General features: G+C 51.0%; 16 protein-coding genes across 20 annotated transcripts in view; 9 read left to right on the top strand and 7 right to left on the bottom strand.

Moving 5' to 3' along the window:
* LOC125427934 (collagen alpha-1(XI) chain-like) overlaps positions 1 to 6,277 on the bottom strand; it is a 46,779-nt gene extending 40,502 nt beyond the window's left edge. The window contains exon 1 of the mRNA XM_048487503.1: positions 5,820 to 6,277. Within this exon, the coding sequence (XP_048343460.1) occupies positions 5,820 to 5,901 (82 nt within the window). The 5' untranslated portion in view covers positions 5,902 to 6,277. The remainder of the gene's footprint in view (positions 1 to 5,819) is intronic.
* Positions 6,278 to 18,501: 12,224 nt separating this feature from the next.
* On the top strand, positions 18,502 to 42,947 carry RDH8 (retinol dehydrogenase 8). Its single transcript, XM_048490982.1, has 7 exons — positions 18,502 to 18,540; positions 20,457 to 20,569; positions 30,885 to 31,046; positions 37,106 to 37,285; positions 38,363 to 38,456; positions 40,352 to 40,535; positions 41,727 to 42,947. The coding sequence occupies exons 2-7, from the start codon at positions 20,464 to 20,466 to the stop codon at positions 41,949 to 41,951; spliced, it is 951 nt and encodes a 316-aa protein (XP_048346939.1). The 5' UTR covers positions 18,502 to 18,540; positions 20,457 to 20,463; the 3' UTR covers positions 41,952 to 42,947.
* A 2,653-nt stretch (positions 42,948 to 45,600) lies between these two features.
* Positions 45,601 to 46,211, bottom strand: LOC125429676 (histone H4). The gene has a single exon (XM_048490997.1). It carries the CDS (start codon positions 45,971 to 45,973, stop codon positions 45,662 to 45,664), a length of 312 nt encoding a protein of 103 aa, XP_048346954.1. The 5' UTR covers positions 45,974 to 46,211; the 3' UTR covers positions 45,601 to 45,661.
* A 3-nt stretch (positions 46,212 to 46,214) lies between these two features.
* On the top strand, positions 46,215 to 47,648 carry LOC125429665 (pseudouridine-5'-phosphatase-like). Its single transcript, XM_048490983.1, has one exon. The coding sequence runs from the start codon at positions 46,415 to 46,417 to the stop codon at positions 47,117 to 47,119; it is 705 nt and encodes a 234-aa protein (XP_048346940.1). The 5' UTR covers positions 46,215 to 46,414; the 3' UTR covers positions 47,120 to 47,648.
* A 1,780-nt stretch (positions 47,649 to 49,428) lies between these two features.
* LOC125429673 (histone H2B 5-like) lies at positions 49,429 to 50,211 on the bottom strand. Its single transcript, XM_048490993.1, has one exon. It carries the CDS (start codon positions 50,125 to 50,127, stop codon positions 49,747 to 49,749), a length of 381 nt encoding a protein of 126 aa, XP_048346950.1. The 5' UTR covers positions 50,128 to 50,211; the 3' UTR covers positions 49,429 to 49,746.
* Positions 50,212 to 50,522: 311 nt separating this feature from the next.
* On the top strand, positions 50,523 to 51,083 carry LOC125429671 (histone H2A type 2-C). Its single transcript, XM_048490991.1, has one exon. The coding sequence runs from the start codon at positions 50,573 to 50,575 to the stop codon at positions 50,960 to 50,962; it is 390 nt and encodes a 129-aa protein (XP_048346948.1). The 5' UTR covers positions 50,523 to 50,572; the 3' UTR covers positions 50,963 to 51,083.
* Positions 51,084 to 55,132: 4,049 nt separating this feature from the next.
* LOC125429669 (histone H3) lies at positions 55,133 to 55,763 on the top strand. The gene has a single exon (XM_048490989.1). The coding sequence runs from the start codon at positions 55,164 to 55,166 to the stop codon at positions 55,572 to 55,574; it is 411 nt and encodes a 136-aa protein (XP_048346946.1). The 5' UTR covers positions 55,133 to 55,163; the 3' UTR covers positions 55,575 to 55,763.
* Positions 55,764 to 62,151: 6,388 nt separating this feature from the next.
* Positions 62,152 to 112,143, bottom strand: LOC125429667 (histone H2A type 2-C). Of its 5 annotated transcripts, none has more exons than XR_007244025.1 (4): positions 111,734 to 112,143; positions 66,576 to 66,808; positions 65,400 to 65,450; positions 62,152 to 63,801 (listed from the first exon to the last, which is right to left on the bottom strand). XR_007244025.1 is itself a non-coding variant. In XM_048490985.1 (2 exons), exons 1-2 carry the CDS (start codon positions 112,106 to 112,108, stop codon positions 63,770 to 63,772), a joined length of 414 nt encoding a protein of 137 aa, XP_048346942.1. In that variant the 5' UTR covers positions 112,109 to 112,143; the 3' UTR covers positions 62,152 to 63,769. The 5 variants fall into 5 exon arrangements, 2 of the variants coding, with proteins under 2 accessions (XP_048346942.1, XP_048346943.1); XR_007244024.1 differs by having other exon boundaries at positions 65,404 to 65,450; XR_007244023.1 differs by lacking the exon at positions 65,400 to 65,450.
* On the bottom strand, positions 87,308 to 87,692 carry LOC125429677 (histone H4). The gene has a single exon (XM_048490998.1). The coding sequence runs from the start codon at positions 87,678 to 87,680 to the stop codon at positions 87,369 to 87,371; it is 312 nt and encodes a 103-aa protein (XP_048346955.1). The 5' UTR covers positions 87,681 to 87,692; the 3' UTR covers positions 87,308 to 87,368.
* LOC125429666 (pseudouridine-5'-phosphatase-like) lies at positions 87,641 to 92,148 on the top strand. Its single transcript, XM_048490984.1, is given in 3 exon segments — positions 87,641 to 88,231; positions 88,234 to 88,503; positions 91,278 to 92,148. Coding segments are annotated over 3 exon segments (711 nt in total). The 5' UTR covers positions 87,641 to 88,131; the 3' UTR covers positions 91,619 to 92,148.
* Positions 93,804 to 94,592, bottom strand: LOC125429674 (histone H2B 5-like). The gene has a single exon (XM_048490994.1). The coding sequence runs from the start codon at positions 94,506 to 94,508 to the stop codon at positions 94,128 to 94,130; it is 381 nt and encodes a 126-aa protein (XP_048346951.1). The 5' UTR covers positions 94,509 to 94,592; the 3' UTR covers positions 93,804 to 94,127.
* Positions 94,887 to 95,434, top strand: LOC125429670 (histone H2A type 2-C). Its single transcript, XM_048490990.1, has one exon. It carries the CDS (start codon positions 94,954 to 94,956, stop codon positions 95,341 to 95,343), a length of 390 nt encoding a protein of 129 aa, XP_048346947.1. The 5' UTR covers positions 94,887 to 94,953; the 3' UTR covers positions 95,344 to 95,434.
* Positions 97,096 to 97,813, top strand: LOC125429668 (histone H3). The gene has a single exon (XM_048490987.1). It carries the CDS (start codon positions 97,403 to 97,405, stop codon positions 97,811 to 97,813), a length of 411 nt encoding a protein of 136 aa, XP_048346944.1. The 5' UTR covers positions 97,096 to 97,402.
* Positions 112,144 to 115,393: 3,250 nt separating the features above from the next.
* LOC125429678 (histone H4) lies at positions 115,394 to 116,021 on the top strand. Its single transcript, XM_048490999.1, has one exon. It carries the CDS (start codon positions 115,412 to 115,414, stop codon positions 115,721 to 115,723), a length of 312 nt encoding a protein of 103 aa, XP_048346956.1. The 5' UTR covers positions 115,394 to 115,411; the 3' UTR covers positions 115,724 to 116,021.
* Positions 116,022 to 116,226: 205 nt separating this feature from the next.
* Positions 116,227 to 117,209, bottom strand: LOC125429672 (histone H2A type 2-B). The gene has a single exon (XM_048490992.1). The coding sequence runs from the start codon at positions 117,097 to 117,099 to the stop codon at positions 116,710 to 116,712; it is 390 nt and encodes a 129-aa protein (XP_048346949.1). The 5' UTR covers positions 117,100 to 117,209; the 3' UTR covers positions 116,227 to 116,709.
* A 252-nt stretch (positions 117,210 to 117,461) lies between these two features.
* LOC125429675 (histone H2B 5) lies at positions 117,462 to 118,032 on the top strand. The gene has a single exon (XM_048490995.1). The coding sequence runs from the start codon at positions 117,520 to 117,522 to the stop codon at positions 117,898 to 117,900; it is 381 nt and encodes a 126-aa protein (XP_048346952.1). The 5' UTR covers positions 117,462 to 117,519; the 3' UTR covers positions 117,901 to 118,032.
* The last annotated feature ends 21,596 nt before the right edge of the window (positions 118,033 to 139,628 follow it).

Genomic DNA, 139,628 nt, shown 5'->3' with positions numbered 1-139,628 from the left:
CCCTGAAATAATCTCCAGACAACACAGATAATTTCACCTGGAGAAAAGGGCTGCTTTTGGAGGGTGGCCTCTATGACATGATGTACCTATCTGATGTCTCTCTCCTCACTCTCCCTTGTTCTTGCCAAACCTCACCTCCCGCCCATCTCCTGGAATTTCCCAAGCTGGAACTGGCAACTCCAGAGACTCCAAAGTTTGAGAGACGAAAGGGATCAAGTGTGTGTGTCATGCCATCAAGTCACAGCCAATTTATAATGACTCTGTGAGGTTTTCAAGGCGAGAGGTTTACAGAAGTGGTATGCCACTGCCAGCCTCTGCATAGAGGCCCTGGAATTCCTTGAGAGCCAGTGTGGTGTAGTGGTTAAGAGCAGGTGGATTCTAATCTGGAGAACCGGGTTTGATTCCCCATTCCTCCACCTGAGTGGCAGATGCTTATCTGGTGAACCAGATGTGTTTCTGCACTCCTACATTCCTGCTGGATGACCTTGGGCTAGTCACAGTTCTTGGAGCTCTCTCAGCCCCACCTACCTCACAAGGTGTCTGTTGTGGAAAGAAAAAGGGAAAGGAGCGTGTAAGCCACCTTGAGTCTCCTTACAGGACAGAAAGGTGGGGTATTAAATACAAAATCTTTTTCTTCTTCTTGGTGGTCCCTTAGCTTCTGAGATCTGATGAGATTAGCCTAACCTGGACCACCCTGGTTTAAGCCATATTCTTGGCTTCAGTGCAGGAGAGAAAAGGACATTTTGAAGTCCCACCTCTCTGCCAGAGGAGTTTTGTGATACATTCACTGGAAAAGCAAAGAAAGGTGGAGCAGAGGATGCAACCGGGTTGGCTGATGGAGAACTGTGCACAGGCGGCTCCCTCCAGTTGTTTTTAATCAAGCACATTTTTTTTTTGCTGGTTTCCCCTGGCAAAGAGCTTTGGCCAGGAGGATCCCACAGTGGCTGGGCGTGTGTGCAGAAGGGGTGGGGGAGGAAAGGGAGGGCTTTGGAACGGCCATGGGGAAAGGAAGTGTGTGGATGTGCAGGAAGGTCAGAGAGGGGGAAACCCACTGAATGTTGTGCTGCAGATTCCAAGTTTGAAAACGGCAAGTATCTGAAAAGCGGAACCAGTCAACAATCCAAAGGGATCATCCGCCCCCTTGCACCCCTCTGGAGAATATCAACATGAAGGGATGGCTGCCTGTGTTACAGCAGCATCTCCTAGGGGAGGAGCCATGGCTCAGTAGTAGAATGTCTGCTTGTATGCGGAAGGTCTCAGGTTCAATCCCTGGCACCTCCAGTTAAGAGGTCAAACTCGCGCCCCTCCAGATGTTATGGACTACAGTTCCCATCACCCCCTGCCAGCATGATGCATAACAAGCATAGTCCATAACATCTGGAGGGCCGCGAGTTTGACACCTGTGCATTAGATAGTAGGTGATGTGAATTACTCTGCCTGAGACCCTGGAGAGCTGCTGCCAAATAGGGAATGCTGACCTTGATGGGCTGTGGATCTGATTCAGTATAAGGCAGCTTCATGCTTTCATGCGGAGTTACTCTCTTCTATGCCTGCTGACCAGAGGCAGATCTAGGGAAAATGTAGCCTGATACAAAATCTGAGTTTTTGCCCACCCCCCACCCCCCATGGGCGGCCGCCATCCCCCGCCACAACCAAACAACTTTTTTTACATCATGTCTTGAAGTCAGTATATGGACCTGGGGTGAAGGAGGAGGGGTGTGAGGGTGATTTTCTACCCCCCACGAGACTGAATGCCCACAGCCCGGGGACATTTGACCCCATATGTCCGGCTGGGTGGTACGCCTCTCCTGTTGGCTTGTCTGGACTCAGAGGAGTTCAACTGTATTTGGGATGGTCCTGTAAGTCCTTTGCAGCAGAATAGCACAGCATTTTCATCTTTACAGAGGCTTTTGTGGTGAAGTCCATGAAAATTAATGTGAGAGTTTTAAAATGTGCTCGCCTCTAATTTGGAAGTCACAATCTTGAAGTCCTGCCAATGAACAGTTACCATGAAGTGATCATCCGCATGGACTGAATTAGATCTCTGTTTGCAGACATCTGCTGACCGAACAAGACATCATTAATATTTCCCTGTGCAAATGTCAGCACGCTGCCTGGGGATATTCACTGTCATGTAGATCAGTGTGCGAACGCAAGAGACTGCAGGCATGGGAGATGCATGATATCGTGTGCATGCTCTGTGACGTATGCATGTGCGTGTGAAAGAAATGGAGAAAGGGCGGATGGATTGGTTGATGTATGTGATGGTGCAAACATCGGAAAGGTGAGATGATCGGCTGCCATTCACATTAAATGTGGGCATCTTTCAGCATTTTATGCAAAGCTGAGACAGCCTGAAATCTTCAAGCCATTTATCACCCAGATCTGTCTGACTGTCTATTCAGCACATTTTGTTCATGCCCTTCCTCCCAAGAGCCCAAAATGGTGAACATGTTTTTCCCTTTCTCAATTTTGTCCTCTCAAAAGTCCTGTGTGGAAGATTAAGCTGAAAAAAATACAGCAAGCTGGAAAGCTTCGTGGAACTGTGCGGATTTGAACACAAGTCTCCCAAGTCCTAGCCTGACAGTCTACCACTACACCACACTTTCACACAGGACAGCAGCACACACCATGATCCCAGTGATAGGCAGTGCCACGGCCAAAGTTTATCACATGCACAAGAAAAGTCTTTGCATACCAATTGGCTTGCTGTGCAAAACATCTCTGTATTATTTGACTTCTGCATCAAAGGAGAGAGTTATTTCATTTTTAATATTAATCCAGAGCAGAGTGCAAGAAAAAAAAACATATGACCACAGTGGAAAAAAGCCAGAATGTTGTCACTTGGAGGGATGCGATAAATGGTTGCTTTCCTGATGGTTCACAATCATGCTCATCACAGAGGCTTTGCTGTTGGTTTGTTTAGATGTTGATACCTGTTTTTCTCCTCAGTGGGGACCCAGAGCAGCTTACAATATCATTGTCTCCTCCTTTTTACTCACAGTAACCCTGTGAGGTAGGCTAGTCCAGGAGAATATGACTTGCCCAAGGTCACCCAGCAAGGTTTAGACCTAAGTCTCCCAAATCCAAGTTTTATACTTTAAACCACAACACTATGCTATTTATGCTGGCTATCGGCCGTTGCCAGTAAGCCACGAGAGGTTGAGAATGAACCTGAGCTTCACACAGTTGTACTCCAGGGATCCAACAAACCCTTCTGGTCCTCCAAGAACATGTTGTGCAGAAGTGCCCTTAACCAAATCTTTAGATCTGTGTGTGGAAGAAAAGTGTTTTGCCTAGTAACAGCTCTGGCTGATAAAAAGGGATGCAAGTTGCTGAGTCACACATCTTTTTCTGCTGAAGAGTTCTGTGTTATTCGAAAACTGCATGCATTTCCAGCAACAGAAACCTGCCTGAAGGCATCCCCTTTCCATTCGCCTCCTCAGTGATGTAGGTGCTTCCAAATGGAAGAGAGGTTTGGGACGCTAAGGCAAACTGATGTGCACTGACTCCTGAGTAAATCCCTAGGCAGGTAGCTCCCATTTCAAAGGTTACTGTCATGCATATTTCTTGATGGACACCATTTGTAATCACAGGCGTTTGTATTTAAACTGAGCTGTTTGAAACATTTCCCACTGATGATTTTTTATTTATTTCATTTAAGTTAAGTTAATATCCTGCCCTCTCTGGCCAAAACACCATGCTCAGGGAAGCTAACAAACTTTAGTAATCCACCCAACAACCCTGCAGAGTAGATCCGTAAGAAAGCTACCAACATTCCAAGAAAAGCAGATGCTGACAGCACATCCCTTCTTGGAAGTGAATGCAAAAAAAAAAACTAAGTGTGATCCTCATATGCTACAATAGAAGTACATTTTTTAAAAATCTCCAATGCTGTTTAAGAGGATATTGACAATCACATATTTGAATGACTCCCTGGATTTTCTCTAATGTGGGGCTACGCTCATCTCTGTTAATCAACACAACCCTCGTGTGCGGCTGTGAGAAAGGCAAACTGTTTTTGTGTCACACATAAACATACTTCTTTGCCAGGCCTCTCATCACACCATCTGTGAGCAAGGAAAACTATTTATTTTTGTACTATCGTTTAGACAACGGGTGCTGTCTTAAAGGCAACTAGCACGAGAATATAAAAATACAGCTGAAATTAAAAGCAAATGGACGCTAAAACAAACAAGCAGATGGCAGAGCGGTTGAATTGGAGGGAGGCAATGGGAAGGCCTCTTGACGTCTTTGGCCTTGGAAACCCCATGGGGTTTGGATGGCAAAAAATCAAAGGGGTTTTTTTTTAAAAGAAAAAATAGGGAAACAATAACGCTGTGGCCAAGAGCACATGTAAATAAAACATGTCCCTTGGCACCAAAAACAGCTTGAGGAGTGGAGAGTCTACAGTGATAATGTACGTAAAACCCGTAGAGATGTTCAATGTATTGTTGAAGGCTTTCACGGATAGAATCACTGGAGCATTGTGGGGTTTCCGGGCTATATGGCCGTGTTCCAGTAGCATTTTCTCCTGACATTTCACCTGCATCTGTGGCTGGCATGAGAAGATGTCAGCCACAGATGCAGGTGAAAAGTCAGGAGAAAATGCTACTGGAACACGGCCATATAGCTTGTAAACCCCACAACACTCCTACGTAAAACCAATGTTAGCAAGTTCTGTAGGACTGCTCATTATTTGGTCATTTAATCTATGCAGTGGTTCTCCAAGTGTGCCCCAGGTCTTCTTGGGAAGGAGTGAAGCACCTTTAAGGAGGGTTGGATCCAGAGGCAGATGGAAGCTGCCTGCTTAAACCAAACCAGGCTGGGGCCAGGGTCCCCTGAAAGCCAAGCCTATCAACCCATGTTGGAGGGAGAGAGTAAATGATCTTCCTGGCATCCTCACTGCTGCTCTATTTGATCTTTGTGCTTCCTTCCAGTGATCTGTTTCTTATCCACCAGATTTTAGAAGAAGGTCAGGAATGCCTGGTTCTGCGCAAATGTCGCTTGGGATTCATGCCCCATTCCACAGATTGTGGGAACCCAACTGCAGGGCAGGATTTTTCTGCGACCTCATCTGGAGAATACTTGGTGGGACCATAAAGAAGCTTTATGGAGCAGCAGCAGCATTGTGGTTAAGAGCAGGTGCACTTGAATCTGGAGAACCGGGTTCGGTTCCCTGCTCTGCCACTTGAGCTGTGGAGGCTTATCTGGGGAACCAGATTAGACTGTGCCAACTGGGGAGATCTCTCAGCCCCACCCACCACACAGGGTATTTGTTGTGGGGGGGGGGAGGGAAAGGAGATTGTAAGCCCCTTTGAGTCTCCTTACAGGAGAGAAATGGGGGTTATAAATCCAAAGTCTTCTTTTTCTTCTTTAAACTGAATCGGGCCATGGGCTCATCAAAGTCAAGGGTGTCAACTCGGCCCGGCAGCCGCTCCCCGGGGTCTCAGGCGGACCTGAGCCTGAACTGGGGATGCCGAACCGGGGATCGACCCCGGGACCTTTTGCCTGCTGCTCCTCTGCACAGGGAGGGAGAGGAGGCTGCTCTTTCAGGGACCATCGGTCCGGATCTCAAATTGGGGGGAAGGGGAGTTGCTCAACCAGGTTGGAGAAAAACACTGCCTAGGAATAGAAAGCGCAGCCTGCCAAATGCGAGCGGCCAAAAAGAGGGGGGGGATTGCAAAAACTCTTGAGAAAGACAAACTGTCCGAAGCTCCGACTTGGCGCTCCAGGGGAAGGGATGCTGCCGCGGGGCATCCCCCTGGTGCCAGAGCCCCCCTTCCCCCAGAGATGCCCGCTCGCTCGCCCGCCCTTACCTGCCCTGGCCCGGGGAAGTCCGCGCAGCAGGAGGGCCAGCAAGCAGATCAGGTGGCCGCGGAGTCCCCGGGGCTTCGCCATCGTCCGCGCTCCAGGAGGGGGACTCCGGCCGCCGCTCGCGAACTCCTCGGGCCGGCTGCGAGCCAGCGCCCAGCCCCGGGAGCCGCCCCGCCCCGCGCCCTCCCCCGGCGCCAAGCGGAGAGGGAGGGGAGCGAAAGGGACGGGAGGGGAGAGGCCGGAGCGGGGCTTCCCTTGAACCGGGCCCGCGATCAGGGAGGGAGGGGAGGCTGCCGGGCAGCCCCCTGGCGGATGCGGGCCCAGCGAACCTCGCCCACGACGCGCCCCCCCCCCCGCGTGCCTGTTCGCGGGACACCCCCGGGCGCTGACGCCCGATTCCTCTCCGCTAGACTGGCTCCCCCACAAAGGGTCGTCGGGCCCCTTCGCATGCTTCCTCGCAAGTCAGTGGGACTCGCTCCCAGGTGAGCGTGTAAGGAAGGCAGCCCCCTTGTCAAAGCTAAGCAGGTCTTGGTCAGGACTATGCGGGGGGGGGGGGAGGGGGATATCCTGTGGGAATCCTAGGCAGGGAATCCTAGGAAGGGGGGGAAGCAAGCAGGGGCTACCTAGGCAAACTGGCGCCCGGGACAAAACCTGAGTTTGGCGTCCCCCTCCCTGCCCCGGCGTATGGGCTGCCACCCTCCCCCACCATGACCAAACAATGATTTTTTACCAGCTCACAAAACACCTCCCCCTCCCATCAAAACATACATGGTTCTCTCCCCACCAACTGTTTTCCTAATTTCCTAATCACAAAAACCCTATGAGGTAGGTTGTTAGCCTGAGAAACAACTCCAAGCCAGTGCAAGTGGGTATTAAGCACGTAAATCTCTCACAAATCACCCCCAGCAAAACATTTACCAAACTAATGTCAGCATCATCTCTCACAAAACACCTCCAGTTGAATCCACCCCCAAACAGCATCACTTTCAAAGGTGTTTAAACTAGGGAGCTCAGATTCTTCTTTTAAACCTACCTTAAAGGGAGAATCAGGGGTCCCCAGTTAAAACAAAATTGAAAGTGATGCTGTTTGGGGTTGGATTCTCCACCACCCTGAAACAGCATCACTTTTGAGAGTTGGAGATTCAGATGAAACAAATAGCAGATTCAGATGGAATCTGGGCAAAAATTGTCCGATTATGTCCTGCCCAAATATGAACAAATGCGAATGCAAGGTATTTGGGTTTGGGGGGGGGGTATTTTTGGTGTTTTTTTTCGGCCTGCAGAGAGCGCATTTTTAAAGCTAGCAGCGCCATGATTTCAGGGCATCATCCAGAGACTGCTCTGATTATACCACCTGAGTTTGGCGATGTTTGGTTCAGGGGCAGCAAAGTTATGGACGCCCAAATGGAATGCCCACATCCCCATTGTTTTCAATGGGAGCTAACCTGAGATGGGGGCTACCCATTTGAGGGACCATAACTTTGGTCCCCCTGAACGTAACTTCACCAAACTTGGGTAGCATCATAAGAATAGTTAACAGATGATACCCTGAAATTTTGGTGTCACTAGCTTTAAAAATGCGCCCCCTGGAGGCCGGAACATGAAAAAACACTTAAAATGTTTAAAAAACCACAAACGACCCTGAAATGTTGGCGCCCCCCCTCGTGACCAAATGAGGGGCACCCGGGGACATAGGGTACCCCCTGTCCCTAGGCAGGAATGCCACTGGAAGCAAGGAATGGTGGCACAGAAAATGTGGGAAGAAGATTGCTCTGAAGGCGGGGGGAGGGGGCTCTCTAGATCACGACCCAGGGGACTGCAAGACGTCGTCTTTGAAACTGACAAGCAGCACTCTTTTCATGGGGGTTTGGGCGGATTGACACGGGGGAAGGGGTATAGCTGGGCCAGCTGATTTATGGCTTTTAGGGTTTTCAAGACAAGAGACATTCAGAGGTGGTTTGCCACTGCCTGCCTTGGAATCTGTTGGTAATTTGCAAGAGTCTGTCACACTTCGGACATGAAAGGGTTAACTCAACAGAATCTCTGCCTGGTGTGCCTTGGAGATCGCCCATCCGGATCCTAACCAAGGCCAACCCTGCTTGGCTTCTGAGATCGGGTGAGGTCAGGTGATCCGCTCTCCCTCCGCGACGGGTTCCTAGCAAAGAAATCCTATGGATCTGGGTGGAAATTACTTTCAAATAAACAGGACTGCACGGAGATCAGATGCTCAACACACTCCCCTGTTCATGAATATAATCTGTCTTGACCCCCAGCCGCTCCCCTCATTCATATACACAAAAGGACGCCATCCAGCACTCGCAGCGAGAACTGCACACTTCCCTGGGTTTTCTTTCCAGCTGTGCACACCCAGAACTTAATTCCTGAACTAACTGGGGCCAGGGCTCAAGAATGCCTGGATGCCGCAACCCCAGAAGCCCCCAGCCAAAGTTTGTTTGGAAGGCAGCCCGCTTGTCAAAGCTAAACAGGTCTTGGTCTGGACTATGCCTGGGGGGAAGAGCCTGTGGGAATCCTAGGCAGGGGAAAAGCAAAGAAAATGTGGCAAGAAGATTAGTTCTGCATGGGTGCGTGTGGCATGCCTTTTCTGAGACAAGTTCTCTGGCATGCTCAAAGGTCCTTTCTTGTTTATGTCACTGAACGGGGACTCAAACGGCCATGAAACATTTTCCCCCTCTCCATTTTATCATCACAACAGTCTTGTGAGGTAGGTCAGGCTAAGAGAGTGTGACGCCCCCAAAGTCACCCAGCAAGCTTCCATGCTGGAGTGGGGATTTGAACCTGGGTTTTCTGGATCCTAGTTTGACGTTGTAACCTTTACCCCACCCTGGGTTTTTTTTTCTGCAGTGACAACATATCCCAAACCTGGACAGTGGGAAAATGTCCCAGGATTTGCCTTTAGTGGTGCTACATGCTGACACACAGACAACTCCTCTTTGACTCTTTCTCTCTCACACAGGTAGATATTCCCCTGTTTCTCACACCAATGGCTATGGCTGGTGACGCTTGGCTAGCTCAGTTTCAAGGTCCTAGGCAGGGTGGCCAACTTCCAGTCAACCATATCGAAAGGGTGGAGCAAGTCCCCCAGTGATGGAGGAGGGAAAACAAGAATCTGCACCAACCTGGCTAAAAGTGTGTCAGCACCATGCATTGCACACATACAAAATCACAGTTCTTCAATCAAGTCCCACCAAACACTATGAGATATATTTCTCATTCCTTCCTGGATCAAATTAAAGAATCAAATACAAGGTATTGCAGCTGCGTATAAACGAAGCAACAAAGCACAATAGGCCACCAAAGCTCAAACCGCAGCTATACAAACATTTTAAAGCACAGGTGTCAAACTCGCAGCCCTCCAGATATTATGGACTACAGTTCCCATCATCCCCTGCCAGCATGATGCTCAGGGGATGATGGGAACTGTAGTCCATAAAATCTGATGATGGGAACTGTAGTCCATAAAACACCTATGTTTTAAAGGGACCACACTCCTAGTGAGCCAGGGCAATAACAGCCCTGATTTTGGATTGTAATATGGCTGCTTATTCTTTGGGTTGTCGGAAGGTCAAGTCAGCGGCAGGAGAGTTGCAGTCTGACCTCTAGTTCAGCAGGGGGCTCGACAGCTCTCAGTCCAAGTGCCAGATTCTAGAACGGCAGAGCCAGCAGGACATACTTCGCAGTTACCCCTCTCCTTGTCTTGTAGATTTGAAGGGCTACTGAGGGTGGTAATCCTGAAATCCTGCTACCCTTAAAGTTTGCTGATTGGGAAGGTTGGAGGTGTGTGTGTGTGGGGGGGGGAGCCTTTAGCTCAGGCCTGCCGGGACATGGTTTGGAAAAACTGAGGAATGAAAGCTATGCGACACAGCCTGTTTCCCTCCTGACCCAACCGGGAAGGAGAGCTAAAGAAGGCCCTGCAGCACCCACAGTTGACTATTCATGAAGAACAGTGCCAAGTTTGAGGAGGAGACCTCCAAGAGCGGGTCTTCTATGTCCCGCCTCACCTCGGCTCTCAATCAACACTTTTGATTACTCCTCTCAATCAATGCCACAGGGCTCCTTTGCTTGCAATATAGCCACGGGTTAACATTTCTATATATATAAAAATCTATCAGTGAGTTTTTCTGCTGACAGGTAATCTCCCAAACTACTGGACCGATTGCTTTGAAATTTTCACACAACGTCGCATTCACGTACGGCCAGGTTTCCATACTTTTTCCACACCTCCTGTTGTGTACATGTCACTGTGCCAGTTATTGTGTACATGCCACACCTGTGACAATTGGAACCACAGTTCTGTTCAGCGCCATCTGCTGGCCGTCAAATCAACACCCTCTGATACAAGGGAACCAACCATGCCTTCCTTGAGAACCACTGCCTTATGGAGTGAAAGGAATGGGGCCCGCCATCTGGACATGACCCACCCCCTAGCGGAGGAAGGGGAAGGTGAGGGAGGGTCTGGGGGTTTGCTGGACCAAATGCTCTGAAATTTGAACACAACATAGCTCATGCCTCCCAGCATGTTTTAAGCTAGGTAATTCGCCTGCAAGGGAAGGGAGTGAAAGGGACAGGGTCTGCCGCCTGGACATGGCCCACCCACCCTAGCAGAGGAAAGGGAACGTTAGGGAGGGACGGGGCTGGGTGCCATGCAAGGGAGAGGGAGAGAGGGAGGGGAGCAAGGGTCCCCTTGCCCCTCCCCTCCCTTGCAATCATTGTGCAATGACACATGTTCGAACCGTTCGCTTCCCCTTTTCTTTCTTTTCCACTTCACCAGACTAGCCACAGCAACTAGCCACTAGTTTATCATAGAAACATAAAGTTGGAAGAGATCCCAAGGGCCATCAAGTCCAATCCTCTGCAATACAGGAACACATAAAGTACTCCTGACAGATGGCCATCCAGCCTCTGTTTAAAAACCTCCCAAGGAGATTCCACCACACTCTGAGGTAGTGTATTCCACCATTTGGACACCTCTTACTGTCAGGAAGTTTTACCTGATGTTTAGGCGGAATCTCTTTTCCTTCCCCTTGAGCCCACTACTCCTGGAGCAACAGAAAACAAGCTTGCTCCCTCACCAACATGATATCCCTTCAAATATCTTGTGTTTTTGTGTTACGTAGCTTGAAGTACCTCCAGCCCAGCAAGTTGACTTCCTCCTTTAAGTTTTTCTAACCACAAGACTGGTTCCAGTCCTGAGGCTTCCCTGGAGTAGCCTTTGCCAGTGGTCTAGGCCCAAGAAGATGAGGTACCATGCTGCATGTACAGCAGCACTGGCGCAATGCCCATTGGGCAAGGTGGGCAGCTGCCCAGGGCATCACCTTGTGGGGGGCATCAAAATGCTGGCTTCGTTTTGGGGTATTTTAGTGGCTTTCCATTTTTGGCCTGCAGGGGGCGCGGTTTTTAGGCTAGCGGCACCAATATTTCAGCGTATCATCAGGAGACTGTCCTTATGCTACCTCCCAGGTTTGGTGAGGTTTGGTTCAGGGGGTCCAAAGTTATGGACTCTCAAAGGGGGTGCCCCTATCCCCCATTGTTTCCAATGGGAGCTAATAGGAGATGGGGGCTACAGTTTTGAGGGTCCATAACTTTGGCCCCCCTGAACCAAACTGCACCGAGCCTGGGGGGTATCATCAGGGCAGTCTCCTGATGGGGCCCTCGAGCTTTGAGATTGTGCTCTCTAGAAATGTGCCTCTCACAGTTGCAATTCCTGGAGTTGAGATTAGTAATGTAGAAAACTCATCGAAAGTTAACAAGATTCTTGGGCAAATTTCTGGATGTTCTGGGGGGTGCATTTTTGGATGTTTTGGCAACCAAAATTTTCAGGGTATCATCTGGGAGATGATGGCACCTCCCTAAGTTTGGTTCATTTGGTTCAGGGGTTCCAAAGTTATGGACCCTCAAAACTGTAGCCCCATCTCCTTAGCAAAGAATGGGGGATGGGGCACTCCTTTGAGGGTCCATAACTTTGGGACCCCCCTAAACCAAACTGCACCAAACTTCTTTGGGAGTACCCATAAGGACAGTTTCCAGATGATACCCCTGGAAATTTTGGTGCTGTTACATCCAAAAATGCGCCCCCTGCGGGAACATCCCTGAAATTTGCCCAAGAATCTTTGTTCTGCATTGAGTTTTCTGCATTGCTGTCAATGGGGGTTGCAGGGTGGGGGGGACATTTCTGAAGGCACAGTCTCAAAACTTTCAGGGTCTCATCAGGAGACTGTCCTGATGATACCCCCCAGGCTCGGTGCAGTTTGGTTCAGGGGGGCCAAAGTTATGGACCCTCAAAACTGTAGCCCCCATCTCCTATTAGCTCCCATTTGAAACAATGGGGGATGGGGCACCCCCTTTGGGAGTCCATAACTTTGGACTCCTTGAACCAAACCTCACCAAACCTGGGGAGTAGCATAAGGACAGTCTCCTGATGATATGCTGAAATTATGGTGCTGATATGTCTAAAAAGGCACCCCCTGCAGGCACCAATGTCCTGGTGCAAAAAAAATTTGGTCGTGGTGGAGTGGCCACCCATGGGGGGGGGCATCCAACTCAGGTTTTGCCCAGGGCTACAGTTTGCCCAGGGCTGCCTCGTTACGCCCCTGTACAGCAGAGTGAATTTGCCAAAGATTTGTCCATGGCAAGATGGTCACAGCATGGACAGAGACCCCTCGCACTGATTTTTCTTTGGAATCATAGAGTTGGAAGAGACCCAAGGGCCATCAAGTCCAACCCCCTGCAATGCAGGAACACACAGTCAAAGCACTACTGACCCAGCTCCTGTGTCTTTAAAAGTAGCCCCTCCCACTTTGCCATGAAGCTTGGTGTGTGATCCTGGGATAGTGTGATAAAATAGACAAAAGGAGGGATGGCTTCACTCAATTAGGAATGGAATTGTGGAGTCTGCTGCCAGTGGATGTAATAATGAGCACTAGTAGAGATGAGGCAGTGTGGTGAATGGTTAGAGAGCCACTTGGCTCTGGGAGGCCCAGATTAAATCTCCCACCTTGCCATGGTTGGTCCTTGGGTAAACTTGGGCCAGTCTCATACTCTCAGGGACAAATTAGATGGCCAGCCACAAGAGCGCTACTGCCATGTGATTTTAAAACACAGCAAGAGACTTATCCTGGTTGGTTCTGCATCACTATGCTCCAGGGTTTCCAGCTCTGGATTGGAAAACAGCTGGAGTTTTTTGGGTGGAGGGGGATCTTGGGGATGGGGAGGGAGCTCAGCAAGGTTCATTCAGTCCATCCTCTGATGCAGCCATGTTCTCCAGGGGGACTAATCTCCGTCTCTAGAAATCAGTTGCAATGGTAGGAAATCTCCAGATCCTATTCGGAGGCTGACAGCCCTAATGATCTCTCACCCCCAAGAGGTGGTGAAAAAGCCTTTGGATATATGCAGTCATTTTGGCACTGGATAAGGCCAAGGGAAGAGGAGGAGGAGGTTTGGATTTATATTCCCTTTCTCTCCCGTAAGGAGACTTAAAAGGGGCTTAAAATCTCCTTTCCCTCCCTCACCCCCCACAACAAACACCCTGTGAGGTGGGTGGGGCTGAGAGAGCTCCAAAGAACTGTGATGAGCCCAAGGTCACCCAGCTGGCATGTGTTGGAGTGCACAAGCTAATCTAGTTCATCAGATAAGCCTCCACAGCTGAAGTGGCAGAGCAGGGAATCAAACCCGGTTCTCCAGATTCGAGTGCACCTGCTCTTAACCACCACACCACACTGATGTGTCAGCCTGCTGTGCTGCAGACCTATGCATGATCCAGCCCTCACAATATTTGTAAATCACTTCAAAGTGGCAGCGGCAACCCCACAGTGGCCTTGAGGTGGCCTTCACATCTAGTTTGGCCTTCAGCCTCACTTGTCTCACAGGCTTGTTGGGAGTATAAAACGGAAGAGAGGAGAATCACATAAGTAGCTTTGAGTCCACAATGGGGAGAAAGGACGGGTGTAAACGGAATAAATAAACCCACAAATAAATAAATGAAGAGAATCAAGATAATAGCCACGACTGAAGGGAACCTCCACGCCCCCAAGTGGTGAACCTCTGAATAGCATTGCTAGGAGGCAATATCAGGGAGAGGCGTAGACCCCTGTTTTCTTGCAAAAGGGGCTACCGATTTGGCTGCTCCGTGAAGCAACATGCAACGCTGGTTGGGCCACTGGTCTGATTCAGCAAGGCAGCTCTTATGTTCCCTCACTCTCACCATAACCTCCCACACAGGACTGTTATAAGGACAACACTGGACTGTTATAAGGACAAATGCACACATCAGCTCCTTGAAGAAAGATTGACAAATTCCTGGAGATTTGAGAGCAGGGCCTGGGGAAGACAGGGACTCCAGCAGGGTACAATAAAAATGCACAGGCAGAGGTTGTGAAATGCAGGCTGAGAAATTCCTAGAGATTAGGGGGTAGACCCTGAGAGGACAGGGAACTCAGTAGAGCACAATGGCACAGAGCCCACCCTCTAAAGCATCCATTTTCTTTGCGGGAATTGATTTCTTTAGTCTGGAGATCAGCTGTAATTCCAGGATAATTCCAGGCCCCACCTGGAGACTGGCATCCTGGTCTCTAATGGGCTCTGTCCCAATTGCCTGCCTTCCATCCCTGCCAGCAGCTCCACTGAGCTTTCACATGGAGAGCCAGCCATGAAACCCCTGCCAGCAGGAAGACTGGGACAGTTCCAGCCCGGGGGCTGAGGGATGTTACTCTAGATACAGCTGTAAATATTTCCTGGGAAAATGAAAAATCTGGGTCAGCAATTTCCGAGTAGAGCCAGTGTGTCATGTCATGAGGCCACAGGGTGACTCAGCCTAGTTCCAAGGAAGGAAGGTTGTGGGGGGAACAGCCACCCCCAAAGCCCAGAGAGATCCAAAGCTCCAACAGTTTTTGTCTCAACAAAAGTTGCTCCATATGCTGGACCAGGAGGGAGAAGAGATAATCCTGAGATAACTCTGATAACTCATAGACATTTTGTGTGGAATATTGGCCAGGCTTTCATCGGGCGAATTCAGGTTCAAATCTGCACTCTGCAGCGGAAACATACCGGGAAACCTTGGGATTATAAGTCGCTCGCTCACCATGACCTACCTCAAAGGGTTGTTGTGGGGATGGCGTGGAGAAAGGGAGAGTGTTGTAAGCCACTTTGGGACCCCGTTGGGAAGAAAAGTGTGACATGAATGAAGTAAAATAAATAAACCTCAACCATAGTGCAGGGGAAGGTGGCCAACTCTGCCTTGGACTGACTTGGAGGTATTACTTAAGGGAGGTCAGTTCCCTTAAGTAATTTTTCCTGGGCAAGCCCCACCATGGAGGGAAGGAGGGAGAGGTGGAGCTGCAAGTGGGTGGAGGCTCAATAACCAATTTCAATTTGGTTCTGCATCCTATGCAACAGGGCCATGCCCTTTAATTAATTAGTTCATTCGCACCCAGCCTTCCTCTCCAACAGGGAAACCAAAACAGCATACATCTTTCTCTTCTCCTTCATTTTATCCTCACCACTGGGCTGAGAGCATGGGACTGGCCCAAGATCACCAGCAAGCTTGCATGGCATGAATGGGGATTCAAACTCCCAGATTCTAGCCTGACACTCTTTAACCACTACACCACATTGGTTCTCAATGCAGCCTGTTGCTGAATAACTGCTATTTATTTCACAACGCTCAGCATGAAAAGTCAAAGAGAAGCTTGTTAGGTGTTAACTGACCTAAGATTCTTGCATTTTATGCTGGGGTGAGGGAAAATACCATGGGAGTTGCTTTGCAGGGGAGTCCCAAGAAACACAATAAGTTCAGAAGTGAGGTTTACTTCAAAATCAGAAAACTGCCATCCCATATTATCAGGTAACAAGCTAACCTGGAATGGGTCTTTGTTCCATGCAGAGAGTACAGTTGTAATACAAGAACTATCTAGAGGAGAACTGTTTTTGCTCCTGAATGCAAATTCTGGCAGTTTGGGTACTATGAAAATAGTACCCAATAGTTTCCTCACCAGAACAGGGGTGGATGTGCAGTGTGGCAAAGATTGGGGGGTGGGTGGGGAAGAGAGCTAAATATGCAGTTCCTAGTCTGTGGCTGATAAGTCATGACCAAGTAGGGTTACCAGTGTCCCCTAGAATTACAACTGATCTCCAGAGAGCAATTTTCCTGGTGGAAAAAAATGGCAGTTTCAGAGGATGGACTCTACAGCATCAATCTCCAAACTCCGCCTTCCCCTAGCACCATCCCCAGAACTCCAGGAATTTCACAAACCAAAGTTGGCAACCTTTAAACCAATAATTGAGTTCAGTTCTCACTGAGACAGCCAACTTGTCTGGCCACTACCATTTCAAATTGAAGGGGGAGCTCTCATGACTGAAGGTTCCCCAATACTACCCCCACCCCACCCCCACCCCAAAAAGTTCACATAGAAAACAGGTGCTCCAGAGAGAAGATTAGGCCAGAAAGCTGAACCCTTCTTACTGCCATCTAGTTTTCTAAAGAAATTTTATACATGGTCAAAGATTTTCACGGCTGGAATCAACTGACTGTTGTGGGTTTCCTGAGTGACTGTGGTCTGGTAGTTTTAGTTCCTAGCATTTTACCCGCGTCTATTTCTGACATCTTCAGAGGCATGTCACGGGGACAGGATGAAACAGCACACTGAAATTAAATGTGAGCACTAAGTCTGTGGTGCCCTGACCTGGATGGCCCAGGCTAGCCTGACCTCGTCAGAAGCTAAGCAGGGTCGACCCTGGAACGTACTTGGAAGGGAGATCACCCAAGAACACCAGGGTTGCTGCACAGAGGAAGGCAATGGCAAAACCACCTGTTAATCTTGTGCGTGAAAACCCTACTGGGTTACTATAAGACAGCTGCGACTTGATGGTGCTTTATACATATGCACACATGCAAGTCTGTGGTGATGAGGAAGATGGACAGAAATGTCAGCTGAAATTGCAAACATGTGTGTTCCCCCCCTCAAGTAACCAGCCCTCAAGGCAGTCCCCAATATGCATTCTTCACTAGTGGATTTCTGTTTGGTTCAGCTGGCAGAAGTGGGTGGAACCTTACAGCGACACAGACATAGGCCAAACTAATTCAGATGTTTGCCAAATGCTGGATGGAGACGTTCACATGGTGTGGAGAAACAGTAGGAATCATCTGGGAAGCAGAAGTGGTTAGGAAGGAAGGAAGGAAGGAAGGAAGGAAGGAAGGAAGGAAGGAAGGAAGGAAGGAAGGAAGGAAGGAAGGAAGGAAGGAAGGAAGGAAGGAAGGAAGGAAGGAAGGAAGGAAGGAAGCTCATTACTGTACTGGGACATAACACTTGACACTCTAATTAGTCTGGTTTTCTCTTTTCTTACAGTGTATTCCAAACAGAAGCAAGCTTTTCTGATTCCACTATAGTCAATGGTTCTAAAAGGGTCATTGTTGTGGTACATCGCCATCTAGTGATTTGAGAAAGACTCTGCATAAACAAGAATTTGGTCCTTTTTGCTGGTGCTTTATGATAATGTTTGAAAATTCCAGCAAAAGAGCCATATTCATCTAATCCCTCTATTCTGACTCTCCCGTGGAAGGAAGGAAGGAAGGAAGGAAGGAAGGAAGGAAGGAAGGAAGGAAGGAAGGAAGGAAGGAAGGAGGGGAGGAGGACCGAGGAGGAGTGGAGGAGGACCCGGAGGAAGGAGGAGGAGGAGGAAGGAAGGAAGGAAGGAGGGAATGGAAGGAAAGAGGTGGAGGAAGGAAGCCGAAATGAGGAAGGAATGGAATGGAAGGAGGAGGAGGTGGAGGAATGGAATGGAAGGAAGGAAGGAAGGAAGGAAATGGAAGGAAGGAGGAAGGAGGAAGTGGAAGGAGGAGTGGAGGGAGTGGAGGAAAGAGGAAGGAAGGAAGGAAGGAAGGAAGGAAGGAAGGAAGGAAGGAAGGAAGGCAGGAAGGAAGGAAGGAAGGAAGGAAGGAAGGAAGGAAGGAGTGGAAGGAAGGAAGTGAGTGGAAGGAAGGAAGGAAGGAAGGGAAGGAAGGAAGGAAGGAGCAAGGGATGGAGGGATGGATCGGAAGGAAGGAATGGAAGGAGGCAGGCAGGCAGAAACAGGCAGGCAGGCAGGTGGTGAAGGAAAGGAAGGAAGGAATGGAAGGGAAGGAAGGAAGGAAGGAAGGAAGGAGGGGAAGGAAGGAAGGAAGGAAGGAAGGGCAAGGAAGGACGGACGGATCGGACTTTGGACGGACGGACGGACGGGACGGACGAGGAGGGAGGGAAGGAAGGAGGGAAGGAAGGAGGGAAGGAAGGAAGGAGGGAGGGAAGGAGGGAAGGAAGGAAGGGGGGAGGGATGGAAGGAGGGAAGGAAGGAAGGGGGGAGGGAGGGAGGGAGGGAGGGAAGGAAAGGGGGAGGGAGGGAGGGAGGGAAGGAAGGAAGGAAGGAAGGAAGGAAGGAAGGAAGGAAGGAATTGGGAAGGAAGGAAGGAAGGAAGGAAGGAAGGAAGGAAGGAAGGAAGGAAGGGAGGGAGGGAAGGAGGGAAGGAAGGGAGGGAGGGAAGGAGGGAGGGAAGGAGGGAGGGAAGGGAGGGAAGGAGGGAAGGGAGGGAAGGGAAGGGAGGAGGGAAGGGAGGGAAGGAAGGAGGGAAGGGAGGGAGGGAAGGAAGGAAGGAAGGAGGGAAGGAAGGAAGGAAGGAAGGAAGGAAGGAAGGAAGGAGCCGAGGATCTCCTGGAATTACAGTTCCTCTCAAGATTACAGGTAAGGAAAGCTAAGCTAAAATTTTATTGTAAGCAGTCATAAGTCATAACAACACAAGAACAAAAGTTATATAAACAATGCTCACAGATATTAGAATAACGCATATATTTAAAAATATAGATAAAATTCAACAAAAACTGTTATATAACAATATAATGAGACTATCAAAAGACACTGATTTACAAAGTTATAACACTTTCTGGATATATACATTTTGATTGGTGGTGTAGTGGTTAAGAGCAGTGGATTCAGATCTGCAGAACCAGGTTTGATTCCCCACTCCTACACATGAAGCCTGCTATGTGACTCTGGGCCAGTCAGAGATCTCTCAAAACTCTCGCAGCCCCACCTGCCTCACAGGGTGTCTATTGTGGAAGGAGAAGGGAAGGAGCTTGTAAGCTGCTTTGAAATTCTTTATTGTGGAGAAAAGCGGGGTATAAATCCAAACTCTTCCTCTTTAGCTCATAGCTTTCTAGCTGCCGAGGAGAAAAGTGATACCCTTTCAGAGATAAATGGGTCATCATGTGGTAACGAAAAAGAGAGCTTCTCTAAATCAGACCGGGATAACATTTTGGGATAACATTCTAATTTGGAGGAACCGGGTTTGATTCCCTGCTCTGCCGCTTGAGCAGTTGAGGCTTATCTGAGGAATTCAGATTAGCCTGTGCACTCCCACACATGCCAGCTGGGTGACCTTAGGCTAGTCACTGTTCTTCTGAGCTCTCTCAGCCCCACCCGCCTTACAGGGTGTTTGTTGTGAGGGGGGAAGGGTAAGGAGTTTGTAAGCCCCTTTGAGTCTCCTATGGGAGAGAAAGGGGGGATATAAATCCAAACTCTTCTCCTTCTTGGCAAGACATTTAACTATGGGCTCTTTATATAGAGGCAGAATAAAGCATAAGTGGGACCTGGGGATCCTTTGGAATTACAGCTCATCTTCAGACTACAGATCAATTCCCCAGGAAAAATGGCTGCTCTTGAGAGTAGACTGTATGGCATTATAACCCACTGTGGTCTCTGCCCTCCACAGGCTCCATCCTGAAATCTCCAGGAATTGCCCAATCTGGATCTGGTAACCCTACCTCCTCCATCCCCCACTGGTGGCCAAGGGGGACTTGGCCACCTACCTCCAAGAGAAGTGAATATTCTGAAGAACCCCTCCCGGTGCAGAACCCTTTCTTATGATAGAGAAGGGTTGCAGACAAAGGTTGTGGTAGGATGTGGTAGGATACAAGGCAGTCAACACTTGGGATCCACACGGATATAGACTATGCTGATTTTACTTTCTTTCAAGGTCACCCAGCAAGCTTCTATGATGCAACTGGGGATTTAAACCTGGGTTTCCCAGATCCGAGTCCAACACCTGAACCACTGTATAACACTGACTCTTTCTGGAAAGCTTACACTCTAGAAATCTGGTTGGTCTCAAAGGTGCTACTGGACTCAGATCTTGCTGTTCTACCGAAGATGAACACTGCCACACACCTGAAAGAATATATATAGATATAGCTAAAGACATAGAAACAACATACATGTGTGTGCACACTTATGGGTTTCTGGGATTTTTTTTTCTTTTTTAGACAGTGTACAGTGTTGGAGGGAGAAAGAAGGGTTGGGGAGGAGACAGAGTAATCTAACCACCAGATCAGATCAAGTTCAGCGTATATCAAACTACATAACAGGCCAGGAGGCCAAGCATGGCAGAGAGCAGCACACATCTGCAGGCTGATAAACCTCTCTAAGAATCTCCATCCAGGCTTTAAAGGGGTGACGGTCCTCTGCCCTGAAGGAACCGGCCGCTGTCCCCACCCACCCCAGCCCTGTCACTAGCTCAGGTGTCCCTGCGGCTGATCCCTGAGTCACATGTTAGAACTCTTGTCATTCTCTGCTCTGATCCCTTCACACTTCATTCTCTGCAGCTCAGCCATGGCCTCTGCATCTCCACGCACGGTCCTGATCACCGGCTGCTCCTCAGGCATTGGCCTGCGCATAGCTGTGCAACTGGCGCAGGATCCAGGCAGGCGTTACCACGGTGAGGCTGCTGGGGCATACAAAAGGAAGTGGGCTCGCTTTAGGGGGAGGGGGGAAGGTGTGGCTCTCGAGTGGCTCTCGAGTGGCTCTCTTTGGCCTGGTGTGTGTCGGCTGCTTGCTGATAGTGACAACTATGTGGGTGGGGAGGTCAGGTGGGGTTCCTAAAATGGGCAGAAAGAATTGGGATGCCTGAGAGCTCTCCTGTTGCACCTCTCGATGCTCAACTTGTAAAAAAAATTAATTAGACAGTTAAAGAGACGCAGCCTGGAATTTCCTGCTTTTTTGACAGCCGGTCTACTCAGAATCCTACTGAAGTCTACTCAATAGGGGTTTACACTCAGGAAAGCGTTTTTAGGATACCATTTTTAGTTTGGCATTTATACCCTGCCTTTGGGAACCTGGAGTGGCTTACAACATCCTCCTCTCCTCCAATTTATCCTCACAATGACCCCAAACAGCCCAAAACTTCCATGGCAGAAACTCTGCCTAGGGATCCATTGTAGCTTGGCACCTAGAGCACCCTGCTCACAGCACTCATCTTTGCCATTGTTTCATGCCCAGAGACACGCCTGGACATACAATCCAGCCAACCAGCACCTGAATTGCTCAGAGCGGCACTTGGCACCACTGACCTGCCTGCTTTGCCCGTAACAGTCCTACTTCCCTCAACTCACAGGCTTCCCTTAACTCACAGGCTCCCCCCCCCCCCATCCTGGCCACGCACCTTACAATCTCCTCCTTACACCATGCCCACAGTCTCCCAGCACCAGCACACAGATGGATGGGAGCAATGATGGGATTCAAATAATTTAACAACCGGTTCCAGTGGTGGGATTCAAATAATTTTAACAACTGGTTGTTTACATGCAATGTTTTAACAACCAGTTCTGCCGAAGTGGTGCGAACCTGCTGAATCCCCCCACTGGATGGGAGCCATTCCTTTTACCCAACAACTTGGCTGGCTACAAACTTGGGCACTGTCCAAAGGGCACTTGTGTAAGTAGCTCTCGAGGGTGGGGGGGAGAGATCTGAGATGGAGTGAAGTTTATCCAGCCTGGCTCTTCCTCCCCCCCCCCCCCCGCCATCTCCCTTCCCAATCGCAATCCCATCTATCCAGTTCTGTCTGTCTGTCAGAGGAGAGGTAATCTAAATATGAGTGAGCTCAAAAAGCCCCCAGAGGTCATTAACTGGCTCAGGAAGGCAGAGTCCAAAGGGCATCAGAGATAGAGAGTGAACCATGAGCTGCTGAGACAATGAAAGGTTGAGACAACATCCGTAGAGTTGCCAACCTCCAGGTCAGGCCTGGTGTTCTCCCAGAACTGCAACTGTTCTCCAGCCAATAGAGATTTGTTCCCCTGGAGAAAATGGCAGCTTGGAGGGAGGAGTCCATGGCACGACATCCCTGCCAAGCTCTCTCCCAAACTCTACCTTCCCCAGGCACTACCTCAAATTTCCAGAGTTGGCAACCCTAACTATTAGCCTTACAGACTTTTCCACCAGCACCTCCTCTCCCTCTGCATCACCTTAAACACGAGCCATGCACAGCAATGCAAACCCTGCATGCATGGAGACAGGCACCAACTTTGTGCTGCAGTATTGACAGATGTTGGATGTGGGTTTCCAAAGCAGTTAAAATCTATGTACATTCTTTTAAAAGCCATAATGGCTAACAACTTACGTACAACAGCCTAATGGAACCAACGTGGTGTAGTAGTTAAGAGCAGGTGCACTCTAATCTGGAGAACCAGATGTGTTTGCGCACTCCAACACATAACTTCAGTCACTTCCTTTTTATGGGTATTTAAACCAGGTGTGACCAGAGGTGCATGCCAAAGGGTAGAGGTCAAAGGACTCTTGGTACTCAGCCCCTCCTGCACAGTGTGCATCCCTAGGCAAGCTGGACCAGCTAAGATTTTTAATATGGTGGTGGGATGAGGGGTCAATCTTCCCTTTTTGTATTTTGAAAACTGCTCTGAGTCCCCACTGGGGTTAAAAATGGGGAGTAGAAATACTGGAACAAATAAAAAAGACCAAATATATGAGGTACTTACATTAGAAGAGTTTGGATTTATACTCCACCTTTCTCTCCTGTAAGGACACTCAAAGTGGCTTAGAAACTCCTTTCCCTTCCACTCCCCATACCTTGTGAGGTAGGTGGAGCTGAGAGAGTTCCAAAGAATGTGACTAGCCCGAGGTCATCCAGCAGGAATGTAGGAGTGCAGAAACACATTTGGTTCACCAAATAAGCCTCTGCCACTCAGGGAGGAGTGGGGAATCAAACCCGGTTGTCCAGATCATAATCCACCTGCTCTTAACCATTACACCATGCTGGCTCTCGTCATCCCTTCATGCCCTCCCTCTCATGATCTGCTGAAGTTCACAGAATCAGCATTGTTGTCAGATTGCTGCTATCTCATTCCTGCTTAAAAACTCCACAGAAGAATAGCCCAACATTTCCCGAGGAAGCTAGTTCCCCTTAGGAAATGCTCTGTTGGGAAACTTTTCCTAATGTTTAGCTGAAAACTCTTTTGATTTAATTTCAATCCCTTGGTTCTGCTCCGACCTTCTGGGGCCCAGAAGTCTGAAAAGAAACTCAAAACTACCTTGCTGGGTTAGACAAAGGATTCATCTACACCAGAACTCTGTTTAGAGAACAGTGACCAGCCAATGGCCTCTGGGAAACTCATAAAAGGACTGGGGCAGGGGTAGGGAACCTGCGGCTCGAGAGCCGCATGCGGCTCTTCTGCCCTTGCACTGCGGCTCCGAGCTGAGCCGCTGGCCCCATCCTTGCCTGCCCTGCAAGCAGCAGGGCAGGCGCACCAATTGCCCATGGCCGGCTGGCTTCCCCTCTCACCCGCCCCATTGGAGCTGGACGGGCGTTTTCCCAGTGGCCGGCGAGGCCGAGCCGCTAGCTTCATCCTTGGGCCACGCCGCGGGCTTCCCCTCTTGCCCACCCCGTTGGAGCGGGGCGGGCGCTTTCCTGGCGGCCAGCAATGCCGAGCCGCCAGCTTCATCCTTGCCCACCCTGCAGGCAGCAGGGCAGGCGCACCAATTGCTCGCAGCCGGCTGGGTCGCGCCGCGCCGCGCCACGCCACGGGCTTCCCCTTTTGCCCGCCCTGTTGGAGCAGGGTGGGCGCTTTCCCGGAGGCTGGCAAGGCCAAGCCGCCAGCTTCATCCTTGCCCGCCCTGCAATCAGCAGGGCGGGCGCATCAACTGCCCACGGCCAGCTGGGCCATGCTTCAGGCTTCCCCTCTCACCCGCCCCGTTGGAGCGGAATGGGCGCTTTCCCGGCGGCTGGCGAGGCTGAGCCTCCGGCTTCATCCTTGCCCACCCTGCAGACAGCAATTGCCCGCAGGCGGTTGGGCCGTACCGCAGGCTTCCCCTCTCGCCCGCCCCATTTGAGTGCTTTCCCGGCGGCTGGCGAGGCCAAGCTGCTGGCCCCATCCTTGCCCACTCTACAGGCAGCAGGGTGGATGCATCCATGCGCTTCTCAGAATGAGCGGAGTAAAAGGTTAAAAAAAAACCCAATATATACAGTGTTATCTTTATTTTAAATGTCAAAAATTATTTGCGGCTCCAAGTGTTTTCTTTTCCCGTGGAAAACGGGTCCAAATGGCTCTTTGAGTGTTAAAGGTTCCCTACCCCTAGACTAGGGTATGAAGATCGTTATAATGAGCAACTAATATTCAAAGGTATACTTCCCCTGCACATGGAGGTTCCATTAAATTATCATAAGTAAGAGCTGTTGAAAACTCTGTTCTCTGTATCTATACTATCATTTTAAAAAAAGCAATCTAAACTCGTTAGCAATACCCATGGCCATCACACAGACAGTATGTATAGCAAAAGTTTGCATTTGCAGTCATACTGATCAGTACATCCTGCATGCATCATATACAGATAGATACAGATAACCTTTAATGGCATAAGTTACAAAATTACAATAAAATACACAAATTAAAAGATAAAGTGCAAAGCAAAATTAAGATTGTTTGTTTATGACTGTGCATAAAAACCTGGCCATTTTCTCTAAAGCATCCCTGGATTCATTGTTTAATAGTCTTCTGCTGGTCTGTCCAGCACTCTAAGCCCATCAATACAGTTGAGAGGAACTTTGTTCTGGCCCAGTTATGGAGGGGACAATAATACAGAGCATGATGTACAGTTTCTGCAGTTTTCAACGTGCAGATGCAAGCATCATATACACGAAACATTGCTGGGCTTGTCATTACACATCGGAAACTCGTGAAACATTTTCAGATTTCTCCCAAATGCCCTTACCAAAGGGTTCTAATATTCTATGCTAATCTCCTAAACATTTTGCTTCCAGAAAAATCAGTTCTGATTATATTCAGTGATACAGGAGAAACACATTAAGTACACATTTGCTTTGGCTACCTGGCTGCTGACCAAGGCTAGTATTTCTGGGACCCTGGCAGAGCTAGTTAACGGCATCCAAGAATAAGTGGGGGGAAAACAGAAGTTGGGAGCTGAATTGAATCTCACCTATAGATTGCCTGGTTGGTACAAACAGCATCTGTCAGACCGAATCCCACCTGAGGGTGTGCATCACATGGTTGGACCTCCTGATGGTTTCTTTAAAAAGCAGCAGCAAAGGAAAAAGGCAATTTGATAAGGTGAGGGGTTTTTTTAAAAAAAATCTTCCCCTCTGTGCAATTTTCTGGAAGGAAATTGCACACTATTTGCTGCAGAAGGGAGAAACAAGAGACGTCACCCTAATTGTATCTTGTCTGTCCTACAGAGGCTAATAAAAGATCCAGGCAGGAGGGATTTATTTCAGGGAATGGCAGAGAGATGCTTGTTTGCTGGTTTTTTAATTGCCTAATTCCATGCCCCCCCCCCCAACTCAAATTGTGCCCCCTGTCCACATCCACTTAAAAAAAATGCAACACAGATTTCCCAGGGAAACCACTTAGTTCGACCTTTTCCTACTGGCATTTAAAAACTGGCATTTCCTACTGGCATTTCAAAACCTCAACAACCAGGCTGTCTAGAAATTTTAATTGTAAAAAGGCAAAGAGGGATTCCTAGGAGTCTGTGCCCTGCTGTTTATACCCAACCAAGAATCGCGGCCTATGTGAGAACCAGTGTAAAGACTGAGGGTCAAACTTGCATGTAATATTGAGAATCTGTATCCAGCCGTGCAATTTAGCAGCAAACACAACATAAAGAGAGGCTGATCTACGGTGCTGGGGAAGAAAGTGATGACCTCTTTCCCCCATGGGAATTCCCAGACTGGAAATGCCACCTATATCACCTATGCCTATATTATGGAGGTGGAGTCACAGCTCACTCATGGCAATCCCGTAGGGTATTCAAGGCAAGAAAGGAACAGATGAGGTGTATCATTGCTTTCCTCTGCATAGCAACCCTTAGTGGTCTCCTATCCAGGTACTAACCAGGGCTTATGCTGCTTAGCTTCTAAGATCTGGCGAGCCCGGGTCATTTGTATCAGGGCAACGTTCATTAATCCAGTCTTTATGTTTTTCCTACTTGGGCTTAAAGCAGTCACTGTAAATTGGAGAAATGCTGTAGGAGCTGGAAGCAGAGGTGTACTACCTATAGCAGTGGTTCTCAACCTGGGGGTCGGGACCCCTTTGGGGGTCGAACGACCCTTTCACAGGGGTCGCCTAAGACTCTCTGCATCAGTGTTCTCCATCTGTAAAATGGATAAATGTTAGGGTTGGGGGTCACCACAACATGAGGAACTGTATTAAAGGGTCACGGCATTAGGAAGATTGAGAACCACTGGCCTATAGGGACATGGGGTCACCTACGTCCCCGGGCACACGCCTCCCCAAGCCCCGCCCCCTGTAGGCTGGCTCAGGAGCTGGCCTGCACAAAGGCCCAGGGGCAGGGGCTCTGGGAGTGTGGGGGCTCTCAGAAAAGGAGTTATCTCCGGGTGCCATTTTCCCCCAATATACCTCTGGCTGGAAGAATTCCACCTAGGGTTGCCAGGTCTGAGTTGGGAAATGCCTGGAGGTTTTGGCGATGGAGCTTGAGGAGGGCAGGTTTGGGGAAGGGATGGACTTCAGTGAAGTATAATGCCATAGAGTCTGCCTTCCAAAATGGCCATTTTCTCAAGGTGAAGCATCTCTATCACTTGGAGATCAGATGTAACCCCAGGAGATCTCCAGCTGCCACCTGTAGGTTGGCAACCCTAGTTCCACTCCTTTTCTCAGTGCTGTGGCTCCAATCCAAACCCACCCTCCGCTGCTGCTTTTTGCTGCTAAATGGCTGGGTGCTTAAAGATATGACTTGACTTGGGACCTACAGATGGGTTCCTGAGATCATACATGGTTTGAGAATTCTTCCCTTCAAAATCTTGTTTCCCTTCGAACTTTCAAGATGGCTAGCAAGGAGCTATCTCTCAGTTTTATCTTTCCTCATTTAGAAAACTGAGATAATAATGCTGACCCACCTTACAGGATTGCTGTAAGGGTTACTGAGATGAGCCTCCATGTTTAGAGGTAGTCAGCCTCTAAAACTCAGTGCCAGGAGGCAATGTCAGGAGAAGGCCTCAGCCTCTATGCCCTGTTGTTGGACCTTCAGAATAACTGGTTGGCCACTGAGTGAGACAGGATGTTGAACTAGATCAGAAGTTTTGGATCAGAAGTTTAAGTCCACTGTCCAGATGTGAGCTTCCAGAAAATAAAAAGTTTATTGAAAAGTAGCAAAAAGGAGCTGTGCTGCCCATTGCAGCCTGTTCCAGCAGGAGTTTCTCCCCCGCCCCTCTCTCTCTCCCCCTGAGCTCAGAGCTCTAAATGTTCTCCTTTTATAACAAAAGATAATCAATCAAATACGGTTGACACCTCCAGCCTGCCTTTCAAATTCTTTGAGGTTACATCACATGACTCAGAAAAAGTAGGCATAAGCAGAAACAAAGATGGGGATTTCACATTCAGTGAGGTTTATCTCAGCCATTCTGTCACTTTTGTTGACAGTCTGTCTCAGAGACAGGTCATTCTAGTTCACCAAAGTAATGACATAAGTCCCAGGGACTGCCTTATCAGGAAGCAGGCGTAGTGAAATCACATGAGCTTGCCATAGCCTCGAAGCTTAAAATACGATGTCACTCTGTAGAGCAGCCAAAAAGACATCTGCCCTGTTGTGGCCTTTCTGCATTCAAAGACAAGTCAGAGTCACATGGTTTCCCTAACAACTCCATTCAACTCCATTCAATGCTGTTAGCCAGAATACTGACTTATACAAAGCATGAAACACTTATTCTTATAGTCTATTCAAACTTATAATTTATAACTTACGGCTTAAGTTCCTAAACTTATTTAATACTTATCAAATAATACTTAAAACATATATGTACATATTACTTTCTAATAATATAAATCCCTTCTGCTCCATCAGTCTGATCCAGCAGGGCTCATGTTCTTATGAAACAGGCTGAATACACACAAGATGTTTGCTGAATGGTGGAGGCAAATGTCCGCCACAGCAAAATTTCTTGTATGGACGTATTTCCTCTAGACGCACTTTCACTTTTAACTCTCTCTGTGGCAAGCAAATACACTTATAGCACAATTTTAATTTTGCTTTGCCGCCAGAGTGGGACAGATTTGCCAGTGGACGCAGCTTTCTGCTGGACCTCTTCCCTCTGCTCCAGCCAACTGGCATAGCCTTACCCCCAATTCCCTCACACTGCTTTGTGTGCTTCCCCCTCGCCCTCCTCCCTGTTGCTGACTACTTCCTGCTTCTTGTCCTGCTGCATCCCTTCTATGGCCCATGGTCTCCCTGCTCCTGCATCTTTTTAGATCTTTAGAAATTAATTTTAAAAAATTAAATAACCATTTTGATAGATCAATCATTCAATCAATAGTAATACATAACAAATGCAAAAATAATAAGACTAGTCCAACAGTCCAAAGACCCAATTTGCCCCTGCAGTGGATCCACAAACTGGGATGTCTCCAGTCTCGTAGTTTTATACACAAGCAATTGGTGATTCCAGACCACACTGGGTCTTGATTCCTGGGTTTACAGCAGATTGGGAGAGGGATGATCGTGTACCTGAAGAGTTTGGCAAATGGCAGTCCATGTTCTCCTTTTGCAATTTTGCAGTTTGCAAGCCACCATTACTCGCCATCCACACTTCCTACCATGAAAGAAAGTGTTTGGGCAAAGTGTACAGAAGCCACATTCAATACTTTCACCATTTTTTGCCTTTTTAATCAATATTAAAATTCAAGATAATAATTAAAGATTATATTAAAAAGTAATGTACGCATGCGCAATAGAGAACCCACAAAACATCACCATCACCCCTGGATGCAAGCAAAAAGCCCGCTGATGGGTAATGCCTGCCCTGCTGCAAACAGGGCAGTGGGTAATAATGCTGACTGTGCCCCAAAATGACTCCCCGGCCAATTCTCTTTGAAGTTGCAGGAACCTCACTGTGTGTAATCGGCCCCAATGCCCAAAATGTACTGTGAATGAGCTGAGAGCAAGGACATTTGAATCACAGTCATCACTGCTACTACATTATAATTTCTGATGTGCAGGATAATTCTCTGTCCCCAAAAGGCATATGCAAAATCAATCCGTAGGACAGAACCACACATACACAATATACTCTTTTTTTTTGCTGTCAAGTCACAACTGACTTAGTGTGATCCTGTAGGGTTTTCAAGGCAAGAGACGATCAGAGGTGGTGTGCCATTGCCTGCCTCTCCATCAAGCTCCTGATATTCTTTGGAGGTCTGCCACCCAAATACTTGCCAGGGTCAAGGCTGAGAGTGTGTGACTGACCCAAGATCACTCAGCAAGCTTCCCTAGCACAATTCAAATCTGGGTTTCCCAGATTTTAGCCCGACATGTGAGCCACTCCACTACTGACTCTTTACAATGTACATAGTGTTCCTGAAAACAACACTGCGATGTGACATCACCTGTGGGTCAATAATGACCTGGTGCTTTCACTATCTTTACCTTAACTGAAAATTAGACCATTCACACTTCCCACTGGCAGCTGGGCCTCCTTTCACCACCAACCTCTCCTGCACAGACGGAGATTAGCAATTGAAGGAATTAGCACCATGACCTTGAAGCAGCTTAGAATTTCTGGATCCTTTGTGGCCTCCCTTCTGATCACTGGCAAAGAGCCAGTTTCCTTCGCCTCTTCAGCCAGCCAATTTGTGCTCTAGGTCACAAAAGTGTGAGGCGACAGCAAATAAGACCAGTAGGGCCGTAACCCAGAGCCCCACTCCACTCTTTAAACCTTTGCATTGTTGCTCATTGAAGACTAGTGTATTGGGGAAGCTTGCCTCTTTGTGAAAGTTCAACTTCTTTCTTTAAAAAAGTTTCTAATCCTTATGGGAGATCTGGGGAGGATGGAGAGACATTTGGACTCTATTCTGTCCAATTGCTCAGGAAGGAATAAACTTGCTATCAATTTCCAGTGTGCAGGCCTTTACCTGGGCCCTTGGCACCCATTTTAAAAAGGAATTTTGTCTTTAAGGTGCAGTGGCATAGCTATAAGTGGGCAGGGGGGAGCACTGCGCACCAGGCGTGCACCAGTGGGTCATGGGGGGCAGAAAATCACCCCAAACCTCTCCCCGCTTTTCGGTCCCCCCTCACCCCCCCCACCCATTAACCTTAGTTTAACCAGCTGCAAAGTGCAGCCAGTTGAAAAAGCAGCCTGATGGGACCTACACTTTCCAGGAGACCTGGGGAGCCCCACTTCCCCACGGAGACCTATGAAGTAGGTGCTCGCAAGGTCTCCCGGGAAGTGTAGTTCCCACCAGGCCTCTTTTTCAATGGCTAAACTAAGGTAAGTGGGGGAGTGAGGAGGGAGTGGGGGGTGGGCGGGCACCATTTTGCCCCGGGCACCATTTCCCTCCCCACACCTCTGTTAAGGTGTCTTGGGTTCTTTGGTGATTAGGCTGAACTGTACAAAGTGAGCGCCAGCTAACCCAAGTTTATTCCACAATACTTACACAAGTGTTCCCAGAGTATTAAAGTCTTTCAAAAAGGCTATTTTCTTATTAAACATATTAAATAAATAGCCCTTGCCAAAATAGCCCAGACTAGCCTGAGCTCATGACAGTTTGGAAGCTAAGCATGGCTAGAACTTGGACAGGAGACCCCCAAGGAAGACCGGGGTTATTATGCGGAGGAAGGCAATGACAAACCACCTCTGCTTTAACAGGTTAGTTTGTTTTGTCTTCATGCTTTGGGGGGTGTCATATCAACTAATGATATTAGTCTTCTCACTCAGGGCTTGAACCTCTCACTACCACAAAAGGTGTGATGATGGACTTGTCTGCTTTCCTCCCATCTAGTCATCGCCACCATGCGTGACCTGCGCAAGAAGGACAAGTTGGAGGAAGCCGCAGGGGATGCGCTCAATAAGACCCTGACCATCCAGCGCCTTGATGTCTGCAGTGATGATTCTGTGGCTGAATGCATGAGCAATCTTCCTGAGAAACGGCTGGATGTTCTGGGTAGGAGTTTAAGCACATCAAAACACATGAAACTGCTACATACTGAGTCAGACCTTTGATCTCCCTAGTTCAGTATTGCCTATTCTGACTGGCAGCAGCTCTCTGGGGTCTCAGATAGGAATGTTTCCTTCATCATCTACTACCTGATCCTTTTTTAAACTGGGAACTGATTGACGTCGGAATGTTCCATATGCAAAGCAGATGCTCTTCCACAAAGGCTGCCGATCTTTGGGTGAAGCCTGAAGTTCTCCTGGAATTGCAATTACAAAGATCAGTTCCTCCAGAGGAAAGGCAGCTTAATCAAACTATAGAAAGTAACAGTTTAAAAAGCAAATCAGGTTTCATCTTTTGTCTCACAGTTTTCAGGGATTATCAAAAAGCCCAACTTGCCTCACCTTGTTGGCTTCTGAGACCTTCCATCTGAAGAACTCTGATTTGCTTGTCACAAGGGTGCATATTTATAGAAAATTATCCGTCTTATCATTCTCTAAATCTTATGGGGTTATTAGCTAGATAACTGATTGGATCATAATTAAAATAGGAAGTGCGAATAAACCCAATCAGCAAGTGCATATGAGTTACATTTGTTATAGCAAGATAAGAAGGCCAATCTCAACTCTTCACCTCTATAAAAAAGCTATTAATTTAACTTTTCTGCAAGTGCTCCGTTTAACTGTCTAAGATGAAAGTAACTTTAAGCAAACAATGTTCTCTGACAGTGGGAAAAAGCTTGAATTCTTGCTTAGCTTGCAAACTTGACAGGGAAAAGTTAGCTATATCATATCGACTGCTGAGCTCCTGAGCTACTAACAGAACCTTCAAGAACCCCACTCAGTGACCTCAAAACAGTTTAAATTTATTTTTGTCATAAACATTTCCTACTTTGGGTTAAGATCAGTGTGTACAACTTTCCCCCAGTTCCTTAATGGCTGTATTTTTAAGCTAAAACACTATGGATACACTGAAAAGGATTCATTGGTGTGTCTCCCTTGATGTTGTAAGAGCTGATTTGCTCCCTGGCCAAACTGGGAAGGATCGCTGCTGCCATCTTTCTATCCTTATAACTGCCTGTTTCATGCCCAGCTGGGTCCCCTATCCCTGGATCTAGCAAAATGGCCTCTCTAGAGTACAGCAGGCATACATTCCCCTGAGAGGGACAGAAAGCAGCTGGCAGGTGAATTTGCCTCTGCATCTATCCAAGTGAAAAGAGAGGGAAGAATTTTCAAGCTGGGGCAGGAGATAAAAGTTTTTCCTAAAGGCCCAAGCTAAGTTTTAGTGAGTTATCTGTGAAGGAATTCCTTCCGCCTATCTGGGATGGATGATAGTCGTAGAAAGTAAGTAAAATTGGAGTCATTTTTAGAACACTTGCCATCTTTACTGCTCCAGTAATCATCTGGGAGAACCTGAAGGCCCATAAGGAAAATTTTAGCCTGTTTGGTATAATTGGGGTTGCCAACTACTTCAGAAAACAGTTCCCCTGGAGAAAATGGTTGCTTTTAAATTTGATCTCTATGAAATAGGAGTAATGGATTCAAGGTGCAGGAAAAGAGATTCCACCTAAACATCAGGAAAAACTTCCTGACATCAAGGGCTGTTCGACAGTGGAATGCACCACCTCAGAGTGTGGTGGAGTTTCCTTCTTTGGAGGTTTTTAAAAAGAGGCTGGATGGCCATCTGACAGGAGTGCTCTGATTATGTGTTCCTGCATTGCAGGGTGTTGGACTTGATGGCCCTTGAGGTCTCTTCCAACTCTATGATTCTAAATTATAGCCTGCCAAGGTCTCCCCACTCCTCAAATCTCACCCTACCCAGGCTCTACCCGCAAATTCCCAGGAATTTCTTAATCCAGAGTTGGTAACCCTAAAGGTCTGCCAACCTCCATCAGGGCTTCCCAAAATTACAACAGATCTCTAGATGACAATGACACAGTTTCCTGGATAAAATGGCTGCTTTGGAGGATGGACTCTATTGCATCACATTCCTGTTTATGTCTATCCCCAAATTCTATCCTTCCCAGGTGCCATTTCTAAATCTAAAGAAATTTCCCAGCTAAGAGTTGGAAACCCAAGCTGAAGCCTTCAGTGGCCTAAATCTCACCAAACCTCTCGGCTGTAATAACTACTACCGACTCAAGACAGATGTGGAATACTATTTTCTTCATTTATTTAGAACACGCACGTGACTCCCCTCCAGAGAGCTGCTTGAGGTGGCTTACAATCAAAACCATAAAATAAAATGATTTAAACCAAAACAAAGCTATTAAGAACGACCATTAAAAACAAGCTGAGCCACTCAAAAGAAGCTGGGGCATAAAAACAATATCACTCACGCGTCAAGCAGCCTAAAATGATGGAGATAAGAAAAAATTCCTCAGGCATAAAAACCAGCTCAAAGCAATAAAAACCGTTCAGCCAAAAACCTGGGAAAATAGAAATGCCTGGCACCTAAAGAAAGTAAGGTATAGGCCAGGTGAGTCTGAAAGGTTAGGGTTGCCAATCTCCAGGTGGTAGCTGGAGATATTCGTCTATTATAACTGATCTGCAGGAGACAGAGATCAGTTCCCCTGGAGAAGGTGACCATGTTGGAAGGGGGACTCTGTGGCAATATACCCCATTGAAGTCCCTCCTCTCCCCAAAGCCTGCCCTGCTCAATCTCCACCCTCAAAATCGCCAGGTATTTCCCAACCTGGAGTTGGCAATCTATCAAAGGTGATGTGCCACCACAGAAGCCCTATCTCTGGGAGTCACCTGCCTCACCTCTGCAGGTAGGAGTCAAAACTGTCCTTTTGCATTTTCATCACACATGTGTTGGATACGTCATTTGCATTAGATGTCACTCATAATTTAGGAGAGTCTCACATAAAACGATCAAAGGTACATATACAAGGTTAAAGATGGCTATGATTTTAATGATGGGCGAGAAAGGAACTGATGTATGCTAATTAGATGTTAGACAAGCATTTCAAGCAAAGTGGGAAGATAACACAGAGCACTTTAAATTGGAGGACTGATCTACATTTTGACCCACACTAGATCTTCATTCCCTTCACAGCATCTGGGTCAGTGGCATAGCTACCATGAGGTCAGATGGGGACAGGCACCCTGGGCGGATGCCGTTTGGGTCACGTGGGGGCGGAAAATTGCCCCATACCCCTCCTCCTTACCCCGCCCCACCAGGCCCGGCAGAGACTTGGCCAGGTCTGGTGGTGGCCACTGCCCGGCCCCGCCAGCCCCCCCACCAGCTAAGGTAAGTGGGGTGCAGGGGGGTGGGACATGGGGGCAGCAGACCCATGGCGGGGGGCAGAAGACTCAGTCTGGCACAGGCTCCATTTTCCCTAGCTACGCCCTGATCTGGGTTACAAACATAATTCCAAGGGCAGGCACAGGAAAAGAGAAAGCAAAGATCTGAGGGTTGAGTTGCTGGTTAGAGTAGCAGAACTTCTGGTCCCCAAAAGCCCCCTCCTCTCCACCCCATCCACAGCCTGCTTTTCTGAATGTTATGAAGTGTAGATACTTGCACCTCTACCTGCTGGACCTTCTCTTCCAAAAGAGCAACCAGCGTCACTTGCTGCAGGTGTAAATGCCCAAATAGCCACAGCTATTGCAGGTAACTGCAGCAACTCCCTGACTACCCATATTTAGTAGCCTTCAATAGTGTTTCCTTCCAAAAGTCTTGCCTATTTAACCAAGGACTTGTTCACTGAGCTCCAGAGAATGAGACCCAGTGTCCAGACTCTAACTCACCCTCTGTTGTCTCCCCCAAGGTTGCTGCTTACTGACAAAAAAACCCCTGCACGCACTGCTTGGTGTGCACCACTACCTCCATGAGAGGGCTGAAGACAGCTGAATGGCAGTTAAATAGAGGTAGTGACTCCCCAGAAGCCCCACCTCTGAGAAGCCTGAGGCAAGCACATAGCCAGGACAAAGAAAAACACTCAGATACACAAAAGCCTTCCCAAGCCCACAAAAAGCAAACACACAAGCCCTCCCAAAATGCACAGTTAAAAATGTGACCTGAAGAATACCCCCCACCAAAAAAGCACAGCTCACCTTTTGCTTTCCGCCTGTTCCTTTTCTCTGTGGAGATGGACCAGAATGTATAAAATTTGTATTTAATCAAGAAACATGGAAGTTGCCTGAACCAAAGATTTGAAGAATCAAAATGGTTCTCTGTATAGAGATCAGCAGGCCTGCATGTTAGCAGCTTCTCAGTGAAGATGCAGGCAAGTACAGATAGACATCTTTAAGGTCTTGTAACTACAGGTTACTATATGACAGAAGCCATATAAATTTATAACCTTGTTTTTCTGGGTTAGAACCAGCAATAAGGGATAGCTAAATCAGTGTGATTGATTAAATAAGGAAAAAGTGTTTTTCTATTCATGTTGAATGAACACAGAAATGATAATGAGTGATTCACATTTACTTGTATTTGATCATAATTCTATTGTCTTAGAATCGAAGGTATAATTGTTGTTAGAATCAATATTTGTAAAATCATTGTATTGGAATCGAAGAAAAGTTTTATGATCTAAAAGTATGTCAAGCCTGCATTGCCTGAAGGGGAAATATCTCTCTGGGAGCAAAGTTAGAAAACTAAGAAAAACAGGTTTTTCTTGGAGACAACAAGCTAGTTTTTATTGCTGCCCTTTGTATATGGGTAGAGGACACGCGCTAACAGCATGTAGCGTTTGAGTAACAGAAGGAATGTAATACGTAGAATAGAGGCTGTCTTACTGTGACAAGGAGACACATCTATCCAATGAGATTTTTAAAGTACATGCTTGTAGCACGTGAAAGAGGTATGGACTATGTATGTAACTCTTATGATGATGATTGTGTGACGTCTGTATTTTTGCGTCTATAAAAATTGGTCCCTTTGTATGAAGGGGTGTGCCTCTTACCCTTAAGGGGACACCCTGGTCAGATACTTATGCTGTCCAGTAAACTTATCTTCTGTTTCAAAATTGCTTCTTGGGTGTTTTCTAATTTAGTCTTAAACTAATTCAGCTGTGTAGGACCAGAGACGCGGTCCTGGCCCCACATCTGCTTCCTCCCAGAGTTCAGGGTGTGTGCCTCTGCTTCAATGAGAGGTTTGCAAACATCTAGTGGTGGCTGGAGATCTATTGCAACTGATCTTCAAATCACAGAAATCCAATTGGCCATGCTGGCAGGGGCTGATGGGATTTGTAGTCCATGAACATCTGGAGAGCCAAAGGTTGCAGACCCCTGGTTACTGTTACGGTTGTCAAATTCAAGGTGGTTGCTGAAGATCTCCCACCAGTGGGGTAGGGGTGGGGAAATGGCACCCAGCGCCCCCCCCCCCATGGCTTTCCGAATCTTACCCCCCCTGCGCCCCCACCCCACTTATCTGAGTTTAGCCGGCTGCTTTTTGAAGCCTGGTGGGGAAAGTAGCCTGGTGAGAACCACACTTCCCAGGAGACCTTGCGACCCCCAACTTGCTCACAAGCTCTCCTGGGAAGTGTAGTTCCCACCAGGCTACTTTTCCAGTCGGCTGCTTTTTGCAGCCAGCTGAACTCAGGTAAGTGGAGGGGCACCACAGGGCGGCTGAGGCCCAGCTTCTTCTTGGAAGGAGGAGGGGCATTGCTGGGCCTCGGCACAACATGCGCACGCTGCCCAGGCAGGCCTTGGCCTGAGTGGCATGCACACGTCGCGTCGAGGCCCAGTTATGCCCCTCCTCCTTTCTGGAAGTGTGGGGGTCATTTTTCTCCCCCCCCCCAGGTGACTCCCATGGGGGCACCTGGGGCATTTGTCCCTGGATGTCCCTGTGCCAGCTGCGCCTCTGTCTCCCACTATTACACTTGATCTCCAGGTGACAGAAATAAGTTCACCTGGAGAAAACAGCCACTTGGGGAGGTGGATTTTGTGGCCCCATATCCTGTGGAAACTCCTCCCTCCACAAACCCCACCCTCCTCAGGCTCCACCCACCAAATGTCCAGGTATTTCCCAACACAGAGTTGGCAACCTTACTAGCAGGGCTTGTACTGATGGAGGTTTAACGGGGAGAAGTCCTTAACTCTATCAATCTCATCTCGCAGTGAATAATGCTGGTGTGGGCCTTGTCGGCCCCGTGGAGTCCACCTCTATCGACGACATGAAGCGCGTATTCGAGGCCAACTTCTTTGGTGCCGTTCGCATGATCAAAGCTGTTCTCCCTGAAATGAAGCAGCGTCAGAGTGGGCACATCGTAGTGATCAGCAGCGTCATGGGTCTGCAAGGTAGGGAGGAATGCCTGGAGAGGGGGTGGGGGGAGGGAAAGGATTCAGAGACACCTGAACCTAAAGGGGTTCTTCTCCAAACCCTTCTTTTAAACTCTGCAGGGAACGAGACCTTGTCAAAGTCAATGTAAGCATCCCCTCGTCAGAGCAAATAGCAGGGCGCTCAGATCTTTGACTCCCTTGCGAATTCTTCCCTACAAATTACGCAATGCCATTTCCATTCTCTTTCCCCCAACTAGGGTTGCCAGCCTCTAGGGAGTGGCTGGAGATAGCCCGCTATTACAACTGATCTCCAAGTAACAGATCAGTCCATCTGGAGCAAAAAGCCACTTTGGGAGGTGGACTCTATGGCAGTATACCCCACTGAATACCCCAGTATACCCCACCCTCCTCAGGGTCTACCAACATTTGCCAGGTTTTTCCCAAGCCAGAGCCTTAAACTCTACCCCAAGCCAAACTTGTCTTGCGGGGTGTGTGTGTGTATGTGTGTGAGTGAGTGAGTGAAAACATGCCATTTGCAAGGCAGCATCAGTGTGATGGAAGCAGTTAAGTTGTCATGTACTCCTACTGCTCAATTCTCTGCATTCAGGCCTTTGAAAACCCATATTTACCAAGATGATGTTCAGTCCTACATGATTTGATGGCTAAGCTGTATTTTTGTCTTCTGTGGCAACAGGTGCCCTTTCCTTCCAATCCAGAAACAACATATTATTCCCTTTTTTTCCAGATTTATCTTCAGCCACTCAATCTCCCATTAACAGTAAACCTCCTGTTTACTCAAGAATCTCACTGTCTGTGGCAGGGGTCCCCAACATTTTTGAACCTGTGGGCACATTCGGAATTCTGACGCCAAATAATGTTTGTACCAATCTGTACAGCTACTCCAATTTCCGTTGGCCAAACAGAAGCCTTGTTAGGCCAAAGATTTAGATGCCCCTACCCACTTTCTAAAAACACCAGGAAAAGGTGTTGGAGGGTGCCATGGTGCCCACAGGCACTGTATTGGGGTCCCCTGGTCTATGGGTTGGATGGGTATAGCTGTATGCTGCTCCAAAGGCTCTCTTGCTTTGCAACCAGGTATTCCATTCAACGATGTCTACGCAGCCTCCAAGTTTGCCGTCGAAGGATTCTGTGAGAGTCTAGCAGTACAGCTCCTCAAATTCAATATCTTGTGAGTGAGTAAATCTCAAGGAGGCAGAATTCATCCACTTGGCCTGGGAACAACTGGGAGAGAGCTCCATTAACAATTGTCCTTTCCTGAAGCATCCCAGAAACGTACTAGTAGCCTTCCCTTTAAAACTGACTTGTTGCATGTTATAAATTACACAGGTTGTGTAAGCCAGTTGAAGGAGCAGCCTGGTGCGGCCAGGCCGACAGGCGGCCCGTGGCAGGCTCCTGCCGGCTAAGGTAAATGGGATGCACCGGGGGCGGGGGGGGGGGCTGGAGCAGGTTTTGCCCCAAGCACCATCCCCCCCCCCACGCCTCTGCTTTTAGGTAAGTAGAGTGTGTCACATTTACCCTTTAAAAGCAGAATTCCACTTCCTCTATCACTGAAGATATTTCATTGTTGTTTTTTCTCCTTGATCTTCTTTTGTATTAAAAACTCCAGGGCCATATACTATGTAATGTTATCATTCAACTCCCCTACCCACCTACCCAAGCAAGATCATGCAAGTAGCATTAAAAGATTATATTGCCTTGATCCACGTGAAGAAATTCACAGAAGAACATAGAGATATTTTGAACAGAAGTTTATCCATTGTTGAATTATCATAAGCCATAAAAGAATTGAAAAGGGGCAAAGCTCCAGGATGTGATGGTTTAACCTCAGAATATTACAGATATATGGCAGAAAAATTAATTGTACTTCTTCAAGACATGATGAATGAGTCATACCTATCGTGGAACACCCCCCACCCCCCGAGAAGAGGCATATATGACTTCAATATATAAAGAAGGAAATGATCCAGAACTGCCACAGACGTGTAGACCAATATAATTGCTAAAGGTGGATTACAGGACTGGAGCAAGGGGGAACAGCGCCTGCCATGCCCTGGAATGCCCTGGAACGCCCCTGTATCGGCGTAGGCCCAGGGCACGGCACAACCCTCCCTTGGAGCTACATCACTGGTGGATAAACTATTTGCAACTATAATGGTGATGAGCTTAAGAAAGTGCATTCAGGAGATGATAAATGTAGATCAAACAGGTTTTGTTCCCAAAAGATATATGAAAGATAAGATCATGCAAAGACTTGATAGAATAGCCACCTTCTGCTCCCCTTATACCTTGGGGAGGTCCCTCCAGTCCCCATGGCACCGGTCTTGTCTTCTTTCTAACCAGCCTTCCCCAGGGAGAACAGGGAGGGGAATCAGTTCTTCTATCTGGGTTCTGATGGGATGATCCAATCACTGCCAATGAAGAGATATGGTGGAGTTGCCTGTAGTCAAACAGATTACCTAGCGCAAAGATGACACAACCAGGAGGGAAAACGGCTCAGAGCAGAAAGGCAAAAGGGGTTTTTTTTTAGGGGAGGGAAGCCAGCACGGTGTAGTGGTTAAAGGCAGGTGCACTTTAATCTGGAGGAGCTGGGTTTGAGTCCCTGCTCTGCCACTTGAGCTGTGGAGCCTTATCTGGTGAACCAGATTAGCTTGTGCACTCCAACATATGCCAGCTGCGTGACCTGGGCTAGTCACAGTTCTTCAAAGCTCTCTCAGCCCCACCCACCTCACAGGATGTTTGTTGTGGGAGGGAGGGCGGGGGGAAGGGAAAGGAGATTGCAAACCCCTTTGAGTCTCTTTACAGGAGAGAAAGGGGAGATATAAATCCAAACTCTTCTTCTTCTTTTAAAGCTATCTACAAATAATTCAGGGACAACAATGTACCTAAGCAATTAGAAGTTTGTAAGTTGCTTCACTCTCACAACAGACTTGTGAGGTGGGCTAAACTGAAATAAAGTGATTGGCCTGTGGTCACACAGGATTTTGTGCTGAGCAAAGATCTGGTCTCCCAGGTCCTAGTCTGACATGCTAACTAACCTCTTCTCTGTACCTCCCCCCTTCACAGTATCTCTCTGGTAGAGCCAGGGCCAGCGAACACAGAATTTGAGATGAAGCTGATGGAGGAGGTGGCGCGCTCGGAATACCCAGGAGTTGACCCTGCCACAGTGAAATACTTCAAGGAGATCTATCTGCCTGCCTCACATGAGATATTCACCACCCTGGGCCAAACTCCTGAATCTGTGGCCAAGGTAGAGATATATTTGCGAGACAGAAGAAAGGGGGGCAACAGAGGGAAACGTCTTCTGCACTCAGCCTTGGACACAAATCTCATCTGAACAGATCAAATTATTTTGGGCAGACAAGATACAAAGCAGAGCCGTACGGCGGTTAAAGATGCTCTTCAGATTTTGTTCATGTCCTGATTGCCAGTTGCAATCAGGCCGGTGATTTATGGATAGGCTGTTCAGGTGTCTGCGACCTTTTTCTGTAGTGGTTCCCCACTTATGAAACTCCAGCAGAGGTCTGCCTGGCCCTGAAAGATTTAAGAACCAGATAAAAATGTTCCCTTTCATCCAGGCCTTTAACTAACAGGATTCCCCGCAACCCTTATAATGCTAGTTGTTGTTTACAGACTTGGGATGCCAGCCACCAGGTGGGACCTAGGGATGCTCAGAATTACAGTTTATCTCCAGACTACAGAGATCAGCTCCCTGTGAGGAAATGGATGCTTTGGAAGGTGGATGCTGTGGCATTGGACCCACTGAGGGCAAAGGGCCTTCCCCAGGCTCCACCCCCAAACCTCCAGGGGTTTCACAACCTGGATCTGACAACCCTATCCAGGGGCGGATCTGCCAGAGGGACATGGGGGTCAATTGACCCCGGGGCCACCCATTAGATCACCTGGGGGGCTCAAAATCGCCCCACACCTGACAGAGAGGCACCCGGAGGGCCCATGGCAGACTCCAGGCTGCCCCGGGACCACTGCTGCCCTCCTCCGCTGGCTGAAGTAAGCGGTGTGCAGGATGCGTGCAAGGGGGTGCTTGAGGAGGTTTGCCCCAGGCGCCATTGTCTCCCGGTACGCCTCTGACCCTAGCCCCCACCCGCTGCCACCCCCATCTCCTGCTGGTGGCCCTGGGTTCCTAGCAAACCTATTACAGACAGTGGGACTTTTAACTGGAATTTCTATTGTTTGGGGCTCGTAATAAACATGTTTAGTGTTTTAATTACACTTTAGGATGATGAACTCATCAGCGTTTTAAGAGGACAGGGCAGAGTATTTTTAAAAGTAACAGCCTTCTCTGTCTCCAGCACAGACAGCTGTTTGACTTGGAGATTTACTTCTCTAGAAGCCAAGGAATCCTGAAAGTTGAAGGATGTGGCAGGACTCAAGTGAGACGTCCCTCAAAATCCCAATCTCTTTCTGCCTTGCTTTCCTCCAGGCTGTCGTGAGGGTGATTGGCAAGACACGCCCACCGTTCCGGAAGCAGACCAACACCCTGTACAAGCCCCTGGTGGCCCTGAAGTATGCTGACTCCTCAGGGCATCTATCTGTGGGCACCTTTTACACCCTGCTCTTCCGTTTCCCTGGCCTTTTCCACTTCAGCATGAAGATGCTCAGATGCCTCACGTGCAACTGCTTCCGGAGCCGGGTCGCACCTTCGTGAGATACGGGAACTGAGGGGAGGTCCTAAAGTTAAGCCTTGCTCCTCCACGCCACCCTTGCTGTGCTGACTTTTGCGGAGAAGGCAAAGCATTTGCTGCAGATCCGGCTACCCCTGCTTGGGAGCAACATGGCTCTGGTGACCATCTTAGATGAGATATGTGGGGCCCCAAAGACAATGAGCCTTTTTAGTGATGCAGACAGGGGGGTCCAATTCTATCCTGGGATGACCAAACGGCAGCCCGTGAGCCACGTGGTTTGCAGCCGAGGAGGCTGGGGGTGGTGTGGATTTTCCTGTCCCCAGCTCTGCATGTCCTTGCCCCTGGCCACAATGCCGTATTTTGCTCCAGAGGCAGAGAAGCCAGAAGGGACGGCAAGAGCCTGAGCACAGGAATAGGAGGCAGAAGTGCTCAAGGCTCCCTAGCAAAGCATGGCAGCATGGCCAGAAACAAGCGGGTGCACAGGGAGACACTCAGGTAGGTCATTTTTAGCCGGTTTTCTGTGATTAGGGTGGCAGGAGGGGAGAACTGAGTGCAGGCACCGGCTGAGCCAATGTCTACCCGCAGCTGTCCGGGCTGTCCCGCCACCTCCTAAGTCCACTCAACATTCCCATCTGCCCACAAAAACTAATAGGTGAGAGCGGAAAGTTCTTGTTACTTACTGAATTCCATTCATAGGAAAGTAGAAAACCCTCTTACTTGTTCTTTACTCTTTACACAATGCAGAAATATCTGCCAAAGTTTTGGTGAGTGAGGTAAACAGCTGAAAAATAGAACTTTGGGAGATATGATTCTGGGAATGTGTGTTAATCTCCCTCACTCCTCCATGTTTTATTGGTGGCACATAAGTTTACATGGAACATCAATACAGTTGTCTAGATGTGGGTTGGGATGTTGATTTCCTTCCTTGCTATTATCTAACCTGAATAGTGAGGAAGTGGGGTAGGGGAAATTAAATTTAAAATCCATTTGTTAAGATCAATCATGTTAATAAAATTACATTCATGAATAAATATTATTTTGCATGTCTTTCTGAATATTCATACCAGTTTTGTAACAAAATGTGCACGTAACGAAAAAATGTGTGCACAATATCTGTTCATGTCTTGTGGTTCTCAATCATCTGAAGTTTATCCTATGTTTATTCATTAAGCAAGTTTGGCCACCTCTGTCGTATCCCCTACTGTGATCTTGGCATGTTACATAGGAATGGAACCCAGGATCTATAGGAGTCTGATGCCAAGTTAGAAAGATAATGAAAACCATATTATCTCACCCAGGCCAATCACTAGAAAGGCAGAAGATGAAGCCAATCTTTGATCAACCATAGCAGCAGCTTCATGCTTTGGAGCTGTGGTCCTCAACTGTTGTGGTATAGTGATCCACATGTCCTAATTGAAATACTGACTGCTTCCACAGGCTTCAGAACTTACGTTTGGGTCAGGACCCATGGACATTGAAAAATGCTGCATTAGAAAGGAAGAAGACTAACATTTGGAGCAGCTGCCCCTCACACTTACAGAAGAATCAGATGCCTGCTGTGGGTTTGCAGATTTCACTGCAGGGGACAAAAACATTAACTTCACACATTCTGGCATCTTCTTCTGCTTCACTGTACTGCATGAGCAGGCTATTAGAAGATCTTCCAGTGCAAGCACCTGCAATACTCCATGGGGCATCTGGAAGTTTCAAGGGATTCCAGGATGTATAGCAAGGATAAAAAATCTCAAGGGTCTTGAGTGGAATGGGGGAAAATAGGCAATGGATATATATGGAAGTGGCAGGCAGGCAATAATTCTACCAGCCCCACCATTATATTAAGAGAGATCTGAAGGGGTTTTTTTTTTTACATCAGTAGTGAGGATCTATCGACCTACCATTAATCCTGCAAAATAATGCCAGATCAAAGATGAGAAACAAAAAGGCGCCATAAAGGGGGTTGCAAGAAAGGCAGCAGCAGGCGGGCAAAATGGTGGATCAGCTCAGTTTGTTCTAGGGATGCTTTGCAGCAGGAGACTTTCCTTTGGAACAGAAAACAGTGGGGAGATTCCACTGTGAAGCACATGGCTGCTCTGTGAACAGGAAGTGCACAAGAGGCCTGCATTTTTTTCCTGGTATGTTACAAAAAAAGAGGGATTTAGATAGGCAGCCCTGTTGGTAAGAAACAGCAGGAAAAGGTTTGAGGTCACTGACACCTTTAAGACCAACAAAGTATAATTCTTGGTATAAGCTTTCAAGTGTGGGCACACTCTTTCAGATACCAGGTTCCCCTGGACTCATTTGCATACAAGTTAACAGTAATTTTTCCAATAATTACTATTACCAATTCCAATATTTTTTTTTTCGTGGAGGGGGTATAATATTTTTAAAGGGGGGTCACCTTATATTCAGCGTCAACTTCCTTTCCAGTAAATATGGCAAATTGTTTTTAAATAACCAGCCACGTTATTGACAGGGGGTCATTGGAATCTGGTAACTGCTATACTGGATTAGAACAATTGGCTCTGTATTTAGGATTCAGGTTTCCGGGGGGGGGGGGGGGGCAGATTTTGTGCAGAAGCAGGGTTTGAGAGCCCTCCTTTTCTACAGTGATATAGATCAGTGGTTCTCAACCTTCCTAATACCGTGACCCTTTAATACAGTTTCTCATGTTGTGGTGACCCCCAACCCTAACATTTATCCATTTTACAGATGGGGAACACTGATGCAGAGAGTCTTAGGCGACCCCTGTGAAAGGGTCATTCGACCCCCAAAGGGGTCCCGACCCCCAGGTTGAGAACTACTGATATAGATTATCTTAGCCAGAAGCGACCCAGCAAAGCAACTTTCTGTACTGGTTGATGTTGTTCCTAACAGATGCAGGCGAAACGTTTCGAAATCTACCAGACCACGGCCACACAGCCCGGAAAGCCCACAACAACCAGCTGAGTCCGGCCGTGAAAGCCTTCGTCAATACAATTTTCCATACCTTGATTCCTTTAATATATTACAAATCACGTCAGCAACCGCCAGCAAAGAATTTTGTAGCTCCATACTTTCCAAACCAATTCATCTACTGTAACAATTGTTCATACTGCAGAAGACTGAGGCATCAGGGTGGGTTAAGTCCATTCACGAAAAGTGCAAGCCAGGACTGTTACGCCTCATCATTTTATGTTTAACTGGAGAACACATCTCCACGAAATAATACCGCCCAACAGCTGGACTACCGTTCCCACAGTGCCTGGCGTCTCTAAGGAACGGAACGGACGCCCAGCACGTAGTTCTTAAATCCTTCGGTTCCCCTTTGTGACCTCATTGGCTGTAACCAATGACATTACACCGAGGCAAACAAAGGACTTGAGAACAAAGGCTGTTGAGAAATAGGAAGTAGCTCAGCACCGAAGAAAATTTCTTTGTCCTGCCATGCAATCCCTGGAGACGGTTTTTTTTTCCTTGAGCGGCGCAGGGGACAAAATCGGTTTCATACAACATACCAATATCTCACTCTACTCCTTTTTTGTAAGTTAAACAGGAGGCTTGTATTTGCAACCTATAAAGGAGCACATGGTTTAGACCGAATCGTTTCGCTAACCCAGCAGCTAACTTGCCGCCCTTAAAGAATAGCAACGTTAATTGAACGCAGAAAGAAATGCAGCTCTCCCATTGAAAAAGTGGGTGGCCCTTAAAAGGACCTTTTAGGTTTTATTGTCGCTGTTGCGCTCTGCAGCAAGACTTAGCCCCCAAAGCCGTACAGAGTGCGGCCCTGGCGTTTCAAGGCGTACACCACGTCCATGGCAGTGACGGTCTTCCTCTTGGCGTGCTCGGTGTAAGTCACGGCATCTCGGATCACGTTCTCCAGGAACACCTTCAGAACACCGCGAGTCTCCTCGTAGATCAGCCCGGAGATGCGCTTCACGCCTCCGCGGCGAGCCAAGCGGCGGATAGCCGGCTTGGTGATACCTTGAATGTTGTCGCGCAAGACTTTACGGTGGCGCTTGGCGCCCCCTTTCCCCAGACCCTTCCCGCCTTTACCACGTCCAGACATTCTCACCACAGACTATAAAATGACAAACAAAGCGTATTGGGGAAAAACTCTGCAAACTGGGTTTATATTGCTTGATTGCCGACCAGAGTGAAAACTGCAAGGTCATGTGTGGGCGTCGCTCTTTACTTTGCATTGTAGAAGCCTAGTCAGAGATTCTACCAATGAGCAACCGAGAAGTTTCGAAACGACCAGTGTTTCAAACGGAACATTTTGGCGCCTTCCCGCTTTGTCCTCGAGCCTGCGTAGAAAAGCGACCTTTGTATCTTCCGCGATTTGGGCACTAAATGGTGTTTCTTCCGGCCCAAGCTTAACGGACGCTATATAGCTTGCTGTTCCGGTGGCGTGTATACTTTATTTTATTTCCGGTGGGGTAAGGGAGTCTGCTGTGGTGGCCCAGGAATTGTCCTTCTGTTTGTGGCAGAAGAGTGCTATCGCCTTGCAATGGCCTGGTCTTCCTCTAGCCCTGCTTCCCTGCAAGCCGTCACTCACCTGCTCTTTGACATGGACGGCCTGCTGCTGGACACGGAACTCCTTTACACGATTGCGACCCAAGAAGTCTGTCAGCGCTTTGGCAAGACGTACACCTGGGACGTGAAATCCTTAGTCATGGGCAAAAAGGCCCTTGAAGCCTCAGAGATAATCCGAGACGTCCTCGATCTCCCACTCTCCAAAGAAGAACTATTGCAGGAATGCAGAATCCAGCAAGGTAAATTGTTCCCCGATGCCAACTTGATGCCGGGAGTTGCAGAACTCATCAGACACCTGCATCAGCACCAGATCCCCATGGCGGTGGCGAGTAGCTCCTCCCGAGAGAGCTTTGACTTGAAAGCCACTCGCCACAAGGATTTCTTTAGTTTGTTTCATCACATTGTCTTGGGAGATGACCCAGAAGTGAAGGAGGGCAAACCACAGCCTGACCTCTTTTTAGTCTGCGCCCGGAGATTTAACCCGCCGCCCCTGCCAGAAAAGTGTCTTGTCTTTGAGGATGCTCCCAATGGGGTCCAAGCAGCACTGGCAGCCGGCATGCAGGTGGTCATGATTCCAGATGAAAAACTGAACAAAGATCTCACCAAGGGAGCCACCGTGGTGCTGCGGTCAATGACAGATTTCAGGCCTGAGCAGTTTGGCTTACCACCCTTTCACTAAGACCTGCAATGTGTGGGGGTTGTGTGTTTTATTGACTTACTCTTCCTGATTCAGGGTGAGAAACCCTTTTAAAGAAAATCAAAGGCTTCAAGATTCCTATCAAAATCATGTGTTCTGTTTCATAAAGGTTATGGGATGACTCATTTATTCAAACCCAAGGGTGCTATTTGGAAACTAAGTATGCAACACACTTCTGGTACTTTTTAAAAGAAAATGTGGGGGCCCTCTTGCAAATGTAAATGGGCTTTGAACTGCATCTATTGTGTCGCCTTATTTTCTATTCTACTTTTCTTCAACATGTTGTAATTTTATTCTCACATTAACCAAGCTTGGTGTAATTTCCTTGTTCAGGAGGAGTGAGAAAAGATAGAAGCTACCCAACCATCCAGCTAAATCCACTGAACTTGGTGCAAAGGCCCAGTTAATGTTTGTTTTATGTGCCATGCTGCATTGAAAAACTTTTAAAAAGTAAACCATTAACATTTTTGAGATTGCAACTACATAATAAAGCGTGCAAAATACTGCAAAACTGCCTGGTCTTTTCCCTCCCTCTCTTGGTCCGTTTCCCACAGATTCAAGCTGTTTTATAACAAAAGTACTATTTGCAAATGTAGCAAAACCAATATCTTAACTAGGAAAACTGTTTCTCTTGGTTTTGACAAGACAGAGCTGTAAGTCCCTGTTCAATGCCAAAACCTGGTGAGTGGGATCTGGTAACTTATCAACCAAGTCTCTCACTGGGGTGTTTTGAGAATAAAATAAGATAGACTGTAGATAATTAGAAGAACCAGATATGATGCAATAATAATGTTCTAATAGTTCAAACATGGAGAATTCAATTTGAATTGTGCTCATTTCTAGAATCTTGACACTAACCCCACACCTGTTTTCAGTATCTCACTCAGTTTCCAAGCTATGTGGAACAGGGTTTTATATCCAGGATTAAATTCCCATCTGGGACTCAAGGCATAACTTCCAGATTAAGTTAAAAGTCTGGGTAAACATGTGAAGCACAATATCTCCTCTCAGAATTCTGCCATTGAACACACAAGAATATTGGGGACTTCCACTCCTTTCTATCAGTTCTCATTCAAAACCTTAATACTCCTCCCCCCACAAAAGTCTTCCCTACCCCCCCCCCCCCCCAAGTTCTTTCCTCTTCACTCTGAGGGATTCCACACAGCACAAATAGAACATCCTTAGGATGTTATAGACACCATTTAGGGGAAGAACTTCACACAGGTCTCTCCCCCCAAATAACATGAGCCCATTATATTCCTCTCAACCCAGGTTTTTCAAAAATTGCTAAACCAGCAATATTTTTGCAAAATCCCAGGTTGAAGGCGCTCCTGCCGGAACACAACAGGCAGGAGATCTTTCATTTCTCCCGGCTGCCAGCCAATTCCCCCCTCCCTTCCACTCTCCTGTCGACTGCTGCTGCCCGCCTGCCCTTGTCCCCCAAGCATGTTTTCTCCCCATAGCGGTGAGTATGACCGCCATTACATTCATAGATCTTCAGTGACACATTCCTTATTGTTTGGCCATTGCAAGACAGTGCCTTTTTATTTATTTTTAATTGTGTGTTGGATAGATGAAGCTCTGCAGGTGCAGCCAATTGGATTCTGGGGCATTTCTGGATGCCTTCTCAGCCATGGGAAGGCACGAAAGCACCCCGCATTGTTTTCCTGGACTCAAATTGCTTCCTGAACACGTGAAGGGCACACATACAAACAGAAGAAAGGAAAGTGGGTTCATTTATAATGACAGCAGCTCATTATAAATGTGCTGTGCAAAATCACCAATGTCACAAATGTTCTCAGGAACCCTAAGGCTCATTCCGCACATGCAGAATAATGCACTTTCAAACTGCTTTCAGTGCTCTTTGAAGCTGTGCGAAATGGCAAAATCCACTTGCAAACAATTGTGAAAGTGGTTTGAAAGTGCGTTATTCTGCATGTGCAGAATGAGCCTAAGAGATCATGTGCTTTTAACTGCAGCAAAATATGCCCAGGATACTAGCAATCCAATAGTAGAGAATAAAGTACGTTACATTGTTCCTTGTTTCAATTTATGCCACGTTTGTAACAAAAGATGAGCTTTTTCACAAAATGTGCTCCCAGGGTACATAAGCACAGGAATAAGCAACAAGTACATAGCCTTGTTTTTTTTAACCTCTACTATGCTGTGTTGCTAAACAGCAGAGAATGACACAAGTTTAGGACTTTTCAGTCTCACCCCCCCCCCCTTCATCCCTACTTTTCCCAGCTATCAGCTTAGATTTGGGAGAAGGGAACATATTTTTAACAGACTAAAATCAAGAATATTTTTATTACAATTAAAACCACACTATATCAATTAAATAACAAAACTGCTTTATGGTGAAGAGCCTATCTTAATTAAGAGTGTGGGGAGGAGACCCCAACCTGAAAACACATGAAATGTTAAAACACTGTATTCTGAAAAGCTTCTTAAAAGCGAAAAGTTGTTTTGATAAATTCCGCCAGATAAGCACTGTAACTTAATGGATGAGGCAGAATGCAGTCCTTGCAGCTTTTTTTAGGAAAGGGTGGGTGGCTCTTAAAAGAGCCTTTTGTGGTTCTCGATCTCCTTGCGAAGCGACAGTCCGCTTACTTGGAGCTGGTGTACTTGGTGACGGCCTTGGTGCCCTCCGAGACGGCGTGCTTGGCCAGCTCTCCGGGCAGCAGGAGGCGCACGGCCGTCTGGATCTCCCGGGAGGTGATGGTAGAGCGCTTGTTGTAATGCGCCAGACGGGAAGCCTCCCCGGCGATGCGCTCGAAGATGTCATTCACGAAGGAGTTCATGATGCCCATCGCCTTGGAGGAGATGCCGGTGTCAGGGTGAACCTGCTTGAGGACTTTGTACACGTAGATGGAGTAGCTCTCCTTCCTGCTCTTGCGGCGCTTCTTGTCGCCCTTCTTCTGGGTCTTGGTGACGGCTTTCTTGGAGCCTTTCTTCGCAGCAGGAGCAGACTTGGCTGGCTCAGGCATCGCGGCAGGACGTTTCTGGCAAGCAACACAGCGACGTAGCTCTCAATTCGCCTTCAGGCACAAAACGCAAGTGCGGCACAATTCAGCCTGGCCAGTATTTAAAGCGCCTTTATGCAAATCAAGGGCTCCAAGCTGCGCTGATCCCATTGGATCCCGCGCCTTCTGACATCACCGCCGCCGCGCGCGCTCATGCAAAACAGGGCGACTGTGAGCCTCTCGTTTCTATTGGACGGGTGCAACATCTTCTCCTTGGGTTGGCAGGGCTGAGAAACCCGTCCTCTCATTGGCCGACGAGCCACTAATTCCAAGCGCAGCCAATCAAAAGTGCAGTTCCCCGAAACCTCAGGACGGCATAAAAAGCCCCCGTTCTGCCCTGAGTGATCATTCGCGACGTGCTTTTCTTTGCTGTTAAGAGTACTTTGTTGTGCGCGTCAGTGGCGTCGTAATGTCTGGTCGTGGCAAACAAGGCGGCAAGGCGAGGGCCAAGGCGAAGTCTCGCTCCTCCCGGGCCGGCCTCCAGTTCCCCGTGGGGCGCGTCCACCGCCTGCTGCGCAAAGGTAACTACGCTGAGCGCGTCGGCGCTGGGGCGCCCGTCTACCTGGCCGCCGTGCTCGAGTACCTCACGGCCGAGATCCTCGAGCTGGCCGGCAACGCTGCCCGCGACAACAAGAAGACGCGCATCATCCCGCGACACTTGCAGCTCGCCATCCGCAACGACGAGGAGCTCAACAAACTCCTCGGCAAGGTCACCATCGCCCAGGGCGGCGTCCTGCCCAACATCCAGGCCGTCCTTCTGCCCAAGAAGACCGAGAGCCACAAGGCTAAAGGCAAATGAACAAGCCGCCGCTGCCAGCGCCGAGGACAAAAGGGGCTCGTCTATTTTAAACCTAAAGGCTCTTTTCAGAGCCACCTACAATATCACATAAAGAGCTGCGAGTCTATGTAAATAGCACTTTTCAGTTTGTCACTGCTGGTACTTTCCAGGCAAGCATTCTACCAGATATCTCTCCCCCCCCCCCGCCCCTGCCCTTTTCTACAGCTTCATGTCCTAAAAACAATTTGCTGTTGTAGATGAAGGTGTGAAGCTGAAGAAAATACTTCCCGCGAAAGCCCTTTTTGCAGGGGTGGTCCTCAGGAAAGTTAACCTCTTGAAATCTAAAATTCATATTCTGGGAGGCAGTTTGGTTCAGAGTAGGGACTGTGTACTGATGATTCTGTCAAAGAGTGTTGGGTGGATTGGGATTGCTAGCCAGGGTGACTGAAAACTTGCTATCTACATGTTTCTGTAATTTACATATCTACAGATGGTAAACCTGCCAACTAGTGCTAGGATGTAGCATAGGGGCAGGGAATCCTCAGTTGGCTGCTGTAAGGATTTATTGATCTATTCAAGTCACTTATATCTGCCTTTCTCCCCAATGGTAGCATGGCTTTATGTCATTCACCTCTCTTGCATTTGATCCTCACAACAACTCTGTGAGGTAGTATAGGTTGAAATAATTGCCTCTCACTCACAAATCATTTTCCATATATTGCATTTTACTAGATTACAGGTCTCCATTCCAGTGTCTTTTGTGGGGTTTTTTGTTCAAGTTACAGGTGATTCTTTTCTGTCCCTTCCTCTCCCAGTTTTCAAGGCAAGAGATGTTCAGAGGTGGGCTTTGTATTATAGGTTCTGCATCTTGCCTTCTGACCCTGGCCTTCCTTGATGGTCTCCCACCCAAGTTCTAACCCTGTTCAGCTTCCAAAGATCTGGTGAGGTCGAGCTACCGTGGGCTGTTCAGCCTCCACTGCTTATGCTACTGGCTACCTTCTGAAGCTTGCTGTATCCTAATCGTACGCTTGCTTCATTGAGTCCAACCACAAGGGCCAACCCCCAATCAAAGCACTCCCAATTATCATCCAGCCTCTATTCCACTGTTGAACAGTCGTTACTGTCATGGAGTTCTTCCCGATGTTTAGGTGGGATCTCTTTTCCTGTACTTTGAACCCATTTCTCCCTGTCCTAGGCTCAGGAGCAACCGAGAACAACCTTGCTTCATCTTCAACATGACATCCCTTCAAATATTTAAACATGGCTATCATGTCGTACTTCCTCTAAGAAACTCGGAATGGTCAGTTTTATCTGTCCATTTTATCCTCACAACCATCCCTGCCCTGCTGAAGGTGGCTCAGTGGCCCCAAACTAGGCCACTGAGGAGGACAGAGAGGTATTTTGAGCGATACTCTAAAACCCAACACACTTCCATGGCATATTCTGGTTAGAATTGGTTAGAAGCCAGCGTGGTGCAGTGGTTAAGAGCAGGTGGATTCTAATCTGGTGAACCAGATGTGTTTGCACACTCCTACGTTCCTGCTGGTCTGGGCTAGTCACAGTTAATTCAAACCTCTCTCAACCCCACCTACCTCACAAGGCATTTGTTGTCGGGAGAGGTGGGGAAAGGAGCTTGTAGGCCACCTTGAGTCTCACAGGAGAGAAAGGTGGGATATAAATCCAAACTCTTCTCTTCTTCTAAATGACAAGCTAAAGCAGTGCCTTATTCCAAAGCTTCTATGTGTGGGTTTTGGTCATTTAAAACTGTTTGAAAATCTTGCCCAGGAAGGCAAGAAAAAGACAGGTATCCTTCCTGCTCTTGCGGGGCTTCTTGTCCCCTTCTTCAAGGTCTTGGAATTAAGAGAAAGCTCTCCTATTGTATAGTAGTTTGATTCCAGTCCAGGAGCTCTTAAGAAACGGATAAGATTTTCGTGGGATGAGTTTTCCAGAGTCAAAGCTTCTTCGTCAGATATGAGATATTGTATAAGGAAACTGCTCAGACCCTTATCATTTTAAAATTTAAAAAAATTAGCCTGGTATACTGTATACAATAGACCTTTATTGGCATAAGATACAAAAGCGTGAGTATAGACCATCACTAAATTTAAAAGAGTTGTACATGGCGTCTATGAGTAGTTTTACATTCTAAAATCACACTTCATTTATAAAAATAACGTAGATTAAAAAATTTTGTCCACGTGATTGTGAACAGGTATAGTAAAACTACACTTAAAAGACAGGATTAAGATATTCGTTATTCATAGCCTATTTACTAAAAAGGTATAGCCTTCCCCAAGATCTATAAATTGTATATACTAATTAATACTATAAATTGATTAAATTTCCATAAAATGCAATAAATAACAGTGAGCTCCTTATAAACACCTTCTAAAATACCCCAGGAGTATCAGAGGTATGGAATATTTCACATTTAAATAGTTTTGTACTTGCCTATTTTACATACCTCTTAAGGACATGACTTGCAGCAAATAATTGGCTATTCTCCCAAGTATAGAAGGATTATTACTGTTTAACAATTTTGGGATTGATATTTGGGGGGGCACATTTCCCATTATCGGTAGTACTAAAGCTTCCCTCTGGGGATTATATTTTGGGCAATAACATAAAATGTGGTCCAATGTTTCCACCATGGTGGGACAGAAAGGGCATAGTCTATGTGATAGAGGCCGCTTCTCAATCCGGCCTTGCAAAAGGGCAGGGGAAAAAACATTGCATCTGGCTCGAGTCAGTACCCAGCGTTGTTTAGAATCCGGGATTTGTAATAAGTATTTGGCCATCGTGCCAGTTAGCCTGGTACATTAGAGATTGAGGAGGAGGATTTTTTTGTTGTTGTTTGTAATCCAATCATTTCACAGTATGGGATTTTCAAACCACTTTCCTGTCCATAACTTCGCCTCACAGTTTATTAAAGCAATGCAAGCTTGTCTGTAGCTCTGAAGCCTTCAGCATTTTTCACTCCAGGCAGCACAGCTGTTAAAGCAAAATGGTGGAGGCAAGAATTGTCTCTGACCCATCCTCTTCGACCCATCCTCTTCCTTGAGGTGTAGTGGTTAAGAGCAGGTGAATTCTAATCTGGAGAACTAGGTTTGATTCCCTACTCTTCCACCTGAGTGGCTGAGGCTTATCTGGTGAACCTGATGTGTTTTCACCCTCCTACATTCCTGCTGGGTGACCTTGAGTTAGTCACATTTCTTTGGAACTCTCTCAGCTCCACCTACCTTACAAGGTGCCTGTTGTGGGGAGAGGAAGGGAAAGGAGCTTGGAAACCACCTTGAGTCTCCTTACAGGAGAAAAAGGGGGCATATAAATCCGAAACTCTTCTTCTTCCTGGAAGGGTTCTGGGACAAATGCTGCCCAGGAATGGGATATACTGGCGGTATCCCTATTCCAGATATGCTGACTCAGATTTATTTCCATGTAAACATGCATGAAATCATTCAGTATGTGGTGGAATTCCACCCCCCAAAATCACGAGATAATCTAATCCCTCCGACCCCAAACTGACCCTTTGTGGGTCTAATTAGATTTACCTGTCCCCTTCCCCTATATAGCAAAACTTCATTGACTAAAATAAAAATACACTGGATTACCCAGGTTTAGAGTTCACAAACCATGCACGTATCTGCGAAATTAATAACATGTTGCCCAAAAGGTGTATTTAACGTGCTTTGACTTTGAACGATAAAATAAGACAAAGCGGGAAGGGAAGCTACACAAGCATAAATTGAGGGTGACTTGGAAAGACGTATAATTTTTAAGGAAAAGAGTCGGCAAAGAACGAGGGGAAAAAACACCATGAGGTAATATGTTGACGTATCGGAATAAAAAAAAATGAAAAATTGATCTCGAAGAACGAATCATCCCACAAGACACGCGGGTTCGCCTCGCGTTTCCCTTCTTGGAAGGACTTCCAAGGGAACGTGGATATTTTCGCCCTTGGGAACAAAGCAAGAGTTCAGAGCGCCCTGGGAAGAGGATGCATACTGGCATCCAATAGCGGTGAAGGGGCGGGAAAAGAGACCGGGAGCGCGGTGGCCAATCCTGGACAAGCCCGGGAAATTCAAAATCTCAAACTGATAGGCTGACCTCCCCAGCCAATCAAGAGCGGGGGCTTTTGCTATAAATTCTCTGCCCCCCAAGCACTTGCTCGCATACCGCTGTGTTCTTCGTAGGAATTGTGTTGTCTTGAGAAAGTTGCAGGATGGCTCGTACGAAGCAAACTGCCCGCAAATCCACCGGAGGGAAGGCTCCTCGCAAGCAGCTCGCCACCAAGGCTGCCCGCAAAAGTGCGCCTGCCACCGGGGGCGTCAAGAAGCCTCACCGTTACCGCCCCGGGACTGTCGCCCTGCGGGAGATCCGCCGCTACCAGAAGTCTACCGAGCTGCTCATTCGCAAGCTGCCTTTCCAGCGCCTGGTGAGAGAAATCGCCCAAGATTTCAAGACCGATCTGCGTTTCCAGAGCTCTGCTGTCATGGCTTTGCAAGAAGCCAGCGAAGCTTATCTCGTGGGGCTCTTTGAGGACACCAACCTGTGTGCCATCCACGCCAAGAGGGTCACCATCATGCCCAAAGATATCCAGCTGGCTCGCCGGATCCGAGGAGAGAGAGCTTGAGTTTCTCAACTCGGCTGCGAGCAACAAAGTAATCCAAAGGCTCTTTTAAGGGCCACCCACAGAACTCGAAAAAAGAGCTGTTAGCTGCTACCATGTTTCTAATGAGACTTAAAATAGCAAAGTATTGATACTCCTAAACTTGGTAGCGGATGGGAAATGTATGTAATAGTCTCAAAGAGTTTAGGCTGAGAAAGTGTCTTGTCTTTTTTTAAGCTCCTTTTTCTTAATCCTTTCCTTCCCTCCCCTTCAGAAAAATAATTGTATTTCAAGAGCAGGTTTGGGAAATTGGATTTCAGCACTAAGGCATTTAGGTTTGTAGCATCAGCAGCTGCAATTATGGGTTCCTTAGTTCTGGGCTCGATTCTTGGATGGTGCTGAGTTTGATAATGGCCCATTTACTGCAGCACACTGTACTCTGCACTTCTGTAAACTTTAAAGAAAGTGCTTTAAGCAAGGCAAGGTAGAGAGCTTTGGTTATCTTGCACTTCACTACTGGCAGTGAACTAAATTTTATAAAATCAACCTAGTGGGACACATGCTTTTTTTGAACCTGAGACTCAACAGGGTTTGAAAATTTGCTTACTATCTGCATATTAACATGAAATGGTAGTGGACTGCCCTGCTAATTTTGCCTAATCCGTTCAGGAAAAGTGGGAATTTCTTGTGTTTTCTCTGAATTGCTAGTGTGAGGCTTTTGGTCATTAGATGCACTGCCCCAGATTTGGGAAGGGTTATTCTTCATTGGAAAAAGACGTTAGGAAAAACTGAAGGCAACAACCCAGCACAAGATTGGATTGAGTCAATAGAGGAAGCTACAGCCCTCCACATGCAAGACTGGAACAGGGTTATTAACCTAATGTTTTGGAGGTCCTCAGCACCCCCTGGCCCCTTCCACACATGCAAAATAATGCACTTTCAAAGTACTTTGCAGCTGGATTTTACTGTGGAATAGCAAAATCCACTTGCAGACAATTGTGAAAGTGGATTGAAAGTGCATTATTCTGCATGTGTGGAAGGGACCTTTGAGTGTACAGAGCTTCCCTGAATCTTAAGAGACTGACGCTACTTGAGTCTGTAAGGGAGGCATCCAAAACCAGGCACATGTGGCCTGTATTTTGGGTGAAACTTGAGTGGGAATAACCCACATAGAAGCCATTTGCTTTTCTGCAAATCAGCAGGGAACTGCCGGTCTTTCCTGGCATTCAGGTGAAGTTACCCTGCAGGCTGAGGAATTGCCTGATTGGAGCTGCAGGATGGAGCTGCTTTCTGATTGGCGGAAGACCTCAGCAACAGTTTGAAATAGGCCTCTCCCACTAAGCGACTGCATTTCCTGCCTGTGAAGAAACAGCAAACTAATGTTTTAAAGAAACATCACACACACCCACTCCAGCAGGAGACATCTTGTTTCAACCTGAAATTCAGCAGGGACTGGGTAATTGCAGACTAGGGAACAATTGCTTCTTTCTTTGGATTACTAAAAGGGCAGAACTTGAAACCTTCCTGCATCTATTTAGAACTTTGCTGTTATTAGAAAGGAAGAGGATGAGACTGCATATGCAGCCAGAAAAGCTATGCTAGATCCATGCTCTGTGCCTCAATTTCCCTAATTTTTGTTTTAATTCCTGGCCCTAATAAATCCAGGTCCTATTTCTGCCTTTGGGGGAGATTTTAAGGATTTCTTTTTAAATAAAATGGCTAATTGGACAACATAGGAGTGAGAGTTTGGGGTTTTCATACATATCGAGAAAATCAGCCTCGTGTGAGGGTCACAATTCACAATTGTGAATTTTAACATTATTTTAAAATGGCTATACTTTGCCTTGTGTTTGAGAGGGAGGCTAGAAGGGATAAGTCAGTATCCATCACTGGTGGCCCTTTCTTACATGCTCAGGGTAATGCCAATTGCTATTCTTGGAATCAGGAAGGAATTTTCTTCTGCGTCAGACTGGCCAGGGACCCTGGAGGTTCTTTGCCTTCCTTTAGGCATAGAGCAGGGCACTCTGGGAAGTCTGTGGAGGAAAGTAGTTGTGAATTTTCTGCATTGTGCAGGAGTCTGGACTAAATCTCGAGGTCTGCTCCAGCAATTTGAGTGATTTTACACATTATATTTATAGCAAGTTGCAATCGTTATAAATATGATGTGTGGAATTATGTATATTTCTAAGTTGGTTTAGTGATACTCCATATGACTCCATCCACGTATCAGTGAATATTATGCTGTCGTTGTACACTAGCAATCATTTGCAACTAGACTGCCTATTCCTTGGAGAAAAATCTGGTTGCAAATTATTGCTGTGATCACAGTGTTATGAATTATGGATGCAGCCAAAATCTGGGCAATTTTCAATTCTGCAAATTGTGCAAGCCTAGATCATTATGTTCTAAATTCTAGAAAAACAACAACACTATGCATATGCTGTAATATGATTATTTGCATTACTACTACTACTACTGCAGCCCATTGAAACCACCAAACCCAAATCCTGGTTGCTCATACTCAGTACTTCAGCTTGGCCAGAAACAAATTAAAACATAACACATAAAATGATACAGTAGTTTATTGCATTCAATTGTTCATTCACTTACATGATTTTTGCCTTTCCTTTCCTTTATAGGGCCCCAAGGCAGTTAACAAAGCATGATAAGAGGCCTTGGAGGTTAAATAAAATTACACAACAGAGTAATATAAGCAGGTATAGTGTCTGCTTGAAGAGAGGTACGCATAACGGATAGCGCTTAGCAACCAACCACACAACTGCCAATTAGTAAGGAAATTGGGGAGGTTTTTTGCTGGGGGAATTACTGATAAGCATGGATGCAAGTCATGGACAGGTGTACTTGAATTAAAAGATACGACAATAACTGATCTTCTCAGACAATCCAGGAATCTGCCTGGCAATACGGAGTTCTCTGGAAACTTAATCACAGGTGAGTCCAAGGTCATCAGCTATCTTTGGTAATCAGGCTTATCACTCAGGTAATTCAATCACAGACCCAGGGAGGGCTATTCAGCCACAACTCAGCCTTTGCCCAACAGACTTCACCTGGCTAGGGCCCAGATAACATGTTTACACCAATCTATGCCATCTCAGTGTGCCTTCTCATCCTACCCTATGGTGCAAAGTGCCATCAGGTTGCTCCTGACTTATGACAACCCAGTAGAGTCGCAAAGCAAGAGACACTCAGGGGTGGTTTGCTATTGTGTACCTCTGCATAGCGACGCTGGGCTTCCTTGATGGCACAGAGAAAATGGTTACTTTGGATGGTGGAGTCTATGTCATCACATCCCTACCAAGCTCCCTCACAAGGAATCTCCCTCCTAAGAGTTGACCACCCTATCCTGGTATTGAGAGGCAGAGTGTTAAAAGTGGTGGATTCTAATCTGGAGAACTGGGTTTGATTCCCCACTCCTCCATATGAGTGCCAAACTCTAACCCAATGAACTGGATCCCCCCTCCCCCCCGCACACACTCTTCCACATGAAGCCTTCTGGGTGGCTTTGGGTTAGTCACAGTTTTCTCAGAACTCTCTCAACCCCACCTACCCCACAAGGTGTCTGTCATGGGGAGAGGCAGGGACGGAGTTTGTAAGCCACTTACAGGAGAGAAAGGCGAGGTATAAATCCAAACTCTTCTCCCTCTACTTAGAGGTTTTCACTGTGCAGGGGCACCTGATGAGCTATATTAGACTCTGTGTTTCAGCTGTGGCAGAAATATGCAGATATATATTTGTAAGGGGGGGATTTTTTTTCTTCCTGGTTAGCAAACAGCTAGGAAAACGTTTCAGGATGTAGGCTCAGTGGACTGCAGTAGAACAGATAGATTCAAATCTACAGTCTCAAAAACTCATATTGTAAAATTATTTTTGGTCTTTAAAGTGCTTTTGCACTTGAACTTTATAGGAGGAAGGGGTTCCTCTGGAAGCCATATTTTAGCTGACCCAAGTTCCTTTTTCATAAACAAAGAAAAGATTCCTCTTGTAATCTTCCCTTTGGATGCCTGGAATAAAATTTGGCATTATTCAACCCGGTATGACAAAGCTGTCCTTGCAGATGTTCTATCTGGTTCTTAAAAAGTATAGACTCCTTCTCCTTTGTTGCTAGATTTTCAGAATAAACCACACACCCAAGTGTCGTTTTTAAGAATGTTCATTTAATGTTGTTCTTGTGCACAGTCTGTGTTGGTGTTGTCCTCAAACACTGGGGGCCATTGCCTGGTTTGTTTCTTAGGCCAATAATCACACACAAGGGGTGGGAAATATTCAATCCGTTTACTTCTGTGCAGAAATGAAATAGGGACACTTGATCAGCTTCTCTAATCAAGTGCCGAGTTCAAAGCTAACAATTTCAATACTTTTTATGTATATGCGACAGACTCAAAGGGGCTGACAATCTCCTTTCCCTTTCTCCCCCCCCCCCCACAACAAACACCCTGTGAGGTGGGTGGGGCTGAGAGAGCTCTGAAGAACTGTGACTAGCCTAAGGTCACCCTGCTGGCATGTGTTGCACAAGCTAATCAAGTTCACCAGATAAGCCTCCACGGTTCAAGTGGCAGAACAGGGAATCAAACCTGGTTCTCCAGATTAGAGTGCCCCAGTCTGCTGTTTTTGTGGCCAGGCTTATTAACAACCCCATCCACTGCCTGAGGCGCTGAAATGTGTCACCTTTAGAGGGATTTTGGTGGTGCCAGGAGGTGTGAAAAACAACAAACCTCCTCAGCCAGCTGAAAGCTCTCATGGGGCTGAAGGCACGGGGAGGGGCAGATTATAGGGCAGTAACAGAGCACACAGCACGAAAGCCTGACTGGAAATACTCTGTCCTGCCATCTCCCCTGTCCTGGCATCAGATCAAATGACAATGCAGCTCCTAGTGCCAGCCTCCCTTCTATGTCTGGTGCCACCAAGGTCTGCGGTGCCCACCTGCCTCCCAGGTTCACTCATTTTTGGAAGCAGGCAGATTTAACATCAATTTATTAGCTGAAGCTAGTCTGGATATAAAGGCCTTGCAAGATTGTACTACAGTTGCAAAACACCATAAATAACGGCATAGCATCATCCATATGAACGACTTTAGCCATCCAAAATTCAGAAGCCAGGAAGTTAACCAGGAAACATTAAATCCTTGATCAATTTGCAATCCCTTGGCCCATTTGTTGAAATTCTTAATTTTAGAGTCAATTAAGTCAGTTATATCACTGAGGTTGAAGCAGCAAAGTCTCTGAAACTCCATGGCTCTGACGTAATAATAATAAAAAATCTATGGCATCGTGATTTTGCAAAGTGGCCTCTCAAACTCCCAGTAGTCTATGTGAACAGGATCCAGGGCATGGGAAATCTCATCGATTGTCTTAGCTAAAATATACGCATTCAGATTATGTGAGTTTGCCACAGCAAGTCCAGGGACTCCCCCTAAAAAGGTGTAAGCTCTCATACAGACAGAAAATTTCATGTGTGTCAGAAACACATGTCTAAGACCTTTAAAGAATTTGTCTAAGACCTTTAAAGAATTTGGGCAAAGCTTGGTGAAGAATCAGCAAAGTTTATTTAAGATACGTTTCTTGCAAGCAACGCACGTCTGTCAACAGAGAGAGGCACACCTAACAGTCACAAACATCATGCATATATTCCCTTCAGATGAGTGGGCGTTCTCCCTCCCCTTGACTCCCATTGGGAGGGCCAAGGGTTTACAGACTAAGGCATGGTCCAATTACAGACATTGTCTCTGTCCCCTATTTGCCCTTCCACTTCCAAGAATTGTTCTCAACTTTCCACTTATTACCTCTTCTATCTGTCTGTTGGAAAGGTCACCTTTGTTCTTTTCTAGCACCCACTCAAAACTCCCTTCACACCCCCTTCCCCAGCGCACAGCTTCTGCTCTACTAGTCTAAGACTTGTTTTCTATACTTTTGTGGTTAACATGTCTTGCGACTTCTTTGTTCATTTTTCCGATATACCTACTAGATAAGCTGGCTATGCGGTTTGGCGTTTCCTACTGCACAACCCACTCTTTGCCCGTTTGACCTCCTAACATTAGTCTATTTAGCTTTTCATAAAGCAAGAAAGAAAAATACAATTTGCCCCTAACATGCTAGATTATAGGGATACATATAAATCCATATTTCATGCTTAAATGATATACATATATAGATACTGAAAAAGCCACATACTAAGTTATAGGACTACATATAAACCCATATTTCATTCTTAATGATATATATTGAAAAAGCAATATTTCTTTATTTATCACATGTGTTTCATGTGAGAGTAATATAGTGATTGCCACAACACTTATAGGGGTCCATTGTATCTGAACAGGCTGTTCTTATGGATTTGGATGGCACATCCCACACTTAAACCAGGGGTGGATGATGGGGCCTAATTGAGACAGAAAATTTACCTCCCATCCAGTCCAAATACCCCGAAGGGGCAAATAAACTGGGCTTTCACTAATACCTATTATTGCCCCGTAGCCGCCACCAAGGCAGAAATGACGTGGTTTTAAAGCACAAACCTGTATAAACTTTTGGAATTTCCACACTATTAACCAATAATGGGAATACCAAGACCAATTACAAATAACTTTCCAGAACCTCTGGTTTTTATAATTCTCTAAAATGAAACTGATTGGAATACTGTCCCTCCAAAAGAAGTCTCTGTGAAAAAACATATTGGTATTGCTCATCTTTCTGGAAAGTTAAACCTGCAAGTACCAAAAAAAGTTAAAATGAACTGAACAAAACAAAGGTTGCAAACACACATGTCCTGCTGATCAATTTTGGAAATCACTTAGGAAAGTTTTGTTAGTTTCTGAAATTAGCTGCTTCTAGACCCCTGTTGTCACAGCTGGGGGCCTAGTGTTGCTCCCTTGAAGTCTGGAATTGTCTGGCAAAGGCAACATGACTTTCCTACTGGACCTTAAGATATTAGCAATCAATTAATAGCAGCAATATGGCTTATCAGAGATATCTGAAGTAGACCTGTTCAGTCAGGTTTTAAAGATTCATGCCTCCAGGTCTGTGGATTTGGAAACACCAGTTTCCAGTCTAGTGTTGGTGGACCGGTCTAATAGGATGTGTTGGTGTACCAATGTATTATTATGAAAAGAGGGGAAAGACAAAACTGCAAGGCAAATCATAGTCTTTTTGACGCTTTATCTCTAATTTCTAATAATGTCTCTCTTATTCCACTGGCCATGGGAAAAGGCTTACCATATAGCTCAAAAGTAAGGGACTTAACTCAGAGGTGGGATCCAACCACTTCTCACTTCTCTAGAAGTGGTTACTAATTTTTTCTGAGTGCCGAGAAGGGGTTACTAAAGCAACCTCCCTGCCCAACAGGGACTGGAGGTGTGTGTGCCACTGTTTGAATCCCACCACCATCGGAACCTGTTATTAAAATTTGTGGATCCCACCACTGACTTAGCTTCCTCTAGAGAGCAGCCAAACACACATGAGGGCCTTTGATAATGCCTGCAGTTTAGTTTTAATAGGCATTTTTGTATGGTCCACTTGGATGTTTTGAAAAGGGGAAGCTTCTCACTTTCTAGCTCATGATCTTCTTAATGGTTGCTTATTGATGCAACACGTGATTAGAAACCTCTTCCCCTGCCTTGAAACAAAGTGCAAACTCAGTTAGAATTTGTAGCAAAGTATCTCGTCATTGGAGGTTTTCAGGATCCTTTGAGGGCATGCTTTAGGGACCCCCACTCTTCCATTTGGCCATCCCCTTCTACTACTAGATGTTCCATGTATTTGACTTTAGTATGGGTCACATACCACTTGTATAGTCCTAGTGAGTGCTTTGAGCAGTGAAAAACTTGGTGTCCATTGGCAATCTTTTCTCATGAGCCCTTTCTCTTTCCATCAAGGTCTGTATGCATGCATAACACCAAATGCATCTGGGCAATCTGTGAAGGGGTTTACAATTCTCCCTTCAGTTTGCTGTAGGGCATGGGCTGCCCTAGTGACACAGGAAGTTATCACCATTTGTCCAGTCTTTCAAGTCCCTCCTACCACTCTGTTTTGAGCCATCCACCTGGTGTGCAGGCTCTGCATCAGGCCAGACTCATTCATAGATGGTCTCAGGTTCTTCTTTAGAAAAGAACAGGGCTTCTGCAATCAGGGATGCACCATTCTCGAGTGTCAATTTCCTCAAACCCTAGCAACGAAATGTTATACTTGAGTCAATCTTGTGGTAGTCTACCATAACTCTTCTTTGTAAGATACACGGCCTGTGGGGAGGGGACAAAACACAAACAGTGGTTATCTCAAGGTATGCTTCTTTGTCTTCTCTATGTCACAGATTAAGAAAATAATCCAACTTCTGAGATAAGGCACTTGAAGCTTCCTTGCCTGAAGACCAGTTTGCCTAAAGTAGCCTCATTTTACTCAGACAAGAGTGGCAGCTCATTTCAACTTGTTCCAATGTCAATACATACAACCTGAAAGATGTTTAATCATCACAGGTGCAAACAGAGGTCCCAATAGGGTGCACTTTCTGGTAAAGTACTATCTACCTATTGTCTGAGTCCTACCCTGCTTTTCCCTCCTGTAAGGAGCCTCCAAGTGGCTTCCTTCCCTTCCTCTCTCAATAACAGGCACTGAGAGAGTTCTGAGATGAGGCGGAGAGAAGCCCAAGATCACCCAGCAGAGTTCATGTGGAGGAGTGAGAAAACAAATCCAGTTTGCCTAAGAGTCTGCCACTCATTTGGGAAGTGGGGAATCAAACCCGGTTCTCCAGATTACCATGATAATAACATCATTACTAGGAATGTGCATCTAGATAATTATGGTCCATATATATCTATAAATTATCTTATCAGTTATATTCAAGTGTGTGTGGCATCTGAGACTTAGGGTATTGGTGAATGACTTCTCAAAATGCTGGAAACATGTTGCAGTTACACCACAAATATTAGGAACCATCTTTTAAGGCTCCTATGAATACTTTTTCCTTCAGTTTTGCTTGGTCTTTGTTAGTGCTTTTATAACAGGGCTCGGTATTGGTTTGCCAGGTTAACTTGGCTTAGATTCTGTGTTTTGAACTTAGATCTACGAGTCTTGAAATATTGTATTGTCATTGGGCTTTTTTTTGCATGAGTTGGTTTGTGTCACATATGTGGTGGATTCTGTATTTCAAATTTGTTGTGTCAGGCTTGCCACACTGTCTTTTGCTTCTTCTGGGACTCCTTGTTCTGCATTGATTGTTTGGGCTTGTTCATTCTGTTTGCATTGGGACACTTTGGAGCCAGGGGTTGCTTGACTTGTTTTTATGTGTCTGGTTATTATTTGCCCCAGAGCAACTTGGACTCCCCCCTCCTACCAATGAGAACCAATGGAGGATAGCTGGGGACACATTGTTCAGGGATCACTTGGTTCTGTTCAAAAGAAAATTTGGGATTATATATCAGGCAGGCGCTGACAGCCCTGTTTAATTTTCTTAAAAACAGCCCCTCCAGCCTCCTGGAAATGGCATAAGGAATGGCAGAGTCCAATAATTCTGGAATCCTGAAGAAGGGGGTGGATGGAGGACTGTTATTTGGCACCCAAATATGTGGAGTCACTGACATTATTCAGCTCTGTCATATCCAGGGCTGGAAAAACATAACAATAACAACTTGATTTTCCAAGGTGCATATCCCTACTTGTTACAAAAATATACTGCTCTGTTTAGTATGACTTTCCAACCTACACTTTCAGTAGCACACCATTCCCTAGGACAAAGAGTTCACACTTTCCTGGCCATCACAGTAATTTAAAAAGAGCCAGTATGGCTCTTTCATGTTAAGTCAGTGAGTGTCCTTAAGTTAGTCACACCCTTTCTACTTACCCACCTCATAGGGCTGTTTTGAGGATGAAGTGGAGAGAATGACCTATGCCGCTTTCGGGGAGGGGAAAAAGCATGGCATATATGAAATTCATAAGTAATAACTGAGTGTCTAACACATTTTAGCTTTCTGAAATCACTGAGTCAGGGCTATACATAAAACAAGGAAGTAAACACACTGTATTGCATAGATTTTCTGAACGTAACTAGGTTCTCTAACGAAAAGAAGGTCAGCAGAACAGTGCAGCCCAAGATAAGCCCATTGTCTTCAATACATACACACAACACACACACTGCTTAGGACTTCGCTATCAGCATAGTATAGGGTGGATGAGCAAGCGACAATCCCTTGAAATGCTCCTCTGTGCATTTAGCGAACACAAACAAGTGGGTAAGAGACCAAACAGATGGACTGTTCATTTCTCTGCCTTCCCACTGGGTTAGGAGACACCAGCTTCAAGACCAGTCTGTGGTCTAAAAGAGGCCTCGAAAACACTCAGCCAAGCAAAGTTATTGCTTTTGCTCCCTTCCATGGCAGGTTGTTCTGAAGGTACTCCACAGGTGGAAAACATCTACTGCCAGTGAGGACAGTGATCAAACCAGCCACTGGATTCTCCTATTTGCACATTTCAAAAACACCCTTAATCAGCCCGGGGTTTGTGCTTTGAAAGTAACTCTTTCCTGTATGGAGTCTGATGCCTCCCAAATTAACTATTCTAGCAGTTTATGTCACTGGGCTTTTGTTCCCTTTCCCAAACAGGATTTGAGAAACAGGCTTGCATTGCTAGATTCTAATAGCCTAACACTTTAAGGATCAATGGGATTCCCAGGGTAGCTTTTGACAGCCCCAGCTCTCTGCCAGCTTAGCAAAAATTTCCTTGGTCCAGTTGAACCACTTTCCCTCCACGACTTTAATGGTACTGCTACAGCATTATTGTGGAGAGGGGTGGCATCCTTCCAGATGCCCACGAGCCCCTAGTTTTATCTTGCAAACTATATTCCTATTAACAGAGAACACCGAGTATATCAACTGCCATATCCATCTTGATAACATCTGAAAAATGTGAACCATTTTAAAGCCTGAATGATAGCAGCACTCATCCACAACAAAAAACATTACATGCTTTGAAGTTTCTGTAACTTTTAAGCAGGCCCCTTCCGACTTTATGTTACACACACCAAAAGTGAAGTACGCAATTAACACAACTTGTTAGGTTTCCCGCGGGAGCTCAGAGACACGGCAGACAGTCAGAAGCGCAGAGCTGGTACTTGCCAACCTCACATGAGATGCTCAGTTCTTTTTTTAGAAGCGGTGGGTGGCTCTGAAAAGAGCCTTTGGGTTCAAACTAGAGACAAGCCCCTTTGTCCTTCTTTCCTCGGCGCTGGCGGCGGCTCGCTCACTTGCCTTTGGCCTTGTGGCTCTCGGTCTTCCCCCCCACCCCCCCCCCACTCCCCGCCCCCCCCCCCCCCCGCCCACCCCCCCCCCCCCCCCCCCCCCCCCCCGCCCCCCCCCCCCCACACCCGCCCCCCCCCCCGCCCCCCTCCCCCGCCCGTTCCCCACCCCCGCCCCCACCCCCACCCCCCCCCCCCCCCGCACCCCCCCCCCCCCACCCCCCCCCCTCCCCACCCCCCCCCCCCCCCCCCCCCCCCCCCCCCCACCCCCCCCCCCCCCCACCCCCCCCCCCCCCCACCCCCCCCCCCCCCCACCCCCCCCCCCCCCCACCCCCCCCCCCCCCCACCCCCCCCCCCCCCCACCCCCCCCCCCCCCCACCCCCCCCCCCCCCCACCCCCCCCCCCCCCCACCCCCCCCCCCCCCCACCCCCCCCCCCCCCCACCCCCCCCCCCCCCCACCCCCCCCCCCCCCCACCCCCCCCCCCCCCCACCCCCCCCCCCCCCCACCCCCCCCCCCCCCCACCCCCCCCCCCCCCCACCCCCCCCCCCCCCCACCCCCCCCCCCCCCCACCCCCCCCCCCCCCCACCCCCCCCCCCCCCCACCCCCCCCCCCCCCCACCCCCCCCCCCCCCCACCCCCCCCCCCCCCCACCCCCCCCCCCCCCCACCCCCCCCCCCCCCCACCCCCCCCCCCCCCCACCCCCCCCCCCCCCCACCCCCCCCCCCCCCCACCCCCCCCCCCCCCCACCCCCCCCCCCCCCCACCCCCCCCCCCCCCCACCCCCCCCCCCCCCCACCCCCCCCCCCCCCCACCCCCCCCCCCCCCCACCCCCCCCCCCCCCCACCCCCCCCCCCCCCCACCCCCCCCCCCCCCCACCCCCCCCCCCCCCCACCCCCCCCCCCCCCCACCCCCCCCCCCCCCCACCCCCCCCCCCCCCCACCCCCCCCCCCCCCCACCCCCCCCCCCCCCCACCCCCCCCCCCCCCCACCCCCCCCCCCCCCCACCCCCCCCCCCCCCCACCCCCCCCCCCCCCCACCCCCCCCCCCCCCCACCCCCCCCCCCCCCCACCCCCCCCCCCCCCCACCCCCCCCCCCCCCCACCCCCCCCCCCCCCCACCCCCCCCCCCCCCCACCCCCCCCCCCCCCCACCCCCCCCCCCCCCCACCCCCCCCCCCCCCCACCCCCCCCCCCCCCCACCCCCCCCCCCCCCCACCCCCCCCCCCCCCCACCCCCCCCCCCCCCCACCCCCCCCCCCCCCCACCCCCCCCCCCCCCCACCCCCCCCCCCCCCCACCCCCCCCCCCCCCCACCCCCCCCCCCCCCCACCCCCCCCCCCCCCCACCCCCCCCCCCCCCCACCCCCCCCCCCCCCCACCCCCCCCCCCCCCCACCCCCCCCCCCCCCCACCCCCCCCCCCCCCCACCCCCCCCCCCCCCCACCCCCCCCCCCCCCCACCCCCCCCCCCCCCCACCCCCCCCCCCCCCCACCCCCCCCCCCCCCCACCCCCCCCCCCCCCCACCCCCCCCCCCCCCCACCCCCCCCCCCCCCCACCCCCCCCCCCCCCCACCCCCCCCCCCCCCCACCCCCCCCCCCCCCCACCCCCCCCCCCCCCCACCCCCCCCCCCCCCCACCCCCCCCCCCCCCCACCCCCCCCCCCCCCCACCCCCCCCCCCCCCCACCCCCCCCCCCCCCCACCCCCCCCCCCCCCCACCCCCCCCCCCCCCCACCCCCCCCCCCCCCCACCCCCCCCCCCCCCCACCCCCCCCCCCCCCCACCCCCCCCCCCCCCCACCCCCCCCCCCCCCCACCCCCCCCCCCCCCCACCCCCCCCCCCCCCCACCCCCCCCCCCCCCCACCCCCCCCCCCCCCCACCCCCCCCCCCCCCCACCCCCCCCCCCCCCCACCCCCCCCCCCCCCCACCCCCCCCCCCCCCCACCCCCCCCCCCCCCCACCCCCCCCCCCCCCCACCCCCCCCCCCCCCCACCCCCCCCCCCCCCCACCCCCCCCCCCCCCCACCCCCCCCCCCCCCCACCCCCCCCCCCCCCCACCCCCCCCCCCCCCCACCCCCCCCCCCCCCCACCCCCCCCCCCCCCCACCCCCCCCCCCCCCCACCCCCCCCCCCCCCCACCCCCCCCCCCCCCCACCCCCCCCCCCCCCCACCCCCCCCCCCCCCCACCCCCCCCCCCCCCCACCCCCCCCCCCCCCCACCCCCCCCCCCCCCCACCCCCCCCCCCCCCCACCCCCCCCCCCCCCCACCCCCCCCCCCCCCCACCCCCCCCCCCCCCCACCCCCCCCCCCCCCCACCCCCCCCCCCCCCCACCCCCCCCCCCCCCCACCCCCCCCCCCCCCCACCCCCCCCCCCCCCCACCCCCCCCCCCCCCCACCCCCCCCCCCCCCCACCCCCCCCCCCCCCCACCCCCCCCCCCCCCCACCCCCCCCCCCCCCCACCCCCCCCCCCCCCCACCCCCCCCCCCCCCCACCCCCCCCCCCCCCCACCCCCCCCCCCCCCCACCCCCCCCCCCCCCCACCCCCCCCCCCCCCCACCCCCCCCCCCCCCCACCCCCCCCCCCCCCCACCCCCCCCCCCCCCCACCCCCCCCCCCCCCCACCCCCCCCCCCCCCCACCCCCCCCCCCCCCCACCCCCCCCCCCCCCCACCCCCCCCCCCCCCCACCCCCCCCCCCCCCCACCCCCCCCCCCCCCCACCCCCCCCCCCCCCCACCCCCCCCCCCCCCCACCCCCCCCCCCCCCCACCCCCCCCCCCCCCCACCCCCCCCCCCCCCCACCCCCCCCCCCCCCCACCCCCCCCCCCCCCCACCCCCCCCCCCCCCCACCCCCCCCCCCCCCCACCCCCCCCCCCCCCCACCCCCCCCCCCCCCCACCCCCCCCCCCCCCCACCCCCCCCCCCCCCCACCCCCCCCCCCCCCCACCCCCCCCCCCCCCCACCCCCCCCCCCCCCCACCCCCCCCCCCCCCCACCCCCCCCCCCCCCCACCCCCCCCCCCCCCCACCCCCCCCCCCCCCCACCCCCCCCCCCCCCCACCCCCCCCCCCCCCCACCCCCCCCCCCCCCCACCCCCCCCCCCCCCCACCCCCCCCCCCCCCCACCCCCCCCCCCCCCCACCCCCCCCCCCCCCCACCCCCCCCCCCCCCCACCCCCCCCCCCCCCCACCCCCCCCCCCCCCCACCCCCCCCCCCCCCCACCCCCCCCCCCCCCCACCCCCCCCCCCCCCCACCCCCCCCCCCCCCCACCCCCCCCCCCCCCCACCCCCCCCCCCCCCCACCCCCCCCCCCCCCCACCCCCCCCCCCCCCCACCCCCCCCCCCCCCCACCCCCCCCCCCCCCCACCCCCCCCCCCCCCCACCCCCCCCCCCCCCCACCCCCCCCCCCCCCCACCCCCCCCCCCCCCCACCCCCCCCCCCCCCCACCCCCCCCCCCCCCCACCCCCCCCCCCCCCCACCCCCCCCCCCCCCCACCCCCCCCCCCCCCCACCCCCCCCCCCCCCCACCCCCCCCCCCCCCCACCCCCCCCCCCCCCCACCCCCCCCCCCCCCCACCCCCCCCCCCCCCCACCCCCCCCCCCCCCCACCCCCCCCCCCCCCCACCCCCCCCCCCCCCCACCCCCCCCCCCCCCCACCCCCCCCCCCCCCCACCCCCCCCCCCCCCCACCCCCCCCCCCCCCCACCCCCCCCCCCCCCCACCCCCCCCCCCCCCCACCCCCCCCCCCCCCCACCCCCCCCCCCCCCCACCCCCCCCCCCCCCCACCCCCCCCCCCCCCCACCCCCCCCCCCCCCCACCCCCCCCCCCCCCCACCCCCCCCCCCCCCCACCCCCCCCCCCCCCCACCCCCCCCCCCCCCCACCCCCCCCCCCCCCCACCCCCCCCCCCCCCCACCCCCCCCCCCCCCCACCCCCCCCCCCCCCCACCCCCCCCCCCCCCCACCCCCCCCCCCCCCCACCCCCCCCCCCCCCCACCCCCCCCCCCCCCCACCCCCCCCCCCCCCCACCCCCCCCCCCCCCCACCCCCCCCCCCCCCCACCCCCCCCCCCCCCCACCCCCCCCCCCCCCCACCCCCCCCCCCCCCCACCCCCCCCCCCCCCCACCCCCCCCCCCCCCCACCCCCCCCCCCCCCCACCCCCCCCCCCCCCCACCCCCCCCCCCCCCCACCCCCCCCCCCCCCCACCCCCCCCCCCCCCCACCCCCCCCCCCCCCCACCCCCCCCCCCCCCCACCCCCCCCCCCCCCCACCCCCCCCCCCCCCCACCCCCCCCCCCCCCCACCCCCCCCCCCCCCCACCCCCCCCCCCCCCCACCCCCCCCCCCCCCCACCCCCCCCCCCCCCCACCCCCCCCCCCCCCCACCCCCCCCCCCCCCCACCCCCCCCCCCCCCCACCCCCCCCCCCCCCCACCCCCCCCCCCCCCCACCCCCCCCCCCCCCCACCCCCCCCCCCCCCCACCCCCCCCCCCCCCCACCCCCCCCCCCCCCCACCCCCCCCCCCCCCCACCCCCCCCCCCCCCCACCCCCCCCCCCCCCCACCCCCCCCCCCCCCCACCCCCCCCCCCCCCCACCCCCCCCCCCCCCCACCCCCCCCCCCCCCCACCCCCCCCCCCCCCCACCCCCCCCCCCCCCCACCCCCCCCCCCCCCCACCCCCCCCCCCCCCCACCCCCCCCCCCCCCCACCCCCCCCCCCCCCCACCCCCCCCCCCCCCCACCCCCCCCCCCCCCCACCCCCCCCCCCCCCCACCCCCCCCCCCCCCCACCCCCCCCCCCCCCCACCCCCCCCCCCCCCCACCCCCCCCCCCCCCCACCCCCCCCCCCCCCCACCCCCCCCCCCCCCCACCCCCCCCCCCCCCCACCCCCCCCCCCCCCCACCCCCCCCCCCCCCCACCCCCCCCCCCCCCCACCCCCCCCCCCCCCCACCCCCCCCCCCCCCCACCCCCCCCCCCCCCCACCCCCCCCCCCCCCCACCCCCCCCCCCCCCCACCCCCCCCCCCCCCCACCCCCCCCCCCCCCCACCCCCCCCCCCCCCCACCCCCCCCCCCCCCCACCCCCCCCCCCCCCCACCCCCCCCCCCCCCCACCCCCCCCCCCCCCCACCCCCCCCCCCCCCCACCCCCCCCCCCCCCCACCCCCCCCCCCCCCCACCCCCCCCCCCCCCCACCCCCCCCCCCCCCCACCCCCCCCCCCCCCCACCCCCCCCCCCCCCCACCCCCCCCCCCCCCCACCCCCCCCCCCCCCCACCCCCCCCCCCCCCCACCCCCCCCCCCCCCCACCCCCCCCCCCCCCCACCCCCCCCCCCCCCCACCCCCCCCCCCCCCCACCCCCCCCCCCCCCCACCCCCCCCCCCCCCCACCCCCCCCCCCCCCCACCCCCCCCCCCCCCCACCCCCCCCCCCCCCCACCCCCCCCCCCCCCCACCCCCCCCCCCCCCCACCCCCCCCCCCCCCCACCCCCCCCCCCCCCCACCCCCCCCCCCCCCCACCCCCCCCCCCCCCCACCCCCCCCCCCCCCCACCCCCCCCCCCCCCCACCCCCCCCCCCCCCCACCCCCCCCCCCCCCCACCCCCCCCCCCCCCCACCCCCCCCCCCCCCCACCCCCCCCCCCCCCCACCCCCCCCCCCCCCCACCCCCCCCCCCCCCCACCCCCCCCCCCCCCCACCCCCCCCCCCCCCCACCCCCCCCCCCCCCCACCCCCCCCCCCCCCCACCCCCCCCCCCCCCCACCCCCCCCCCCCCCCACCCCCCCCCCCCCCCACCCCCCCCCCCCCCCACCCCCCCCCCCCCCCACCCCCCCCCCCCCCCACCCCCCCCCCCCCCCACCCCCCCCCCCCCCCACCCCCCCCCCCCCCCACCCCCCCCCCCCCCCACCCCCCCCCCCCCCCACCCCCCCCCCCCCCCACCCCCCCCCCCCCCCACCCCCCCCCCCCCCCACCCCCCCCCCCCCCCACCCCCCCCCCCCCCCACCCCCCCCCCCCCCCACCCCCCCCCCCCCCCACCCCCCCCCCCCCCCACCCCCCCCCCCCCCCACCCCCCCCCCCCCCCACCCCCCCCCCCCCCCACCCCCCCCCCCCCCCACCCCCCCCCCCCCCCACCCCCCCCCCCCCCCACCCCCCCCCCCCCCCACCCCCCCCCCCCCCCACCCCCCCCCCCCCCCACCCCCCCCCCCCCCCACCCCCCCCCCCCCCCACCCCCCCCCCCCCCCACCCCCCCCCCCCCCCACCCCCCCCCCCCCCCACCCCCCCCCCCCCCCACCCCCCCCCCCCCCCACCCCCCCCCCCCCCCACCCCCCCCCCCCCCCACCCCCCCCCCCCCCCACCCCCCCCCCCCCCCACCCCCCCCCCCCCCCACCCCCCCCCCCCCCCACCCCCCCCCCCCCCCACCCCCCCCCCCCCCCACCCCCCCCCCCCCCCACCCCCCCCCCCCCCCACCCCCCCCCCCCCCCACCCCCCCCCCCCCCCACCCCCCCCCCCCCCCACCCCCCCCCCCCCCCACCCCCCCCCCCCCCCACCCCCCCCCCCCCCCACCCCCCCCCCCCCCCACCCCCCCCCCCCCCCACCCCCCCCCCCCCCCACCCCCCCCCCCCCCCACCCCCCCCCCCCCCCACCCCCCCCCCCCCCCACCCCCCCCCCCCCCCACCCCCCCCCCCCCCCACCCCCCCCCCCCCCCACCCCCCCCCCCCCCCACCCCCCCCCCCCCCCACCCCCCCCCCCCCCCACCCCCCCCCCCCCCCACCCCCCCCCCCCCCCACCCCCCCCCCCCCCCACCCCCCCCCCCCCCCACCCCCCCCCCCCCCCACCCCCCCCCCCCCCCACCCCCCCCCCCCCCCACCCCCCCCCCCCCCCACCCCCCCCCCCCCCCACCCCCCCCCCCCCCCACCCCCCCCCCCCCCCACCCCCCCCCCCCCCCACCCCCCCCCCCCCCCACCCCCCCCCCCCCCCACCCCCCCCCCCCCCCACCCCCCCCCCCCCCCACCCCCCCCCCCCCCCACCCCCCCCCCCCCCCACCCCCCCCCCCCCCCACCCCCCCCCCCCCCCACCCCCCCCCCCCCCCACCCCCCCCCCCCCCCACCCCCCCCCCCCCCCACCCCCCCCCCCCCCCACCCCCCCCCCCCCCCACCCCCCCCCCCCCCCACCCCCCCCCCCCCCCACCCCCCCCCCCCCCCACCCCCCCCCCCCCCCACCCCCCCCCCCCCCCACCCCCCCCCCCCCCCACCCCCCCCCCCCCCCACCCCCCCCCCCCCCCACCCCCCCCCCCCCCCACCCCCCCCCCCCCCCACCCCCCCCCCCCCCCACCCCCCCCCCCCCCCACCCCCCCCCCCCCCCACCCCCCCCCCCCCCCACCCCCCCCCCCCCCCACCCCCCCCCCCCCCCACCCCCCCCCCCCCCCACCCCCCCCCCCCCCCACCCCCCCCCCCCCCCACCCCCCCCCCCCCCCACCCCCCCCCCCCCCCACCCCCCCCCCCCCCCACCCCCCCCCCCCCCCACCCCCCCCCCCCCCCACCCCCCCCCCCCCCCACCCCCCCCCCCCCCCACCCCCCCCCCCCCCCACCCCCCCCCCCCCCCACCCCCCCCCCCCCCCACCCCCCCCCCCCCCCACCCCCCCCCCCCCCCACCCCCCCCCCCCCCCACCCCCCCCCCCCCCCACCCCCCCCCCCCCCCACCCCCCCCCCCCCCCACCCCCCCCCCCCCCCACCCCCCCCCCCCCCCACCCCCCCCCCCCCCCACCCCCCCCCCCCCCCACCCCCCCCCCCCCCCACCCCCCCCCCCCCCCACCCCCCCCCCCCCCCACCCCCCCCCCCCCCCACCCCCCCCCCCCCCCACCCCCCCCCCCCCCCACCCCCCCCCCCCCCCACCCCCCCCCCCCCCCACCCCCCCCCCCCCCCACCCCCCCCCCCCCCCACCCCCCCCCCCCCCCACCCCCCCCCCCCCCCACCCCCCCCCCCCCCCACCCCCCCCCCCCCCCACCCCCCCCCCCCCCCACCCCCCCCCCCCCCCACCCCCCCCCCCCCCCACCCCCCCCCCCCCCCACCCCCCCCCCCCCCCACCCCCCCCCCCCCCCACCCCCCCCCCCCCCCACCCCCCCCCCCCCCCACCCCCCCCCCCCCCCACCCCCCCCCCCCCCCACCCCCCCCCCCCCCCACCCCCCCCCCCCCCCACCCCCCCCCCCCCCCACCCCCCCCCCCCCCCACCCCCCCCCCCCCCCACCCCCCCCCCCCCCCACCCCCCCCCCCCCCCACCCCCCCCCCCCCCCACCCCCCCCCCCCCCCACCCCCCCCCCCCCCCACCCCCCCCCCCCCCCACCCCCCCCCCCCCCCACCCCCCCCCCCCCCCACCCCCCCCCCCCCCCACCCCCCCCCCCCCCCACCCCCCCCCCCCCCCACCCCCCCCCCCCCCCACCCCCCCCCCCCCCCACCCCCCCCCCCCCCCACCCCCCCCCCCCCCCACCCCCCCCCCCCCCCACCCCCCCCCCCCCCCACCCCCCCCCCCCCCCACCCCCCCCCCCCCCCACCCCCCCCCCCCCCCACCCCCCCCCCCCCCCACCCCCCCCCCCCCCCACCCCCCCCCCCCCCCACCCCCCCCCCCCCCCACCCCCCCCCCCCCCCACCCCCCCCCCCCCCCACCCCCCCCCCCCCCCACCCCCCCCCCCCCCCACCCCCCCCCCCCCCCACCCCCCCCCCCCCCCACCCCCCCCCCCCCCCACCCCCCCCCCCCCCCACCCCCCCCCCCCCCCACCCCCCCCCCCCCCCACCCCCCCCCCCCCCCACCCCCCCCCCCCCCCACCCCCCCCCCCCCCCACCCCCCCCCCCCCCCACCCCCCCCCCCCCCCACCCCCCCCCCCCCCCACCCCCCCCCCCCCCCACCCCCCCCCCCCCCCACCCCCCCCCCCCCCCACCCCCCCCCCCCCCCACCCCCCCCCCCCCCCACCCCCCCCCCCCCCCACCCCCCCCCCCCCCCACCCCCCCCCCCCCCCACCCCCCCCCCCCCCCACCCCCCCCCCCCCCCACCCCCCCCCCCCCCCACCCCCCCCCCCCCCCACCCCCCCCCCCCCCCACCCCCCCCCCCCCCCACCCCCCCCCCCCCCCACCCCCCCCCCCCCCCACCCCCCCCCCCCCCCACCCCCCCCCCCCCCCACCCCCCCCCCCCCCCACCCCCCCCCCCCCCCACCCCCCCCCCCCCCCACCCCCCCCCCCCCCCACCCCCCCCCCCCCCCACCCCCCCCCCCCCCCACCCCCCCCCCCCCCCACCCCCCCCCCCCCCCACCCCCCCCCCCCCCCACCCCCCCCCCCCCCCACCCCCCCCCCCCCCCACCCCCCCCCCCCCCCACCCCCCCCCCCCCCCACCCCCCCCCCCCCCCACCCCCCCCCCCCCCCACCCCCCCCCCCCCCCACCCCCCCCCCCCCCCACCCCCCCCCCCCCCCACCCCCCCCCCCCCCCACCCCCCCCCCCCCCCACCCCCCCCCCCCCCCACCCCCCCCCCCCCCCACCCCCCCCCCCCCCCACCCCCCCCCCCCCCCACCCCCCCCCCCCCCCACCCCCCCCCCCCCCCACCCCCCCCCCCCCCCACCCCCCCCCCCCCCCACCCCCCCCCCCCCCCACCCCCCCCCCCCCCCACCCCCCCCCCCCCCCACCCCCCCCCCCCCCCACCCCCCCCCCCCCCCACCCCCCCCCCCCCCCACCCCCCCCCCCCCCCACCCCCCCCCCCCCCCACCCCCCCCCCCCCCCACCCCCCCCCCCCCCCACCCCCCCCCCCCCCCACCCCCCCCCCCCCCCACCCCCCCCCCCCCCCACCCCCCCCCCCCCCCACCCCCCCCCCCCCCCACCCCCCCCCCCCCCCACCCCCCCCCCCCCCCACCCCCCCCCCCCCCCACCCCCCCCCCCCCCCACCCCCCCCCCCCCCCACCCCCCCCCCCCCCCACCCCCCCCCCCCCCCACCCCCCCCCCCCCCCACCCCCCCCCCCCCCCACCCCCCCCCCCCCCCACCCCCCCCCCCCCCCACCCCCCCCCCCCCCCACCCCCCCCCCCCCCCACCCCCCCCCCCCCCCACCCCCCCCCCCCCCCACCCCCCCCCCCCCCCACCCCCCCCCCCCCCCACCCCCCCCCCCCCCCACCCCCCCCCCCCCCCACCCCCCCCCCCCCCCACCCCCCCCCCCCCCCACCCCCCCCCCCCCCCACCCCCCCCCCCCCCCACCCCCCCCCCCCCCCACCCCCCCCCCCCCCCACCCCCCCCCCCCCCCACCCCCCCCCCCCCCCACCCCCCCCCCCCCCCACCCCCCCCCCCCCCCACCCCCCCCCCCCCCCACCCCCCCCCCCCCCCACCCCCCCCCCCCCCCACCCCCCCCCCCCCCCACCCCCCCCCCCCCCCACCCCCCCCCCCCCCCACCCCCCCCCCCCCCCACCCCCCCCCCCCCCCACCCCCCCCCCCCCCCACCCCCCCCCCCCCCCACCCCCCCCCCCCCCCACCCCCCCCCCCCCCCACCCCCCCCCCCCCCCACCCCCCCCCCCCCCCACCCCCCCCCCCCCCCACCCCCCCCCCCCCCCACCCCCCCCCCCCCCCACCCCCCCCCCCCCCCACCCCCCCCCCCCCCCACCCCCCCCCCCCCCCACCCCCCCCCCCCCCCACCCCCCCCCCCCCCCACCCCCCCCCCCCCCCACCCCCCCCCCCCCCCACCCCCCCCCCCCCCCACCCCCCCCCCCCCCCACCCCCCCCCCCCCCCACCCCCCCCCCCCCCCACCCCCCCCCCCCCCCACCCCCCCCCCCCCCCACCCCCCCCCCCCCCCACCCCCCCCCCCCCCCACCCCCCCCCCCCCCCACCCCCCCCCCCCCCCACCCCCCCCCCCCCCCACCCCCCCCCCCCCCCACCCCCCCCCCCCCCCACCCCCCCCCCCCCCCACCCCCCCCCCCCCCCACCCCCCCCCCCCCCCACCCCCCCCCCCCCCCACCCCCCCCCCCCCCCACCCCCCCCCCCCCCCACCCCCCCCCCCCCCCACCCCCCCCCCCCCCCACCCCCCCCCCCCCCCACCCCCCCCCCCCCCCACCCCCCCCCCCCCCCACCCCCCCCCCCCCCCACCCCCCCCCCCCCCCACCCCCCCCCCCCCCCACCCCCCCCCCCCCCCACCCCCCCCCCCCCCCACCCCCCCCCCCCCCCACCCCCCCCCCCCCCCACCCCCCCCCCCCCCCACCCCCCCCCCCCCCCACCCCCCCCCCCCCCCACCCCCCCCCCCCCCCACCCCCCCCCCCCCCCACCCCCCCCCCCCCCCACCCCCCCCCCCCCCCACCCCCCCCCCCCCCCACCCCCCCCCCCCCCCACCCCCCCCCCCCCCCACCCCCCCCCCCCCCCACCCCCCCCCCCCCCCACCCCCCCCCCCCCCCACCCCCCCCCCCCCCCACCCCCCCCCCCCCCCACCCCCCCCCCCCCCCACCCCCCCCCCCCCCCACCCCCCCCCCCCCCCACCCCCCCCCCCCCCCACCCCCCCCCCCCCCCACCCCCCCCCCCCCCCACCCCCCCCCCCCCCCACCCCCCCCCCCCCCCACCCCCCCCCCCCCCCACCCCCCCCCCCCCCCACCCCCCCCCCCCCCCACCCCCCCCCCCCCCCACCCCCCCCCCCCCCCACCCCCCCCCCCCCCCACCCCCCCCCCCCCCCACCCCCCCCCCCCCCCACCCCCCCCCCCCCCCACCCCCCCCCCCCCCCACCCCCCCCCCCCCCCACCCCCCCCCCCCCCCACCCCCCCCCCCCCCCACCCCCCCCCCCCCCCACCCCCCCCCCCCCCCACCCCCCCCCCCCCCCACCCCCCCCCCCCCCCACCCCCCCCCCCCCCCACCCCCCCCCCCCCCCACCCCCCCCCCCCCCCACCCCCCCCCCCCCCCACCCCCCCCCCCCCCCACCCCCCCCCCCCCCCACCCCCCCCCCCCCCCACCCCCCCCCCCCCCCACCCCCCCCCCCCCCCACCCCCCCCCCCCCCCACCCCCCCCCCCCCCCACCCCCCCCCCCCCCCACCCCCCCCCCCCCCCACCCCCCCCCCCCCCCACCCCCCCCCCCCCCCACCCCCCCCCCCCCCCACCCCCCCCCCCCCCCACCCCCCCCCCCCCCCACCCCCCCCCCCCCCCACCCCCCCCCCCCCCCACCCCCCCCCCCCCCCACCCCCCCCCCCCCCCACCCCCCCCCCCCCCCACCCCCCCCCCCCCCCACCCCCCCCCCCCCCCACCCCCCCCCCCCCCCACCCCCCCCCCCCCCCACCCCCCCCCCCCCCCACCCCCCCCCCCCCCCACCCCCCCCCCCCCCCACCCCCCCCCCCCCCCACCCCCCCCCCCCCCCACCCCCCCCCCCCCCCACCCCCCCCCCCCCCCACCCCCCCCCCCCCCCACCCCCCCCCCCCCCCACCCCCCCCCCCCCCCACCCCCCCCCCCCCCCACCCCCCCCCCCCCCCACCCCCCCCCCCCCCCACCCCCCCCCCCCCCCACCCCCCCCCCCCCCCACCCCCCCCCCCCCCCACCCCCCCCCCCCCCCACCCCCCCCCCCCCCCACCCCCCCCCCCCCCCACCCCCCCCCCCCCCCACCCCCCCCCCCCCCCACCCCCCCCCCCCCCCACCCCCCCCCCCCCCCACCCCCCCCCCCCCCCACCCCCCCCCCCCCCCACCCCCCCCCCCCCCCACCCCCCCCCCCCCCCACCCCCCCCCCCCCCCACCCCCCCCCCCCCCCACCCCCCCCCCCCCCCACCCCCCCCCCCCCCCACCCCCCCCCCCCCCCACCCCCCCCCCCCCCCACCCCCCCCCCCCCCCACCCCCCCCCCCCCCCACCCCCCCCCCCCCCCACCCCCCCCCCCCCCCACCCCCCCCCCCCCCCACCCCCCCCCCCCCCCACCCCCCCCCCCCCCCACCCCCCCCCCCCCCCACCCCCCCCCCCCCCCACCCCCCCCCCCCCCCACCCCCCCCCCCCCCCACCCCCCCCCCCCCCCACCCCCCCCCCCCCCCACCCCCCCCCCCCCCCACCCCCCCCCCCCCCCACCCCCCCCCCCCCCCACCCCCCCCCCCCCCCACCCCCCCCCCCCCCCACCCCCCCCCCCCCCCACCCCCCCCCCCCCCCACCCCCCCCCCCCCCCACCCCCCCCCCCCCCCACCCCCCCCCCCCCCCACCCCCCCCCCCCCCCACCCCCCCCCCCCCCCACCCCCCCCCCCCCCCACCCCCCCCCCCCCCCACCCCCCCCCCCCCCCACCCCCCCCCCCCCCCACCCCCCCCCCCCCCCACCCCCCCCCCCCCCCACCCCCCCCCCCCCCCACCCCCCCCCCCCCCCACCCCCCCCCCCCCCCACCCCCCCCCCCCCCCACCCCCCCCCCCCCCCACCCCCCCCCCCCCCCACCCCCCCCCCCCCCCACCCCCCCCCCCCCCCACCCCCCCCCCCCCCCACCCCCCCCCCCCCCCACCCCCCCCCCCCCCCACCCCCCCCCCCCCCCACCCCCCCCCCCCCCCACCCCCCCCCCCCCCCACCCCCCCCCCCCCCCACCCCCCCCCCCCCCCACCCCCCCCCCCCCCCACCCCCCCCCCCCCCCACCCCCCCCCCCCCCCACCCCCCCCCCCCCCCACCCCCCCCCCCCCCCACCCCCCCCCCCCCCCACCCCCCCCCCCCCCCACCCCCCCCCCCCCCCACCCCCCCCCCCCCCCACCCCCCCCCCCCCCCACCCCCCCCCCCCCCCACCCCCCCCCCCCCCCACCCCCCCCCCCCCCCACCCCCCCCCCCCCCCACCCCCCCCCCCCCCCACCCCCCCCCCCCCCCACCCCCCCCCCCCCCCACCCCCCCCCCCCCCCACCCCCCCCCCCCCCCACCCCCCCCCCCCCCCACCCCCCCCCCCCCCCACCCCCCCCCCCCCCCACCCCCCCCCCCCCCCACCCCCCCCCCCCCCCACCCCCCCCCCCCCCCACCCCCCCCCCCCCCCACCCCCCCCCCCCCCCACCCCCCCCCCCCCCCACCCCCCCCCCCCCCCACCCCCCCCCCCCCCCACCCCCCCCCCCCCCCACCCCCCCCCCCCCCCACCCCCCCCCCCCCCCACCCCCCCCCCCCCCCACCCCCCCCCCCCCCCACCCCCCCCCCCCCCCACCCCCCCCCCCCCCCACCCCCCCCCCCCCCCACCCCCCCCCCCCCCCACCCCCCCCCCCCCCCACCCCCCCCCCCCCCCACCCCCCCCCCCCCCCACCCCCCCCCCCCCCCACCCCCCCCCCCCCCCACCCCCCCCCCCCCCCACCCCCCCCCCCCCCCACCCCCCCCCCCCCCCACCCCCCCCCCCCCCCACCCCCCCCCCCCCCCACCCCCCCCCCCCCCCACCCCCCCCCCCCCCCACCCCCCCCCCCCCCCACCCCCCCCCCCCCCCACCCCCCCCCCCCCCCACCCCCCCCCCCCCCCACCCCCCCCCCCCCCCACCCCCCCCCCCCCCCACCCCCCCCCCCCCCCACCCCCCCCCCCCCCCACCCCCCCCCCCCCCCACCCCCCCCCCCCCCCACCCCCCCCCCCCCCCACCCCCCCCCCCCCCCACCCCCCCCCCCCCCCACCCCCCCCCCCCCCCACCCCCCCCCCCCCCCACCCCCCCCCCCCCCCACCCCCCCCCCCCCCCACCCCCCCCCCCCCCCACCCCCCCCCCCCCCCACCCCCCCCCCCCCCCACCCCCCCCCCCCCCCACCCCCCCCCCCCCCCACCCCCCCCCCCCCCCACCCCCCCCCCCCCCCACCCCCCCCCCCCCCCACCCCCCCCCCCCCCCACCCCCCCCCCCCCCCACCCCCCCCCCCCCCCACCCCCCCCCCCCCCCACCCCCCCCCCCCCCCACCCCCCCCCCCCCCCACCCCCCCCCCCCCCCACCCCCCCCCCCCCCCACCCCCCCCCCCCCCCACCCCCCCCCCCCCCCACCCCCCCCCCCCCCCACCCCCCCCCCCCCCCACCCCCCCCCCCCCCCACCCCCCCCCCCCCCCACCCCCCCCCCCCCCCACCCCCCCCCCCCCCCACCCCCCCCCCCCCCCACCCCCCCCCCCCCCCACCCCCCCCCCCCCCCACCCCCCCCCCCCCCCACCCCCCCCCCCCCCCAATGGCCTTTTCCACTTCAGCATGAAGATGCTCAGATGCCTCACGTGCACTGCTTCCGGAGCCGGGTCGCACCTTCGTGAGATACGGGAACTGAGGGGAGGTCCTAAAGTTAAGCCTTGCTCCTCCACGCCACCCTTGCTGTGCTGACTTTTGCGGAGAAGGCAAAGCATTTGCTGCAGATCCGGCTACCCCTGCTTGGGAGCAACATGGCTCTGGTGACCATCTTAGATGAGATATGTGGGGGCCCAAAGACAATGAGCCTTTTTAGTGATGCAGACAGGGGGGTCCAATTCTATCTTGGGATGACCAAACGGCAGCCCGTGAGCCACGTGGTTTGCAGCCGAGGAGGCTGGGGGTGGTGTGGATTTTCCTGTCCCCAGCTCTGCATGTCCTTGCCCCTGGCCACAATGCTGTATTTTGCTCCAGAGGCAGGGAAGCCAGAAGGGACGGCAAGAGCCTGAGCACAGGAATAGGAGGCAGAAGTGCATGGCAGCATGGCCAGAAACAAGCGGGTGCACAGGGAGACACTCAGGTAGGTCATTTTTAGCTGGTTTTCTGTGATTAGGGTGGCAGGAGAGGAGAACTGAGTGCAGGCAGGCACCGGCTGAGCCAATGTCTACCCGCAGCTGTCCGGGCTGTCCCGCCACCTCCTAAGTCCACTCAACATTCCCATCTGCCCACAAAAACTAATAGGTGAGAGCGGAAAGTTCTTGTTACTTACTGAATTCCATTCATAGGGAAGTAGAAAACCCTCTTACTTGTTCTTTACTCTTTACACAATGCAGAAATATCTGCCAAAGTTTTGGTGAGTGAGGTAAACAGCTGAAAAATAGAACTTTGGGAGATATGATTCTGGGAATGTGTGTTAATCTCCCTCACTCCTCCATGTTTTATTGGTGGCACATGAGTTTACATGGAACATCAATACAGTTGTCTAGATGTGGGTTGGGATGTTGATTTCATTCCTTGCTATTATCTAACCTGAATAGTGAGGTAGTGGGGTAGGGGAAATTAAATTTAAAATCCATTTGTTAAGATCAATCATGTTAATAAAATTACATACATGAATAAATATTATTTTGCAGATTTCACTGCAGGGGACACAAACATTAACTTCACACATTCTGGCATCTTCTGCTTCACTGTACTGCACAAGCAGGCTATTAGAAGATCTTCCACCTGCAAGCACCTGCAAGCACCTGCAATAGTCCATGGGGCATCTGGAAGTTTCAAGGGATTCCAGGATGTATACCAAGGATAAAAAATCTCAAGGGTCTTGAGTGGAATGGGGGGAAAATAGGCAATGGATATATATGGAAGTGGCAGGCAGGCAGTAATTCTACCAGCCCCACCATTATATTAAGAGAGATCTGAAGGGTTTTTTTTTACATCAGTAGTGAGGATCTATCGACCTACCATTAATCCTGCAAAATAATGCCAGATCAAAGATGAGAAACAAAAAAGGCGCCATAAAGGGGGTTGCAAGGAAGGCAGCAGCAGGCGGACAAAATGGTGGATCAGCTCAGTTTGTTCTAGGGATGCTTCGCAGCAGGAGACTTTCCTTTGGAACAGAAAATAGTGGGGAGATTCCACTGTGAAGCACATGGCTGCTCTGTGAACAGGAAGTGCACAAGAGGCCTGCATTTTTTTTCCTGGTATGTTACAAAAAAAGAGGGATTTAGATAGGCAGCCCTGTTGGTAAGAAACAGCAGGAAAAGGTTTGAGGTCAGTGACACCTTTAAGGCCAACAAAGTATAATTCTTGGTATAAGCTTTCAAGTGTGGGCACACTCTTTCAGATACCAGGTTCCCTGGACTCATTTGCATACAAGTTAACAGTAATTTTTCCAATAATTACTGTTACCAATTCCAATAATTTTTTTCGGGGAGGAGGTATAATATTTTTAAGGCGGGGGGGGGTCACCTTATATTCAGCGTCAACTTCCTTTCCAGTAAATATGGCATATTATCTTGAAATAACAAGCCACGTTATTGACAGGGGGTCATTGGAACCTGGTAACTGCTATACTGGATTAGAACAATTAGAACAAGGAAGCTGGATTAGAACAAGGAAGCTGAAAGGTAAAATCAAGAGAGTCAAAAATGCCCAAGGTGCTTGGAGGTTATTTAAAAACACAGTCTTAAAAGCTCAGCTGGAATGTGTTCCGCAGGTTAGGAAAGGCAGCGCCCAGTCCAAAAGAAAGCCACCATGGTTAACAAGGGAGGTTGAGGAAATTATTAGGAAAAAAAGATGTCTTTTAGAAAATGGAAGTCCAGTTTGGCTGATGAAGAATACCAGAGAGAACACAGATGGTGGCAAAAGAGAAGCAAGTTAGCTGTAAGGGAGGCGAAAAAGGATTATGAGGAACGCATGGCTGCGAACATCAAAACCAGCAACAAACAGTTCTTCAAGTACATCAAAAGTAGGAAGCCAGCTAGGGAAGCGGTAGGCCCGTTAGATGATGAAGGAACAAAAGGTGTGCTAAAAGATGACAGAGAGATTGCAGAGAAGCTGAATGAATTCTTTGCATCTGTCTTCACCCAAGAGGAGGTGAGGAAAATTCCTGCACCTGAACCAAGCTTCTTAGGAGGTGAATCCGAGGAACTAGCAAAGATAGTGGTAGACAAGGAAGAAGTTCTGGCAGCCATTGATAAACTAAATGCTACCAAATCCCCTGGCCCAGATTGCATTCACCCAAGAGTTCTTAAAGAGCTCAAGCATGAAATTGCTGATCTTCTCACATTAATATGCAACTTATCCCTGAAATCAGGCTCCATCCCTGAAGACTGGAAAATGGCCAATGTCACACCAATCTTTAAGAAAGGATCTAGGGGGGACCCAGGAAATTACAGGCCAGTCAGTTTGACATCTGTTCCTGGTAAATTAGTAGAATCTATCATTAAAGATAAAATTATTAAACATGTAGAAAAGCAAGACCTGCTGAGGAAGAGTCAGCATGGCTTTTGTAGAGGCAAATCCTGTCTTACAAACTTACTAGAGTTCTTTGAGGGTGTAAACAGAAATGTGGATAAGGGGGAACCAGTGGACATTGTCTACTTGGATTTCCAAAAGGCTTTTGACAAAGTTCCTCACCAGAGACTGTTGAGAAAACTCAGCAATGAAGGAATAAGAGGGGAAGTCCTCCTATGGATTAAAAACAGGTTGAGGAACAGGAAACAAAGAATGGGTATAAATGAGAAGTTCTCACAATGGAGAGATGTAGGGAGTGGTGTCCCCCAAGGATCCGTTTTGGGACCAGTGCTCTTTAACTTATTCATAAATGACCTGGAAGTAGGGGTGGGTATGTGGTGGCCAAGTTTGCAGATGATACCAAATTATGTAGGGTGGTGAGAACCGCAAAGGATTGCAAAGAGCTCCAAGCGGACCTTGATAAATTAGGTGAGTGGGCTAAGAAATGGCAAATGCAGTTCAATGTAGCAAAATGTAAAGTGATGCACATAGGGGCAAAAAATCCAAACTTCACATACACGCTACAGGGGTCAGTGCTATCAGTCACAGACCAGGAAAGGGATTTGGGCGTCTTAGTTGATAGTTCCATGGGAATGTCAACTCAATGCGTGGCAGCTGTGAAAAAGGCAAACTCTATGCTGGGGATCATTAGGAAAGGAGTTGATAATAAAACTGCAAGTATTGTCACGCCCTTATATAAAGCAGTGGTGCGACCACACTTGGAGTACTGTGTTCAGTTCTGGTCGGCACATCTCAAAAAGGATATCGAAGAGACAACGAGGATGATTGAAGGATTGGAGCACCTTCCTTATGAGGAGAGGCTGCAGAGTTTGGGACTCTTTAGTTTGGAGAGGAGACGTCTGAGGGGGGGATATGATTGAAGTGTACAAAATTATGCATGGGGTAGAAAATGTTGACAGAGAGAAATTTTTCTCTCTTTCTCACAATACTAGAACCAGGGGGCATTCATTTAAAATGCTGGGGGGAAGAATTAGGACTAATAAAAGGAAACACTTCTTCACGCAACGTATGATTGGTGTTTGGAATATGCTGCCACAAGAGGTGGTGATGGCCACTCACCTGGATAGCTTTAAAAAGGGCTTGGACAGATTTATGGAGAAGTCAATCTATGGCTACCAATCTTGATCCTCCTTGATCTCAGATTGCAAATGCCTTAGAGGACCAGGTGCTTGGGAGCAGCAGCAGCAGAAGGCCATTGCTTTCACATCCTGCACGTGAGCTCCCAAAGGCACCTGGTGGGCCTCTGCGACTAGCAGAATGCTGGACTAGATGGACTCTGGTCTGATCCAGCAGGCTAGTTCTTGTGTTCTTAACAATTGACTCTGCATTTAGGATTCAGGCTTCCATGTGTGTGGGGGGGGGGGCAGATTTTGTGCAGAAGCAGGGTGTGAGAGCCCTCATTTTCAACAGTGATATAGATCAGTGGTTCTCAACCTTCCTAATGCCGTGACCCTTTAATACAGTTTCTCATGTTGTGGTGACCCCCAACCCTAACATTTATCCATTTTACAGATGGGGAACACTGATGCAGAGAGTCTTAGGCGACCCCTGTGAAAGGGTCATTTGATCCCCAAAGGGGTCCCAACCCCCAGGTTGAGAACCACTGATATAGATTATCTTAGTCAGAAGCGACCCAACAAAGCAACTTTATGTACTAGTAGATCTTGTTCCTAACAGATGCAGGCGAAACGTTACGAAATCTACCAGACCACGGCCACACAGCCCGGAAAGCCCACAACAACCAGTTGAGTCCGGCCATGAAAGCCTTCGACAATACAATTTCCCATACCTTGATTCCTTTAATATATTACAAATCACGTCAGCAACCGCCAGCAAAGAATTTTGTAACTCCATACTTTCCAAACCAATTCATGTACTGTAACAATTGTGCATACTGCAGAAGACTGAGGCATCAGGGTGGGTTGAGTCCATTCACGAAAAGTGCAACCCAGGACTGTTACGCCTCATCATTTTTATGTTTAACTAGAGAACACATCTCCAGGAAACAATACCGCCCAACAGCTGGACTACAGTTCCCACAGTGCCTGGCGTCTCTAAGCAACGGAACGGATGCCCACCACATAGTTCTGAAATCCTTCGGTTCCCCTTTGTGACCTTATTGGCTGTAACCAATGACATTACACCGAGGCAAACAAAGGACTTGAGAACAAAGGCTGTTGAGAAATAGGAAGTAGCTCAGCCCCGAAGAAAATTTCTTTGTCCTGCCATGCAATCCCTGAAGGCGGGTTTTTTTCCTTGAGTGGTGCAGGGAACAAAGTCGGTTTCATACAACATACCAATATCTCACTCTACTCTTTTTTTGTAAGTTAAACAGGAAGGAGGCTTGTATTTGCAACCTACAGAGGAGCACACGGTTTAGACCGAATAGTTTCGCTAACCCAGCAGCTAACTTGCCGCACTTAAAGAATAGCAACGTTAATTGAACGCAGAAAGAAACACAGCTCTCCCATTGAAAAAGTGGGTGGCCCTTAAAAGGACCTTTTAGGTTTTGTTGTCGCTGTTGCGCTCTCCAGCAAGACTTAGCCCCCAAAGCCGTACAGAGTGCGGCCCTGGCGTTTCAAGGCGTACACCACGTCCATGGCAGTGACGGTCTTCCTCTTGGCGTGTTCGGTGTAAGTCACGGCATCTCGAATCACGTTCTCCAGGAACACCTTCAGAACACCGCGAGTCTCCTCGTAAATCAGCCCGGAGATGCGCTTCACGCCACCGCGGCGAGCCAAGCGGCGGATAGCCGGCTTGGTGATACCTTGAATGTTGTCGCGCAAGACTTTACGGTGGCGCTTGGCGCCCCCTTTCCCCAGGCCCTTTCCGCCTTTGCCACGTCCAGACATTCTCACCACAGACTAAAATATGACAAAGCGTATTGAAAAAAAATCGCTGCAGACTGGGTTTATATTGCTTGATGGCCGACCAGAGTGAAAACTGCAAGGTCATGTGTGGCCGTCGCTCTTAACTTTGCATTTTAGAAGCCTAGTCAGAGATTCTACCAATGAGCAACCGAGAAGTTTCGAAACGACCAATCAACTATCAGTGTTTCAAACTGAACATTTTGGCACCTTCCCGCTTTGTCCTCGAGCCGGCGTAGAAAAGCGACCTTTGTATCTTCCCCGATTTGGGCACTAAATGGTGTTTCTTCCGGCTCAAGCTTAACGGACATTATATAGCTTGCTGTTCCGGTGGCGTGTATACTTTATTTTATTTCTGGTGGGGTAAGGGAGAGTCTGCTGTGGTGGCCCAGGAATTGTCCTTCTGTTTGTGGCAGAAGAGTGCTATCGCCTTGCAATGGCCTGGTCTTCCTCTAGCCCTGCTTCCCTGCAAGCCGTCACTCACCTGCTCTTTGACATGGACGGCCTGCTGCTGGACACGGAACTCCTTTACACCATGCGACCCAAGAAGCCTGTCAGTGCTTTGGCAAGACGTACACCTGGGACGTGAAATCCTTAGTTATGGGCAAAAAGGCCCTTGAAGCCTCAGAGATAATCCGAGACATCCTCGATCTCCCACTCTCCAAAGAAGAACTATTGCAGGAATGCAGAATCCAGCAAGATAAATTGTTTCCCGATGCCAACTTGATGCCGGGAGTTGCATAACTCATCAGACACCTGCATCAGCACCAGATCCCCATGGCGGTGGCGAGTAGCTCCTCCCAAGAGAGCTAGGAGCTACTCAGCAACATCACTCAATTAAAAAGAAAGTTCCAACTTGTAGTTCAACTGAAACACATGAACTACATTGAATATCAATGGAATCAATTATACCAGGCCACTATAACTAATAACATCCAACAATTCTGGCAGTTAGTAAATAGAAGTACCTCAACCTATGGCACGCATGCCTCACATATCTCTCTGGCTCACTGGCACAGATATTTTTCCAACCTTTTCAATGTGGGTACTACTACGAACCCTGTTCTTGCCCCAGCTTCAGCTGAGCTACCTGAATGGCCTGCAGTTAAACCTCAGGAAGTGATCAATTTAATTAATGGTTTAAAAAGAGGCAAAGCCCCTGGCCCCGACCAAATAATACCTGAAATATTCAAATCTTCTCCAGAATGGTGGGCAACGCTTTTGGCCTCACTATTCACTTATGTCAACAACACAGGCCTTATACCAAGCGAGTGGTTAACAGCTATAATTGTCCCCATATACAAAAAGGGAGACACTACTAATCCTTCAAATTACCGCCCTATCAGTCTCCTTTCAGTCACTGGCAAACTATACGCCAAATTTCTATACTTGAAACTTGAGGAGTGGATCAGACAAACAGGAGTGATTGGTCCAGAGCAAATTGGCTTCTCTAAAAATAAATCAACACTTGATCATTTATCTGTTTTATCACACCTAGCCAATAAATATACAATTCATGCCAACCATAAACTTTTTGTTGCTTTTTTAGATTTGAAAGGAGCATTTGACTCAGTTTCAAGAGAACTACTCTGGAGTAAACTCTCTGTCCTGAACATTGACCCTAGATTATTGTTCTTAATAAAACAATTGTACACTGGCACTAGCTGTAAAATCAGAGCTGCCCCGAATGGGCCCCTTACATCTAGCATCCCTACTACTAGGGGAGTTAAACAAGGCTGCATATTGGCCCCTATTTTGTTTAACATCTTTCTCAACGATTTAGTGCCTATTCTTTCAAAGGTCAACGGACACGCACCCAAACTGTGCTCTAAACATGTCCCTGCCCTGCTTTATGCAGATGACACTGCTCTTCTCTCATGCACAAAGGTTGGCCTCACCCGCCTTCTGAATCGTTGTGCGGAATACTGTAAGTCAAATGAACTGGAAATCAACTATGAGAAATCCAAAATATTGGTATTCGCCAGACGATTCTCTAGACAGGTATGGACTATCAACAAGAAACCTATAGAGCAAGTCAAACAGTTTAAATATCTGGGCATTACTCTTACGAGCAATCTTAATTGGGCAGTACACAGGACACTAGCACTTGATGCAGCCAATAACAGCGCTTCAGCAATCCTGTGCTTCTTCCACAAATCGGGCCATCAATATATACCATCAGCGTTGAAAGTTTTCAATGCCAAATGTGGAACCAAGCTCCTTTATGGAACACCTATCTGGATTGAAGCGGCGAACAAAATCTTAAATAGATCTCAATCCCGTTTTTTTTATAAAATCATGGGACTACCCAACTGTGCTCCATACGCAGCCCTATGCTTAGAACTTGGGCAAATATCCCATGTCACAATGGCTTGGCTGAGGACCATCAAATATTGGCTGCACATCCATTTTTCACAAGATCATTCTAGCTTAATCCACTCGATGCTCTCCGACTCGGTAGTTCCCAGATGGACGACGTTGGTGGAAGAAAAAATTAGCTCTATCGGCCTCCCACTAGAGTCACTTTACTCTTTCACTCTACCAGAGGCCTATAATTGCCTGAAAATCAGGCTGCTGGAACATGAGTACTGCAACATGATAGCTGAAGCGAGGAAAACATGCTCTCCTCTAAATTTGCTTATCCCTTTTGAACAAGGACATACAGCCAACTACCTTTTCTGGCTTACCAATCCAAGGCACAGAAGAGCAATATCCTTGGCCCGTTTCAATTTAATGCCTTCTATGCTCCTTAAAGGCAGATACCAACACATAGATAAACAAAAGAGGCTATGCCCATGCAACTCAGGCCAAGTAGAGACACTGGAGCACACTCTGTTTCATTGTGCAAGATTTGCCAAGATCAGAATGACCCAGCCCATCATTGCTTCACTTCTATACAATCATTTAACTGATGCTCTTAGGATTCCGTTAATCTTAGATAATCTTGATCCTTACTTCTGCGAAAGCGTAGCAAAATATCTTTTAAAGATTATAGACGCAACGCTAGATGGACACTAAGCACTAGATTGCTATCATCATAACAACAACAATGCTGCTCACATTAACTATTTGCTATTGGCACACAGTGCCTACATCTGCCAGCAACCTTTGGGTTCACGGTCACGGTCACCCAAAGTCAAACGTGGGTGATTCATTGAGGGATGTCGTAGTTTTGTTATTGATTGCTAGATGGAGTGAGTGACAACTGAAGGCTGTGGCAACCTATGGGAGCCAAATCAATTGTTTGCCCATTTCCTCGCCCCCTATCCCTTGTTCTGTGTTAGGATTAGGTGCCACTCTAACAAACTCTGTGTTTTATAGTGGAGTGTTGACACTGTATGCTGTTGTGATGCCTGGGCTCTGTTGGTGGGTTTTTAGTCAGATCTGTGGAGAGGTGTATAGGAATGGCACTTTTGATGAGTCCATTTGGACTAAACTTTTGATGAGACTCTGAATGGCTGCTGTAACTATCTGTCTTTCATGGACCATTGTTTTATGGTTTTATTGTTTTATTGTATTTATTGTTTTATTGTATTTATTGTATTTTGGAATGCCAATAAAGGCTATCATCATCAAAAAAAGAGAGAGAGAGCTTTGACTTGAAAGCCACTCGCCACAAGGATTTCTTTAGTTTGTTTCATCACATCGTCTTGGGAGATGACCCAGAAGTGAAGGAGGGCAAACCACAGCCTGACCTCTTTTTAGTCTGCGCCCGGAGATTTAACCCGCCGCCCCTGCCAGAAAAGTGTCTTGTATTTGAAGATGCTCCCAATGGAGTCCAAGCAGCACTGGCAGCCGGCATGCAGGTGGTCATGATTCCAGACGAAAAACTGAACAAAGATCTCACCAAGGGAGCCACCGTGGTGCTGCGGTCAATGACAGATTTCAGGCCTCAGCAGTTTGGCTTACCACCCTTTCACTAAGACCTGCAATGTGTGGGGGTTGTGTGTTTTATTGACTTACTCTTCCTGATTCAGGGTGAGAAACCCTTTTAAAGAAAATCAAAGGCTTCAAGATTCCTACCAAAATCATGTCTTCTGTTTCATAAAGGTTATGGGATGAGTCATTTATTCAAACCCAAGGGTGCTATTTGGAAACATGAGTACGTTCTAAGTATGCAACACACTTCTGGTACTTTTTAAAAGAAAATGTGGGGGCCCTCTTGCAAATGTAAATGGGCTCTGGACTGTATTGTGTCGCTTTATTTTCTATTCTACTTTTCTTCAACATGTAGTAATTTTATTCTCACAGTAACCAAGTTTGGTGTAATTTCCTTGTTCAGGAAGAGTGAGAAAAGATAGAAGCTACCCAACCATCCAGCTAAATCCACTGAACTTGGTGCAAAGGCCCAGTTAATGTTTGTTATATGTGCCATGCTGTGTTGAAAAACTTTTAAAAAGTAAACCATTAACATTTTTGAGATTGCAACTACATAATAAAGCGTGCAAAATACTGCAAAACTGCCTGGTCTTTTCCCTCCCTCTCTTGGTCGGTTTCCCACAGATTCAAGCTGTTTTATAACAAAAGTACTATTTGCAAATGTAGCTAAACCAATATCTTAACTAGGAAAACTGTTTATCTTGATTTTGACAAGACAGAGCTGTAAGTCCCTGTTCAATGCCAAAACCTGGTGAGTGGGATTTGGTAACTTATCAACCAAGTCTATCTCACTGGGGTATTTTGAGAATAAAATAAGATAGACTGTAGATACTTAGAAGAACCAGATATGATGCAATAATAATATTCTAATAGTTCAAACATGGAGAATTCAATTTGAATTGTGCTCATTTCTAGAGTCTTGACACTAACCCCACACCTGTTTTCAGTATCTCACTCAGCTTCCAAGCTATGTAGAACAGGGTTTTATATCCAGGATTAAATTCCCATCTGGGACTCAAGGCATAACTTCCAGATTAAGTTAAAAGTCCGGGTAAACATGTGAAGCACAATATCTCCTCTCAGAATTCTGCCATTGAACACAAAAATATCTGGGACTTCCAACCCTTTCTATCAGTTCTCATTCAAAACCTTAATACGCCTCCCACCACAAACGTCTTCCCTCCCCCTCCCCCCCCCCAAGTTCTTTCCTCTTCACTCTGAGGGATTCTGCACAGCACAAATAGAACATCCTTAGGATGTTATAGACACCATTTGGGGGAAGAACTTCACACAGGTCTCTCCCCCCAAATAACATGAGCCCATTATATTCCTCTCAACCCAGGTTTTTCAAAAATTGCTAAACCAGCAATATTTTTGCAAAATCCCAGGTTGAAGGCGCTCCTTCACACAACACGGCAAGAGATCTTTCATTTCTCCCGGCTGCCAGCCAATTCCCCCCTCCCTTCCACTCTCCTTTCGACTGCTGCTGCCCACCTGCCCTTGTCCCCCAAGCAAGTTTTCTCCCCATAGCGGTGAGTATGACCGCCATTACATTCATAGATCTTCAGTGACACATTCCTTATTGTTTGGCCAATGCAAGACAGTGCCTTTTTATTTATTTTTTTAATTGTGTGTTGGATAGATGAAGCTCTGCAGGTGCAGCCAATTGGATTAGGGGGCATTTCTGGATGCCTTCTCAGCCATGGGAAGGCACGAAAGCACCCCGCATTGTTTCCCTGGACTCAAATTGCTTCCTGAACATGTGAAGGGCACACATACAAACAGAAGAAAGGAAAGTGGGTTCATTTATAATGACCACAGCTCGTTATAAATGTGCTGTGCAAAATCACCAATGTTACAAATGTTCTCAGGAACCCTAAGAGATCATGTGCTTTTAACTGCAGCAAAATATACCCAGGATACTAGCAATCCAATAGTAGAGAATAAAGTACGTTACATTGTTCCTTGTTTCAATTTATGCTACGTTTGTAACAAAATATGAGCTTTTTCACAAAATGTGCTCCCAGGGTACATAAGCACAGGAATAAGCAACAAGTACATCGCCTTGGTTTTTTTAAAAACCTCTACTATGCTGTGTTGCTTAACATAGCAGAGAGAATGACACAAGTTTAGGACTTTTCAGTCTCATTCCCCCCACCCCCCTCTTCATCCCTACTTTTCCCAGCTATCAGCTTAGATTTGGGAGAAGGGAACATATTTTTAACAGACTAAAATCAAGAATATTTTTATTGCAATTAAAGCCACACTATATCAATTAAATAAAAAAACTGCTTTATGGTGAAGAAAAGCCTATCTTAGGAGTGTGGGGAGGACGAGACCCCAACCTGAAAACACATGAAACGTTAAACGCTGTATTCTGAAAAGCTTCTTAAAAACGAAAAGAAAAGTTGTTTTGATAACTTCCGCCAGGTAAGCACTGTAACTTAATGGATGAGGCAGAATACAGTCCTTGCAGCTTTTTTCAGGAAAGGGTGGGTGGCTCTTAAAAGAGCCTTTTGTGGTTCTCGATCTCCTTGCGAAGCGACAGTCCTCTTACTTGGAGCTGGTGTACTTGGTGACGGCCTTGGTGCCCTCCGAGACGGCGTGCTTGGCCAGCTCTCCGGGCAGCAGGAGGCGCACGGCCGTCTGGATCTCCCGGGAGGTGATGGTGGAGCGCTTGTTGTAATGCGCCAGACGGGAAGCCTCCCCGGCGATGCGCTCGAAGATGTCATTCACGAAGGAGTTCATGATGCCCATCGCCTTGGAGGAGATGCCGGTGTCGGGGTGAACCTGTTTGAGGACTTTGTACACGTAGATGGAGTAGCTCTCCTTCCTGCTCTTGCGGCGCTTCTTGTCGCCCTTCTTCTGGGTCTTGGTGACGGCTTTCTTGGAGCCTTTCTTCGCAGCAGGAGCGGACTTGGCTGGCTCAGGCATCGCGGCAGAACGTTTCTGGCAAGCAACACAGCGACGTACCTCTCAATTCGCCTCCGGTTACAAAACGCAAGTGCGGCACAATTCAGCCTGGCCAGTATTTAAAGAGCCTTTATGCAAATCAAGGTCTCCAAGCTGCGCTGATCCCATTGGATCCCGTGCCTTCTGACATCACCGCCGCCGCGCGCGCTCATGCAAAACAGGGCGACTGTGAGCCTCTCGTTTCTATTGGACGGATGCAACATCTTCTCCTTGGGTTGGCAGGGCTGAGAAACCCGTCCTCTCATTGGCCGACGAGCCACTAATTCCAAGCGCAGCCAATCAAAAGTGCAGTTCCCCGAAGCCTCAGGACGGCATAAAAAGCCCCCGTTCTGCTCTGAGTGATCATTCGCGACGTGTTGTTCTTCGTTGTCAGGAGTATTTCGTTGTGCGCGTCAGTGGCGTCGTAATGTCTGGTCGCGGCAAGCAAGGCGGCAAGGCGAGGGCCAAGGCGAAGTCTCGCTCCTCCCGGGCCGGCCTCCAGTTCCCCGTGGGGCGCGTCCACCGCCTGCTGCGCAAAGGTAACTACGCTGAGCGCGTCGGCGCTGGGGCGCCCGTCTACCTGGCCGCCGTGCTCGAGTACCTCACGGCCGAGATCCTCGAGCTGGCCGGCAACGCTGCCCGCGACAACAAGAAGACGCGCATCATCCCGCGACACTTGCAGCTCGCCATCCGCAACGACGAGGAGCTCAACAAACTCCTCGGCAAGGTCACCATCGCCCAGGGCGGCGTCCTGCCCAACATCCAGGCCGTCCTTCTGCCCAAGAAGACCGAGAGCCACAAGGCCAAAGGCAAGTGAGCGAGCCGCCGCCGCCGCCGCAGCCAGCGCCGAGGATAAAAGGGGCTCGTCTATTTTAAACCTAAAGGCTCTTTTCAGAGCCACCTACAATTTCACATAAAGAGCTGCGAGTCTATGTAAATAGCACTTTTCGGTTTGTCGCTGCTGGTACTTTCCAGGCAAGCATTCTACCAGATATCTCTTTCTCCCCCTGCCCTTTTCTACAGCTTCCTGTCCTAAAAACAATTTGCTGTTGTAGATGGAGGTGTGAAGCTGAAGAAAATACTTCCAGCGAAGGCCCTTTTTGCAGGGGTGGTCCTCAGCAAAGTTATCCTCTTGAAATCTAAAATTCATATCCTGGGAGGCAGTTTGGTTCAGAGTAGGTACTATGTGTACTGATTATTCTGTCAAAGAGTGTTGGATGGATTGGGATTGCTAGCCAGGGTGACTGAAAACTTGCATATATACATGTTTCTGTAATTTACATATCTACAGATGGTAAACCTGCCAACTAGTGCTAGGATGTAGCATAGGGGCAGGGAATCCTCAGTTGGCCGCTGTAAGGATTTACTGATTTATTCAAGTCACTTATATCGTGTCTTTCTCCCCAATGGTAGCACGATTTTATGTCATTCATCTCTCTTGCATTTGATCCTCACAACAACTCTGTGAAGTAGTATAGGTTGAAATAATTGCCTCTCACTCACAAATCATTTTCCATATATTGCATTTTACTAGATTACAGGTCTCCATTCCAGTGTATTTTGTGGGTTTTTTGTTCAAGTTACAGGTGATTCTTTCCTGTCCCTTCCTCTCCCAGTTTTCAAGGCAAGAGATGTTCAGAGGTGGGCTTTCTATTATAGGTTCTGCATCCTGCCTTCTGACCCTGGCCTTCCTTGATGGTCTCCCACTCAAGTTCTAACCCTGTTCAGCTTCCAAAGATCTGGTGAGGTCAAGCTACCGTGGGCTATTCAGCCTCCACTGCTTATGCTACTGGATTCTAAACTGCTCTACTGCAACAGGGCTACCTTCTGAAGCTTGCTGTATCCTAATCGTATGCTTGCTTCATTGAGTCCAACCACAAGGGCCAACCCCCAATCAAAGCACTCCCAATGATCATCCAGCTTCTATTCCACTGTTGAACAGTCCTTACTGTCATGGAGTTCTTCCTGATGTTTAGGTGGGATCTCTTTTCCTGTACTTTGAACCCATTTCTCCCTGTCCTAGACTCAGGAGCAACCGAGAACAACCTTGCTTCATCTTCAACATGACATCCCTTCAAATATTTAAACATGGCTATCTTGTCGTACTTCCTCTAAGAAACTCGGAATGGTCAGTTTTATCTGTCCATTTTATCCTCACAACCATCCCTGCCTGGCTGAAGGTGGCTTAGTGGCCCCAAATTAGGCCACTGAGAAGGACAGAGAGGTATTTTGAGCGATACTCTAAAACCCAACACACTTCCGTGGCACCTGAGTTTAGAAGCCAGTGTGGTTTAGTGGTTAAAAGCAGGTGGATTCTAATCTGATGAACCAGATGTGTTTGCACACTCCTACATTCCTGCTGGGTGACCTTGGGCTAGTCACAGTTAATTCAAACCTCTCTCAACCCCACTGACCTCACAAGGTTGTCAGGAGAGGTGGGGAAAGGAGCTTGTAGGCCACCTTGAGTCTCACAGGAGAGAAAGGTGGGATATAAATCCAAACTCTTCTCTTCTTCTAAATGACAAGCTAAAGCAGTGCCTTATTCCAAAGCTTCTATGTGTGGGTTTCCCTTCTTGGAAGGTCTTCTAAGGGAACGTGGATATTTTCGCCCTTGGGAACAAAGCAAGAGTTCAGAGCGCCCTGGGAAGAGGATGCAAACTGGCATCCAATAGCGGTGAAGGGGCGGGAAAAGAGACCGTGAGTGCGGTGGCCAATCCTGGACAAGCCCGGGAAATTCAAAATCTCAAACTGATAGGCTGACCTCCCCAGCCAATCAAGAGCGGGGGCTTTTGCTATAAATTCTCTGCCCCCCAAGCACTTGCTCGCATACCGCTGTAGTCTTCGGAGGAGTTGTGTTGTCCTGAGAAAGGTGCAGGATGGCTCGTACCAAGCAAACTGCCCGCAAGTCCACCGGAGGGAAGGCTCCTCGCAAGCAGCTCGCCACCAAGGCTGCCCGCAAAAGCGCGCCTGCTACTGGGGGCGTCAAGAAGCCTCACCGCTACCGTCCCGGGACCGTTGCCCTGCGGGAGATCCGCCGCTACCAGAAATCTACCGAGCTGCTCATTCGCAAGCTGCCCTTCCAGCGCCTGGTGAGAGAAATCGCCCAAGATTTCAAGACCGACCTGCGTTTCCAGAGCTCTGCTGTCATGGCTTTGCAAGAAGCCAGCGAGGCTTACCTCGTGGGGCTCTTTGAGGACACCAATCTGTGCGCCATCCACGCCAAGAGGGTCACCATCATGCCCAAAGATATCCAGCTGGCTCGTAGGATCCGAGGAGAGAGAGCTTGAGTTTCTCAACTCGGCTGCAAGCAACAAAGTAATCCAAAGGCTCTTTTAAGGGCCACCCACAGAACTAGAAAAAAGAGCTGTTAGCTGATACCATGTTTCTAACTAGACTTAAAATAGCAAAGTATTGATAGCGGATGGGAAATGTAATAGTCTCAAAGAGTTTAGGCTGAGAAAGTCTCTTGTCTTTTTAAAAGCTCCTTTTTCTTCATCCTTTCCTTCCCTCCCCTTCAGAAAAATCATTGTATTTCAAGAGCAGGTTTGGGAAATTGGATTTCAGCACTAAGGCATTTAGGTTTGTAGCATCAGCAGCTGCAATTATGGGTTCCTTAGTTCTGGGCTGGATTCTTGGATGGTGCTGAGTTTGATAATGGCCCATTTACTGCAGCAGCTTCGCGCCTTATCTCTGTAGTTGGATTATTTCTTAATCTGTGACATAGAGAAGACAAAGAAGCTAATACCTTGAGATAACCACTGTTTGTGTTTTGTCCCCTCCCCACAGGCCGTGCCATCTTACAAAGAAAGAGTTATGGTAGACTACCACAAGATTGACTCCAAGTATAACATTTCAAGGTTACTTTAGGGTTTGGAGGAAATTGACACTTTCAGAGAATGGTGCATCCCCGATTTTGCAGAAGCCCTGTTCTTTCTACAAGAAGAGACCTGAGACCCATCTATGAATGAGTCTGGCTCTGATGCAGAAGCCTGCACACACCAGGTGGATGGCTCAAAACAGAGTGGTAGGAGGGACTTGAAAGACTGGACAAATGGCATAACTTCCTGTGTCACTAGGGCAGCCCATGTTCCCTACAGCAAACTGAAGGGAGAATTGTAAACCCCTTCACACCCCAGATTGCCCAGATGCATTTGGTGTTATGCATGCATACAGACCTTTGATGGAAAGAGAAAGGGCTCATGAGAAAAGATTGCCAATGGACACCAAGCTTTTCATAGCTGCTCAAAGCACTTTCACTAAGGACTATACAAGTGGTATGTGACCCATACTTAAAAGTCAAATACATGGAACATCTAGTAGTAGAAGGGGATGGCCAAATGGAAGAAGTGGGGTCCCCTAAAAGCATGCCCCTCAAAGGATCCTGAAAACCTCCAATGACGCAGGATACTTTGCTACAAATTCTAACCCTGAGTTTGGCACTTTGTTTCAAGGGCAGGAAGAGGTTTCTAATCAATGGTTGCATCCAATAAGCAGCGCCATTAAGGAAGATCATGAAGCTAGAAAGTGAGAAGCTACAGCCTCTTCAAAACATCCAAGTGGACCATGGGCCAAAAAATGCCTATTAAAACTAAACTGCAGGCATTATCAAAGAAGCTCCCATGTGTGTACGTTTGGCTGCTCTCTAGAGGAAGCTAAAGTCCGCGGTGGGATCCACAAATTTCAATAACAGGTCTCGATAATTGGTGGTGGATTCAAACAGTGCTTTGCACACACACCTCCAGTCCCTGTTAAGCAGGGAGGTTGTTTTAGTAACCCCTTCTCGGCACTCAGAAAGAGTTAGTAACCACTTCTCTAGAGAGAAGTGAGAAGTGGTTTAGGATCCCACCTCTGGAGTTAAGTCCTCCTACTTTTGAGCTATATGGTAAGCCTTTTCCCATGGCCAGTGGGAATAAGAGAGACATTATTAGAAATTAGAGATAAAGCGTCCACAAAGATCTATGAGTTTTGCCTTGCAGATTTTGTCTTTCCCTCTTTCATAATAATACATTGGTACACCAACACATCCTATTAGGACCGTCCACCACCATCAGGACTGGAAACTGGTGTTTCCAAATCCACAGACCTGGAGGCATGAAGATCTTTAAAACCCTGACTGAACAAGGTCTGCTTCAGATTATCTCTGATAAGCCATATTGCTGCCTATTAATTGATTGCTAATATCTTAAGGTCCAGTAGGAAAGTCATGTTGCCTTCGCCAAGTATCACCCCAGACTTCAAGGAAAGCAACATTAGGCCCCCAGCTGTGACAACAGGGGTCTAGAAGCAGCTAATTTCAGAAACTAACAAAACTTTCCTAAGTGATTTCCAAAATTGATCAGCAGGACATGTGCGTGTTTGCAACCTTTGTTTTTGTTCCAGTTCATTTTTTTAACTTCTTTTTTGGTACTTGCAGGTTTTAACTTCCAGAAAGATGAGCAATACCAATATGTTTTTTTTCACAGAGACTTCTTTGGAGGGACAGTATTCCAATCAGTTTCATTTAGAGAATTATAAAACCAGAGGTTCGAAAGTTATTTGTAATTGAATGTCTTGGTATTCCCATTGTTTATTGGTTAATAGTGTGGAAAATTCCAAAAGTTTATACAGGTTTGTGCTTCTAAAACCACTGGCCATTTCTGCCTTGTATGCTCACCGGGGCAACAATAGGTATTAGTGAAAGCCCAGTTTATTTGCCCGCCTTCGCATTTGGACCGGATGGGAGGCAAATTCTCTGTCTCCAATTAGGCCCCATCATCCCACCCCTGGTTTAAGTGTGTGGGATGTGCCATCCAAGTCCATAAGAAACAGCCTGTTCAGACAATACAATGACCCCTATAAGTGTTGTGGCAATCACTATATTAATTTCACATGAAACAACACATGATAAAATAAAAAAGAAATATTGCTTTTTCAATATATATCATTCAAAGAATGAAATATGGGTTTATATGTAGTCCTATAGCTTAGTATGTGGCTTTTTTCAGTATCTATATATGTATATCATTTAAGAATGAAATAAGGATTTATATGTATCCCTATAATCTAGCATGTTAAGGGGCAAATTGTATTTTCTTTCTTGTTTCTATGAAAAGCTAAACAGACTAATGTTAAGAGGTCAAACAGGGCAAAAGAGTGGGTTGTGCAGTAGGAAACGCCATGTTTAACCAAGATAGCCAGCCTATCTATAGTAGGTATATTGGAAAAAATGAACAAAGAAGTTAAGCAAGACATGTTAACCACAAAAGTATAGAAAACAAGTCTTAGACTAGTAGAGCAGAAGCCGTATGCTGGGGTAGGGGTGTGAAAGGGAGTTTTTGAGTAGGAATTGCTAAAAAAGAGACAAAGGTGACCTTCCAACAGACAGATAAGAAAGAGGTAATAAGTGGAAAGTTGAGAACAATTCTTGGAAGTGGAAGGGCAAATAGGGGAGTTGAGAGACAATGTCTGTAATTATTGGACCATGCCTTAGTCCTGTAAACCCTTGGCCCTCCCAATGGGGAGTCGAAGGGGAGGAAACAGCCACTCATCTGAAGGAATATATGCATGATGTTTAGACTGTTAGGTGTGCCTCTCTCTGTTGATTAGACGTGCGTTGTTTGGTAAGAAACGTGATCTTTTAAATAAACTTTGTTGATTCTTGCACCAAGTTGGCTCCAAATTCTTTAAAGGTCTTAGACAAATTCTTTAAGAGGTCTTGTGACATGTGCTTCTGACACAATACATGAAATTTCTGTACTGTATGAGAGCTATTACATCTTTTTAGGGGGGAGTCCCTGGACTTGCTGTGAAGCAAACTCACATAATCTGAATCGCATTATGTTTAGCTAAGACAATCAATGAGATCCCACATGCCCTGATCCTGTTCACATAAGACTACTGGGAGTTTGAGAGGCCACTTTGCAAAATCATCGCAGTGCCATCGATTGCACTTTTATTATTTCGGCTAGAGCCATGGAGTTTTCAAGAGACTTTGCTGCTTCAACCTCAGTGATATAACCAATTTAATTGACTCCTAAAATTAAGAATTTCAAACAAATGGAGCCAAGGATTGCAAATTGATCAAGGATTTAATGTTTCCTGGTTAACTTCCTGGCTTCTGAATTTTGGATGGCTAAAGTCGTTGTTCATAAGGATGATGCTACGCCGTTATTTATGGTGTTTTGCAACTGTAGTACAATCTTGCAAGGCTTTTATATCCATACTAGCTTATATCCATACTAATAAATTGATGTTAAATCTGCATGCTTCCAAAAATGAGTGAACCTGGGAGGCAGGTGGGCACCGCAGACCTTGGTGGCACCAGACATAGAAGGGAGGCTGGCACTAGGAGCTGCATTGTCATTTGATCTGATGCCAGGACAGGGGAGATGGCAGGACAGAGCATTTCCAGTCAGGCTTTAGATTGCCGTGTGCTCTGTTACTGCTCCTATAATCTGCCCCTCCCCTGCCTTTCAGCCCCATGAGAGCTTTCAGCTGGCTGAGGAGGTTTGTTGTTTTTCACACCTCCTGGCCCCACCAAAATCCCTCTAAAGGTGACATATATCAGCCACTTCAGGCGGTGGATGGGGTAGCTAATGACAGCTTGTGGCACACAAAAACAGCAGATTTGGGGCACTCTAATCACTGAGAACCAGGTTTGATTCCCTTGCTCTGCCACTTAGAACCGCGGGAGGCTTATCCTGGTGAACTTGGGTGGATTAGCCAGCACCACAGCAGGGGTGACCTTAGGCTGGGTCACAGTTCTTCAGAGTTTCCTCTCAGTACCCACCCACTTCACAGGGGTGTTTGTTGTGGGGGAGAAAGGGAGCATTTGTCGCAGCCCTCGAGTCCACCGCATATACATGAAAAAAAAGTATTAAAATTTTTAGCTTTGAACTCCTCGGCACTTGATTAGAGAAGCTGATCAAGTGTCCCTATTTCATTTCTGCACAGAAGTAAACGGATTGAATATTTTCCCACCCCTGTGTGTGATTATTGGCCTAAGAAACAAACCAGGCACGGCCCCCAGTGTTTGGAGGACAACTTTTAGCCAACACAGACTGTGCACAAGAACACCATTAAAATGAACATTCTTAAAAAACGATACTTGGGTGTGTGGTTTATTCTGAAAATCTAGCAACAAAGGAGAAGGAGTTCTATACTTTTTTTAAGAACCAGATAGAACATCTGCAAAGGACAGCTTTTGTCATACCGGGTTGAGATAATGCCAAATTTTATTCCAGGCATCCAAAGGGAAGATACAAGAGGAATCTTTTCTTTGTTTATGAAAAAAGGAACTTTGGGTCATTAAAATATGGCTTCCAGAGGAACCCTTCCTCCTATAAAGTTCAAGTGCAAAAGCACTTTAAAGACCAAAATAATAATTTTACAATATGAGCTTTGAGACTGTAGATCCTTTGAATTCATCTGTCTCTACTGCAGACCACTGAGCCTACCTCCTGGAAACTTTTTTTCCTAGCTGTTTGCCTAACCAGGAAGAAAAAAATCCTCTTACAAACATACATCTGCATATTTCTGCCACAGGAAGGAGACACAGAGTTCAAGCCATAGCTCATCAGATGCCCTGCACAGGTAATAGTGAAAACCTCTTGAGGTAAGGGGAAGGGCAGTTTGATTTATACCTGCGCTAACTCAGCTTCCTAGTAAGTGGCTACTTGACTCCTGGCCCCTGCCTCTCCCACAACAGACACCTTGGTGAGGTAGGGAATGAAACACAGTTCTGAGAAAACTGCTTGACTAACCCAAAGCCACCCAGAAGGCTTCATGTGGGAAAGGAGATGTGTAGGGGAGCTGGGTCCAGTTCATCGTGGGTTAGAGTTTGGCACTCATATGGAGGAGTGGGGAATCAAACCCAGTTCTCCAGATTAGAGTCCACCTCACTTTTTAACACTCCATTTCCCCTCAATACCAGGATGGATAGTGGTCAACTCTTAGGAGGGAAATTCCCTTGTGAGGGAGCTTGGTAGGAATGTGATGACATAGAATCTCCACCATCCAAAGTGTCCATTTTTCTCTGTGCCATCAAAGGAAGCCCAGCGTTACGCCATGCAGAGGTACACACAGCAAACCACCCCTGAGTGTCTCTTGCCTTGCTTAATTTCACCGGGTTGTCATAAGTCAGAGCTTAACCTGAAGGGCACCTGGCACCATAGGGTAGGGATGAAGGCACTGAGATGGTATAGATTGGTGTGGAAGCATGTTATCTGGGCCCTAGCCAGGTGAAGTCTGTTGGGCTAAAAGGCCGAGTTACATTGGCTGAATAGCCTCCCTGGGTCTGTGATTAAGGATTCATTCTGAGTGATAAGCCTGATTACCAAAGATAGCTGATGACCTGGACTCACCTGTGATTGAAGTTTCAAGGAGAACTCCGTGCATTGCCAGGCAGATTCCTGGATTGGTTCTGAGAAGATCAGTTATTGTCGTATCTTTTAATTCAAGTACAACGTCCACACTTGCCATCCATACTTATCAGCACTTCCCCTGCAAAACCTCCACGAATTTCATTACTAATTTGGCAGTTGTGTGGTTGGTTGCTAAAGTTTCATCCATATAGCATTACCTCTCTTCAAGCAGACACTATACCTGCTTATATTACTCTGTTGTGTAATTTTATTTAACCTCCCAAGGCCTCTTATCATGCTTTGTTAACTGCCTTGGGGCCCTATAAAGGAAAGGAAAAGCAAAAATAATGTAGGTGAATGAACAATTGAATGCAATAAACTACTGTATCCTTATTTTATGTGTTATGTTTTAATTTGTTTCCGGTCCTTGCCGGAAGTAATTACTGAGTATGAGCAACCAGGATTTGGGTTTGGTGGTTTCATTGGGCTGCAGTAGTAGTAGTAGTAGTAGTAGTAATGCAAATAATCATATTACAGCATACGCATAGTGTTTTTTTTCTAGAGTTTAGAACATAGTGATCTAGGCTTGCACAATTTGCAGAATTAAAAATTGCCCAGATTTTGGCTGCATCCATAATTCATAACACTGTGAGCACAGCAATAATTTGCAACCAGATTTTTCTCCAAGGAATAGGCAGTCTAGTTGCAAAATGATTGCTAGTGTACAACTATTACATAATATTCTCCACTGATACGTAATGGAGTCATATGGAGTATCACTAAACCAACTTAGAAATATACATAATTCCACACATCATATTTATAACGATTGCAACTTGCTATAAATATAATGTGCGAAATCACTCAAATTGCTGGAGCAGACCTCGAGATCTAGTCCAGACTCCTGCACAATGCAGAAAATTCACAACTACTTTCCTCCCCACACTTCCCAGAGTGCCCTGCTCTATGCCTAAAGGGAAGGCAAAGAACCTCCAGGGTCCCTGGCCAGTCTGGCCACGAGAAGAAAATTCCTTCCTGATTCTAAGAATAGCAATCGGCATTACCTCTGAGCATGTAAGCAGTGTACAACAGGTGATGGATACTGACGATCCCTTCTAGCCTCCCTCTCAAAACACAAGGGTGCAAAGTATAGCCAATTTAAAATAATGTTAAAATACACAATAGTAAAATGAGACCCTCACACCAGACTGATTTTCGCCATATGTAAAAGAACCCCAAAATCACACTCCTATGTTGCCCAATTAGCCATTTTATTTAAAAAGGAATCCTCTTAAAATTTCCCCCAAAGGCCGGAATAAGGACCTGGATTTATTAGGGGCCAGAGATTAAAACAAAAATTAGGGGAAATTGAGGCACAGAGCATGGATCTAGCATAGCTTTTTCTGGCTGCATATGCAGCCTCATCCTCTTCCTTTCTAATAACAGCAAGGGAAGTTCTAAATAATAGATGCAGGAAGGTTTCAAGTTCTGCCCCTTTTAGTAATCCAAAGAAAGAAGTAATTGTTCCCTAGTCTGCAATTACCCAGTCCTGCTGGAATTTCAGGTTGAAACAAGATGTCTCCCGCTGGAGTGGGTGTGTGCGATGTTTCTTTAAAACATTAGGTTTGCTGTTTCTTCACAGGCAGGAAATGCAGTCGCTTAGTGGAGAGGCCCATTTCAAACTGTTGCTGAGGTCTTCCGCCAATCAGAAAGCTTAGCTCCATCCCGCAGCTCCAATCAGGCAATTCCTCAGCCTGCAGGGCAACTTCACCTGAATGCCAGGAAAGACCGGCAGTTCTCTGCCGATTTGCAGAAAAAGCAAATATGGCTTCTGGTGTGGGTTATTCCCACTCAGGCCATTCCAAAATACAGGCCACATGTGTGCTCTGGTTTTGGATCTGCCTCCTTACAGAACTCAAGTAGCGTCAGTCTCTTAAAGATTCAGGGAAGCTCTGTGTACACTGGCGTCCCTTCCACATTACGTAGACACGTAATGCACTTTCAATCCACTTTCATACAATTGTCTGCAAGTGTATTTTGCTATTCCCACACAGTAAAACCCAGTTTCGCAAAAGTACATTGAAAGTGCGCATTATTTTGCATGTGCCAGCAAGGGCTGGGGGGTGCGCTGAGGACCTGTTAAAAAACATTAGGTTTAACAACCCTGTTCCAGTCCTGCACATGGAGGGCTGTGGTTTCCTCGATTGACTCCAACCAAATCTTGTGCAGTTTGGGTTGTTGCTCTTCAGTTTTTTCCGGAACGTCTTTTTCCACGAAGAATAACCCTTCCTAAATCTGGGGCAGTGCATCTAACACCAAAAAAAGCTCCCACACTAGCGAATTCAGAGAAAACACAAGAAATTCCCACTTTTCCTGAACGGATTAGGCAAAATTAGCAGGGCAGTCCACTACCATTTCATGTTAATATGCAGATAGTAAGCAAATTTTTCAAACCCCTGCTGAGTCTCTTTATTAGGTTCAAAAAAAAAAAGCATGTGTCCCACTAGGTTGATTTTTTATAAAATTTAGTTCACTGCCAGTAGTGAAGTGCAAGAATGTAACCGTGCTCTCTACCTTGCCTTTGCTTAAAGCACTTTCTTTAAAAGTTTACAGAAGTGCAGAGTACAGTGTGCTGCAGTAAATGGGCCATTATCAAACTCCAGCACCATCCAAGAATCGAGCCCAGAACCATGAACCCATAATTTGCAGCCGCTGATGCCTACAAACCTAAATGCACTTAGTGCTGAAATCCAATTTCCCAAACCTGCTCTTGAAATACAATTGTATTTTCTGAAGGGGAGGGAAGGAAAGGATTAAGAAAAAAGGAGCTTAAAAAAAGACAAGACCACTTTCTCAGCCTAAAACTTTGAGACTATTACGTACATTTCCCATCACGGCTACCAAGTTTAGGAGCATCGTAATACTTTTGCTATCTTTAAGTCTCATTAGAAACATGGCAGCAGCCAACAGCCTTTTTTTTCGAGGTGCCTGTGGCGGCCCTTAAAAGAGCCTTTGGATTACTTTGTTGCTCGCAGCCGAGTTGGAGAAACTCAAGCTCTCTCTCTCGGATCCGGCGAGCCAGCTGCTGATATCTTTGGGCATGATGGTGACCCTCTTTGGCGTGGATAGCACACAGGTTGGTGTCCTCAAAGAACCCCCCACGAGATAAGCTTCGCTGGCTTCTTGCAAAGCCATGACAGTAGAGCTCTGGAAACGCAGATCGGTCTTAGGAAATCTTGGCGGGCGATTTCTCTCACCACCAGGCGCTGGAAAGGCAGCTTGCGAGATAGCAGGCAGCTCGGTAGACCCCTGGTATGGCGGCGATCTCCCGCAGGGCGACAGTCCCGGGGCGGTAACGGTGAGAGCTTCCTTGACGCCCCGGTGAAGCAGGCGCATCTCTTTGCGGGCAGCCTTGGTGGCGAGCTGCTTGCGAGGGAGCCTTCCTCCGGTGGATTGCGGGCAGTTTAAAGTTTCATGTACGAACCCATCCTGCAACTTTCTCTGCTATAACACAATTCCTCTACGAAGAACACAGCGGTATGCGAGCAAGTGCTTGGGGGGGCAGAGAATTTATAGCAAAGCCCCCCGCTTCTGATTGGCTGGGGAGGTCAGCCTATCAGTTTGAGATTTTGAAATTTCGGGCTTGTCCAGGATTACGGCCACCGCGCTCCTGGTCTCTTTTCCCGCCCCTTCACCGCTATTGGATGCCAGTATGCACTCTCTTCCCAGGGCGCTCTGAACTCTTGCTTTGTTCCCAAGGGCGAAAATATCCACAGATTCCCTTGAAGTCCTTCCAAGAAGAGAAACGCAGAGGCGAACCCGCGTGTCTTGTGGGATGATCTGTTCTTTCGAGATCAATTCTTTTTCTATTTTTTATTCCTGATACGTCAAATATATTACCTCTATGAAAGTTTCTTTCCCCTCGTTCTTTGGCCGACTCTTTTCCTTAAAAAATTATACGTCTTTCCAAGTCACCCCTCAATTCTATGCTTGTGTAAGCTTCCTTCCCTGCTTTGTGCTTATTTTATCGTTCAAAGTCAAAGCACGTTAAATACCCCACCTTTTGGGCAACACATGTTATTAATTTCGCAGATACGTGCATGGTTTAGAACTCTAAACCTGGGTAATCCAGTGTATTTTTATTTTAGTCAATGAAGTTTTGCTATATAGGAAGGGGACGGAGGTAATTCTAACTAGGACCCACAAAGGGTCAGTTTGGGGTCCGGAGGGATTAGATTATCTCTCAGGATTTGGGGGGGTGGAATTCCACCACATACTGAGATGATTTCTCATGCATCTAAGCTATTGAAATAAATCTGAGTCAGCATATCTGGAATAGGGGATACCGCCAGTATATCCCATTCCTGGGCAGCATTTGTCCCAGAACCGCTTCCAGGAAAGAAGAAAGAGTTTCGGATTTATATGCCCCTTTTTTCTCCTGTAAGGCAGGACTCAAGGTGCGTTTCAGCCTCTTTCCCCTTCCTCTCCCCACAACAGGCACCTTGTAAGGTAAGGTGGAGCTGAGAGAGTTCCAAAGAAATGTGACTAACTCCTACAGTCACCCAGCAGGAATGTAGGAGGGCAGTGAAAACACACCAGGCCTCACCAGATAAGCCTTCCCAGCCACTCAGGTGTGGAAGAGTAGGGAATCAAACCTAGTTCTCCAGATTAGAGATTCACCTGCTTTTAACCACTAAGCACCTCAAAGGGAAGAGGATGAATGGGTCTAAGAGATGGGTCAGGAACAATTCTTGCCTCCACCATTTTTGCTTTAACAGCTGTGCTGCCTGGAGTGAAAAATGCTGAAGGCTTCAGGAGCTACAGAACAAGCTTGCATTGCTTTTAATAAACTGTGAGGCTGCTATGGACAGGAAAAGTGGGCTCGAAAATCCCATACTGTGAAATGATTGGATTACAAACAACAACAAAAAAATCCTCCTCAATCTCTCTAATGTACCAGGCTAACTGGCCGCGATGGCCAAATACTCTTATTACAAATCCGATTCTAAACAAGCTGCTTGGCACTGGGTACTCCTCGAGCCAGATGCAATGTTTTTTCCCTGCCCTCTTGCAAGGCCGGATTGAGAAGACTCTATCATCATAGACTATGTTCTTTCTTGTCCCACCATGGTGGAAACATTGGACCACATTTTATGTTATTGCTCAAAATATAATCCCCAGAGGGAAGCTTTAGTACCACCGACATTGGAGTAATGTGCCCCCCAAATATCCAAATCCCAAAATTAGAGCAAACAGTAATAATCAGCTTCTATACTTGGGAGAATAGCCACCATTTGCCGCAAGTCATGTCCTTTAAGAGGTATGTAAAATAGGCAAGTACAAAACTATTTAAATGTGAAATATTCCATACCTCTGATAATTCCTGGGGTATTTTAGAAGGTGTTTATAAGCAGCTCACTGTTATTTATTGCATGTTATGTGAATTTAATCAATTTATAGTATTAATTAGTATATACAATTTATAGATCTTGGGAAGGCTATACCTTTTTTTAGTAAATAGGCTATGAATAGCGATCTAATATCTTAATCCTGTCTTTAAGTGTAGTTTTACTATACCCGTTCACAATCACGCGGGACAAAATTTTTTAATTCCACGCTATTTTTTATAAATGAAGTGTGATTTTTTAGAATGTAAAACTACTCATAGACGCTTATGTACAACTCTTTTAAATTTAGTGATAGGTCTATACTCACGCTTTTTTGTATCTTATGCCAATAAAGGTCTATTGTATACAGTATACCAGGCTAATTTTTTTAAATTTTAAAATGATAAGGGTCTGAGCAGCTTCCTTTATACACAATATCTCATATCTGACGGCTAGCTTTGACTCTGGAAAACCTATCCCACGGGGTAAATCTTGCAATCCATTTTTAAGAGCTCCTGGACTGGAATCAAACTATCATACACAGGGAGAGCTTTCTCTTAATTCCAAGACCTTGGAAGAAGGGGACAAGAAGCCCAAGAAGAGCAGGAAGGATACTCTGTCTTTTTCTTTGCCTTCCTGGGCAAGATTTTCAAACAGTTTTAAATGACCAAAACCCACCACATAGAAGCTTGGGAATAAGGCACTGCTTTTAGCTTGTGTCATTTAGAAGAAGAGAGAAGAGTTTGATTTATATCCCACCTTTCTCTCCTGTGAGACTCAAGGTGGCCTAATAAGTTCTTTCCCCACCTCTCCCGACAACAAACGCGCTTGTGAGGGTAGGTGGGGTTGAGAGAAGGTTTGAATTAACTGTGACTAGCCCAGACCAGCAGGAACGCAGGAGTGCAAACACATCTGGTTCACCAGATTAGAATCCACCTGCTCTTTAACCACTGCACCACGCTGGTTTCTAACCAACCCTAACCAGAATATGCCATGGAAGTGTGTTGGGTTTTAGAGTATAAGCGTCAAAAAAATACCTCTCATTCCTCCTCAGTGCCTAGTTTGGGGCCACTGAGCCACCTTCAGCAGGGCAGGGATGGTTAGGAGGATAAAATGGACAGATAAACTGACCATTCCGAAGTTTCTTAGGAGGAGAGTACCACATGATAGCCCATGTTTAAATATTTGGAAGGGATGTGTCATGTTGAAGATGAAGCAAGGTTGTTCTCGGTTGCTCCTGAGGCCGATAGACAGGGAGAAATGGGTTCAAAGAGATACAGGAGAAAAGAGATCCCACCTAAAACATCGGGGAAGAACTCCACGACAGTAACGACTTGTTCAACAGCGGAATAGAGGCTGGATGATAATTGGGAGTGCTTTGATTGGGTTGGTCTTTGCAATGGTTGAAGACTCAACGAAGCAAGCGATACGACAGGGATACAGCAAGCTTCAGAAGGTAGCCAGTGGCATAAGCAGTGGAGGCTGAACAGCCCACCCGGTAGCTCAATCTCACCAGATCTTTGGAAGCTGAACAGGGTTAGAACTTGGGTGGGAGAGACCATCAAGGAAGGTTTCAGGGTCAGAAGGCAAGATGCAGAACCTATAATACAAAAGCCCACCTCTGCGAACATCTCTCTTTGCCTTGAAAACTGGGAGAGGAAGGGACAGAAAAGAGAATCACCTGTAATCCTGGAACAAAACCCCACAAAGACACTGGAATGGAGACCTGTAAATCTGAAGTAAAAAAATGCAATATATGGAAAATGATTTGAGTGAGAGGCAATTATTTCAACCTATACTACCTCACCACAGAGTTGTTGTGGGAGGATCAAATGCAAGAGAGGTGAATGACGGCAAAGCCATGCTACCATTGGGGAGAAAGGCAGATATAAGTGACTTGAATAGATCAATAAATCCTTACAGCAGCCAACTGAGGATTCCCCTGCCCCTATGCTACATCCTAGCACTAGTTGGCAGGCTTCTTACCATCTGTAGATATGTAAATTACAGAAACATGTACGATAGCAAGCTTTCAGATCACCCTGGCTAGCAATCCCCAATCCACCCAACACTCTTTTGACAGAATCATCAGTACACAGTCCCTACTCTGAACCAAACTGCCTCCCAGAATATGAATTTTTTAGATTTCAAGAGGTTAGCAGCTTTCCTGAGGACCACCCTGCAAAAGGGCTTTTCGCGGAAGTATTTTCAGCTTCAACCACTCTTCATCTACAACAGCAAATTGTTTTAGGACATGAAGCCGTAGAAAGAACGAGGCGGCAGGGCGGGGAGAGATATCTGGCAGAATGCTTCGCCTGGAAAGTACCAGCAGTGACAAACTGAAAAGTGCTATTTACATAGACTCGCAGGTCTTTATGTGATATTGTAGGTGGCTCTGAAAAGAGCCTTTAGGTTTAAAATAGACGAGCCCCTTTTGTCCTCGGCGCTGGCAGCGGCGGCTTGTTCATTTGCCTTTAGCCTTGTGGCTCTCGGTCTTCTTGGGCAGAAGGACGGCCTGGATGTTGGGCAGGACGCCGCCCTGGGCGATGGTGACCTTGCCGAGGAGTTTGTTGAGCTCCTCGTCGTTGCGGATGGCGAGCTGCAAGTGTCGCGGGATGATGCGCGTCTTCTTGTTGTCGCGGGCAGCGTTGCCGGCCAGCTCGAGGATCTCGGCCGTGAGGTACTCGAGCACGGCGGCCAGGTAGACGGGCGCCCCAGCGCCGACGCGCTCAGCGTAGTTACCTTTGCGCAGCAGGCGGTGGACGCGCCCCACGGGGAACTGGAGGCCGGCCCGGGAGGAGCGAGACTTCGCCTTGGCCCTCGCCTTGCCGCCTTGCTTGCCGCGTCCAGACATCACAGATACGATCTACCTTCACACTTACAAAAATCCGAAGCAAAACGAAGTGAGCTTAGCAATGCGGGACCCAGACCTTTTATACTTTGACCTCGCATTTCTGATTGGTAGTCTTCGCAACTCGCCTTTTTGCAACCAATCAGAAACTGGATTTCTCAGCTCGGCCAACTGAAGGAGAAGGTGTCGCGCCCATCCAATGGGGACGGGGAGCTTCACAGTCGCCGTGATTTGCATGTGGTGGGGAACGTCAGAAGGCGCTTGAACCAATAGAGAAGGTGGAACTGGGCGACCTTGATACGCAGATGAGAAGCGGCTCGCGCTGTGTCCCTTTTTGCCTTTTCTGTATTGCCGTTTCCTGGTTGAGGTGGTGGGCTGGCTCCGCTTTACGTGCTTCTGTGGACTATAGCAATGTGTACAATGGTCAGTGTGTGTGTGTAGTTTTTTTTAACACAGACAAAAGGGGCCTGGATTGGTGATGGAAGGTATCTATTTTGCTCCCCCCCAGCCCCACGCACAAACAGAAAGTGCCAGTTACAGGGATCAGGAACACTGGAAAATAGAGTTACCTGGAGGAAGGGAAAAAATGTCCTGTCCCTTTAATTTAGCGTTAATGGAATGTTATTGACCAGGTGATATTCAGCTCCATGGCAGGAAAAGCATTTTCTGTCTATTTTTCCATATTAAGCCTTTGTTGCTTTTCCTCCAGGTTGTTGGCAACCCCTTCTGTGTTTCACCAAACCAAATGCCAGTCAGAGAGACCGGTTGAGGGACTCGGTTTCACAGGCAAAGTGAACATTACATACTGTTAAATAGTGGCTGATTTATGACGACCCCAGCAAGGGGCTTCCAAGGCGGGCAAGAAGAAAATGTGGTTTAGGATTGGTTTCCTCTGCAGAGTCTTCTTTGGTGGTCTCTCATCCCTACACCATGCCACCCTCCACCCTCCAGAGCAGTACATTAGGGAGAGGGAAATAGTCTTGGTGGCACTTTAAAAGCTAGCATACCTTTTAATTGCATCCATCTTCTTGGATTAGATCATATTGCGTCAGATATCTCAGACTCCAATCTACAGGATCTTACATTTCAACAAATTCTGTCATGTTTTAGGTTATATTACATTGAGTTTAAATAAACTGCTTCTACCTCAGAATTAGGGAGGTTATACTAAACCCTTCATTTCTGTAAGCTGATCTGAATAGAGAGGTATCAGCTGCAACTATCCTTAACTATATTACATATACATTTCTTTTATGTTACCTGCTAAGAAGCTGCACTTGATCTGTTCGCCACCTGGACCTGGTTCAGACATTTAACCAAATAACTTGTCTGGTTGAGGGCAAGAAGGCTGCCATCCTCTGAAAAACCAAATAAGGTAAACACCATGAAGCCATTTATGCAGACAGTGGCTTGGTTTGTGTGACTGTTTTCCCAATCCCAAACTTTAAAATGGTGGTGATTATATCTATTGATCTGCAAAACGGAGCAGACACAATCACTCCCAGTCTTATATGGCCAGGGGAAAAGGTGGGTGGATGATTTCACAGCCTTTTGATTCTACATTTGAAGTTTTTATATAATCATTATATACTAATACAGATTATATAATAGACTGCATGCAAATGTCAACAGTGGTGTTAAAAGTAGATGTTAAAAGCTAGTCCAATTTCATCAGATCTCAGAAGCTAAGCAGGATCTGGGGCTGTTAGTTCTGGGATGGGAGACCACCAAGGAACACCAGAATCCTACTGACTGCTTAATGTTTCATGTAAATAGTTATGCTATGTTTCAGTTCTTTCTGGTAGTTCCAGACCCCTAAATCCTAATGCACTGGATATTGAATGTCTTTGTTATTGTTGATTGCATTGACTCACTATGTATAATTCGCCTTTAATCTCTGTGAGACACTATGTATAATTTGCCTTTAATCTCTGTGAGTCTATTTTAAATGGGCTGGTTCAGCTTACTGATATGGCTATGCATACAAATAAATAAATGTTGAATTTTATTCCACCATAAACATTTGTGGATTAGAACCTGTTTCTTCAGATGAAATGAGCAGATAATCACTTTGCAGTCATTTTGATGTTTTTTAAAAAAAAATAATACAGTAAGCCCAAGTGTCTATGGAATGAAAAATTTATCTCTTATCAAGGAAAGTTCATTCTCTAATTTTCTAGCATTAGTATTATTATTAATAATAATCATTTTAGACCCCTCCTTTCCCGCTTAAGAGGAGCTCAGTGTGGCTGGCTGACATCTGCAATGGGCAGGAGGCCCCAAATTTTGTTTAGATTTAAATATTAAATATTGATAAGTGAGTAAAAAGTGGGAATCTGTGTTTATTAAAGGATCTGATCCTTGCAGTTGTGCAGTTGTCCTGGATTCCAGTTTCATTTGCTGTTTGTATCTTTTATGGCATTCTTCATTGTATCATTTTCATGTAATCCACCCCATGCATATAAAATAGACTATAAACAAAGAACACTGTTGCAGATGAGGAGACATTGTGACAGTGTGTTGCTCGTGCGTAACTGTTACTCAGGTGAACAGAGGTAGGGCAGAAAATATAATTGTTTAGGATGAACTACATCCAAAAGCTCTACCGCTGTATTATGCCCTTCTGTCAAAATACCTTGCAAGGAGGTGTATGGACCACATTTCCGTTTCAGATTGCAAAAATATTTTTCAATGTTTGGGTCATGGCTGTATATTGGGTGACCCGGAAATTAATCACCGCAGATTAGAATTGCAGATCCACTTCACGAGCCTGTAAAACCTTACTCCATACAACGCCAGGACTGATTTCCGAATCTAATATGACAAAGAAAAAGATCCAGTATCTCCCGATACAGTCCCAAGACAGCAGCAAAGCAAGTTACTCCTAATAAGACTGCCTTTACAGAGTGATAGCGAACTGTGTGGGGATAAGTGATTGTATAGTGTGCCCCCGCGCCCGACTATATTTCTTTGTAATCGGGCGACTAGTCTAGCTGTTATTATCCAGAGCAACTAAACGCCAAATGACCGCAGCGGAGGGGCAGGAAAGTGCGGGTGGGGAGAGAAAAGGCGCCAGTTTCCTCTCAAGCACTTAAATTCCAACCAGCGTCGTCATTGGTCTTTTTAAAACAGCCCTCTGCGTTTTATTGGAGAAAGCCTTTCGGCATCAAGAAGGGCAGGCCCTCGGTGCGCTCCCTGCCCTCACGCGTCACCGTCTCGGTTTCCCTTCTGGTCGGGCGACAAGCAATATAAACTTCAGTTGCCAAACCCAAAGCGGATTGTGGGGAAGGAACAGAAACTGAGACGATGTCCGGACGTGGTAAAGGCGGGAAGGGTCTGGGGAAAGGGGGCGCCAAGCGCCACCGTAAAGTCTTGCGCGACAACATCCAAGGTATCACCAAGCCGGCTATCCGCCGCTTGGCTCGCCGCGGGGGCGTGAAGCGCATCTCCGGGCTGATCTACGAGGAGACTCGCGGTGTTCTGAAGGTGTTCCTGGAGAACGTGATCCGAGATGCCGTGACTTACACCGAGCACGCCAAGAGGAAGACCGTCACTGCCATGGACGTGGTGTACGCCTTGAAGCGCCAGGGCCGCACTCTGTACGGCTTTGGGGGTTAAATAATTTCTCTAATAACAAAATCCAACGGCCCTTTTAAGGGCCACCCACTTATCCAAAAAAAGAGCTGTCTTTACTTTCATTTCGTGTTAAGGCTGTAGACTTCACGTGTCTATGTAGACTGGCAATGGCAAACGTGAAATCCCTGTATGCTTGAGTTTTGGAGTAGTTCAGAAAGGTTTCTGAAATTCGCAATTGGTAGGTGGAAACAATATCTGCAGCTGCTACTGCTATATATTCTGGTTTAGATTCATGATAGAATAAAGGTCCACTTCCCCTTCTAGATACGTTGGCGTAGAGTTCAAGCTCTACTTTTATCTTGGGTGCTGTGTGGTTTCCGGGCTGTATGGCCGTGTTCTAGCAGCATTCTCTCCTGACGTTTCGCCTGCATCTGTGGCTGGCATCTTCAGAGGATCCAGTATCTCGGGATGATAGTACATCTAATCTCACACTTGCTTTGGGGGGGGGGGAATTTGAATCTGGGGGGCTCGGGCTGCGGTTTCACATTTGCCGCGGTTCGTGAACTTGCGCTCCGGGACTAAGCAAGCTTCATAAAATCCGCACACATACACTCCCCGCCCAAAATTGGGGCGTTCCCATTCCACTTGTATTACGTGCTGTTCAAAGAACCTTCACGCAGGTTTCTCAGGTAAGTTTTTAATGCAAGTCACGGACAGTACAGGAAGCATTACAACAACCCTGTAACAGAGGCCTGTCATTGCCGAGAATGCGTGAATCGCCTCCCAGCAGTCGCAAACGCGTTCGAGAAACCACTGACTTTCTACCCTGACAGGGAAAAAAATCCAACACTCTTAATATTTTGGAAACTATTCATCATCCCCTAGGATTCAGTGCTGGCGCTCCTACGAAAACCCCGCAATGCAACACACAATTCCAGCTCGTTTTTGAAAGCGTGGGTGGCTCTTAAAAGAGCCTTTTGTTTTTGACACGGATGGTTTTGTCCAGGAAGGGATGGCCGGCCGCCGCCTCATTTGCCTTTGGGCTTGTGGCTCTCGGTTTTCTTGGGCAGCAGCACGGCTTGGATATTGGGCAGGACTCCCCCCTGGGCTATGGTGACTCCTCCCAACAGTTTGTTCAGCTCTTCGTCATTGCGGACCGCCAACTGCAGATGGCGGGGAATGATGCGGGTCTTCTTGTTGTCCCGGGCGGCGTTGCCAGCCAGCTCCAGGATCTCGGCAGTGAGGTACTCCAGCACCGCAGCCAAATACACGGGAGCTCCGGCGCCCACCCGCTCCGCATAGTTGCCTTTGCGCAGGAGACGATGGACGCGACCTACAGGGAACTGGAGCCCAGCCCGGGAAGAGCGAGATTTTGCCTTCGCCCGGACTTTACCTCCTTGCTTTCCACGGCCAGACATGGCGGCACTAACCCGGCTCGTCCACAACACGCCAGGAAAAATATATAGCAGCAAATAAAGGCAACGCTTCACAACGGAGCCTTTTTATCCCCTCCTTGATCAGCGAAGCGAGGTTTTGGATTGGCCAGGCTATGGAACCAGCTTCGCAGAGCCAATAGGGACCGAATTGCTAAAGGTGACCACTCGGAAGCATCAGTATAGCACCCATCCAATAGGAACGGAGAGATTACAGTGCTCTTATTTGCATGCGCGTGCGGAGGCATGTTGAGAGCAAAAGATGCTGTTCAGCCAATAGAAACGCCGCCCTTTGGATACCTTCGTTTGCATAGGGAGAGTATAAATAAAGGGACTGCAGACGTTCTCTTCTTTCACAGTTCTGTACCATTATCTCTGTGGTAAGCTAGGAAGCCGTCCTGAGCGATGCCTGAGCCAGCCAAGTCCGCTCCCGCGCCCAAGAAAGGCTCCAAGAAAGCCGTCACCAAGACCCAGAAGAAGGGCGACAAGAAGCGCCGCAAGAGCAGGAAGGAGAGCTACTCCATCTACGTGTATAAAGTCCTCAAACAGGTCCACCCCGACACCGGCATCTCCTCCAAAGCCATGAGCATCATGAACTCCTTCGTGAATGACATCTTCGAGCGCATCGCCGGGGAGGCTTCCCGTCTGGCGCATTACAACAAGCGCTCCACCATCACCTCCCGGGAGATCCAGACGGCCGTGCGCCTCCTGCTGCCCGGAGAGCTGGCCAAGCACGCCGTCTCGGAGGGCACCAAGGCCGTCACCAAGTACACCAGCTCCAAGTAAGCGGAGGGCGCTGGTCAAAAAGGAGACTTCAAAACCCAAAGGCTCTTTTAAGAGCCACCCACTTTCTCGTGAAAAGAGCTCCGGTCTCTTTAAGACTTTTGTTCCGTTATGGGATGGAGGGGGGGTGGAGGCTGGAACTGCGGTACTGGCCCGCGTGCAATTGTGGACTCCTATAGAGTTGCAATCGAACAGCTCCGAATATACCTAATGCGGTTATATTTTGGGGGCCGACCAGACGTTCTTTAGCATTGCTAATATGGCTTTTGAGTAGATTCTGAGGAGTTTGTTTTCAATCCAAGATATCGGCCTGAATTTGCTTTTCATTTCAAGGGGGCTAAAATAAAAGCCAGAACTGAACTGGATTAGGGAGAAGCTGCCCTTACGTTAGTTGAATTAGAAGGCTCCCAGCGTTTTACCAGAGAGGCACAGTGACCCGGTTAGGAATTGCTGGGACTTCTGGGTCAATTTCAGGTATTCTCGTTAAAACATATTTATGTGTAAAGTCCTGATTCAGATAGCCCAGCCTGGCTGGCCCAATCTCGGAAGCTTGGACAGTGTTGGTCCTGGTTAGTATTTGGATGGGAGACCACCAAGATAGTCCAGGATCTCTATGCAATCGGGCAATGGCAAACCACCTCTGCATGTCTCCTGCCTTGAGCAATCGCCCAGGCAGCTAGCAGAGTAAGGGAGGTTCACTTGCACGGAACAGATGGGTCGTCCTACATTGCGGCGCGCACTCGGTCCTCCCGATTAGACTGCTGCGAGGAAGTGAGGGAGGCTCAATTACGCAGCAGAGAATCGCTTAGCCTTGCACCCTTAAATGCCTTTAGCCACGGACCTTGGCTAGCCAGTGCCGGGCCCATCATCGGCTCATTCATTGCGACTCTGTAGTGACAGCCAGCCTTTGGCATAAAGAGGCGCCGAGGCTTGGGCGTCAGATTCTCTAATCTGTCGTTGCACAGTTTGGAAGGGGCGTCTCCCACGTTGCTCCTTGCGATCCGGAAAACAAACAAACTGCAGCTTAACGTATGATATGCTTTCTAGCAGAGTGGCTAGCGGGAAAGGAGGAGGTGGGGTAGACCAGGTAACAACAGCAAACTGCATCCGTTTTTGGCAAGAATTAGTAGTTACTAGGAAAACTCTTCCGGGAGTAGACAGCATTTTGCAGGGTCCTCGAATACACTGCCACCTAGCGACCGCATGAGGTAATTCACATTGGACACAAATTCGAGTTGCAGTTGCTGCTCTGAATAGTTCAGAATCAGAAATTGTGGATATCGAGCCCCTGCCAGCATGATGCCGGGCAGGGGCCGATGGAATTGTAGTCCACGAACATCTGAGCCTTGTGCCGGTAGACCCCTGTAGTAGAACAGGGGTCTGCAACCTGCGGACTCTCCAGATGTTCGTGGACTACAAAATCCCAGCCAGCCCTACCAGCATGATGCTGGCGGGGGCTGATAAATTATGATCCACGGTATCTGAAGCTCTGATTGCAAACTAACTATCGAAGAGTTTGGATTTATACCCCGCCTTTCTCTCCTGTAAGGAGACTCAAGGTGGCTTACAAACTCCCTTCCCTTCCTCTCCCCACAACAGACACCTTGTGAGGTAGGTGGGGCTGAGAAAGAACTGTGACTAGCCCAAGGTCACCCAGCAGGAATGTAGGAGTGCAAAAACACATCTGGTTCACCAGAGAAGCCTCTGCCACTCAGGTGGAGGAGTGGGGAATCAAACAGAGTTCTCCAGATCAGAATTCACCTGCTCTTCACCACTACAACACACTGGCTCTCTCCAGGACCGAGTTTTCTACACAGCTTTATGCTCCTTAATCTTACACCGCACTTGCCCTGACTATGTCCATCAAGAGTGGTAGATAAGAAATTTTTCATTTGGGTGAATTAGTTTCTCTGATGCTATAAGAACATTCTATCTCCTGTTCAAGGAAACAACAGACTCTTTCACTGGCTTCTCTGAACTACCCAGGATTGTTTTCCCCTTGTCAAAATGGCTTTTGGAGCAAAAGCTTGGCTGCTTGATGCTTCGTTTATATATGTTTTGAAATGTTTGCATCTTGTGCTCTCCTTGAGCAAGTGAGTTCCAACAGGATTCTTCAAGTTTTCACAATAAATCATGAACAATCCATTAAAATGATCAGCAACAATGTTAGCCCACTAAAATAATAAAAATGCAAAAATGGTAACAGCACCATAAAAGATATTGTTGCTTCAATACGAGTGGGTCCTAAGACTTCTTTTGTGGGAGTAAGCGACACTGAATACATGCAAGCAGGATTCTGAGCAGACCTCTTTAAGGGTTACTCTGGGCATCTGCTAGTCTTGAAAGTGCCACAACATTCCTTATTACTTTCTGTTTTCACAGGGTGAGGATTGTAGTAGAGATCTATGACAAAAAGCAAAAGTAGAAGGTAGGGCTATCTGTCAGGGAGGGGGGAGATGGTTGTCAACAATTACAGGGGGCAAAAAAAAACCCCTGGAAGTGTGATACTGCCACAAAAAGTTGCAGAGCAGAAATCTTTGTTGCACATGTTATTCTCCATAAAGGGCCCCATATATAGAGGACTGTATAAATTATGCAATGCTCTTAAAAAGAGTCTCCTGGGGTCATGGACTGGCACTCTAACCACTTCACCATCCAGCTTTCAACAATTTGTTACCAAAACAAATAACCAGATGAAAAAAAGATAGTTTTCTAAAGGTGGAGCATGAATCCAAACTCATCTCTTTTTTTCTTGATCATATCAACCCTGAATAGGAACACTGATGGGATTCAGCAGCATACTGTAACCTTTGAATCGATTCCTTCCTGTGACATCCAGCTGTCAGGCAGTCTTAGAGGCAAATGTGAGGATCAAACTCCACATGACAGTGGAGTTCTGTGTCTGGAAATGGAAACATTTTCTGACCTTGAAAAGCAACAATATATTAATTGAGGGGTGCTGAGGGAGATTAACTTTACCCCTTCCCCACATTTTTGCCTCAATCAAAAATGCATCCCTAGTCTCCCTTTAGTTGCAATAGAGGGAAAAGGCAGTATCTTTTTTTGTGCCAGTTTTTTTCCACTTGGTGACAATGAGCAATCCAAGGGAGCCATTTTCATTTTGGGCAATGGCACAAAAGGGAATAGTTAGATACTTTCCAGTGGCTGCTTTTTAGGGAAGAAACATACCACTTCAGTTACAGACATGGGATTTTTACCATCATTCAGCAGATGCTGTAACTGATAGGGTAGTTGTCCCAATTTGCTCTGCAGACCTAGGCAGATCTGACCACCAAAAAGGATTGTACTGATAGTTATTTACTGACACTAATCACATTTGTGTTTGATGACTTGAAATGAATGAATGCCCCTGCCCCAGCACTGCATCCATTCCATCACCAACAGCATTGTATTATACCCTACTGGGTCTGTCCCCTCCCTAAATCCCACTCTCCCAGACTCCACTCTCATACCTCTAGATATTTGCAAACCTCGAGTTGGAATGGCAACACGAGCTGCAAATGTGTTTTGCTCTTAATTGTCTGTAAGGCAGAATATTTTCTGCTCCCTGTGAGGAAGTTACCACCGAGTTAAAAATCAAAAAAGTGTTTGTTCTCTCTGTGTAATTGCTCTGCACTCACTGTTGTCAACAGGTTAATTAGATCTCCACTGAGACAGTTTCTAGAGACCCCAGGGAGACAACTGAGCACTGAAGAATGAGAAGGATACCAAGTGGCTCTTGTAAAATCTAAACAAAAGAAGGGATATAGAGACAGGGATCTTCCTCCCTTCCACTCACAACTTCTGATTTCAGCTGGGACTACATGTTCCACAATTCGCCAGCTATTTCCTGTTGTGACACATTCATGTTATCTTTACATGTGTCAGAACCGGGTAGTTTCTTGTATCCCTCGGTTCGAACTAGATGTTACTTTCCCTAGGAGATAACAGTTATTTCCCCCCAGAATTTGTAGCAAATGTTTTAAACATGCATTTTCCTTGCATTCTTCCATGTTATTTTTGCTTGCATTTTGCTTGCTGCAAACCGTTTGGCCTTTTTAAAAAACAAATTGTCAGTTACTTTGGGGGAGGGATTGTGTTTTTGTTCTCATTTCCTCACAATACTTGTGCAAATCTTTGCCCACTTTTTATCACATTTTGTTGCATGTTTTCTAGTGTTTTTCTTTTTCTATTTGGTGCATTTTGAACACCTTTTTGAACCCTCCCTCCCCCTGCACATTATTCATCTAATTTTTTTGTCCTGATTTGTTGCATGTTTTTTCCTGCACATTATGGCATGGAATTCTTTGCTTGCTTCTGAGGACACTTTTTTATTCTGCTGCATTTTTTTTGCCTTAGAGGTTTTTGTTCATATTTCTGTTGCAGGCTCTGATGCACAAAGAAAGACAACAAAGCAAACAGGGGATGTACCAAAGGATATGGGGAAAAAACAGGGTTTTTTTAACCAATAAATAATGCAGGGGAAAATATCACAAAATATGGGCCAAAAAAGTGAGAATTATGCACGAGGTAACGCAGAGCCAAATGTGGTGTCATATGTTAGACTGGAACTGGGAAACTTGGATTCAAATGCTCACACTGCCTTGAAACTGGTTGGATGATTTCCAGCCAGTCACTCTTTCACAGCTTAATTTACCTCTCAGGGTCATTGTGACGGTGACAAGAGGGCCGTGTAGCCTGCTTTCTAATCTTCAGAATCAGAGCAATGTCATAATTCCAACAATACAGAAATATCCTGTGCAACGGTGCTTGGTGCACTGAAAATCCTAGCTCAGGGTCATACAGTGACCCTCCAAGTCAAGCCTAGAGTTTCCATCTTCAGGTTAGGAAATTCCCACAGATTTTGGAGTGGGAGCATGGAATAGTAAAGAGTTTGGGAAGAGATCTTAATGGGGTATAATGCAACTGTTCATAGTCCACTGTCCAAAGATGCCATTTTTTCCCAGGGGAGCTAATCTCTGTAATCTGGAGATTAGTTGTAATTCCAATAGATCTTCAGGCCCCACCTGGAGATTGGCAACCCAACCCCCAAGTGTGTAGGCAGGCCCACCAAGGTGTTGAGAAGCTTTCCCAGCTTTTGCTGGCCAGGAAAGCACCTGGCAGGCCACGATACAGCAGCTGGGTCTGGATTTGGTGGGGTGGTTAACCAGTGATGCAGCTGAAATGGTAAGAGCAAAACTGCCAGCCTTCTAGGAAGTGCATCAACACAAGCTTCCCAGAACCCACTGATAGAAGACTGAGATAATGTGTTTATGTGGCATCTTGCAAGGGGTGCACAGTGTTCCTCTGCCTTCACTTCAGAAGTGTTGTTTGAAACAGCTTGGCCAGAAACTTGACCAATCAGGCTAAACATGGGGATTTTTAAATGGATGTGTACAGGAGCAGTTAACCTGTCCTGGATTGCCCAGGTTACCTTGATCTCATCAGAGCTTGGAAGCTAAGCAGGGTGGGCCATGGCTAGCGGATGGGAGACCCCCAAGGAAAACCACAGTCATCATGGAGAGGCAGAAAATGGCAAGACACCTCTGTTCACTTCTTCCCTTGATAATCCTATTGGGTTGTCCTGTGTCAGTTGTGACTTGATGGCACTTCACAAATACACACAGAGAGTGGGTCAGCTGTTTATTTGTTTAATGCATTTATCTCTCTCTCTCTCTCTCTCTCACACACACACACACACACACACACACACACACACACAAACTGTCCAATGGGTTGAGGCAATTTACCATTTTCGCAAAGGAGAAATGAAAATAAAATGCCGGCCCCTTGGGCACAACAAGGAGCATAAAACTAGAATTTTAAAAACCACAATAAATAATGTTGCAACAACCCGTTTCCATGAATACTCCCATAAGCTACAGCAAAGCAGTAGTTAGAAAATAACAGCCCGACAAGAAATATAAATAGCAGCACAAGTAAATGACATTTCAAAAAGTCTTACAAAATTTGGGTCCCCACTGAGGAGAAATTAAGAAAATAAATAAATCTCTCCTGTGCTCATGTTCACTACTGAGGGAATTCCATTTCACTACTGAGGAATTCCATTTTTCCTCATACATCTGAGTCCAGCTACAGTCAATTATAATGTTAGAGTCAATAATAATAACATCACCCCACTTAAGCTAACAGCAGATATATTTCACCCATGTGTTACAGCCACACCAGATGACAATTTGGGGGGAGAGGTGATGCACAAGACACCAATGGTATGCATAAATACTGTGTGGGGGTGGGGGTGGGGAGAGAGTCCAAAAACAGAAGAGAGCTGTCTTTGAATGCATACAGGGTGATGATTTTAGCATTTAGTGATCCCAATTGCAACATAATGGGCAGCAGTGACATTGCTGAAATCAGGATTTCTGCAGTAAGAAATATGGACTTCTGTTTGGGTCCACAGGGTTGCCAACGCCAAGATGGGATTTTGAGGGTGGAGCCTGCAGAGGGCAGGGTTTGAGGAGGCGGGTTAACAGAGTATAATACCACAGATGCGGGCAAAACATTGGGACCAACAACTACCAGTCCAAAACTGCACAGCCATGAAAAAACCCCACAGCTAGTATAATACTATAGTCAACTGAGATTTGACAGTGTCTGTTTGTCTCCTTCCACACAAACCTTTAAAGACGTTTTGAGCAGGAAATAAAACATCTCCTCCATGGAGTTACACATTATTTCCTACCCACCCCCTTTCATTCTGAAAACGTTTTACTTCCAGCTCAAAATATTTTCAGTGAATCCTCTTTTAAAACAATTATTTGGTTGGAACATTTTCAAAACAGCTTCACTTGCTGGGTGATCTATTTACTACGTTTGCCATGCCATTGTGCAGTCCCCAAACTTCCTCAGTGCCATTTTATCACTTTGCTGAGCTCACCCCTTGCCTGTTTATTTTCATTATTACTGTTTGTTTTTTTAATGTTGGGGTGCTTAATCTTTGAAGCACCGATTATATCAGGTGTATAGAATCGCAGTACATAGCTGTGAAGCACTGAAGCATCGATTCCACAACTTTCTTTTTAAAAGGGAAAAAACACTTAATGGTGGCCATGAATTGGGGGTGAGTGCAAACATACCCTGTGGTAAAGGGGGGGGGGGCTGAAAATGTTTTACAATATGTGCCTCTCACCCATACACAGTTACACACAAATTTTGTCTATCTGGCCACTGGAGGGCAGTGAGCAACTTTATAAATCACCAACGTTCCTGCTTGTAAATCTAGTGGAGTCCACGCCAACTTTGATTGCATTGAGAGGTTACTCTTCTGGATGGATGACCTCTCTTAAAATTTCTCCACTCTTTTCTGTTTGTAGTCTTAAATACCAATACATCTGCTCCATGAGTGGACACTGCATACATCTGATGAAGAGGGCTCTGTCTCATAGAACCATAAACTGGAATAAATTTTATCAGCAGGTATTTAGACTAGATGGCATGTATGGCCCTTTCCAAATCTATGGCCGTTACGCACTTGTGGTCTGCTTTACATTGAGTGTACATTTCCTTTGGACTGGATTATTTGTAATGCATGTTTTCCCCCTTTCTAACCAAACTGTGTCTCTGACCAGAGAATCCCTGCCATTTCCAATACCTCTGAAAGCATGGCTTTTCCTCTCGCTTTGCAAGGAAAGCAAAGGGAGACAGCATGTGTTTGGCTTACACTGGGTTTTTTCACTCCTCCTCACCTTCCCCTGCCCACCCAACAACAGTTCCTCCCATTCTTTGGGACAGCAATTCAGAGCGATCAGAAGAACTTATCAGGACAAAATTATTTTAGCACTACCTATTTATTACTGCAGACCAGTAAAATCTACATGAACTTCACATGGTCTAGCAAAATAACACTAGAACCAAAATGGCACACCCAAAGGGGGGGGGGAGTAGAGAGTACCCTCCCCAGCTGGAAACTGCACAGAGAAAACAGATTGGTAAAAAATGGATTGGCTTACCTGGAGACACTTCACAGGAAGAGAATCTCTTTTTTTAAAAAAGCAAGAAACCCCCACAGCCATGGAGTAAGCATTGAATCTATAAAGGGCCTATGATTCTAAGTTTTCGCTGGAGTCTTGTTTGATTTTCCTGCAGGAGCATCTCCTGCCAGGACGGAAGAAAAATCTAGTGTGAGACAGTCTGTATGGTTCAGTGAACATCAGAGGTCCACACATCCCACACATCCCACTTACAAATTAACACATGCAGTATGTGTTAATTAGCTCTATCTGCTCTTCCCCAAGGCACAGGCAGTAACTGGTAAGTATAGGCAGGGCTATGTGTGCATGCAGTCGGTGGTGGACAGTGCTGTCAAGTTGCAGCCAAATTATGGCAGCCCCATCAGGTTTTAAGGGCAAGGTACTTTCAGATGTGGTTTGTCATTTCCTGCCTGAATAGAAACCCGGGACTTCCTTGATGGTCTCCCATCCAAATACTGACCAGGGCCAATCCTGCTTAGCTTCTGAAATCTGATGAGATCAGGCTAGCTTTGGCCATCCAGGTAAGGATATGTATGCAATTAACATCTGAAAACTATACATTAAAGTAACTCCAATTCTGGGTCAGGAACGTTGCTGCCTAAATAGAACATGCAATTCTGCCTAATCTAGTCTTTTGTGTCAGTCTTTGGGGAGAATGAAAGGATTTAGGACAGTGGTGGCGAACCTATGGCACGGGCGGCAGAGGTGGCACTCAGAGCCCACTCTCTCTGTAGACGCGGCGTGCACAGAGTTAAATCATATAGAAAATAGTGTAATTATTTTCAGGAGATTATTAGCATTAAACCTAAGACCCTGGATTTTGGGAAGCAGTGTAGGTAACCCTGTTAAGCACTGTTAAACCCTACTGATTTTCATGGGAAGAACGAAAGCATGATCCTTTACCTGGGAGTAAGCTCGGTTGCTGGCAATGGGGTTTGCTTCTGAGTAAACCCTCCTAGGTTCGTGATTCACCCATTTGAAGCATTGCACAGTTGCTTCAAAGCAAAGCCACCGACTACCACCAAGCTTACTCGAGTAAGCTGGCTGGCCTGAACCAACTTTTATGCTTTCAAAACCTCCGAAATTATTCAAGTTATTTTGCCATGTTGGCACTTTGTGATAAATAAGTAGGTTTTGGGTTGCAGTTTGGGCACTCGGTCTCGAAAAGGTTCGCCATCACTGATTTAGGAGGACACAGTAGCTCTGCCACTCCCACCTCCCAGTCTACTAAAAAGCCTATTCAGACCTTGAGGCTGAAGTTTCACTAGCCATTACATTACATTTGTAATCACGAGGACTAGAGACTTCAATTTTTAGGATGCTGACCTCTACGCCCATCATGAAGAACTGGGCTCTATGATGTGGCCTCGCAGAATAGTCACATCCCTATGAGCAGGCATCAGCCAAAACACCCATCAATTGGCACTGTGATAACCTTGTGGAAAGAAAGAGGTAGAGTAGTGGCTCTTGGCAACCCTGATTCTTTAAGAGCGTGTCTTGTCTCCTTGCCAAAACCTAAAATCAAAAGTATGGTGTAGTGAGAGCATTGGAAGAGGATTTGGACAGCTAGATGCAAATCTCCACTCATCCATGAACCTAGCTAGGTGACCTTTGGGCAGAGTTTCTCTCAGTCTGCCCTTCTTTGTGTTGGGGTGAGATATTAATATTCATAATCATATTTAGCCATGCAATAAAAACAACAGAGCCAGCACACTGTGAATGAGATGTTATGAAAAGATTATTTACAAAATAACACCAAATTGGAAGGATATACATATGGATAGAAAATAATAAAATTGCTTTTCTAACTAGGCTGCAGTTCCCAGACCTCTTCCCTCAGCCTATAGCCAGCTCGCATAGTCTTATCCCACACTCCTTCATGTTGCTTTGTGCGCTTCCCTCTCACTGTTCTCTCTGTTGCCTACTACTTCCCACATCTTGTTCGCTTCTTGTCCTGCCATATCATTTCTACATCCATTGCCTTCAGAAAAGGCATGGTGGGGGCCACCACAAAATGGCTGCAGATGGCAAAGCCAGTCACAAAATGGCTGCTGTGGGCCTGCCCTCAGTCACACAGTGAAGTCCTTTTTTAAAAAAAGTATTGGTATAATTGGACCAGATTCTTACAAATATGTTAAATAGTTTACATTTTGTCCTTTCCCCCTTTTCCCCCCTCCCTCCCTAGGGATTTTTATTTCTTCATTTCTTAAGTAAGCAGCAGCACGTTCATCCTTTATAGTCTCTTCTCCCATCTGTCTTCTTTGACTCCAATTTATCTCACACAGTGAAGTCCTTGGCAGGTACTAGGGAAGGTGTTGGTGGGCACCAGGGCCATGTATGTTAAAAATATTCTAAATCCCATCAATCTGCCTAGTATGTTTTCAACCCAATGTTCCCTCAAGTTGTTCAGAATTGCATATATTGTCCTTCTTTTACAACAAGTCTGTGGGGATAAGTTAGGCTGAGAGGAGGATTGGCCCATGATCATGCATGAATTTCTTGGCAATCTGGGGACCCTCATATTAATCTAGCGACACTGGACTCTTTCATTGTCAGAATGACAGAAATATGAAGTAATACTTTTATATTATTATTGATTAATTCAGCATATTCTAACCATCTCCCTAAAAATGAAGAGTAACTTATCACGGGATTATTACTATTACTATTACTATTACTATTAATATTACTATTATTATTACTATTACTATTACTATTACTATTATTTATTAGACTTGATAGACCGCCCAACCTCTGGAGGGCTCTGGGCGGTGTACAATAAACGTAGAAAGCATTTACAATCTAAAATCATAAAATAATTGCCCAAAATAGATGGAATCAGTAACCAGGCAATGCTGGATTCAAATTACATTGTCACCCACACAGGTTCTGGTAGGATTGCCAATCTCCAGGTGGGCAGTGGAATTACAATTGATCTCCAGATGACAGATATCAGTTGTTCTGGAGAAAATGGCTGCCTTGGAGGATGGATTCTATGACATCATTCCCTGCTAAGGCCTCTTCCCTCTCCAAACCCTGCCCTCCCCAGTTTCTATCCCCAGATCTTCAGGGATTTCCCCATCCAGAATTGGCTATCCCAGGGGTCTGCAACCTGTGGCTCTCCAGATGTTCATGGACTACAATTCTCAGCAGCCCCTGCCAGCATGGCCAATTGGGAATTGTAGTCCATGAACATGTGGAGGGCCGCAGGTTGCAGACCCCTGAGCTATCCTGTATTGGTTAAGTCAAAACATACTTTGTAACCCAGCTGATGCATCTGTTGGCCTACAGTAGAATTCCTTTAAACTGGAATCGCCTTTGTTTATATCTTCAAATATAAAGAGAAGATTTTTCTTCTTGAATGTTAGCTAACCTTACATATTCTTGTCTGAGCCTTATTATTTCTCCAGAAGCCTTTCCCTAAATGGAGAAAGACAGAAGATGCCCAGGAGTGAAAGTAAAATAAAGAGTAATATAACTGTTTTATTCTTGATTAATTTATGGCACAGATAGAGAATGGAAGATTGAGCAGCCATTTTGCAAGCTACTTGAGTTTCAAAGTCATTTTGTAACCATAACTTGCTCTTTTCCACTATGGAGGTAAACAAGAGGGTTCACTTCATTTTTTAAAAAGTATAATAGAACTAAGACAAAAACAGAGATGATAACAATGAGGAGCTCAGTAAACTGACCTCAAAAACAGCTATCTATCCGTGTAGACATCTGTCAGCCCCACCGCTTCTTCCATCTTGCATGTCCATATGGAGACTCTGAAGAGATTCTGAAAGGTACTGGAACCTTATCTTCAGGCGCAAAGCTTTCCCCACCCTCTGTGATTAGAGAGACAGCCAACTGACTCCCAGCTGCTCTGATAAAGAGCATTACCAAGGAGGGCTGGGGGAAGGGGAAGAAATATGCTTTCATGTGAATAATATGGGTACCTGGACACTTGGAATGGTAACTGTGAGGCCTGGAAAACCATTCTCATCTAGGGCAGGCAGGGAGGTGGATGGAGGAGGTGGATGAGCTTACACATCCATGGTTATCAGTCAAAGGTTGTGACCTCAAGACACAACTTGCACATAGCAGGGAATTGTCATGGATCATGGAGGCTGCCATTGCCTTCCCCGGTTGTCTTCACTTTACCTCAAGCAAACAGGGGACTCATTTTATCAACCTTAGGAGGATGGAAGGCTGAGCCAACCTTGAGTCAGCAAGACCCTCAGCGTATTCCTAAGTGATGGCGGCACTGCATAGTTTGCAGACTTTCCAGAACAACCAAACACTGTCATTGTATCATTTTTTTCTTCCCAGAACACCCAAGGGTTAACCTGACACCAACCCGCCTGATGCAGGGCATGCCTCACAGCATGCAGACAACAAGGCTTAAGAAAGAGCTAATCAAACTTGTTGAGCCTGTGGACACTTTTGAAATATAGAGAAAAATAAGGGGTGCTCAATGGGTGTCATTGTGGGACCTTCACAAAAGGGCTGCCCCTGGAGTAGGGATGCCATCCTTCAGGTGAGACCTGGGGATTTCCTGGAATTACATCTCCTCTCCAGACTACATAGATCAATTCCCCTGGATAAAATGGATGTGTTGGAGGGTTTTCCCTACATTATTGAGAGACTGCATCTCCACCTTGGGTAATAGCACACTCTTATGATTTCCTTTACTCAGGGCTAAACTTCACATTCTGTTGGAATCAGGGACTGACTGGTTGTAAAATGTGGGGTAATGGTTAGACATCAAACTGGTAGCCTAGCTGTAAACTAGTAACGTATCTGCTGAAAGGGCATATGTGATGCAAGCTGTGTTGTGTTAGGGTTAGGGCATGTACGTTTGGGGATTTACCTCAGTCACTCATCATAGCTCCAAATGGTTTGTAGGTGGGGGGTGGGGAGAAAGAACTGTTTCCCTCTCATACCATTTTCCCTAATGGAAAGGACTACAGGGCGGTCTGTTTGTCCCTGCCTTTGGCACCATGTTGTGGGATCACGTGTTCAAGAACACATAGAGCCCCCCAAAAGGGATGAACAAGTCCCACCCAGCCATTTCCAATAGGGAAAATGGTGTGGGTGGGAAGGCTGAAATTGTTCTTCCCCACTTACAACAACTTAGCCATTCTGAGCTACCAAAGTGAGTCCCAAAGTGTAAGTGCAGATGGGTCAGAAATTCCCAATATGGCTCATGTCACACATATCCTACATATTGCATTTTCCCCCAGGTCTTTCCTGATTCTGAACAATCAAACATGTAAGTTTTGTGCCAGGAACTTAATCCCAATTTGGATCAGGGCTCCGAAATATGTGGAGAGCGAGCTTCACCCCCCACCCCTCACAGACACAACTGGAGTGTTTTCTCAACTTGAAATGGCTCAGGAGGGCAACATGTGCCCTGTCATGTTCCTATGTTTATTTATTTAGAACATCTGGCATGCTGCCTCTCAATAGACCTGCTCAGTTTATTGTTTTTGGGATAAATTGGAGGAATGTCTGCCACCCTCAGCTTCCTGCAGGAAGCCCAGGATAAAATTGTGTCAGACAGATTGGTCTCCCAAAATCTTTAAAGTTTCAAAAAGGAGGGGCTGTGGCGAAGTGGAAGAGCCTCTGATATGCATGCCAAATAGCCCAGGTTCAATCCCCAGCATCTCCAGTTGCAAAGGACAAGGTAGGTGACGTGAAAGATCTCTGCCTCTGGAGAGCTGCTTCCAGTCTGAGTAGACAATACTGACCTGAATAGACCGATACAATAGTTCAATTCAGTATGAGGCAGCTTCATCAGATTGATCTTTGAGGTGGGGCAATGGCTCAGTGGTAGAACATCAGGCCCCAGGTTCAGTCCTGGGCACCTCCAGTTCAAAGGGACCAGTCAGAAGATAATGTGGAAGACCTCTGCCTTGGGGGGCAGCTGCCAGCCAGAGTAGACAGTGCTGACCTTTATGGACCAATTGTTTGATTCACTATAAAATAGCTTCATGTGTAAGCATCTGTGTGAGATGTGAAAATTATAGCCGAGTGGTAGTGCTAGGGAGGCAGGGCTAACCCCTTTCTTGTGCCCCATTTCATCAATACAAATTCCCTCTGCACGTGACTTTCCATTAGTTGCAATGAAAAAGAAGGTAGGCATTACACTGTTTTTTTGCCCCCAGTTTCAAAGGAGGGGTGTTGAATAGTGAGAGGGGGATGAATTAATCCATACCTTCCTGAGTGCTATGGCCACCACCCAGCTCTCTTAGAAGAAGAAGAAGAAGAAGAAGAAGAAGAAGAAGAAGAAGAAGAAGAAGAAGAAGAAGAAGAAGAAGAAGAAGAAGGAGGAGGAGGAGGAGGAGGAGGAGGAGGAGGAGGAGGAGGAGGAGGAGGAGGAGGAGGATCTGACGACGAAGACTCCATTTACTTCCAAGAGCTTAAGCTTGAGGAGAAGGAGGAGGAGGACGAGGACAAGTTTGGATTTATATCCCCCCCTTTCTCTCCTGTAGGAGTCTCAAAGGGGCTTACAATCTCCTTGCCCTTCCCCCCTCACAACAAACACCCTGTGAGGTAGGTGAGGCTGAGAGAGCTCTGAGAAGCTGTGACTAGCCCAAGGTCACCCAGCTAGTGTGTGTGGGAGTGTACAGGCTAATCTGAATTCCCCAGATAAACCTCCACAGCTCAGGCGGCAGAGCTGGGAATCAAACTTGGTTCCTCCAGATTAGATACACAACCTCTTAAACTCCTACGCCACTGCTGCTCCCTTTGCAGTTGCTTTCAATCATGGAGGGGCGGGGGGACCCTAAAACAAAGGTGAAGCAATGATGGCTATACTTGAATAGGTTATCCCTCAGCTCAAGAGCCTGCAAACTCTGGCTCTGGAACTAGGGATGGCTCAGCTAAGGAACCAATGTGGCTCTTTGAAAAAGAAAACTGAACCTTTAAGTTGAGGAATATTGGGATGTGAAAGGAACAGCAGGCAAAGATGTTTATGGGCTTAAAGGTCTTCTAAAAGGTGCCCATGGGTGCAACCATCAACACCTTTCCTGGCACCTATCAAATGTTTTTTGAAAGTGGACAGGGTCAGGTGGGGTTTATAATCTGCCACTGGAGTTCTATTTGGATGTTCATATTATTTGAAATTTACTTCAGCAGCAGCTGCCACCACAGCATAAGGATCTTCGCTGTATGACAGAAGACGAGCTATATGAAAGGATATATTTTAAAACAATGTTTGTTTCAAAAGTCATCATGTTCAACACAGGTTCTGCCTGAAATGTTCAAGAGTTACTAGTGAAGTTAAACATGACTTAACTCCCTGACATTTTGTGGCTGGCTTTGCCACCTGAAGCAGCCATTTTGTCATTCTGCCCAACATCAAATGGCAGAATTCCAAAGATCCTACAGGCTCTAAAAGGTTGGGGACCCTTGGTTTACAGAAAGAGAGGTGGTAGAGGTGAATGTGAATGTTTTCCAGTAACTTTGACTTGCACAGGTTTATGCCAGTGCACTGAAACAATAGTGCAGTGTGTTCCTGTGGATGTTTTCTACTAATTGTGAAATCTTATATATGCCCTTTCCTGATACAGGAGATACAACTACCAGTGTTTGGCCTGTGGACACTTTCTGGATTTTAAATCAACAAATCAGTCATAAGCAATATTAAGTTGCCTGTTTTTAGTTATGAAAACATGCTCTCTTGTACTGGCTTTCTGTTGATCCCTTGTTCTGAATGCTGGCAACATTTGGCTCTTTAACTGGAAAAGATTGCTGACCCCTGCCTGAAACATATACATCTGAAGTCCTCCATTTCACCTTCTCATTACCACATTCTGCTTCTCTAGCTTTGGAGCAAGCACCTGATCCCCTCCCCCAACCACCACACACGCATGCACGCACACACATCATTTGAACACATCTTTGCTTCATCCCTGAACTTTCTGTGCCTCTCCCTCTTTCTGTATTGGGGTTTTAGTTTAATTCGCAGCTTTTTTAGACCATTCCTCCCCCACCCCCTAGTTCTGGAATGAGGGAGTGATGCTGCAGATTATAAAAGGGCAGAGCTGGGACAAGCCCCAAGCCCAGGCCGTGGGAAAGGGCAGAGGGATTTACCTTCTTTGTGATTAACTAATCCAGCTCAGTGCAAGACTGGAAACCAGATCCTCCAGAGCTTGCTGGCAGTGGAGTATCATCCCAGAGAGCTGCAGGCAGCACATTCCCATAGCTAGAGGAGAACATGACCTGAGGTAAAAATGTGCAAGCAGACACACTTCATGAGCATTACCCAGAAGCACAAGTGCACATGTGCTATCCCCAGAGCTGGATGGACTAGGCTGGCCTGATCTCATCAAATCTCAGAAGCTAAGTAGGGTCAGCCCTGGTAAGTACTTGAATGGGAGACCACCAAGGAAATGCAGGGCTGCTGCATGGAGGAAGGCAGTGGCTAGCCATCTTTGTTAATCTCTGTACCTGAAAACCCTACAGCAGAGGTATCCAAGTTCAGATGTTCATGGACTACAATTCCCATCAGCCACTGCTGGCATGGCCAAGATGGGAGGATTTCCATGCCAGGAAGGCTGATGGGAATTATAGTCCATGAACATCTGAAGCACCAGAGTTGGACACCCCTGCCCTACAAGGTCACCAGAAGTGGGCTGCAACATGGGAGCACTTTTCACCATTACCACAACCAAAGACTTTGCAGAAAAAAGAGTTACAGCTTTAATACAAAGCAATATTAGTCAGAGGGTCTCAGATAATGGGATCAGAAAAGATCAATGATGCAGAAAAGGGTTCAAAGTGACCAGACTTTCCTAGGGCTCCACTAGGCTGAGAGCCTCCAGATAAATTGGGCCACATTGCCAAAGGCTAGTGGGACAAAAGAGGTTTCACCCAACTGATCTTCCACCTTTGACCTTCAAGGCAGCAGTTTACCCATTCAAATAGGAACCTGCTGTTCCTACCTAGTGAATTGGTGTTTTTTGTGTTTGTTTTTTTGCTGGCAAGCCACTGCTGATTTCTGGTGACCCCTAGTGGGGATTTCAAGGCAAGAGGCATTCCGAGGTGGTTTGCCATTGCCTTCCCTTGGTATTGTCTCTGGTATTCCTTGGAGGTCTTCTGTTCGACTACGTAACATGCTCAAGGGCTGAGAGAGTGTGACTGGCCCAGCAAGTTTCCATGGAAGAGTGGGAATTCATCCTGTGTTTACCAGATCCTAACCTGATACTTTAACTGCTATAGTACTCTTGAATTGCTATCTATAGTACTTAATTGATATATCATGATTAAATGCTGCATTAAATGCTGCATTTGGAGTGGTGTATTAAGGAAGAACCCCACATTGTGTTTTGGCCTTGGCCCCAGATTACTGATCTCTGGCCTTGGAAAGGTTCTCCCCAGAAGCCAAAGTCACAAACCAGCAGAGCTGACAATGCAAGAGCTGGCAATTACTGGTCTGCCATCTTTCCTGGAACAGTTCGGCAGGGACAGAGACAGAGCTATTCCGCCAGGCTTGTGGTTGAGGACAGCAGTGGTATGCCACTGCTCTGTTTGGCCTCCTGTTCCCTCCAGAGGCATATTTAGGGAAAATGGGCAAAATCTGAGATTTCTTCCCCTTCCCCCCCATAAGGGCAGCCACCCTCCCCCATCATAACCAAACAATGCTTTTTTGTACCAGGTCTTGAAGTCAGTGTATGGACCCAGGGGGAAGGAGGAGGCATGTGGGAGCAATTTTTCACACACACACACACACACACACACACACACACACACACACACACACACACACACACACACACACACCGTGACTAAATTGCCACAGCCTGGGAACATTTGACCCCATATGTCCCTCTGGGTGGTATGCCCCTGATTCCCCTCCCTCTCCCTTTCCTGTTTTTTTTCCCTTTCCCTTTCCTTTTTCTCTGTCCTTCCTTTCCTTTAGGCCAGTATGAATGGGGTTCATAGGTATGGGGGTTTTTATTACCTTTCCCTCACATGGTTTTACGGTGCTATATCATTGAAATGTATGAATTTTGTGGGATTTTGCTGTATTTATTATGTTTGATGTTGTATGATGCCTGAGCCCATATGAGAAAGGGCATCTCATAAATATAAATAAATAAATAATAAATTTCTGATATTACCAAGTCTCTTTAAATGGGTTCTTTTAGCCTAAGAAATGAGAACATCTCCTGATTCTGATCAAGTTAACAGCGAAGCTCTTCAGAAGGATTCAAATGGCAGCAGTTTTGTAAAAATGTATCAGGCTAAAGGCAGAAAATAGCTTTTAAGAAACTTGGAAAGGGCTTGGAAAAGGATTATGACACAGAAAAACATGCAGCAGAAACTAAAGACAAAGATGGGAGGATTTCTTTTCCCTTATGATCTGTCTTCAGTTCTTGCAAACAGCTAGAGATGAAGACATATCCTGCAGTAGATTGTTGCACTTGTATCAACATGACCAGCACTAATCACTTCTGGTGCAAAACCAGAAGTGACGTCATGAAGTCCCACTGAGATTCTAGGATTAGACTAGTTCTGGATAAAGTCTAGAGCACAGGTGTCCAACTCTGGATGTTAATGGACTAAAATTCTCATCAGTCCCTGCTGGCATGGCCAATTGGACACCCCTGGTCTAGAGTGTTGGTGTGATATAATGAGATAACTTTTGATTTGGAACTGGAAGTAATGTACTGCATGGCTTACCCGATATTTCCCAATCAGACTGAGAAGCAGCAGTGGGGAATAGTGGCCAGTTCCCCCCATGGTGTGGTGGAAATTGTTATCAAGTCACAGCTGAGCAGCTATGAATGGTATGAACGGTCAAGCTGTTCATTAAAAAAAATCAGCTCCTCGATTGCAGGAGTTGAGCCAACCTGGCTGGTCTTTGAACATCTCCCTTTGCATGCCTGACAATGCTAGGAGCTCCAATCACAGAACTCCTGGCAGTTAATCTCGTTTAGCACTAAGATCTGGGAGAGCCTGTCTCAGATGTAATCCTTAAATTGTAGATGGAGTAGCTGAAGAGATTCTGCCAAGGCAAGAGATTCTTCATGGAAACTACCCTCCCTAAACTCAATCTGTCTGTAATCTGTCTGCATTTGATCCTGATAAAAGCCCTTGATTGAGGCTTCCTTCCTGCTGGAAAAAGTCTTGTTTGTTTTGGCAAGAGCCATCCCCAGGAAGGAAATGCTCATGATGTTCACAGGTTGGTTTAGATTCTCATCTGTGGCCCAGGATTCCAGTGTTCTCGGGTTGAGTAAAATCTATTCTCTGGTCTAGGTTCACTTCTACATACAAATGGAATGACCATAATAATAACACCACAAAGCAACTATGCAAGGCATGAGTCAGGATTGCTACAATCTTCATGCCTCTTTCCTGCCAAACCCCAAACCCAAGAATGGAAATGTACTTAAGGCTCCTACATTCTCTGGAACGAAGCCCACCAAATAACTGTTCCCCTCATTGCCAACTCACAACTTCCCCTATAATCCCACATACATTTGCTGATGCTTTTATCAGGGGAAGCACATCACAGTTAAGCACTCTGAAACTGCCTTAAAAACCAGAGAATCTTAAGGTTCTATAGATTGGGACTCCCCAATAGCAAGATGCTTCCTTGACGCTTGTGACCTTGTCCAGACTTGTATATGCAAACAGATGAAACTGCCTCAAACGGAATCATACCCTGCCTTGGTCTTGGTCCATGGCCTTTTACATAATTTGTGCTGTAACTAGGTGATATTGTAACTGGGGGATGTTTAAGAAGGATATTGGCAAGCTGGAACGGGTCCTAAGGAAGGCAGCCAAAATGATAAAAGATCTGGAATCCATGCCCTATGAAGAGAGACTTAGTCTGGAGAAGCGAAAGTTAAGGGGGGACATGACAGCTATGTTTAAATATTTAAATAAAGGGATACCATGTCGAAGAGGGAGCAAGCTTGTTTTCTGCTGCCTCAGAGACTGGGACACGGAATAATGGGTTCAAGGTGCAGGAAAAGAGATTCCACCTAAACATTAGGAAGAACTTTCTGACTGTCAGGGCTGTTAGATAGTGGAATTCACTGCCTCGGAGAGTTGTGGAGTCTCCTTCTTTGGAGGTTTTAAAATAGAGGCTGGATGACCATATGTCGGGAGTGCTTTGATTGTGTGTTCCTGCATGGAAGGGGGTTGGACTTGATGGCTCTTCCAACTCTATGATTCTAGGGGACCTGCTGCATGCAAAAAAGATATTCCACTACTGAGTCATAGCTCATCCCATGAATTCTGGAAGCTGAATCAGACTTTTGCCCTCTTAGGACCAAACTTAGGTGTGACTTTTTTCCCTAGTTAAGTTTGGCTTCCTATGACCCCGACTCTCATTTTCCTCAGTCACATATCAGCTGAGGGAAACTTATGGGGAGATTCCCTCCCACACTAAACAAGACGAAGATGGGAAGATTTCCTTTCCCTTAAGACCTGCACTAAACAATTTTAAAGACTTTGCCTGTGTAAAACTGTCTAGCAGCAGAGTTTTCCAGGATTTATCTATTACAGGTGAACACAAAACTTTATTTCTGATAATGCAAAAAGATAAAGGCAAACCAGACAGAACATCTGCAGAAACGTCTATCTTTTTTTTGAGAAAATGAAATGTTCTTTTTATGGAGCAAGATAGGGAAAATAACAGGCATGAAAAGGTTAACATTACAATTACTGTGAAGGTAAATGCTAAAATTATTAAAGTTCCTAGCCATGCCTAATCAAATAATAGTTAAGTAGTTTTAAGCCAAATAGTGTTTTGTTTTTGTCTCACTGTTTTAAGGATTATCAAAAAGCCCAAAATATCTCCCTAGTCGTCTTCGGAGACTTCCATCCAGAGCAATCTGATTTGCTTGTCGCAGGAGTGTTTATTTATAGAAAAATATCACTCTTATCTTCCTCTAAATCTGCTCTGTCATAATCATGTAGTTATTGCCTAAATACCTGATTGGTTCCTAAGTAAATATGAGATAATCAGCATAAGTGCAAAAGAAGCCAATCAGCATGTGCATGAGGTACATCTGATACAGTACGATAAGAAGGCCAGTCTCAACTCTTAACCTCTTTTTAAAAAAACAGTTAATCTTAACTTTCTTTAACTGATTCAATTAACTGTCCAAAATGAAAGTAGTCCTAAGCAAACAAGGTTCAGTGACAGCTGAAAAGAACTTGAACTCTCCATTAACTTGCAAACTCAGCAAGAAAAAATTGGTGATATCATAAGTAAACCCCCCGCACACACTGATTTCCCAAGTGCCACAGGGGTTGAGTTGCAACAAGACCATGGCATAGTAGAAGAAGGGGCTTAGGCTTACCAACCTCCAGGTGTGGCATGGAGACCTCCTTATCTGAAAGTCTCTGAGCTGGATAACCAACATTTGGTCATTGTGGATTTTGTATCCTTATGGGGCTGAACCCCTTTGGATGTTCAAAATACTCCAAATACAGAGCTGTAGTCTGCTTCAAGCCCCCTCCCCCCCTTTTGAGCCTGTAAACTGGAACCCTGGAACTTCTGGCACACAATCTGGTCTTCATTGCACCATTGGGCAATGAGGTGACTTTGTTAGGAAGCCTCTCTGAGGACTTTGAGTATCCATCCTCATTCAATCAAGCTTGCATCCTGCAGGTACTTATATATGCTCCTAGCTGCAACCAGGAAGCTCCCTGCCCTGATTCAAGCATGCAGTGGGAAAATGGAACTACTTCTGGCCAACATTCCTTCCCACGAGTGGCTTGGCTTGCCCTTAG

This window comes from Sphaerodactylus townsendi, linkage group LG03 (genome assembly GCF_021028975.2).
Source record: "Sphaerodactylus townsendi isolate TG3544 linkage group LG03, MPM_Stown_v2.3, whole genome shotgun sequence".
NCBI classification, from domain to species: Eukaryota; Metazoa; Chordata; class Lepidosauria; order Squamata; family Sphaerodactylidae; genus Sphaerodactylus; species Sphaerodactylus townsendi.
This window is presented reverse-complemented; position numbering and strand designations above follow the sequence as displayed.

Coding starts and splice junctions, on each gene's coding strand:
- LOC125429678 (XM_048490999.1), top strand. CDS start 115,412: ATGTCCGGACGTGGTAAAGGCGGGAAGGGTCTGGGGAAAGGGGGCGCC.
- LOC125429676 (XM_048490997.1), bottom strand. CDS start 45,973: ATGTCTGGACGTGGTAAAGGCGGGAAGGGTCTGGGGAAAGGGGGCGCC.
- LOC125429669 (XM_048490989.1), top strand. CDS start 55,164: ATGGCTCGTACGAAGCAAACTGCCCGCAAATCCACCGGAGGGAAGGCT.
- LOC125429665 (XM_048490983.1), top strand. CDS start 46,415: ATGGCCTGGTCTTCCTCTAGCCCTGCTTCCCTGCAAGCCGTCACTCAC.
- LOC125429677 (XM_048490998.1), bottom strand. CDS start 87,680: ATGTCTGGACGTGGCAAAGGCGGAAAGGGCCTGGGGAAAGGGGGCGCC.
- LOC125429675 (XM_048490995.1), top strand. CDS start 117,520: ATGCCTGAGCCAGCCAAGTCCGCTCCCGCGCCCAAGAAAGGCTCCAAG.
- LOC125429671 (XM_048490991.1), top strand. CDS start 50,573: ATGTCTGGTCGTGGCAAACAAGGCGGCAAGGCGAGGGCCAAGGCGAAG.
- LOC125429667 (XM_048490985.1), bottom strand. CDS start 112,108: ATGTCTGGACGCGGCAAGCAAGGCGGCAAGGCGAGGGCCAAGGCGAAG. Junction 63,802..111,726: donor CGAGAGCCACAAGGCTAAAG/GCAAATGAACAA, acceptor CCCTCCCCACAG/GCCGTGTATCTTACAAAGAA.
- LOC125429673 (XM_048490993.1), bottom strand. CDS start 50,127: ATGCCTGAGCCAGCCAAGTCTGCTCCTGCTGCGAAGAAAGGCTCCAAG.
- LOC125429674 (XM_048490994.1), bottom strand. CDS start 94,508: ATGCCTGAGCCAGCCAAGTCCGCTCCTGCTGCGAAGAAAGGCTCCAAG.
- LOC125429670 (XM_048490990.1), top strand. CDS start 94,954: ATGTCTGGTCGCGGCAAGCAAGGCGGCAAGGCGAGGGCCAAGGCGAAG.
- LOC125429672 (XM_048490992.1), bottom strand. CDS start 117,099: ATGTCTGGCCGTGGAAAGCAAGGAGGTAAAGTCCGGGCGAAGGCAAAA.
- RDH8 (XM_048490982.1), top strand. CDS start 20,464: ATGGCCTCTGCATCTCCACGCACGGTCCTGATCACCGGCTGCTCCTCA. Junction 31,047..37,105: donor GAAACGGCTGGATGTTCTGG/GTAGGAGTTTAA, acceptor CTCATCTCGCAG/TGAATAATGCTGGTGTGGGC. Junction 37,286..38,362: donor CAGCGTCATGGGTCTGCAAG/GTAGGGAGGAAT, acceptor CTTTGCAACCAG/GTATTCCATTCAACGATGTC.
- LOC125429668 (XM_048490987.1), top strand. CDS start 97,403: ATGGCTCGTACCAAGCAAACTGCCCGCAAGTCCACCGGAGGGAAGGCT.